Consider the following 111,369-nt stretch of genomic DNA (forward strand, 5'->3'; position numbering starts at 1 on the left):
AGCTTGAGAGCTCCTTCCCAGAAACAGCTCCGGGCTTTGCCTGGCTCCAGGGAGCCTCAGGGTGGGTTTCCTGCAGGTTTGGGGATGGGGGGAGGCAAAATGTGGCCACCCATGAGGAGTTTATTCCTGCCCACAACTCCTGCTCCTGCCCAGGGCTCTGCTGTGCTTGGGGACAAATTCCAGCTGGGATGGAGCTGGGAGCAGCCTGCTCTGGTGGGAGGTGTGGGATCCTGGTGGGATCCTCATGAAATCCTGGTGGGATCCTGGTGGGATCCTCATGAAATCCTGGTGGGATCCTCATGAAATCCTGGTGGGATCCTGATGGGATCCTGGTGGAATCCTGGTGGAATCCTCATGGAATCCTGGTGGAATCCTGGTGGAATCCTGGTGGAATCCTGATGGGATCCTGGTGGAATCCTGGTGGGATCCTGGTGGAATCAAAGGTCCCTGCCTGCCACCACACTCCCACACTCCCACTCTCCACAGATTCCCAAAATGAGGCAGCTGCACCTCCCCAAATGTCCCAAAGCCACAGAGGGTGCAGCCCCTCCATCCTCAGCCACCCCAGGATGAGTCCTCTGGCCCTGGTTCCTCTTGGGTCTCTATTTCTGCATTTTCCAGAGGCAGCTGGGGCTGCTGCAGAGCGCAGTGGCACACCAGGAGTGGAATCTTTATTCCTTCCTGCGCCCTGCTCACTCCAGGCACGATTTTCCTTTGCTTCTCCCAAGCCAAGCCCAGCTCACAGCACACAGGCCCGGCCCAAACTCTGCCTTTAACGAGCTATCAACGAGCTATCAACTGGCTTTAATATTTCATGGGGCTCGGGGGGAGCCCCAGCAGAGCAGAGCTGCTGTTAAAGGCTGGGCTCTGTTTACAGCCGGGCAGCTGCACAGGCGCCTGATGTTTATTCCCACTTTGCCTCCCGAACACCCCCTCGGTCGCTGCCAGCCCTGCAGGGAACGCGGGAGCTGCTGCTGGAGCTCCTCAGAGCATCCCAGACCCTGCTGGCCACGGGCAGGGATGAGCCCCCACAGCAAAGCCACCCCTGTGTGAGCAGCAGCTCCCGAAGCTGTGGGGCCGCAGCCACTGCTGGCACCTCCTGCCCTGCCCCTCTGCAGGGAGAAATGTCCCCAAAATGATGCAGAACAAACCCCTGGAACTCAGAAAGAAGCAGCAATTTCTCCTGGTTTGCCAGAAGCCCCAGCACCACCAGCATCTCCTTCCTCAAGCTCCGTATCACAGCTGAGAATCTTTCATTTTTACCCCTGAGCACTCCGAAATATGTCATAAACACAATCACCCAAAACTGGGGGTGACAGCAGGGGGATGGCTCGCAGCTATCAGCAGTGACATCACCACCACCAGGAGGGTAAACAGGACAAAGGAAACGAATTTACCCCACATGAGGCTCCCGTAGGTGGGTCAGCAGCTGCCCATCAGATCTGGCAGGGCCACCCCAGAGGAAACCGAGCAGAAAAGGTCTGGTCAGTTTTGCCATGTTACTCACTTTGATAGTCAGATTTTCCATGATGAGAGCTCCCTGTCCTCCCCCTTTTGCTGGAGTTTTGCAATTAGGGTGAAGGTAATCAGCAAACCACAGAGATGAGGGGCTGTGCTCATGGGGGTGGGCTGGGACACCACTGGGTGACACGGGGACCTGTGAAACCTTCATGGCAGGAATAGAACCCAACCAAAATGAAGAGAGAATTTCTCACTGTGCCTGCCCAGGTAGCAGGGCCCCAATCTCTCAGTGCCTGCTCTGACTCTGCTGCTCCCTCCCTTCTTAAGCTGCAAAATCCGTGCTGGGCTCTGCACCCTGAGTTGTTCCTGGGTGTCACGTACCCTGATGTCCTTGGGTTCTGCTCATCCCCGCACCCTTGGGTTTGTCCAACAAACTCAGGCACTGCTCATCCCCACATCCTGAGGTGCCACAGGTCCTTGGCTCATCCCTGTGTCCTTGGCTCATCCCTGCATGCTCAGCTTCTCCCTCTCATCCTCGGGCACCGCTCGTCCCCACACCCGCGGGTCCCTGTGTGCCGCTGTCGCGGTGTCCTCACGCCCAGCCTGTCCCCGTCCCCGGGCTCAGCTCCGCCGTGCCTCTGCCGGGCCCATCCCGCCGCTGCCCCGCGCTGATCCTGGCGCGGTGCCGCGGCCCCATTAGGCGGAGCGGGGCGGCCAAATGGCCCCATCAATATTTGATGCGCTCCGAGCCCGTGGCGGGGCGCGGATAAAGCGCGGCTGGGATAAAGCGCGGCTGGGATAAAGCGCGGCGCGGATAAAGCGCGGCTCGGATAAAGCACGGCTGGGATGAAGCGCGGCTCGGATAAAGCGCGGCTCGGATAAAGTGCAGCTCGGACAAAGCGCGGCGGGGCGGGCGCGGGGCGCAGCGGGGATGGCGGGCGGCCGCTGCGGCCGGGGCGGCTGCGCGGGGCCGGGGGCGGCTCCGGGGGCGGCGGCGGGGCCGCCGTGGGTGCCGCGGGCGCGGAGGCTGGCGCGGAGGCTGGCGGCGCTGCTGGTGCTGCTGGCGCTGCTGGCCGCGGGCTGCGCGCTCCGCCGCCGCGCCTGCCCCGCGCCCCGCCGGGCCCCGCGCCCCGCGCCCCGCCGGGACCCGCCGGGACCCGCCCCGGCCTCCGCGGGCACCGCCGGGACCCCGGGACCCGCGATGGGCCTGGAGCTGCCGCACCTGCCCAGCTACGAGGAGGTGAAGCACCTGCCCAGCTACGAGGAGGCGCAGCGCTGCCCGGCCGCCGAACGGGGCGCGGCCGCGGGGATGCGGGGCTGAGCGCTCCGATGGACCAGCGGGATGGATCATCCTCATCCCCATCCCCATCCCCATCCTCATCCCCATCCCCATCCTCCTCCGGAGCCCCGGAGGGACAGCGGACAGCCCCGGGTGTCGCAGGAGGGATGCCCGGGCAGGATCCAGCAGCGTTCTCTGGTGGGACGGTGAGGAGCGCCGGGAATGCTCCACAGCGCAGGGGGACCTGCTGGGCTCTGCAAAGGGACCCTGGGGGTTCCCGGGAATGCTCCGCACCTGCAGGACACCTGGATCTGCAAAGGGACCTGCCAGGGACACTGGGGGTTCCCGGGAATGCTCCACACCTGCTGGACACCTGGATCTGCAAAGGGACCTCGGGGATTCCTGCGAACGCTCCGCACCTGCTCCACACGCGGCTCTGCCAAGGGACCTGCGGGATTCCTGAGCACACGGAGGAGTGGGACACACCGCCCGGAGCCGCTGGGACAGACTCAGGACACCAGGGCGCCTCACGGGGACACGGCACAGCCGGGAAGGGAGGAAGGTGGCTTGGGGACATCGGCTCCAGCGCAAGGACACGGGGCGATGGGAAGCCCCGGCTGTGGTTCCGTTCAGCTTTCCCCGCTGCCCTCACCCCGGCTCGCGGTCTCCGGGAATTTTGGGATGGCTCCGCTGTGGGATTCTGCTGTGTGGACACCACTGGGTGATGCTGAGCCCCACAGGGGCCAGAGGGAGCTTTGGGGACAGCGGGACCAGGCTGTGCCCCTGGCCGGGGCAGCGGGGCAAGGAGGGAACCGCTCCAGAACCTGCAAATGAAACAGCAGCGGGGAGCTGGGAGCGCTCCTGCCCCCAGGGAAACGAGTGTCACAGCTCCCAGGGAAATGAGTGTCACAGCTCCCAGGGAAAGGAGTGTCAGCTCCCAGGGAAACGAGTGTCAGCTCCCAGGGAAACGAGTGTCACAGCTCCCGGGGAAACGAGTGTCACAGCTCCCAGGGAAACGAGTGTCACAGCTCCCGGGGAAACGAGTGTCACAGCTGCTGCCACAGCTGGCAACTCCTCCACGACCCTCAATGCTTTCCTGCAGCACCAGCTCAGCCCAGCTCGGCTCTCTGACACGGAACTGCTCAGTGCCCAAAGCTTGCATTAAATACCTTTTGTTTTCCTGTCCTAGCTTGCCTTTAGCGCTCAGAGCTGAGGATGTGCTCAGTGCAGGAGCAGCGGCCACGAGCACCCTTCCCTTCCCTTCCCTTCCCTTCCCTTCCCTTCCCTTCCCTTCCCTTCCCTTCCCTTCCCTTCCCTTCCCTTCCCTTCCCTTCCCTTCCCTTCCCTTCCCTTCCCTTCCCTTCCCTTCCCTTCCCTTCCCTTCCCTTCCCTTCCCTTCCCTTCCCTTCCCTTCCCTTCCCTTCCCTTCCCTTCCCTTCCCTTCCCTTCCCTTCCCTCTTTTCCAGGTGTCTCTAATGGCAAACCCAAACCTGCATAAATAAACCTATTTAAAATACAGATTAGATTTTCAGAACTGCAGGGCTCCAACTAGCACAGCCATTTCTTTCCATAGAGTAAAATAATCCTTGCAGACCCTTCATGAAAAAGGCAGAAATAATGGAATATTTTATTGTTTTGTACACCCCAGCTCTGTGCACTCATCCCTCTCTGTCCCTGAAGGTACCAGCCCATCCTGTTTGCCCAAACTTCTACAGGAGGGCAAAGGCACCTGAACTAAAATTAGAAAGGTTAAAATCCAGCATTGGAAACTTTATAGCACAAGGCAACCCCTGATTGGTTTGGATCAATAAAAATAAACTTTGGAAATGGAGATTCTCACATGTGATCAGTTCATAAAAACCTTTTTTGCTCCCTGGCTCTTCCCCATCCCCTGCAGAGTAAAATCTCATCTCTGTAAATCTCATCTCCGTTATCATCAAAATAAAGAAATGGAGGTCTTAAAATGTTTAATAAAAGACATGTAAAAACCAATATAAAAACCTTATCTATAATATAAAAATAGCAAATTGCTTCTCTCCAACCTGCCCCCAGCTGTGGGTGATACAAATTTATATTTCTATAAATAACTATTAAAATTTCAGAATTAAATTTTAGAAAGCTTCAAGCTTTTCCACAGTTGCTCATTTGTAATTGTGACTATTCTGAAGTGAATCAGGCAACAATCTCCAGTTTTTCTGCAGGCAATAGTTCCACATAATCTGTAAAATCAAATTTTCATGTCAGATGATTCAAACCTTCCTCCTGCTCCAGTCCCAAAGGGTAAAATCCCACAGACAAACCCAGATCTCACAGCTTTATTGCCTTAAAAACCAGAAAACAAAAGCTATTTTTAATTTTCCCTCTGAACTATTACAAATATGCAGTAGGTTTTTGAACACCCACCTGAGTTTTTACTTTTGCCTCACTTGAGGATTTATTTTTCACCTAAAGATTCATTTCTCATCCTCCCTTTTTGTAATCAGAGAGGATTTACTGTGGCCAAGGACAAATTAAGTGGATGAACTCAACTCCCAAATTCGGTTGATAAATTTCGGTTATTTTTGATTATTGATCCATCACAGCAGCATCTAAACAACTGAATTTTAATCATGTTAATTATTCTGTTTCTTAGATTGGTTTATGATGGTTTAAATCAAGTTGTGAGTAGTTAAATTAGAGGTATTTCTTTTTAAAATATTTTCTTATTCTGGGCAATAATGTAACCAAAATGTACCTGAAACATCTGTATCCTTCTGCTGTTTATTTTTGCTTAATACTGAAATAACTAAAAAAGGTAAAAATAAATGCAAAACTTTGGAAACCCCAGAAAATTCAGCTCCAAATTCCCCTGGCATGGATGGATGGCACTTCCCTTGGAATTACAATCCCTAAAATCCCTGCCACAACCCCAGAAAAACCACAGAGGAACATTTTCTCCTGAGAACATCCTGAAATTCAGATTTCATACCCAGGTCATGACTGTATTTAGCACCTGGAAATAAAAGTGCTTTCCCAAAATACTTTGCTTTGTTTTCTATTTAACACCAGGATGCTCAGGACTGGATGTATGTGATAAAAATGGAATTAAACACCTCTTCTATCCCCTCCAAATGTAATTAAAACAGCCCAAATATTCTTTTTTTAGCACTCAGTGGAGATCCCCACATGCAGCAGCTCTCAGACACCTTAAAAAATGATATCTTAAAAAGCCTTAAAAATGATACCTTAAAATCTCCACTTTGATTTGGTTTTATTAAGAAATTAATGAACTGTGCAAGAAAGGGTCACAGAACGATTTACAAATTTGCTGTATGTACAGATATTTAACATTTTGCTGGTAACATTTGAAAGATACATAATAAACCTTGTCAGTGATGAATAAACTGGTAATAAATTTATAACACAAAGAGAATGCAGCCAGCTGTGGGTGTGAAACAAAGAAAAGTGTATCTTGATGAAATAACATAAATTAAAAAGATATTTACAAATCAAGTGATTTGGGGAGAAAAAAATACAGGAAATATTCTCTTATTTTAAATATTCTTGTCAATTTTACATGTTAGATGCTACAAATGCTGTTTGTTACTTCCAATAACCCTGAAAGCACATTCCAAAGTATTTTAAACAAACAAAAAAATCCTTTTACTGCTGAATGTTTTGCTCAGTGACAAACCTGAGTAGCTGGAATTATCTGAAATTATCTATTAAATAACTCACTAACAAACATGTATTCCCACAGCTGTGAGGGAAATGTTTGTACTTGAGAGGCTCAAGCTCCTTTTTTTTTGCATTTTCAGCACTTCCAGTTTGCTCAATTTGTTTTGGGGCAATTGAAGTAAGTCTGGAGAGGTCCCTGAGGTTGCAGAAAGAACCAAACTGCTCAACTTGGGGCTTAAATTGTGATTTCAGTAGAGGCAAGCCAGGCTAAAGAATATTAATGGCAACGAAAATTTAAAATCACTGAGAGAGGAACTGCTAATTCCCTTTTTTCTCATTTATGTACTCAGAATATAAACCCAGCTCAAAATGAAAGGAAGGAATGAATCCTGTGTGTCACCCAAGGATTCAAGTCCACAGAAATACCCACTCCTGTGACCCACAAAATGTTTGCTGTGGCTTTGTTTTCACAACAAAGCAGCACCAAATGCTGCAGCAGCACTTTGGAGGTGCCCAAAATGTGAATTATTGCTGCACAGTCACACTGCTCCTCCCTGCAGCACTGGCTGCTGCTCGTTCTCTCTCTTTAGCAATTTCCATCTCGATTTTGGCTTTGATTTTATTCCAATCCACTTCCAGCTGCAAGAAGAGAAAAAGGAAACACACAGAGCTCAACATCAGAGAGAGCCAGGTCAGTTATTCCATTTAAAATACAATTATCAGGTGCTGGGTACCCAAACTCATGGAGATCTCAAGGCACAGCTGAGTTCTAACTGAGCTTCACCTTTAAAACAAACCAAGCCTGAGCTATTTTAATAAATCTCTAAACTGTGTCTGGAAATAAAACCAATGAAACAAAAATAACCTGCTGCTAATTCAATAGCATGACATCAGTGTCCTGTTACTGAAAATGCAGCCCTGCATCATTAACTGAGGAGGGATGTCTCCTCCAAGAGCTGACAGGATGTTAAACCAGTGACATGCTCCAACAGCAATCAGCTTCCTGCTTGAAACTGCCCTTGTGCATCAATAAATGCTCAGTTTTTTCAGTTTTAACCCTATTTAACCCTGGAATTTCTCCAGCTGCACAGAATTGGCATTTTCTGCCTGTGCTGGTGTCAGTGAAACCCCAGGCAATGCACATAGCACAGTATCACAGCACAAATGGGGGCAGAAAAGTTGTTTCTTCCCCAAAAAATGCCTGACAAGGAAATAAAAAATGGATCATGGTGCATTTGATGGCCATAAAAACTCGTCCAAAAATGTTATTGTGCAATTCAGTTTATTGCTGGAGAATTAACACTGGCAAAGGTGGGATGGGAGAAGAACTTCAAGGGATGCAGAGGGAATTCTCCTCTGGAATTAAATAACAGGGGAGATTCTCCAAGAGGGAAAATGAAATTAAACAATTCAACACCCACATTCTCAGGTGAAAATATAATAATAACACCTCAGTTCTGGAGGCACTGATTGGGCCCAGGACTCTCAGGATAGGTGTAAGCATTGAGAACCTGATATGAAAAATCAGCACAATTTCAGCTCCTGCCTGGCTGCAGAAAAGAGAGGGGAAAACTCCTGATTTAAGTTATTTAAGCCTGAAGAGGTTTGAGGTTGTGAGAGGGAAACTGAGACCCTTTTTTATCCTGAGAAGGAACAGCAGCACAAAATCTTTCTTTTCTTTTCAATTTCTTTCTGATTTTGCTCTATGAGTCTGACAGGTTCCATGCAAAATTTAATTACAGCTTAAAATTCAAATGATGTGGATCCCTCCTATTCACAGATCCAGCAAAGACCTCCTGGATGTGGAAAAGGACTTTTTCCTTCCAGAAATCTCCTGAGTGAGAAATTCAAATTTCAAGAAAATCTCCAAATTTCCAAATCAAATTTTAGAAAGCTTCAAAATTTCTAAATTTCAAGACTGAGTAAACTGAGAAATCATCCTGCTCACACCTTGTCACTGCCAAAGTGGAATTCCTTGGGAATCCTGATGGAACCTACAGCTTACTCCAGGATTTTTAGAAAACCAGGATTATCTCCAATGTCCATCAGAAGCATCTGGGAATTTCTGTGATTTTTGCTCTGCAATGGGTTTTACAGAACACACAGAGCTGGAAACGCTGCAGGATAAAAATGCCTGGAATCTCTGCTTTATTTCCCAGGTAAATTACTGTGGAATGCTTCATCAGGGGCTGATTTTGTTTAGGAAATGAGTGCTAAAAGCTAATGCCTTCCATTAGAAATCCAGCTTTATTCCAAAGTGCCCATGGAGGGAGCTCAGTTCCCAGCCCAGGTGCTCCCTTGCCCTTCAGCTGCAGGGGACACAAGGATTCCAGACACAGGAAAGGTTTTTTGGGATCATTTCTCCCTCAGAATGCTGAGAAAAAGGAGAGGAGAAGCAGGAGGGACAGGAGGGAATTGTGTCTCTCCTGTGTGGGAACATTCCAGTGGAATCCAAGATCCAGCTGCTGAATTTCAGCATGTGTGAAACACTGATAAATTGATTTCCTGGGGATGCAGAGGGTTTCCAATAAATGTATACTGAACTGTTTATTATATTTAAAATCAGAATGGTTTGCAGTTCATAAATATCCAGATTCCTTCAAAGTTTGTCACAGTTTCTATCCATAAAATGCCACGAAAAATGTTGGAATATTTGAGAGACCCATTGAGCCATGGTGAAGTTTAACTCCCTGTTTATAGAAAACAACTGTGCCTTCACTTGTGTGATCCTTACCAGATATTAAACATATTTATTGTGAATCTTCAAACAAAACCCATGCCCAGCTATTCCTGGCCAGTATTAGGCCAAAACCTGTAAAAATTCCACATTTCTGTTCCCATTTGAGCCACAGAAGGGAAGCAGAGGAGCAAACCCACCCCACCTCCAGCAGGGACAGCCCCGAGGAACACTTACCCCTTCTGCATATTGCAGAAACCTTTGGTTGGTTTCTTTTTTCCCAAAATCCTCCAAGAATTTCTGTCTGTAAGCCAGGACCGTGTCCACATGTGTCCTGTGCTTCACTGCCAGCTCCAGGGCCCTGCAGGAGAGCAGCAAAGCTTGGGGAAATGCTCTGGAATCACCCAGAGATCCCAAATCCAAGCCCACAGCAGCATCAGGAGGTTCAAAGCAGCCAGTGATGGAAAAACCCAACAATTATTCCCACTGACAACCTCATCACACCATTAATTTGAGCCCAGGAGGCTTTTTATTTCAGGGAAATGCAGAATATTTCAGAGTTTAGCACCAAAATAATGATGTTTAATGACTTCTTTCTAGTCACAAACAGGCTCTGAACACTCATAATACACATTCATGATATATCCTATATAATATTTATAAATATTGTATAGATGGAAAAGGTCAGACACTGGATTAATTTAATTCATTACTCACCTTTGGTTTCTTCTCAATGATATTTGACCTACAGAGAGTTTTTAGATGACAGAATAAAAGAATATTCTTGTCCTAATATCCAGCTTAAAGCTCCCCGGACACAGCTACATAACAAAACAAAATTACAGATTTGTGGGGGAAATTCAACCTTTTGCCTGAATGTATCAACAGAACAGCAGAGAAATTAGGAGTAAACAACTCAGAGGATTCTCTCAGAAAACGTGGGGGATTTGTTTAAAGGCGAAATTCCTCCTTTGTTTTCTCAGCCTTAATTCATATTTTCTCCTCCTACACGATGCTGGGAGTCTGGGTAGCCACAATTTTATTTTTAGCAGCAAGACATTTCCAAGCAGCCCAAATTCCACAGCCAGTCTGGGGCATCACTGAGGGCTGCTCTGTGCTAGCAGCGATGAGAAAGCAAAATGTTATTTCAAAATGCTTCCAGGAATATTTTGGGCTTTTATCACCAAATATTTGTATTTTCTCAATACAAAAATGCTTGTTTTTTTGGCCATGATTTAATTAGCTTTTTTTGAAGTCGTGGGTGATCAAAAGATAAGAAATGAGTCAGCAATAAAACAACTGATGGAAATAATTAGGAAATCAGGAAAATGTTATTTTAATGACAAACAACTCCTACCTTTCCCAGTTGTAAAGGTTAATGTTGATCTGGATGGCTTGGTACACCAGGCCAGCCTGCAGCAGGAGGGTTTCAGCCTCCTGGCAGTTGCCACTGAAGAGCAGCATGTGAGCCAGCCTGGACTCCCTGGAGGGCAGCTCCTTGATGGCATTGATGTACTGCACCTTGTCAATCTGCTCACAGGGGACAGCAGGGACATTCACTCATTCATTCCTTCATTCATCAGCCTGCATTTGCAATGATTGCATGGGAATTAATTCCATTTTCTCACCTCTCCAATGGCTGCATAGGCAATTTCAGCTGTGCTCATGTCCTTGTTGGCCACTGCCATGGCAGCCAAACAAGCCCACAGGGTCTGGTCCTGAAATCCAAAATAAAAACAACTTGGAAACCTTCAAATGTTCATTATCATGCTGCAAATGACTCCTCAAAGCAACTACACAAGGCTTAAAAATTATGTGTAATATTAGATTTCTCTGTGTGTCATTTATGGCACTGTGCTCTAAAGTCTCTTATTAGGAAATGATTCATTATTTCTCAGAACTAGGAATTAGAAAAACTTCATGGCAATAATAATATTACACATTTTTCTTATTATTTTATACATAACTTTAAATTATATATTTATATTTTATTTATTTATAAATTTATAAACAAATATATACATTTATATAATTTATTTATTTGTCTATATTTGTATTTGTATATATTACTTTAAAACCCTATATATATATATATATATATATATATATATATATACACACACACACACACACACACACACATTTATTTATTACTTTTATTGTTTCTGTGAGGGTTTTTGGGGGTATTTTACACAACCCTGATGAAACCCCATGAACAAAGAATTTAGGAAGACCCTAAATGACATTTTGATAGATTTTCAAGTGATAACATTATGACAAACACACACTACTAAACCATATTTTAATACAGTTTAGGCTACAAAATCTAAAACTCTATTCGGACAGGAAAAATGTAATTTTGGACTTGCTGGTCCAAATTAATTAGGAATTAAGGAGATTTTTGTTGAGTGTGTTCAGTAACAAATCTGGAAATTTGCACTGTGAAGGTTTTGGAAGGATCACTCTTGATTGAAATCACAATCAGCAGCTGCACTGAGGGTGTTCTAAACACATTCTCACATTTCCCAAGTGACTTTTCCATCAGGAAAAACCCTCCTGCAGGAAGCCCAGAATTTGGGAAAATTAAGATTGTTCAGAGAATCAAATGCTCCTGAAGTCTTTGTCACATTCTCCTCCCACTTCCCTTTTATTTAGAGAATCAGGTGATAAAATGCTGAAAGCTCAGCCTGAAGTTATCCAGGAGATGAAATTATTTTTGGATGGTTCCAAGTTGTTTCTTGCTGTTTTTTTCCCTCAAAAAATTATCTATTTTATTACTCCTGATTGGAAATACTTTTTATTCTCTACCTGGACTGCCAAAATCAAAATATCCTGACCTGGATGCTTAAATCAGGTGATGTGGACACTGCAAATAAAGATTCTGTTACAAATAATTCTACTAATGCAACCCAAATTATCTGGATGTGCATTAATTTAATAATTGGTGACACAAATACCTGAAATACACATTTAAGGTACTAAAATTTTCTAGCAATAAATGGGAAGGAAGGTTTGAAGGGATTTTGTTGTTTTGTAAACTACCACACTCACCTCATCTGTTGCTGTTGTCTAAATAAATACAAAAGAAAGCAATGGAAAAGGAAAAAAAAATAAAAAGAAGTGAAACAGAATATGGAAATTAACAAGAAATTGTGGAAATGTCACTTTTCATTGGTTATATTAAGGCCCAGACCTTAAAAGTTAAAGGTTGGTTATATTAAGGCCCAGACCTTAAGTTGAAAAACTTTAAAAAAAATTAAGTTTAGAACTGAATTCTGTGACCACCTGTGCTCAATCCTGCAGGATTCTGGTGTAGCTAAAAACAAGAATTATTATTTATCACTGAACTTATGGAAGGATGATGTCCTGGAATTAAGGAAACCACCTCATTTTCCAAAAGTGACAAAAATGAGTGACAAAGCAGGCTGGAAATGAGCTGTACCATTTGATATGGAGAGATCACTACTGAAGAACACCCAAAACCATAAAAATGGTTGTGAATATTGCCAAAAAACAGGTTTGTATTGTACCCTGACAAACCTGCAGAGCCTGAGGCCGTCCTGCCAGCGGGAGGAGCTGGCTGGAAATTACCTGTACCATTTAATATGGAGAGGTAATTATTGAAGAGAGATAATTATTGAAGAACACCCAAAACCTTGAAAATGGTTCTGAATATGCCAAAATGGAGGTGTTCCTTGACAAACCTGCAGAGCCTGAGCCCATTGTGTCAGCGGGAGGAACTGGCTGGAAATGAGCTGTACCATTTGATATGGAGAGATCACAACTGAAGATCACCCAAAACCATGAAAATGGTTGTGAATATTGCCAAAAACCAGGTTTGAATTGTACCTTGACAAACCTGCAGAGCCTGAGCCCATTGTGCCAGTGGGAGGAACTGGCTGGAAATGAGCTGTACCATTTGATATGGAGAGATCACTACAGAAGAACACCCAAAACCATAAAAATGGTTGTGAATATTGCCAAAAACCAGGTTTGTATTGTACCCTGACAAACCTGCAGAGCCTGAGCCCATTGTGCCAGTGGGAGGAACTGGCTGGAAATGAGCTGTACCATTGGATATGGAGAAATAACTATGGAAGAACACTCAAAACCATGAAAATGGTTCTGACTATGCCAAAATGGAGGGGTACCTTGACAAACCTGCAGAGCCTGAGGCCAGTGGAACGAGCTGGCTGGAAATGAGCTGTACCATTTGCTATGGAGAGATAACTATTGAAGAACACCCAAAACTCTAAAAATGGCAGTGAATGTTGCCAAAATAGAGGTTTGAATTGTACCTTGACAAACCTGCAGAGCCTGAGGCCGTCCTGCCAGCGGGAGGAGCTGACGTGGCCGTGCAGGATGGCGGGGTACGGGGAGATGTGCAGGTGCACCAGGGACCCGTCTGCCCTCCTGATGGTCACCTGGTTCCCCACAAAGCTCACGATCTGAGGGCTCTTGCTGAACTCACTGCTCACAGAAAGGAAAATCAGTCAGTATTTTGTTGTTTTTACAGGAAAAGGATTTAAGATCGATTATTTGTGACTTGGTGTTTTGCTATTTTTAATTGCTGACGTCATCGGAACAAATCTTTTCTAGGTTTTTTCACAAAACCTGAGGTAAAATTTTATGAGAAAAAAATAAAATTTTGCTTTTATCTCAAGGTGCTGCTCTGCTTTCCAACCCTGCACCATCATTTCAACCCCAAACTTTATAATTTTCCTTATAAACCCCTTTTTCCTCATTTCTCAAGCAAGAAACAGGAGAATTTTCCCAGTAATAAACCTGGCCCATTGCAAGGCCAGGTTTACTTCTCCCAAGCACAATTTGTTAAGAAATGAAGGGAACCGTTAAAATAAATCATATTTGGCTTAAAAAGGATTTCTCACCTGGCATCTTTCTCATAAAGGGTTTTTGGGAGAAGGTCTTTATCCACATAGACGGTGTTGGGATAATACCAGACTGTGAACCTGGAATCCTGAATGCCACAGAGGATGTTGCAGCTGTCATTCCAGGCCAAGCTCTGCACCATCGTCCCTGCATTTACAGACAACAAATAATGATAATAAATGAATAAATAGATAAAGAAACACATAAAACATTACCAGGAGAAACTTCAAAATAAAGGGAATTATAACAGCGTGGTTACTCAGCATTTTTGGCTGTTTTTTTAAGGTTTTAACCACAGATTTGTAGCATTTTAAAAGCTGCTTTGGAGGGAAATGATAGAAAAATCAACAGAATTTAGATAAAATTTACTGAAATTCTTTCTACCTCTATCATATAAAAGCAAAAGTTTTTTTTCCCAAATTCGATTTCACTATTAATTAAGCAAAATGTTGTCTCTTGTATTAATTACAAATTTATTTCCCTCCCAGCATCTTCTCAAAGACCAATTTGAATTTTTCTCACCTATTTTGACAATCTTCTGCTCTTTCCCAAACCTTTTCACTGAGGTGATGAAAAGATCTCTGTTCTTATCAATAAAAGCTATTTTTCTCTCACTTGTCAGTCCTTTCTGGTCCAATGCAATCTCCACAATCTCTGTCTGGAAAGATAAAAGAGAATCTCTGATTTTTGTTCTGGAGATTTTATATCTGGACATTCAAATTGATTTTTTTCCTAAAAACAAGGTAAAAAATTCTTGGATAAACTGAGTTGGAAAAACATTTTGTGTGTGATTTCTCTGGGAATAAATCATTTCATGGGGTTAAAATTAAGATTATTTAAAGTCCTTTCCAACACAACCCATTCCATGATTCTGTGATTTTATAAACTGAATTTCACGAAGATTAAAACAGCTCTGAAGACAACACAAAGCATTAAAAGTCAGCTGAAAGGCTCCTTTCTATTAAGATTTTAAATCCCTTAATGTGTTTTTAGTGCCATTATTGAGGGAAACCATTAGTGATTCTTAATTTCTGAGTGAAATAAAGACATTAAAGCCTTCACTTTACCTTGTGGGTCAGAGGTTTTCCATCACCCAGTGGCTTCCCAGATAAAGCTTCAAAGATGTAGATAACTGAAAAAAAATAATGATATACTTTATTAAAAAAAGCAGAAGTTCTTAATGGATTTTTCCAGGAATTCCATTCTTTTCTGAGTATAATTTAGTGCAAGTGGATAAAATATTCCGTGTGAGTTTCACCACAGATTTTCACAAGATGATCTTATAAAAACCTGAATTTTCACTTCCTATCCCTATTCTTCATTTCTTGTCTCAAATGGGGCTTTCCTGAAATGACACCAAATTGTGTCATTGGATATGGATAAATCCATATCATAATTAAATCCATAATTTACAGAAATCCATAATTTAAATAAATCCACACTTCCAACATTAGATGGACTCTATCTTAACCCACAATTTCATCACTGGGAATGTTTAGAAAGAGAGAAAATTAAAAAATCCCATCGGGGAATAAAAACTTATTCAATTATTTCCTGTAAATATTCCATGGATCAACTGGAAATTCAGAGCCAAACCATTCCCTTGAAGTTTTTAAATGAATTTTAAGCAAGACCCATAACTTGAACTGATTTTTATAATAAATATCTGTATTTTTATGCTGAATAAAGCAGGATTTACCCTTCTCATCAGCCTTGTCCTTCACTGCCAGGGTGTCATTGCTCAGGGACACTGTCAGGGCGTTTAAGATGTCTGTCCTCATGCCTGGGTACTTTGGGGAGGAAATCAATCTGCCCTCATAGGAATATAAATAAAGTCCTCCACCATCCACAAGAAGAAAATGCCTAAAAAAAAAGAAAAAAAAAACAAAACCAAAGAAGTAAATCAGTAAATAATATAAAAAATGGTATTTTCCACAATGGGAAAGTCATTGTTTAATGTCCTGCAACTGTTCTTCCAGCTTCCATCATTCCTAAGCTTTACATTTTCAAGATATTCTGGAAGTTCTGTATTGAAAAGTTTGGTTTTAATGCATTATTTTTTCCAGGAGAAATATTTATCAGTCAAATATTCATGATTTTACCTGGGCAATTTTTGTTTATTTCTGATATTTCAATTTGAGCTTATTTTGTTCATTTTAAATATATATACATATACATACATACATATATATATATATATATATATATACACATATATATATATACACATATACATATATATATACATATATATATATACACATATACATATATATATACACATATAATAAATAAATTTATTCTGAATATAATACACATATTTATTTATAATAGAGATAACGTAACAAACAAATATATTTATTTTTATACATATAATAAATAATTAAATGTATTTATTTAATAGTTACATTCTGTCCATAATGAGCCTTTTAAGAAGCCAGGTACCTTTCTGCTTGGAGAATCAAACTCACGGTTCCCTCCTTCAGGTCAAAAATCAATGGAGTGTTCCAGTTCCTTGTCCTGCAAAGATTAAAAAATCAGCATTAAAATATATAAAAATATGGAACACTGCAAGGAAAAATTAGCAAAATTATGTTTAAATGGATTATTTTATTTCTAAAATGTTTTAAATCTTTCTGACTCTTTTTACAGTGATCTGCACTAGCATTCACTGAGCAGATATTCCATTGAATATTTCAATTAATTTAAAATAAATTTTAAAAAATTTAAAAATAAATTAATTCTCATGCTTCCAATGAAGTTTCTGCCACTCTTTTCCAAACAGTGTGAGGAAGAGGAATTTGCTTTACTCACGAAAATAAATAACAGCAGGGAAAAATGAGCAAAATTATATTTATATAGATTATTTTATTTCTAATATATTTTAAATATTTCTGACTCTTTTACAATGATCTGCATAAAGGTTCATTGAGCAGATATTCCACTGAATATTTCAATTAATTAAAACTAACATTTAAAAATAAATAAATAAATAAATAAAATTAATTCTCCTGTTTCCAATCAAGTTTCTGCCACTCTTTTCCAAACAATGTGAGGAAGTGGAATTTGCTTTAGTCATGAAAATATGTAACACTGCAAGCAAAACTTAGCAAAACTGTGCTTATATAGATTATTTTATTTCTAATATATTTTAAATATTTCTGACTCTTTTACAATGATCTGCATTAGGGTTCATTGAGCAGATATTCCACTGAATATTTCAATTAATTAAAACTAACATTTAAAAATAAATAAATAAATAAATAAATAAATAAATAAATAAAATTCTCCTGTTTCCAATCAAGTTTCTGCCACTCTTTTCCGAACTATGTGAGGAAGTGGAATTTGCTTTACTCATGAAAATATGTAACACCGCAAGCAAAACTTAGCAAAACTGTGCTTATATAGATTATTTTATTTCTAATATATTTTAAATATTTCTGACTCTTTTACAATGATCTGCATTAGGGTTCATTGAGCAGACATTCCACTGAATATTTCAATTAATTAAAAATAACATTTAAAAATAAATAAATAAATAAATAAATAAAATAAACTCTCCTGTTTCCAATCAAGTTTCTGCCACTCTTTTCCAAACAATGTGAGGAAGTGGAATTTGCTTTACTCATGAAAATATGTAACACTGCAAGCAAAACTTAGCAAAACTGTGCTTATATATTTTATTTTATTTTAATTTTATTTCCAAAATATTTGAAATATTTCTGACTCTTTTACCACGATCTGCACTAGCATTCACCGAGCAGAAATTCCATTGAATATATCAACTAATAAAAGTAAAATTAAAAAAACCAATTAAAAATAAATGAATTCTTGTGCTTCCAATGAAGTTGCTGCCACTTTTGCACAGCAAGTGAGGAAGAGGAGTTTGCATGACTCACGAGAACACGTAGCACTGCAGGGAAGTGGAGACCACCAAATATCCATAACTCAGGGAGGCTTTAATGACCCTGTCCCGGAATTCCAGCAGATCCACGGCGTCGTTGGTGACATTGTGCACCTGAGCACGGCAAAGAAACAAAATGCTGAAATTCTAATTCATTCAGCAAATAGTCCTGCTGAGAAAATCATTTGAGATGGAGGAGTGCTTGAACTCTGAATATTGATTTGATTGTTTTGTTAGATTTGTTAGACATATTGAAGTAGATAAGGTATAAATAGAATTATAATTAATTTATATATTTATATGTTTATTTTAAAGTATTTTTTATAATGCTGTAAGGTTTAGTTAATTAAATAGATAATTTAATTATGTTTTTTTTTATTTTGACTTTGGTTATATTTTTAATTTACATTTTTTATTTTATATATTTTATTTTTTATATTTTATATATTTTAAATCTATATAAATATATATTTATATATTTTATTTATATTTTATATATTTTATTTTATATATTTTATTATATATTTAATATATAATTTTATATAATTTAAATTTAAAAATTCCCATTTTCAGATTGTTCAGCTGTTGATAAATTGAGTATTTGAAATGAACACGCCAATGTTTATTACACTGTTATTTAAATAAATTTAAATGTGTGTTATTTAAATAAACACTTCATCCAAACAATCCAGCAATGTCCAGGATTGGGATGAAGATGCTGCAGAGCTCTGGAAGTTTTATGATTCCACAGCTGGAAGCACAGGAAATCCAGGAGACAGGCTGGGTGAGCAGGCTGTGGTTTTGTTATTCTGCTAAAAATCTGCTCAAGAAATTTGCCTCAAATTAACAGAGATTTTTCAGCTCAGAGATTTTAGGGAGCTAAAAATCCACGGGTGCCCTTAAACAAAACAAGTTTCCTGTTTTTTTGGTGGGGTTTGGGTTTTTTTTTGAAGATGTCACCATTCTGAGGGTGGTAACTTCCTTCTGATGTTTCCATTATGCACCAACTGCAGAACATGGACTGACCTCAATTATTGCAAGAGCCTGGAAACCATTTCCAAAGATATGTTAATTGCCACCACCACAGCATCAGTAATTAACTTTGCCATTGTAATACTCAGGAAAAAAAAATCCATCTGCAAGTTTTTGGTAGGATTTTGTAGGATTTTCCTACATACTATATAGGAATAAAATCAGCGTAAAGGAATGAAAATTAAAAATGAGTCAGGGTTAGCTTCACTTCCTCAGTCTTTGCATACTCAAGAAGAGAATTCAAATCCCATGGAGATCATTCCCAAGCACATCTGGAACGAGTCGATGTCTGGGAATGAGGGGAAAAATTGGGAATTTTGGGCTGATTTGTGCTGTGTGTTCCCAGACACTGACTCACAGCACCCACCCACGGCCCCAACCCCAAATCCAGCCCTGCTGCTGCTCCAACTCTTCCCAACTCCAAACCCAGCATCAAAATGTAAAAAAACCATTAAAGGGTCTCATTAGGAATTTAGGAACTCGATGCTGAAAAGCCCCAAATGTGTAATTTGGAAACTGTGGAAGGATGGAAATCTTGATAAGCCCAGAGAAAAAAACCTTGTGAGTCAATGTCTGGGAACACAAATCCAATCCAAAATTCCCATTTTGCCTTAAATGAGATTTGTGATGGGGCTGCCCAGCTCTGAGGGGATTTTACCTTCATGGTTCTTCTCTTAATTCAGGAATTTTGGAGGTGGATTTTATCTCCATGGTTCTCTGAATTAAGGTGATTTGGAAGTGGATTTTACCTCCATGGTTCTTCCTTCATTAAGGTGATTTGGAAGTGGATTTTACCTCCATGGTTCTTCTCTGAACTAAGGTGATTTGGAGGTGGATTTTACCTTCATAATTCTCTGAATTAAGGTATTGTGGAAGTGGATTTTACCTTCATAATTCTCTGAATTAAGGTGATTTGGAGGTGGATTTTACCTCCATGGTTCTCTGAATTAAGGCAATTTGGAAGTGGATTTTACCTTCATGGTTCTTCCTTCATTAAGGTGATTTGGAAGTGGATTTTACCTTCATGGTTCTCTGAATTAAGGTATTGTGGAAGTGGATTTTGCCTTCATAATTCTCTGAATTAGGTATTGTGGAAGTGGATTTTACCTCCATGGTTCTTCCTTCATTAAGGTGATTTGGAGGTGGATTTTACCTTCATGGTTCTCCTCTTAATCAAGGTGATTTGGAAGTTCTGCCACTCCCAGTGCTGCTCCACCACGTGGGCAAAGATGACCTGGCCATTCCCACAGGCTCCTGCCAGCTGGGTGCCATCGATGGACCACGAAATGGCAAAAATGCTGCCAGTGTTGGGCTTCTCCAGGGCATAAGACCACTAAAAACAAGAAAAAAAAATCATAATTTCAGTTACTCTGTGATTTTAGAAATTATTTCTTGTCAGGAATACATTTGCAGGGTTGGGATTTTTCAAGCAGCGACAATAAATGGAGTTTTTGTTGAGTTGGGATTGGATGTTTAAGTCAATTTGGGAAATAAATAAAAGGAAAAGCAGCAGGTAAAGCAGAAATTAAAAAGTCACAATGTTGGGAGTACATCAGGTATCAGTTTTCTACTCATGATTTATTTTCATTCATAAATCCAGGCAATCACTACATAAAATTAAGGTGTTAAAGAAATAATTACATTTTCTCCACTCTGTTACTGTCCAAATGAAGGATTAACTAAAAATTTCCTCCAGAAAATACCTTAACTCTTAATTCCCTCAGCATTATCCATGAGACTCCTCTGAAGTTTAGATCCTTATTAAAAAAAGTCAAAAATTAGAATTTCCAGACCAAGACATTTTTAAAAATTCCCTGCATATCAGAAACAGGAATCATCCTGAATCTCCAAAGAGCTGGTTCCCTGAAAGTGGATGACAAATAAGAATTAAATAATCTTTTTTGGGAATTTCAGGAAGATATTCAAGCAGATTTTAGAACAAGAAGCAAATCTCAGTTATTTCCTCTTTATGTAATAGAATATTGTTAATGAGTAGAAATAATGCAGGAGGAGAAGGAGTAGTAATTTTGCTGAAATTGGAGAACTACTTGAAAATTTGAATATATTTTAAGTCTTACAGAGGAAATCAATAAAAATCATGTGATTGAAGTTAAATGTAAACATTGGATTGACTTTTGGGCACATGAAAATTATCCCAAAAGGGGCACAGCAGAAGATGCAGAAATATATCCAACAGCAGGAGATGCAGAAATATATTCAACATTATTTAAATATAAATAGGATGCTCTTATTTGCTAATTAAAATGATTAATTTGACCAGTGCTTCATTTTTATTATTTTTTATCACTGATCCCTCTACACTCCCAAGGCCTTGGGAACACAACTTGCCTAAAGGACAACCATAATAATTTATTTTATATATGAATACATAATTTCTTTTCATGATTTTTAATTGAAGAAATACAATTAAAATATTAATATTAAATGTGTAACTTTGCTCTTTACCACGAAGCTGCCTGACATCCCAGGGAGGGAGGAAAAATGAGAATAAAGAGCATTGAGTGCAAAATACACAGAGCAGCTGGCTGCAGCTACTGCTCATTTGTGCTTAAGAGATGAGTAATAAACTCTTCATAAATAATAAACTCAGGTAAAAAATAATGCTAAAAAATAAATAATAAACTATTAATAAACTCAGATAAAATAAAAATTAAAAAAAATAATAAACTCTTAATAAACCCAGAATAATACTAGTAATAATAATAATAATAATAGTCATCATCTCAGGTAAAAGAATCTTAATTTTCTACAGGAAATAAGCCTGTCTGCATTAAAATCCCCAATGACCTGTTCAGTATTAATTGCTGATTAAAACATTGCTTTTTAGCTTGCAGGAGTCTGAGCCAGACTTACCAGTAAATTCAATTACAGATCTGTGGATATCAAAATAAATCATTTTTAAATCAGCAAATTGACACTTTGCAAAAGAAAACTGCATTTGGTACTTTTCCTTCTAGATAATTGCATTTAAATTTTACTTACAAATTTGTAATTAAATTCTATTTATACACTGTCAGTGAAAATCAGTGAAATCAGAATCAGTACAGAAGGTGAAATAGGAAAATTCAGATTTATCCTTATACCTTTCCTCAAATAATCTTTAATTTAAAAACTTGTACCTTTTATAACCTTATTACCACCTTATAACCTATTATTATAACCTCATACCTTTAACCTTATACCTTTTCTCAAATAATCTTTGAAGGTTCCTCTTCATGAATTTAAAATATTTGAATTCACATTTCAAATTCATGGTTTGACTGAACACACCCAAAACACCACAGCAATTTTTTCCCAGAAAAGAGCAATAAACACAACAAGAAAGCAGGACAAAGAAAGTCACAAATAATCAAAGTTTGCTGCAAAAAATCTGAGCAAAAATGTTCAGAACCACAGGAAAGCCAAAGACAATGAAGACAATCTGTGCTCCCAGTGAAGGGAGGTGAAGCTGCATTAAATTGATTTTAATTGGAGAAAAAGCTGCAAAAAACTCTATAAAAATAATGATTCAGGGGTAAACCTTCAAGGGAGAAAAAGATTAATAAAAGTGGTTAAAATACAATAAAATATAATAATAAATGGTTCTTCCACACCCTTTTCTATCAGGTTATTGTTATACTCTTCTTTTTATTGTTAAAAAATAGCAATTTATGATTAGTTATGACCATAAGAGATGCTTGTGAACTCTGTGATTTTCAGGTAAAAATTTCATGTCCCAAAAAGCAAAATATTATTAAAAACAAAATATTCTGGTCAGCAAAAAGGTGCTGGCAATCACAAGCAGCTTTTGCTAATAAAACACCTACCTGTACACTGATATCCTGAGGAATATTTGCTGTATTATCAATAAATTTGGACAATTTCCAGAGTTTTACTCTGGAAATTTCTATTTTTATTATATTGATTTTTTTTTTCATATATATAAAATAAATTTGCTGAGTTTTACTCTGGAAAGTATTTTTAAATCATTAAAAAAATTAAAATAAAATTTTAAAATACTTAAAATATTTTTATTATTAAAATATTTTATTACATTTATTTTTTTTTTATCTATCTAAAATAAATTAGCAGAGTTGTACTCACCCCAGTTTTATCACAGAGCCGTAGAGTGTTGAAGGATCCCACAGCAAACAATTCTCCATCCAGAGCCCAGGCAATGGCAGTGATGGGATATTCATGGGGCTGGGAATTGTACAGGACACGGCCAAAACTGTCCCAGACCTGCAGCAAAACCCCAATTTCATCCATGGCACACTCTGGGTGCACTGGCATTATTCCAGAAAAATAAATCCCCCTCATGTTTTAGTGGAATTGGAAAAATTGCTATATTACAGTTCATTCTTGGTTTATATATATATATTTTTTTTTTTTTTGCATTTTTGTTACTGCAGAGGTGTAATTTCCCCTCATGTTTTCAGTGTAATGTGAAAAATCACCTGTATTTTATATATATATATAAAGATATAAAAAAATACATAAATATATATATAAATAATATATATATTTCTTTTGTTTTATATAGATATTTTTTGTATTGTTGTTACTCCAGAAATGTAATTTCCCCTCATGTTTTCAGGGGAACTTGAAAAAATCACCCGTATTATATGTGTGTGTGTATATATATATATATAATATATATATATTATATTATATATACATACGTGTGTGTGTGTAAAAATATATATATAAATAATATTGGTATTTAATATGTCTTGCTTTTGTTTTATATAGATATTTTTTGTATTGTTGTTACTCCAGAAATGTAATTTGCCCTCATGTTTTCAGTGTAATGTGAAAAATCACCTGTATTTTACATATATATAAAGATACAAAAAAATACATAAATATATATAAATAATATATATCTTTCGTTTTATATAGATATTTTTTTGTATTGTTGTTACTCCAGAAATGTAATTTCCCCTCATGTTTTCAGTGTAACTTGAAAAATCACCTGTATGAGATTTATATATATTTATATATAAAGAATATATATATTTTAATATAAATCCCCCTTTTTGTTTTTATATATATATTTTGCATTTTTCCTATTCCAGAAATATAATTTTCGCTCATGTTTTAGTGTAATTTGAAAAATCACCTATATTACAGTTCAGTTTTGGTTTATATATATTTTTGGTATTTTTCTTACTGCAGAAGTGTAATTTCCCCTCATGTTTCCAGTGTAACTTTAAAAATCACCTACATTATTCCTCACTCATATTTTATAAATACACTTCTTGTACTTTTATTATTCCAGAAGTATAATTTTCCCTCATGACATAAAAATTTTAGAAATAATTGCCCAAGTCAATTATGTGTAACTATAAATATAAATACAAATATAAATACAAATAAATATTTATACACAACACACATGTATATATAATTATTTAATTCATACTGGTTTATTTAATGCAACAGACTTGCTTTTTGCCATGGTAAATGTCACATAATTCTGGATAAAATATTCTGTATAAAATATTTTGCACCCCTGAGTTTTATTTCCTGTAAATTGCTCCAAGTCTATAAAAGAACCTGCAAATTTCCAAATACAGAGATTTTTAAAATGGAAATCAATCCACAAAACAATGTAATAATTTCTTGAATTTTTTAAATTTCTTAATTGTATATTTTCTATCACAGCCATTACAGAATTAAATGACAGAACCAACACATGACACATTTAAAAATCAGTTTTTATTTAAGGGAAGATACTCAAAAGGTGCTTTGTATTTTGGATGCAGATTATATTTCCTACATCCAAATAATATATATTAATATATTTTAAAATGTATTAATAGATTAATATAATAATATATTATAAAATATATTTTACTAAGAGATTCACTGTCCCTGTAGTAGAAAACAGCAGTTTTATCTCTTTTAATTTGATATGTCAGCTTCTATTAATTCAAATAATCACTTCTATATTTGTACATATTTTTCTTTTTGTTTCACCCCCATTTTAGCAATTTTTATTCTGCAGTATTAAAAAAAATTGTAATATTATCTTACTACAGAGTGAGGTGTATTTATAAATAATAAATTTTTTTCTTGGAAAGTGCGATTGATGATTTCTCATTTCATTTTGGGCTTCCAGGGTAAAATTCAGAAATTTCAGGATCTCTAATAAGTTTTTAGTCAGGGAGTTAAAATGAAGCAGAGCTCACCTTGTACCTGCAATCCTCCCCTGCAGACAGGATCAGATCATTCACTGAATTCCAGTCAGTTTTCAAAATCAAACCATCGTGGGCTTTCCACTGAAAGGGAAAAAATCAATTCCACAATTGTGACAACTCCTATTTTTAATATTCATCACTTGTTGGACTTGATGATCTCGGAGGTTTTTTCCAATCTTAACAATTTTATGATTTAGCAGAAAAGGAAATTAAATAAAGCCTGAACGAGGCAGAATCAAAGCACAAAAACCTGCATTAAAATCCTTCATCTAAAAATCCATTAAAATTTTTAATCCAAAAAATTCAAATTCAACAAGACAAAAGGGAAAGGCTGATGTGTACTTGTTTCTGTAAATAAATCTTATTAATGAATCAGATTATGAATGGTACCTGCAGAACTTTCGCATTTGGCTGGAGGGGTTTGATAATCAGCTGCTGCCCTGAGGTGTAGAGAACTTTGTCAGAGTCAGGGGCCCAGGACACTGAGTACACTGGAGTTGCTGTGAGCATGGAAAAAAATCTATTTTATATATATATATTATATATAATAATAAAAATAAATAATATTGATGGTAAGATACAACAGAGCATAATAAATAAAATATATAATTATATATAATGTATAAATAGATATATTTAGGTACATAAAATATAATACATAATTACTGCATAAAATAGATTTATATTACATAAATATCTATGTAGATAATACTGCATATATATACTATACATTATATAAATATATATAATATATATAAAGTATATATATATACTTTACACATTTCTCAAGCCTCTTTATCTATTGCCATTTATACATTAACAATTCCCAAAACTTTTACAAGTGAAAGGTTTCAAGTCCAGAAAAACAACAGGAAATAGCTGCATTTTGTATTGATATTCAGATAAATACAGATTTTATTCACTGGTTTATTCAGATTTTACCCTCTGATACAATTTTACTCCCAACTGTCACTCCAGAAATACAGAAAATCAAAGTAATACTCACCAAGAGACATCAGAAAATCAATCTTTTCAGCCCAAATTATGAGGCTGGACACAAAAATGGGTGGGAAAAGTTTTGTGTTGCACCTCAATTGTTCTTTTTTAGATTTTTGGGTACCATAATTAACACAGATTTTTGTTTTGCTGTACAAACATCCCATTCATAGTAACTTCCAAAATAAATGACAATAAATCCAAGTGGCCACAGGCTGGACAGATTTTTCCCAATTAACTGAAACTTTCTTAGACTGAAAGTCTCAGAATTTTGTATCTGGAATAAAGCTGACTGTTCCATTTTAAAATCATGTTCCAGTTTTCAAATTAGATTTTTTGAAAACAGAATAAAGCAAAAATTACACATGGAAAAACATCCAGGGAAAAAATAAGAATTTAAAAAAGTCAGACTTGCCAACCATGCAAATATTTTCCATATTATTTGACAAGATTTGTCTCTGAAGAAAAATCAAAGGACTTTGCTACTTGATTCCTTGAAATAAAACTAAGAAAGTTAAGCAAAAAGCTTCTCCAAGTATTAAACTGAGCAACTGAATTAAAATTGTTCAAATAAACCATCTTTAATGTAACTTTAGGGTAATAAAAAACCCCAAAAGGCTTAAAAATGCTCTTAGAGGATAAAATTCTCGGTGACAATTTTGGCATATTAAATTCTATCTCTAAAAATGACTCAGGAATATTTTGATGAGATTGAGATAATTAAGTGATTGAGCTGCCCTGAAATCATCCAGTATCTCCCCACTTTTCCCTGTGCAAAAAGCTGATTTATTATGGTTAAACTCCATTTGAGCTCCCAAATATTCACCCTCCAAACTGAGACCTGGTGTCGTTGCTCCTGAAGATTTCTGTATTTCATAGATTCTCTTTCAGGGAATTTTATTCCTTAAAAATCCAGAATTATTATGGCAGACTTTTTAAACTTGTCAACCCTCAGAGCAGACAAGTCCCAGAAACACAACATATATTAAATAAATGTGGCTCTGGCTGTTTTCCTCCTGGCAATTCCTGGTGAAAATGCCATAAATTCTGTCCCCAGCTGGAGCAGAAATTCTAAATAAACTCCTTTTTTTTTTTTTTTTTGTCCTTTCCTAATGCTGATCTAACAATCAGAAGAGTTTTCTATTTAAACCAAATGTTTGCCTTTTTTATGATGGCTGAGGACTTAACCACAATTTCCAGGGCTTAACAGCAGGAGCTGAGTTAACTCATTTCCTCCTGCACTTAACAAGGGCTGCCTTGGGAAAATGCTGCCAACACCCTGCAAACCCAGAGGAGCAGCCCCACTGCAGCAGAAACAGGAATATTCTGGCAAAAAAGGCAGAAAATTGGGATTTGAGGAAGGAAGGTCTGGTTTATCCCACAGCAGAGTTGGTAATTGCAAGAGTTTTGTGGGATTTGGGATTGTCACAGGAGGAGAAACATTAATTTAAATGATTTCAGATCTTGGGAGGGTGTTTCCAAAAGAATATTCCTAAAGAATAGAGGTATCAGGAATGAATTCCTCCCTGGGAGGGCTGGGATGGAATTCCCAGAGCAGCTGTGGCTGCCCCAGGATCCCTGGAAATGTCCCAGACAGGTTTGGGATACAGGGATGGGATTTAAGGTCCTTCCAATCCAAACCATTCCAGGATTCCATGAGAATCTTGTGAGATCCCTAAGAAATCCAAGGAAAAAAGGTTTCCTCAGCCAAATGGATCACTGGAAGCCCAAACCCAACATTTCAGTGTAAGGAGAAGGAGGAATAAAAGGAAGAATTTAAGGGAATTTAAGGAGGAATAAAGGCCAAAGACAGAACAGGCACGTGGATCATCAGCCCAAAATCCAGCCTGAAAATTTATTTCCAGCACAAAGAGTGGAATGGGGCAAAGGAATGTTGGCAGTGGGGATTTTTTCAGTTCTCATTATAATAAAAGAAGGGAAAGTGATTGGAAAATTCATTTGGTTGAACATAATGCACCATTCCTGCAGAACCCTGCCCTGACCCAGGTATGGCCATGTTACCACTGGGACTGTGGGGCTCTGACTCTGAATTTAAAGATTTCAGGGCCTCACAGGATTTGAAGTTGAAAACATAAACACAAGGTGACAGTTACTCCATGGGGACTCAAGTGTGCTTTTGTACTGCACCAGAAACCTGCAGAAACCAATGAAAATTCATGTTTGAAACAACAGCATGGAATTCACCTGATATGCTTTTTCAAACCCCAAACAGGCAAAATAATGCATAAGAAACCTGACAACATAAACTGAGAAATGCTAACAAATATGTGCTTTGGTTTGAATATTTTGTTTAAATTCTAGTTCAGTTGGTTTATCTTTTTACCTGACAAACATTGTATGAGCACAAGAACTTCCTTAAAAGAACTGCAATGCATTTTCTATTCAGTGCTGTGGTTAAAGTGCCTTCCCCAGGTTGAAAGCATTCAGATCATTTGTTTCAGACTGAGATAAGGGCCCTGACATTTACCCCAAGCCCAGGTGCATGTGGTTTCTTCAAAAATGTCACAGGGTCACACAGGCTCCATCTATGAAGTCTGAAAAACAAAATTGAGCTGAGGATCTTCACTGCAATGGCCTCAAATCCTCAGCGTGGGATGAGACTGCTGCCTAAAAATATTGCGGCACTTTGAGTCTGAAAAATGAAATACTTTCAAAAAATCTTATTGAAATGCAACTCTGATTTATATTTAATTTTAATTAAGGCTTTAACACCCTTGAACAAACCATCCCTGCCATATTCAGGGTCTGTTATTTAAATATATTTCAGAATAACCCAAATGAACAAGTTGTGCTGGAGCTCATAGCAGAGAACTCACCTTGCTGAGCCAAGGTGGATCTCAGCATTCCACTTTTAGACCAGATTTTCACTTGGCCATCTTCCCCAGCTGCAAACGAGCACAGAAATCAGCAAATGCCATGCAATATCCACTCTAACAAATGTATTTGTATTTGCTCAGGAAACACTGGAGTTAAAATAAACCCAGCTTTTCTTACAGGTGAATTCCTTTTGTTTCATCTTCCAAACATAGAATAGGAAGTATAGGAAGCAAAAATATTTAAGATGTTTCTTTGGTTATTATCAAGAAATCCTCCTTCCCTGAAGATCCCCAAACTCTTTTCTGAAGCTGGTCCTAGCAAGGGAAAATCCACCATTATTTAAGCACCCCAAATTCTGTATTTCTGATTCCTTCAATGGCCCAAGAGCTGCTTAGAGGAGTCTGAGAAGGCCCAGGGCAGCAGGAGCAGATTTGATGGATTCAACTGGAGATTTCACAGCTGATAAATGAAGATAACTCTGGATGGCTTCAATTTTCTACCATAACTGTGTGTTACCAAATAACTCAGTTTATTTATTGAAGAATTCATTGCTAAGCACTACACAGCACACTTAGGGCTGTTTTACAGCACACAATTCCTGCTGTGGTGTCATTTTTAAAATGCTTCACTTTAGGCCTCCCAGATGCAATTAATGAGGAAAAGGAAATTAATGGATTCTTCCATTCAAATATAATTTATTTGCCACATTTCAGGTTTTTACATCTGGCCAGTGTTGTTTGAAATGTTTTAAAAATGTTTAAAAAGCCCACTCAAAATTAAAAATCTTATTTGTGCACATTTGATGCTGCTGAAATACAACCATAAAAATATTTGAAGTGGTGCAGTAGCAATGATTTATTTAGTCTTCCTCCAAGTACAGCTGTGGTAGAAGAGGAGTTGATCTCCTCAGAATAAACTGGAAGTGGTGATGAATTCCCACACTCCCCAAAAAGTGTCAGTGTCATGCAGCCTCATAAAAAAAAAAGGGATTCAAAAGACAATTTTGACTTTGTCTTTGGAGAAGTTCCTGAGGCAAAGCTGTCTTTAAAAAGAGCAATATTTCCATCCCTCTGGGATTTCAGAGGAACAGGCCAGACTGAGTTCCTTGAAGCAGCATTTCAGAGTCTGGAAAATTATTATTTCCAAAATTAATTTTGGAAAAAATCCAGAATTATCTGCAGTTCTTGTGGCCAGAGGGATCAGCTGTGCTCCATCAGCAGGAGGCTGACACACCACAAACCCAGCAAGGAGCCCAGCACAGGCACTGCAGCAGCTCCCCAAAACCCAGACAGAATCTGGGACAAAAACCACCAAAAGCAACTCATTAATAAAAGATTTGGGACAAAAAAATGGTGTAGAGATGAAGAAATTGTGGGCTCACTCCTCTATCACTAATATGAACAAGCTGTAGGTAATAATTACTGATAATTAAGGAATAAAGCACAGGAATATTCAAGATCAATGAGCCTTTTTGGCTAAAAAACCCCAAATGTGCAGGGATATAAAATGCACCAATTTAGCAACTTCTTCTTGCAACAGACAGAAAAGAAAGAAATCAAATATTCTCCTTTCTGAAGTTCAGAACAGCCACAAAACCATCTGAGCACTCTGATATTAAAACATTTACTTTCAAGTAATTGGATGATTTAAATGAAAAAGAGAAATATTTTTACTACATTTATTAATTAAAAAGGACAACACTAAGCTAAAATACATTAATAGTGCAAAATGAACTCCTAGTAAAAAGGTGATAACCTCTGTGATAACTAAGACCAAAAAAAAGCAGATTATTATTTAAGTTTACAAAGCACTTTATTAATTTAGGAATGCTCACCTGTAACCAGGGCTGTTCCCTCATAATTCCACCTTCCTGCAAGGACAGCTCCACAATGGGCTTCAACACTTTTCTCCACTCTTCCTAGCTTGGAAATCAAGTGGAATTTCCCTAAAAAAATAAAAAAGTTAATAGAATTTACAGAATTATGTAATTATCATTACATTATTAATTACATTCTATATTATTACAGCAGTGCTGGTACCCCCTGTGGAAAGCACACAGACAAACCAAGAAAGCAGCAACACAAAGAGCACTTCCAGTTGTTTTTCACAGCTCAAATCAGAATTATTCCTGGGATGGAATTCCACAGCAGCCAACCCCAAAGTTTGTAATGACTTCAACAGAAGGATCAGGAAGTTTTTCTTCCCAAATAAGGGATGCTGCTTAAACCCAGGAAGATCAAATTTAAACTGGAGCAAAGAGCAGACAATGGAGAGCTTGGAAAAATAAGCAGCCCAGTAATTGAAATTAAGTACTTTAAAATCAAATTATTTTTAGTATTATTTGATCTAAGCTGCCAGACTGAACCACTGCAAGGGAGCTCCTGAGTGACCAGAACTTTTGGCACAATCATCCAGCTAAATCTCTGCCAGTGCAAGATTTCCAGGGAAAAGACTTCTAACACTGATAAAAAACTATGGTTTGGATAAATCAGTTTATGTGAACAGTTTATTATGGAATCCCAGACTGGTTTGGGTTGGGAGGGATCTGAAATCCCACAGGGCAGGGACACCTTTCACAGCCCAGGCTGCTCCAAGGCCCCTCCAACACTTCCAAGGTGTTCATTTAATGCATTCCATTCTTCTGTAATTATAAAATAAAATTTATCTCATGGATGTATCACTTATTGCACAGAACACCTCTCAGGTCTGACATTTTCATGTTTCATATGTAAGCAAGAGCTGGATTTAGAGGAATTCAATGTCAATTCCTCCAAGTCAATTGCCAAAATGGCCTTTTCTGCTTTTTCGCTGAAAACAACTTTTATTTTCTGAGAAATATATATTTTATTTTCTGCACCTTTTCCCATGCAGTGTCTTTGCTCCACCTGTATCCAGGACCTTTTTCACTGGAGCATCCTTAAACCCAATCTCCCAGGAGCAGGAATATTCCCATATTCCCAATGTCCCAGGAGCAGGAATATTCCCATATTCCCAATCTCCCAGGAGCAGGAATATTCCATATTCCCAATCTCCCAGGATCAGGAATATTCCATATTCCCAATCTCCCAGGAGCAGGAATATTCCATATTCCCAATCTCCCAGGAGCAGGAATATTCCCATATTCCCAATCTCCCAGGATCAGGAATATTCCATATTCCCAATCTCCAGGAGCAGGAATATTCCCATATTCCCAATCTCCCAGGAGCAGGAATATTCCCATATTCCTAATCTCTCAGGATCAGGAATATTCCCATATTCCCAATCTCCCAGGAGCAGGAATATTCCCATAATCCCAATCTCTCAGGATCAGGAATATTCCCATATTCCCAATCTCCCAGGAGCAGGAATATTCCATATTCCCAATCTCCAGGAGCAGGAATATTCCCATATTCCCAATCTCCCAGGAGCAGGAATATTCCCATAATCCCAATCTCTCAGGATCAGGAATATTCCCAATCTCTCAGGATCAGGAATATTCCATATTCCCAATCTCTCAGGAGCAGGAATATTCCCATATTCCCAATTTCTCAGGATCAGGAATATTCCATATTCCCAATCTCCCAGGAGCAGGAATATTCCCATATTCCCAATCTCCCAGGAGCAGGAATATTCCCATGCCATCACCTCCAGGACTGGCATGAAGGGGCTGAGCTCTTCAGAGCCATCACTTTTTTCAGGATATAAATTTTATATATTGATTTTATATTTTGAAACAGCTCCCACGGATCCAAGCAGAACCCCTGAATATTTCTGTGAGCAATTCCTCAGCTCATAACAGATGAAATTCCAGTGGCAGCTCAAGCAGCTGGGAAGGAACTGAAGGATTTGGTGAAGGCAGAATATCAGGAAAAAGGGCAATGTCAAAGTATCAGATAAAATCCTGTTATCCAGGGAAAACTCCACTATTTTCCCAATCTTTTGCATCCTCTCCCACTCCACAAGCTCCTACTTCTCTCACAAGGCCCCTTCCAAAGAGGGAAACAGAGGAAATTGTAGCTGAGCAGGGAAGAACATGGTTACATGTAAAAGCAGGATCAACTTTCCAGAATTCCTCTGGAAAAAATGTGATCATCACTTAAAACTGTATCCTAACCCTTCTGCAGAACAGGGGAAATCAAGTTTTCAGGGACAGCAGCTTTAATTCTGCAACTTCTTGGCTTTTCCAACAGGGGAATTCACAATTGCTGCCAGCCAAAAGCTTTTTCCATGGCATTCCCACAGGGAGGTTTCTCCATTTCCATGGATTTCTGTTCTACTGAGGCAACAGAGACTTTCAAATTACAACTGATTACACAAAAAAGAGGAAATTTTAGCCAAATGCCTGGTGTAGGTAGAAGGGATTCAGCTTAACCTCTGGTCCTTTATTTTTATTAAGTACTGAAGACAGAACTGTCCTCAACCTGAAAATGACTCCCCAGTTTTGCAGGAATTTCCAGTGGGAGACTCCCAGCCTATCCAAACACAGAATATGAAACATGGATGTTTTGTTCATTAACTTCCATGGACTCTTAAATGCTGACCTAATATAAAATTGTCAAGAAAAAATTAAAAATAAAAAGGTTGAATCACTTATGATTTGTCCTTAATTTGAAGGTTAAAGCCAAAAATACTCTTCATTTTTGTTAAAAAATAGCAACAAGACCAATGTCAGTAGGAAATAAAAGAACAATATCCCCCAAGAGATGCATTTCAGAAGAAAACCCAAGGGGACTAAATTTACATTTGCTCTCATTTCAAACATCTGCAGTTCAACTAGGAATTGTAAAGACATTATGCTGCTTTTCCATTGGATTCAGCAAGTTTGCAGGAATCCTTATCACACAGGGGACTTGGCTGCTGCAGGAGAGCTGCAGGAGTAAGCTGGGGCAGGAAAACTCGTGCAGGAAGAAAAATCTGGCGGGGGGCAAAATCTTTTTGGGGAGAAGGGGAATAGAAATCCCAAGGGAAAAATCCTTCTGGGGAGAAGGGGAATAAAAACCCCAAGGGAAAAATCCTTTTGGGGAGAAGGGGAATAAAACCTCCAAGGGTAAAATCTTTTTGGGGAGAAGGGGAATAAAACCTCCAAGGGAAAAATCGTTTTGGGGAGAAGGGGAATAAAACCTCCAAGGGTAAAATCTTTTTGGGGAGAAGGGGAATAAAAACCCCAAGGGAAAAATCCTTTTGGGGAGAAGGGGAATAAAACCTCCAAGGGTAAAATCTTTTTGGGGAGAAGGAGAATAAAACCTCCAAGTGTAAAATCCTTTTGGGGAGAAGGGGAATAAAACCTCCAAGGGAAAAATCCTTTTGGGGAGAAGGGGAATAAAACCTCCAAGGGAAAAATCCTTTTGGGGAGAAGGGGAATAAAACCTCCAAGGGTAAAATCTTTTTGGGGAGAAGGGGAACAAAAACCCCAAGGGAAAAATCCTTTTGGGGAGAAGGGGAATAAAACCTCCAAGGGTACAATCTTTTTGGGGAGAAGGGGAATAAAAACCCCAAGGGAAAAATCCTTTTGGGGAGAAGGGGAATAAAACCTCCAAGGGTAAAATCTTTTTGGGGAGAAGGGGAATAAAACCTCCAAGGGTAAAATCTTTTTGGGGAGAAGGGGAACAAAAACCCCAAGGGAAAAATCTTTTTGGGGAGAAGGGAAAAAATCCCAAGCAATCCTCAGAGCTTCTTGCTCCCCAAATAATGCCTTGTACTTGACTGACATGAGCACTCAATGGTACGAAACAACCAGTATTATAAACATTTTTAAAATTTATTATTTTTAATTTTATTATTAGAAATATTTTAAGTTGCCTTACCATCAGAGCTGGTGAGAACAAAGCTCTCGGCCTGGGACTGCTTCTTGCCACCGATGCCTCTGGGGAACCAGTGCAGGTCCAAGGGATAAACCTCATCTGGCAGCCTCAGCACGCGCGTGGTCTCGCTGCTCACGGGGTTCCATTTCATCACCTGGTGGTCGTCGCTGCAGGAGAACAGCTCGTCAGCTGTGGTCCAGCCCACACAGCTCACCAAGCCCTTATGTGAAATCCAGTTAAGGAACCTGAAAAGTTGAACCACCAGAAACAATCCAATACCCCCGTCTCAACTCCTTAGAGCTGAAGGGACAATACGGGAAGATTATTTTGATAACATTGTGTGGAATGTTTAATACTAAAAAAAAAAAAAAAAAAAATCTTCGTTCTTCATTTTTTTGCTCTTATGTGCCAAGAAGAGCTGGTAAAAATTAAGTCCAACGAAGTAAATTTTCGTTTCGTAAAATGAAAATATTTCATAAAAATCAAATTCTTATCATGATGTAAAGTTATGGAAAGCTGGCTAAAATGTTGGGTTAGTGAAGGGTCTTAGTGCAAAATACAATGCAAAACACCCAACTTTCATTCAAAAGTGTTGGTTTATCTACACCATATGTAAGTGTTTATTATTATAAGTACATATTTATCATATGTAAGTGTGCAGTGTCTCTTAAAACATTGTCCTTAAAGGCTGCAGTCAATGACAAGGGGAACAAAGGAAAAACAGGAAAAAAAAAGGCATCTGCAATTTACAAATATTTTACTGAAATTTCAGCAACAAAAAAATATTTTCTGGAAGAGTCCATTCAGAATGAACACGATGTTCCATGCTTTTTTTCTGTGACAAAGGATATGTTTTGGCTCCTTTAAAAGGGAAGTCTTCAGTCTCATCTCAGTTGTTCAGATGGAGCATTAAAACCATGTGTTATAACTGCAATAAAAGAAAACAAATACATATATAAGTATGGATAATGAACATAATATACACAAGCAGCCAAAATTCAAGAGGAAGACACTAACACTAAAATTAAAAGGTCTGAAGTAATTTTACATCACTACTGGGGGAAAAGAGGCACCAAGAAATACCTGAGTTTAAAGAGAATTCTGTTTTCACATTATCCAACTGAATAAGGACAACTTGAAGAAAAAATGAACAGTGATTCCTTAATGTTGGAAAAGACCTTTAAGATCAAGCCTGAAACATCAGAGGTTGGAGCACTGGAGATCCCCTGTGCTGACACACAGCCAGCAAGAGAAAACCTGGTATTTTCCTTCCAAATCCCAGAACTTTATTATAATTTTAAAGCATTTTAATGGCTCTGTATGTGCTGCTGTAAGGCTGAACGCCTATCCTGGGCCATCCACAGGTACATCCATCACTGCCAGCCCACGTATTCCCTCCGTCCCAAGGAATCCAGCAGGAGTTTTAGGAGAGATGTGGCAATAAGCAGGAATTCTAGGCAGGAATTCTAAGCAGGAATTCTGGGGACTCGGAGAAGCCAAAGCGCCTGACGCCTCCTGCCTTTCCCACCCGGAGCTGCTGGCCCGGAGATGAGGATCGGGAGCGGCGGAGCAGAGCGGGATGGGGGCAGCGCAGGGAAGGAATGCCAGAGGGAAGGAAAACCAGCGGGCGGGATGGGGAAGGCAGCGGGAAGGGATGGGGGCAGAGCAGGAAAGGGAAGGAATGCCACAGCACGATGGGGGAATGCCGAGAAGGAAAAGCAGCCGGCGGAACGCGGGGCACGGAGAGAAGGAGACACCAAACCCTCGGGGCAGCCTCGGCCAGCACCGCCCGCGCCAGCACCCGCTGTTCCCTCCGTCTGCATTTTACCAAGAAGCAATCATCCAACCCCTCCTGAGGGCCGGGGCTCCCCCGCCCTGCCCTCAGCTGTCCCCCGGAGCTCTCCGGCCCCTCCATCCGCCCGTCCCACGCCCAGCCGGGGGTCACGGCTCCCGACCCCGTCGCCCACCGCAGCGGTGACTCAGCCGAGGGGAGGGGGCCGGCGGCCGCCGCCTCCCCAGCGCGCCTTTACCTGCGCGGGCAGCGGGAGAGAGCGGCAGAGCGGCGGCCGGAGCCCGCTCCCGGCGGAGCCCGCTCCCAGGGGAGCCCGGGGCGATCCCGCCGCCAGCTCCCGGGATGATCCCGCTCCCGGCGGATCTCGCTCCCAGCCGATCCCGGGATGATCCCGCCTGCCGCTCCCGGCGGATCTCGATCCCGGGATGATCCCGCCTCCCCGTCCCGCTCCCGTCGCCTCAGGAGCGGCGGCTCCCGCTCCCCCCGCCGCCAAGCGCCGCCGTCGCTATGGCGACTTCTCGCGAGACCGCATCCTCTTCATCCTCCTCCTCCGCCACCTCACGGCTCCCCCCCGGCCCCCCCAAGGTGCCACGGCGCCGCCCGTTAATTAATTAAACCCGCTTCAAAATCGCCGCGCTCTCACCATTTTTAAAAATTTTTTTCACTAGTAATTTTTTTTTTTAATATTTTTTTATTAATTTTAAACTAGCGCGTGTTACTCAGCAACTAAGCGCCGCCCACTGACCTACTTCTAAAATTAAAATTAACCCTTTTCTCCGCCGGCACGGCCGCGAGGCTGTGTTACCTCGCCGCCCTCACCCCCTAATGTCTCCCACCCCCCCGTGTCTGCCCAGAAAAAGCCGCTCCCGGCGGATTTCTGGGCGCTTTCCCCTCCCTGCTGTAACGAACACAAGATGGCGGGCGGGGGCGGCGGTGCCGTTCAAACCCGCGGGCCCGGCCCCTCCCGTCCCAGCCTGCCCCGCGCTTTTCTAACGAATTTCGGTTCGAGTTCGCCATTTCGGCGCCATTTTCGAGTGTGGAAGCGGCCGAGCTTCTACAGCAGCCGGAGCTGCCCGCGCTGCCGCCGCCTCGCCGGGGCACGGAGCCGCCGGGACGAGCAGGTACGAGCTCGGCGGGAGGAAGTGATGGCGGTTCGCCTCAGGGCGGTGGGGTGGGGGGGCTTCGCGGCGGAGGAGGTGCCCTCAGGGGGCTGCCCCGGGCAGGGGGTGCTGAGGGGACGGTGCTGATGGCGAAAACAGAAATGCTGGGAGAGTTGAGGGGAGACAAGGGATGCTGAGGTGGAGATTAGGATTTTTGAGGGGACGGTGCTAAGGGGGGGAGACAAGTGGCGTTGAAGGGAAGATGCTGAGGAGGAGACAGGAGGCGCTGAGGCAGAAGGCGGGAGGTGCCGAGGGGATGGCAGGAGGTGCTGGGGGATCGGCGGTTCTGCCCCGCGCCTCATTTCCCCACTTCCCCCGGGCCCGGAGGGAGCAGAAGCGGCGGCAGAGCCTCTCTCTCCCCGGCCGGGCTGCCCCGCTGAGGGTCCCCCTGAGGGCTCGGGGCCCGGCGGCTCCGTCCCGGCTGCTGTCGGCTCAGGGCTCTGAGGAGCGGCTCCCCGAGGGGTTGTGCAGCCCAAGGGCTCCGCCGTGCCCTGAGGGAGCCCCGCGGACCGCGGGGGACGGGGAAGTTCAGGGATAGCGGAGAGACCCGACTTTAATCTGCTTAGAGAGGGACCCTTCTATCCCTGGCTCTGCCTGCTGCTTTGATGCTTGAAGGGTGAGAGAAAAATCCCAAGAAAGCTCATAACGATTCGTTTAAAAGAGCTGGACTCGATGATCCCTGTGGGTCCTCTCCAGCTCGGAATATTCTGGGATTCTGTGACTTGGAAAGAGCGTGACAAGGGTGCAGTCTGGCTCCTTGTGCTTTGAAAAAGCCCCAGATTTGTCACTGACAGGGCTTGTCGCTATCACGTTTAATCGGCTGTTCATAAGGAAGCTTTTCTGTCCGTCTCGGGCTCTTTTTTCGCCGTCCCCGTGAGGAAAGCGGCGCTTGGCAGCAGAGATGCTTTTACCGAACACCTTCGAGCTGGCTCGGGGGAGGGGCTGGGCACGAATTTGTTAAATTTGTTAGAGACGATGTGGCAGCTGATTTATCGCGATTTAAAAGCTGAGGTCAAGTAGTTCGGCTTGTTCATTCTGCTGAAGTGTCCGAGCGGGGGGGGAAGGGTTGGGAAGGTAAATAGGTCTATATTGCACAATTCTGTTGGAGTGGAGCAGTTTGGGGAAAAAAAAATAAATAAATGTGCTTTGAGAGGCTGTAATTGTCCGCGACAGCCATTGCGGAACAGTTCTGAACGAGGGCATGAACTGAAATTGCCTGAAAATGAGTTCTGTCTCTCATTTCCCCCCTCCCCCATTGTCCCAAACGAAGGACTCTCATGAGAGTGTGGGCTGGGGGTAGGTCTGAAAACGTCAAATGATTGGCACCAATTGTAAGATGACTTTCTAACCACGTCAGTTTTTTATCTTGTGAGAAGTAAACTTTCTCATGTCTGTTTTTCTGCGAACTCACTTCGCCACTTGCTGCGATTTCAAGTCTTTGGGGAGAATTTTGCTCCTTTTCTTCTCATCGGGTGCTTTCTGCTCACCCGTTTGGGGAGCTGTGCTCGAGTGCCAGCTGATGGCTTTTGTAATGCTCGTCCTTGCTCAGATCACTTTAACATCCCGCCTAGATGAAGGTATTTCGTTTTTGCTTTCTCTCTGAAATGCTGGATGCTGGCAGGAGGGGTTGTGTTGTGTTTTGCGAGCAGAGTGTGTCGATTTAAATAATTTTAAGAGTCAAATCTTTGCTATAATCACGCAGGGCTTTCGTTTCTCTATCTGTTTATCAATCTCTCTATAGCCATACAAATATTTAGCACGGATTATTGAGAGTAAAACGAGTGTCAGATCTGAAATATAACGAGTTCTTGCAGGAGAGCAGGGACATGTGGCTCCTGGGCTTGTTATTCAATGTGTCTTTAACCCTTTTGCCCCCAGCACCAGGGTGGCTTTCAGGGAGCAGTCACTGCCCTAACATGTCCCCACGAGCTGGCAGCAGGTAGATCATGCTGTTAAAACAGATCAGGCTCAGCCCCTCGTTTTGGGGGTGATGTATCTTAAAATATATCATTATGAAGCTTACCTCGATATTTTGTTTCAAATTTGGATTTTTGTCTTCTAAATGCCTCCAGTGTCAAGTTTCTAAATGAGTCGAGCATCTGGGCAGAGGTGTAGGTGAATTCCTGGGCTGCAGCTCGGTGCTGAGATCACGGGGTTCTCTTGTTTGTGTTAGCAAAGGAGATAGAGCCCTTCAGTTTGATTGCTTGGAATGGAAGGGGAGCAGCCAGCAGGGACCGTGCCAGGCAAGAGCACCAAAAGCTCCAGTGCAGCCCGTGGGAAGGGCAGGGAGCCCCTGGAGGAGCCCTCCGTGGCCATGGAAGTGGAGAACGAAGGCGCCAGGGAGCCTGAAGGCAGAGAGCCTCCCCAAGGTAGGTCTGGGCTGCCCGGCGTGCTGCTCACCGAGCCTCCTCAGCAGCAGCCTGCATTTCCAAACCCTTCCAGGAGGGATTTGCTCTTTTCCCTTCTACAAAGCAGCACTGAAACCCCTGGCAATTTCAAAGTGCTTTAAAATGGTCAAACTCGCTCGCAAAGAGTTAAAGGGTTTGGCCCAGCACAAGTGCAAAAACAGTTTGTAGCCTTTCTCCTAATAAAGCCCATTTTAGAGCTCTGATCTGGAACATTGGACTGAAGGTTGTGGTACAACAGCAGGGTTTTTCAAATTTATAGGCAGCCAATGGTATGGGATTTCTTGGAATGGAATAAATGTCAAGTTTATTTACTTAACTCTTAAAATGATTTGACTTTCTTTTTCATGAAGCAGTGTATTTTCTTGAGTTCCTTGAGTTGAGCTTTTGCAGAAAAAAATCTGCAAAAGCAGCAGCTGTGTAACTTTTTAGGGAGCCAGATGTGCAGTTGTTCACGGCAGGTATTTGACAAACACATGGAAATTGGTGGCAGAATCTGCTGCTCGTTGGAAGGAGCAGCGCCGGTGCCTGGGGAGAAGCTGCTCTGCTGATATCCAGGGGGCCAGTTTGTTTTCGTAACAAACTTCCTGTCTGTGCAGAGCAGCCGTGCTGTCACTGCAGCTTTCAGAGCCTCTCAGAGATCCCCAAATCCTGCACGGAGACTCTGAAACGTGGCTTTGCACTTATTCATTTAAAGGCTTTGCCTGCTGCACATTTGCAGATTTATTGTGATGCTTGGAGCTGCTGGAATTGCAGGGGGCCTGTTAAAGTGTGTTGGAATAAGAATTACATAATGAAAGAACAAACCCAGCGATGGGACATCTTAAGTAGCTCTTAAAAAACATTTTGTTTGTGGAAAGAAGAATTTTAATTCCACTCAGCTCATATTAATAACTACAGGCCAAAATGTAGCTTGATTCAGACAGAAATGATGTTTGCTTTTTTCGGTTCAACATTTTAAAAGGTGTCAAATCACTGAGAGCTTACAATTGTTTCTTTTTTTTGTTGTTTTCTTTTTTTTTTATCTTTGTTTGGATGGGTTTTAGCAGGCTCAGATGAGGTGGTGGATAATCGAAGTTTAGAAGAGATTTTGGGTAGCATCCCTCCTCCCCCACCTCCAGCAATGACCAGTGAACCTGGTGCTCCTCGCCTCATGATCACTCACATTGTAAACCAGAACTTCAAATCCTATGCAGGGGAGAAAATTCTGGGACCTTTTCACAAGGTATCTTTCTTTTTCCTTAAGTAGTTTGGAACTGAAGGTAAGACTTGACTGGGTGGTATTATTCCTTCCTGCATTTTCTTCATCTAAGCTGACCTCAAAATAACTGAAAAAATATTTAAGGCTTAGAAATATTTTGATAGTAATATTCTAAATTAAGTAGAGAAAACAGTTAAGTGCAACTTTGCAATGCTGTGCAATTTTCATTTGTCAGCACAGCTGAGAAAAGCTCTCTTTTCTCTTGATTTCGTTTGCTGGAGAACTTTGAGGGCCGTGTTTGAAGCAAGAGAATATTTTTTTGTGCCCACAAGAGACTTACGTGGCCGAGCATGAAACTTTGCTTGCGAAGGCTGCAAAGTGCAGGGCTTTGGGTTCAGCAGAGCAGCTGGGAAAGCTGAGCTGAGCTCTGGGGCTTTTATTCACTTTTACCTTGGCAGCCAAAGCTCAGCTCGCAGACACTGCACGCACGGGGAACGATTGTGCCTGAGGGGGTGAGGGCTGCTGGGCAGCGCCGCTTTCCCTCTGCAGCTCCTTTTCCCCTCTCTGTGCAGCGTTTCTCGTGTATCATCGGCCCGAACGGCAGCGGCAAATCCAACATCATCGACTCCCTGCTCTTTGTGTTCGGCTACCGAGCCCAAAAAATCCGCTCCAAAAAGCTCTCGGTGCTGATCCACAACTCTGATGAGCACCAGGACATCCCCAGCTGCTCTGTGCAAGTTCACTTCCAAAAGATCACTGACAAGGTAGGTGTGAGCCCGGCTTGGTGCCCTCAAGGAGCTGAAAAACTTGGAATATTTGCTTATTTTCGTTGGAGCTGGGGAAAACTTCATAGCAAGATTAGTTTACCTTTGGGATATAAACCATCAGTGTTAATTAACTTTAAAAATCCTCTGTTGAGCAGTGCAGCTCTTAAAGCCTTTGTAAGGACTCTTTAATTTGCTGCAGGACTAATATGTGGTGGATTTCTGTTTGAAAACAATTTAGCAATTTTTCATCATCATTTTTAGAAGAACTCGTTTTAATTTGTAATCTTGTTTACCTCAAGTAAATAAATTTATTTCTGCAATTAAAAGAATTAATGGAAATTTATAAGTCTTTATTTGTACATATTAGATATTCTTAAATGTACCACACAAATATATGCATTAAGAATTAAAACCTATTTAAGAAACTTTTCAAACCAATTAGAAATTATTTTAGGTTATCTAAATTTAGAAAAAATATATAATGAATCTGAAACTTATTTACACTTTATGTACTGCAAACATGCCTGCAATTTTGTAACAGATTTTTCAGCAAAAATTCTGGGCCCCACATTTTACCACTAAAATATTTTAAAGCTGATATTTTGTTTGAACGAAATAGAAAGTGTTGGCAAATTAAAAAAATATTTCTTTTGCTTGCTGCTTTGTGTACTGATAAAAACTTAAGCTTTTTTTTGTTGATTTATTGCAATTGTGGTACAAAAAAATTTTCTCCTAATTTTAATTTCTTTTTTGTGCACACATTGAAACTTTTTAATTTAGGCTCAACCAAAAAAGGGGGAAGTGTACATTGACATTCCAAAAATGGTGTAAATAAAGTGGAGCATTTACAGCCTTTTTTAGGAACTGTTTGAAAAGACACTTATTTTTTTTCTTTTTCTGTTTATAATAACCAGATTAAAAAATTCATCTATTTAAATTTTTAATTTTTTTTTTTTTTACTTTGTGTGGCCATCCAGAAGCTGAATTTGATTTAAAACCAGAGAACAATTTGAGAGCTCTTGGGGGTTAATTTGGGTAAATTTGAACTTCTTGAAGCAGCTTTATTTTGCCTGCTGCTCTGGAGGTGAATGGAAGCTCTCTTTGGAAGCTCTGCTGTCACATTTGTCACATCTTTAATGCTGGGTTATTTTCTGTCCTGGAGGAGCTGGGAGTGCTCAGAGCTGTGCAGCCCCCAGGGCAGGGACACAGAGCCCCTGCAGCCTGGCCATGCTCAGGGGAAAGGCACCACACAGACACAACTCTGGGCACTTTTTGTCCATTCTCAAAGGAGTTTTTTGTTGTTTTTCTCTCTTTTTTTAAGATGCAATTTTAAGACAGCTCCCACTTGTACAACTCAGAGTCCATGATAAAAACATCTCATGATGAAACTTATCCTGTTAATTGTGAAATAGGAGGTAAATTCCCATGGACAGTAATTGTTTCTCTGGCTTTGTGTTTCCTCAAAGCAGGAAGGAGATGATTATGAAGTCATTCCAGACAGCAAATTCTGGGTCTCTAGAACTGCCTATAGAGACAATTCCTCCACCTACTGCATCAATGGCAAGAAGAAGACATTCAGAGATGTTGGTGTGCTTCTCAGGAGCCATGGCATCGACCTGGACCACAACAGGTTCTTGATTTTACAGGTTGGTGTGTGAGTAACACCCATCTCCAAGTTCTATTTCCAGGTAAAACTGAAAAATGCAGGTTTGAAAAGCTGCCTTGAAGTGCTGTAGCAGCACATCATGGTTTGCATGCTCTGCTCAGGGTGCAAATGATGATGTGCTGCTGCAGGAAGGGAAGGCTCAGAGCTCTGGGGTTCCTGTCCCTTGCCCAGGAGGGAATTCTGTGTTTGCCTGCAGGACTCGTGCTCGTCCCGCCCTAGCAGCACGTAAATATTGGAGTGTCACAGAGCCCAACCCCAATATTCCTGTGCTGCTTCAGTGGGGCAGAGCCTCAGCACCCACCTGGGGGTAACTCAGCTGCATCAGTGCTGATTGAAATCTGGGTTGTTGAATTGTTCATCTGCTGCTCTCACAGACGTGGATTTACTGAGAATTGAGTGCGAAATGAATTGTGCAAAATAACTGCAACAAACATCCCCTGAATTGTGTTTGTTTTTACACTTGTTTACCAGCTCCAGAAATAGTTTTAACCAGTGTTCATAACCAACTACAGTTCACAGCCCATACTGTAAAATTAATCACAATTTGTCAATATAATATCATTTATATTCATGTTTGACCTTCACATTCTGAGGCTTGCTTGCATCTGTTTGCTGTTTTAAAGTCAGGCTGAAGGGAACTACTTGATTTTTTTTTCCTAGTTTTTAAATAATGAGAATTTTACTATGTGCCAGCCAATTAAAATGTAAATTAAGCTGCAAGTATTTAAATATTAATTATATTCAATAACTATTTCTGCCATTACCTGTAATTACTAATAAGTCCCAAATCTACTCTGGCCTAGAAATTTGTGATCAGTGGGAGCTTCCCAAGGTCTGAAATGTTTAATAGAGTTTATTTTAGGCTGGGTTCTGTCAAAGGAGCTTCCAGTTCCCCTCTAAAAAACCCAAATATTTAAAGAACTTGTAGCTGGGTGGCTGTGCTTGCTTCACTTCCTCCAGGCTTTCTGTGCAGTCCTTTTGCACAGCTACACCCACAAAAAGGATATCTCTGTTTGCAAGTCTCCATGCCAATTCATTATTTCCTCCAGCACTTCATTCCTGTATTTGCTGCTTCAGGATGGGGCAAGAAACACCTCCAAGAAAACAACTTGGAGTAAATACAGTAAATACATTTTTTTTTTTTTTAAGAGTTGTTTTACAATCTCATTTTGCCAGGATTTTCAGAAGGGAGAAATGGGGAAGTGCAGGATGAAGCAGGGTGGGAGTGCTGGGGCTGAGACCCCAAAGCTCAGTGAGAGAACCCTGGGAGCAGGGGAGGGGAACATTTGGAAGAGAATATTGACACCTTCATTTATTTTATATTTTTTCCCCAAAATGGAATTTGTTTTCTTCTCCCACAAATTATTTTAATGAGGGCAGCATCCCTTTTTTCATAGAAACTGGAATTTCAGGCTTTCCACCCTCCAAAGGGAAATAAGGGAAGTAGAGCAAATATTAACCATAAAGCAGAGCTTTCCCACCAGAATTTTCATATTTCATCACACCAGGCTTTGTCTCAGAGGCTGCACTGAGATTTTCTGCCTTTTTTAGCCTTCCTGACAGGGCAGGGCCTTTCTCTTTGCCTTTTTAAAGTGAAATCCACTGATCTGGCTGTCCAAAATTCACTATTTCCACTTGGGAAATGTGGCAATACTTTCCACAGAATGACAGCACAACTTCAACCCCCAAATCCTAAAATTTATGGTTAGAAGGAAATAAAACCATCTAAGGCTGTGAATTGTTATCACAAGGATTGCATTTCCCCCCCTAATATTTTTCAAATAATTTAAAGTTGAAGGGGTAAGTAACAGGTTTATTTGGCTTTTACTTTTAGTTTTGCTGCTTAAAAAAAAAAAGAGTTTAATTAAGCTAAATTTAACCAGGTATTTATCATTTAAAATAAGTTATAAATCTCTGATTTTTGACTGTATCAATAGGGTGTAATTAAAATATTTCATTTGTACTCTGGATTTTGGGGGAAATATTAATGCAGGATTATCAGTGCTGCTTTGGGTGTGTGACAGAACATTTGCTGTCAGCACTACAGAAAATGTTGTAGCAGAACATGTCCTACATGTAGCACCAACACCTTCAGAGCTTTGATTTTATCTTGCTCACATAATTGCCATTACTCAATGGAAAATATTTGCTTTTTAGAAGGCTGCTTCAGGTTTTTTTGCTTCCTTTTCCCCCTTTCAGCCCCTCTTTTGCAGTGTTTTTCTGCTGATTTTGGTGCTTTTTAGGGTAAAATTTGAAAGCTGAGTTTTGATAAGGTGTTTCTGCTGATGTCAAACTGAAAATATTCAAATCAAACTGCTGCTGACTTCTGTGAATAAAATCAGAAGAAAGCCCCAAACACCGGTGGGAAAACAGAAAATGTGAGAGTAATTGAGTAGTTCTAGAAAAAATACAAATTCTGTGCCTGAAGTTCAGATTGAAATAAATCTGCTTTCAGAATTCTTCTGCTTCCAGTGGGTGCTGCCAGCACAGAACAGGAGGAGTTTGTCACTTCTGGGATCCTTGACTCCAACACTCCATAGTGCATGTTTTTAATAAATTCCCTGTGCTTTTAGTACTTCAGGAATAGATAATTATTATAATAATGATTATTTTAAATCATCACAAACACGTTGCATTTTAATGAGCTTGCCACAGCCTAAAACTGCAGCAGGAAAAAATGCATCTTGTCACTTAAAAAAAAAAAGAGTTTGGGGGAAAACCTGGCACCTTGCTGTGCTTTCCTGTCTGCCACACCTTGGAGAGGTGTAAAGAACAACAAATAAATAATTGAGCTTTGACTGAAAGCCTTGGAGGGCTGACAGACTCAGTGTTTGTGCTGCTCTCTGCAAGGCTCAAGGCTCTGAAAGCTCAAAGCTGTCAGCCTTTGCAGTGAGGAGGAACTGGGAGCCCTGAGGTGCAGGGGATATTTGGGATCTGTGCCATGGGCAGGGGGAGAAGCAGAGTCACACAAAGGTGGAAAAGCCACATGGAGCTGCCCAGGTAACCCCAGCAGCCCCTGTGCACATCACTATTGCAGGATTCATTCTGCATTCACAGCAGCAAACTTCTAAATTCATTTGAATTGATTTCAGAATCTTACAAACAAATTAAAACTGTTTTAAGTCAATTTTGTCCTAATTACGGTGATTTTTAGTAGAATATATTTGATGAACTTAATTAAAATATTCTCCTGTCATCTTAGGTCTAAACAACTGCAGGGGTTTTATTTGGTGTATTTTCTAACTGGTTTTATTTTGTATTTTGGAGCTCAGTTTTATCCTGTGGCAAGATGAGGCTGCCAGGAAGGAAATTCTGTCAGGTTTTTCACCTGCTCCTGTGGGGAAACAATGGGGGAGTCACTTCAGGGGAGTGGGGAGGAAATGAGGGAGAGATTTTCTTCTCCTTTGGGATAAAGCAGAAATGCCCAATTGGTGAGGTCTGTGCTCCTCATGGGACACTGGGGCTGAGACTAGAAATGGGATTAGAAATGGGGTTATAAATGAGGTTATAAATGGGATTATGAAATATCTGTGCTGCCAGCATGGGGGGGTGAAAAGAGGGTTGTTCCTGTAGGAAATTCTGCAGGAGAACATGGAAAAATGGGAGGATAAAATAAGTGAGAATTGAATATTTTCTTCAAATCTCTGGAACCCCAAAAACAAATCCAACATTGCAGGTTGGGTTTGCCAATTGCTGATTTAAATTCCAGAGTGACTCTGGGTGTGCACTCACTTTGTGCTCTGCTATTAAACACAGCAATGTCCCTAAAACTTGTACACTTAATTCCAGAATGCAGAATTGAAGTTTTGTGCACACAACTGAGTGTTGTGGAAAGGCTCAGCCTGAGATTTTCCTCATCTCTGGCCAGTGGTGACATTGTAGATTTTTATAAGTGTTTTATTTTGTATTTGACTTTTATTTCCCACTGAGTTTTCCTGGAAAGGAGTTTTGGTGTTTTTTTCCCCCTGTATATTCACCATGTGGTAAAATTGAAGTGCAGAAATGAGACAGGACTGCAAGCATTAAATAATAGCAACAATAACATGGAATTACAGAAAAAAAAAATCTCCAGCCAATCTGTTGTAACTTCCCAGAGCTGTGTTACAGCAGGAGGACAATGAGGTTATGGAATGTTTGCTCTCTCCATACATATTCCAAAATCCATGGGTGCAGAATTGCAATTCATGGGCAAAGCTTTATGAGATTAAATAAATAAATTAAAGATACAGAAATTTAGGATTTATTTTTGCCATTATTTATTGTACTCCTGCTTAAAAAATGAGAGCTACCATTGTGGTCAAGTGGGAAAAAAACCCCCAAAGCCAAGTGTGAGCACAAAAAAGAAAAAATTAAAAATTGAAATCTGGGAGAGAGGGTGAAATCAGAGGAAGCTGCAGACAGAGAGAGGGAGATGCTTCTCTCATTTTGCTGCCTAAAGGCTTTTTGAAGAGAAAAATGCACTTTTGGTGCTTTGATAGCAAGAAATTGATGGCACAAAACAGCCAGGAAGTACAAATGCAGTGAGAAAACAAAACTCCACAAGATCCAGGCTGCTTTTGCTCTGAATGTTCCTCACCTTGGCTGTGCTGCAGTTCAGGCTGTGCCAGACAGGTGGGACTGGAGCTGCAGGAGCTCTGTGTGCAGGAATGGGTGAAGAACAAAGGAAATGCAGGAATTAGCCTTGTTCTCTTTGAAATCCCTGGAAATTCAGCTTTATAACAAACATTGCAGATATTTTCATGGGATTTTTCCTCTCTCACTCTGCCTTTGCTCCTGGTGATGCTGAGGAGTTTTCAGCCCCTGGAGAAGCTCTTGCAAAATCTCCTTCTCTCCATTTGCCTCAGTGTTGGAGAGAAGTGAAACATTGCTGTGCTCTGGAAAATAGAGCCAGTAGAGCTTGACTTTTACTGAGAGAGGTTTGCCCTGTGCTGGGTCACTTCTGTCTCAATTCCATGGTAAAAAGTTCAGAAAATGATTGAAATGGGGCTGTAATTTGAATTAAGATGAGTTTTTCCATTTGAAACAAATAGCAGATTTTAGCTCTGGCTGCTCTAATCCTCCACAAAAGTGCAAATCAAGGTGGTTTTTACACTGCTTATATTCAATTTTAATTACCTGGGCATTTATAGCACTATTTCATCCCAAATGTCCCTTAATCTTGTGATGCTTGATAAATTCAATTATGTGCTAATCACTGTGTTCAGAGATTAATTCCATTTTATTTATGCCATACCATAAAATTGCAAAATAATTTATGTGATACTCAATTTAGAAAGCAAATATTACATATTGATATGTTATAATAAGGTATTATTATTGTTAAATATTAATTCCAGGACAATTGGAATTCTGTGGAACAGGTGTTAAGGTTGGATCACAGTAAAGTTTGCTGAGACTCAAAGATTTTGGTCTCAATAAGAAAAGTTCCTTTTATGGGGGTTCAAAAAGCTTTAAAAGCTCTGCTATTATAAAAATATGCTGCTGCAACAGTGAAATTACTGAAATATTGTTCTGAATTTCAAAAAATTGTCTTAAAAATACCAAGTATCATAAGTCACAAGGTCCACACATTAAATTTTCTGGTGGTTTAATGGGATTTTGTAACAAATTTATGTATTTTGACCTGTCCCAAACCAGGGAAGGTTTCCTGATCCACAGTGTTGCATTTTCCAGGAAATGCATTCTCTAAAGCCATTTCTTCTGAGCACAGCTGGGATTTTCACTTCAGTCAGATGTCACTTTTATCCATCTCTGATTAGTGGTGGAGAGTTCCCTTAAAAAAACCCAAAACAACAAAAGCTAAAGCAGCCCAAGGGCACCATGAAATCCCCCCCAAACCCACCCAGAGTGCCCTGAGCTGGTGCCTGGCACGGGGCATTCCCAGCCTCTGAACTCCAGGCTGTCCCAGGGCTCTCAGCTGTTAGAGCTGAGCTTAAACCAGCAGAAAGGGAACTCCAGAATCCTGGAAAGGTGTTCTTACCTCCCTGGTGCTCCAGTTACTGTGTGGGACACTGACAGAGCTCTGGGGTGCTGCAGTGACAGTGTGGGCACAACCCAGCTGCTGCCTTCCCAATTTAGCCCAAATACTCAGGGCTGAGGAGACCAAGCAATAATCAAGGAAAACAAACATGTCCTAAGGTTCTCCAGAAACAGCTCAGCCTGCCTGGGGCAGGGCTGGATGGGATTTGGGGAGGAATTCCTGCCTGGAGGGTGGGGAGGGGCTGGCATGGGATCCCTGGCAGTGGCCAGTGTTCCTTGGGGCCCCTTCCAACCCAAAAAGTGGTGTTTGCTCTTCATGAAGAGTTCTCAGCCTGCTGTCAGTAATTTTTCAATGCCAGAGCCTTTTTGCCATCCCTGTCTGTACCACAGCAGAACTTTAGGGTGGATGTGGTGGCTGGATCCCAAAAGTGCCTCATTCCTGTTCAGCACTGTCCCAGTGCCAGCTCTGGGGCTGGGATCAGCACTTTGTGCCATAGCTTTGAGGAACAGGAGCCAGTCCCACAGGGAATGTTCTGGAACACAGCACAGCACTGGGCCTTACCTCTGGAGGGTCTTGTTTCTATTCCACAATTGCAGGAAAAGCCTCATGAGTAGATCAAACTTTCCCTTTATCAGGCACTTAGAAAACCTCGTTAAAAACTCCAATCCATGTGTGCCAGAAAGCTCAGGTTAGAGCTGAGCTGAGAGCATCAGCTCTGTTCCTGCTTTTAGAGAAAACAGTGGCTGTGGGCAAATTCAGAGTTTTAAACCAGTGCTGGAACATGCTGCCAGTCCTGAAACTTCCTTTAAACTTTTCCTCTTTTCTTAGGTACAATAGAAAATTAAATCATTAAATCGAGGAAGTATCTTAAACATCACAGCTGTGAATTATTTAGCTGTGCAAAGAAACACAGGTTCCAAATTGCAGGAATTTATTCCTCATGCTTTTCACCAGAGCAGCCATGTCCAGCTGAGCAGGGCTCTTCCCTTCTTTTCCAGCCTGGTTTGTCCTGGTTTGCCCCAGGGCTCAGCTGCTGGCTCGGAGGTGTTTCCCCAGATGAGGTGGGGCTGTAGGATTCCCAGTGGGAATTCAGTGGGAGCTGAGCTGCTGCTGGATGGGTGTGCCTGGGGCAGAGCTGGGGCTGCCCACGTGCAGACACTGGGTGTGAAGGCTCCACAGGCTGCAGAGCTGGAATTGGGTTTGTGACTCCATTCAGAGCTCTGGCACTGAGTGTAGAACCTTCCCAAAGGGCGTGGGGGGTATGGAAATGTGGAATCCTGGCATGGCTTGGGCAGAAAGAGACCTTAAATCCCACCCAGTGCCACCCCTGCCATGGCAGGGACACCTTTCACTGTCCCAGGTGCTCCCAGCCCTGTCCAGCCTGGCCTTGGGCACTGCCAGGGATGCAGGGGCAGCCACAGCTGTGCCAGGGCTGCCCACCCTGCCAGGAACAATTCCCAATTCCCAATCTCCCAGCCATCCCTGCCCTCTGGCAGTGGGAGTCACTCCCTGTGTGTCCCTCCATCCCTTGGGAACAGTCTCTCCATCCTCCCTGGGGCTTCTCCAGCCCAGCCCCAAGGCTGGATTTCCCCAGGAATTCCCTCCCCCGTGTGCACCTTTGGTTCCCGTTGGCACTGCCCATGGCTGGGGGTTGCCATCCATTTTGACTGTCTGAGCAGAGCCTGCATTTCCTCTCTGTGTTACTGCTCCTGTCCTGTCCCTGAGCCACAGGAGTGCAGCTGGGGGCAGGCACTGAACAATTGCAGGGTTCTGCTGGGCACAGCTGGGGTGCCAGCCCTGCCCAGGGAGCTCCGAGCTCCTTCCCTCCCGCTCCACAAATGTCGGCCTGCCCCGCCTTGCTTTCACTTTCACAACCTCGGGCAGCCCAGCATTGACAGAGTGAGGAGCTTTGGGGCTTTAAATTCACTGTTCAAACACGGGATCCAGTAATGAGCACTGGTAATTAATTAGGAAACACATCAATTGAGTTTTAGCATTGTAACATCTGTTTGCTCTGTTAATCATTGGCAAGGAGAGCAGGTACAACCTTTTTACTCTCCTTCATCAATTCAAGGAAACCCTTAATTTCTTTTCTGGAAAAATATTTTTCTTTTTTTTTCTGGAAAACTTTTTGTTTCTTAAATCTGGGCTGAACTAAACAGATTTTTTAAATATATTAATAGTATAAATATTAAATAATACTCTTATTATTTAATTAAGAATTTATAAATATACTTGGTTATTGAGAAATAAGTATATTTCTAAATATACTTATTTCTCAATAAGAAAGTAATTCAACAACTCAAATTAGTGAGCTACAGAGAAACCCCACAACTGCACGATCATCTTTCTTAGAGGTGGTCAATTCTGTTTAGCCAAATAATAGAAATTTGATTCATTCCTTGTCCATAATTGCCATTTTTCCTGTTTAATCCAAGGTGGGTTTGTGATTTCCAGCACAGAACACGAGGGCTGAGAACCCAGTGCAGAAACCTCAGTCCTGAGCTGCACTGAGTTCAGTCTTTGCTGTGATTGTTTCCTCGTGGATGTGAGCACAGGAAATGCTGCAATGCCAGAAGGAGAAGGATTTGTGACAATCCCAGAATCACTGGGGGGGTGGCACAGATTCCTCCCCAGTTCTGGGGACAGAACCCACACTTTGGTGGCAAGGGAGCAAATTGGGGTTTTATACAATCCAGCAGCAGTTATTCACAAATTGAGTGGTTTGCTTTTTGAGATGTGCAAGAAATTAAAATAAGAGTTGGGTTTTCAGTAACACAAACTGGCCTTGTCACTGGGTCTGTTTAATCCTTCCTAAATCTTATTTCTGAGAATTGAAATTATTTTTAATACCCTCTAAATTACTTGAAATTAACATGATACATAAAGGAAAATTACATAAAGAAACCCTCATACCCAAAGAATCCTTTTCTTTCTCCACCAAGGAAGCCCCAATTAAATTAATTCCAATTCCAGTTCATCTATTAGCCAGGATTTTATGGACTTTCTGTTTCTAAAGGGACCTTCAGGGACTTCAATCCTGATTAAACTCTTGCCAAGGGCCTGCTTTATTCTCCTCTTCTTTTTTTAGGTTGGGGAAACACGTTTTGAATCTTTAGAGAATGAAGCAACGGTCAGACCTGAAAGGTGGCTCCACTTCACCTTGGACAGAAAATTTCTCTTTATTCTGATCTTTGTTTTCCCAAATAAATGTGAAGGTTGGACTTGATCTTGGAGACCTTTTCCAGCGTTAATGATTCTGTGATATTCCAGTTTGAATAACTTTAATTGCTGCCTTGTTTTATTCTGTTTTTATAACATTTCATACTCATTCTGTAGATTTTTTTTCAGAATATTTTCCCCACCTCAGAAAAAAACCAAAACCTAAGAAAAGCCCCACCTAACTTTTGTTTTCCAAGGGGGAGGTGGAGCAGATTGCCATGATGAAGCCCAAGGGGCAGACGGAGCACGACGAGGGGATGCTGGAGTACCTGGAGGATCTGATCGGCTCGGCGCGGCTCAAGGAGCCCATTCACACCCTGTGCCGCCGGGTGGAGCTGCTCAACGAGCAGCGCGGGGAGAAGGTGAGGGGGGCTGGCCAGGGTGGGACCGGCCCGGGGAGGGGCTGGCCAGGGTGGGAGCGGCCCTGGGAGCAACCACTGAGTGTGGAACCGAGCCTGGGAGCGGCTGCCGGGGTGGGAGCAGCCACTGAGGGAGCCTGGCACCCGCTGGTGAGTGTGCCCTCATCACTCTACAACTCCTAAAGGTGCCTGTGCCCAGGTAGGGTTGTGCTTTTTCTCCAGCAGCACTGACACAACCAGAGCACACAGCCTCAAGCTGCACCAAGGGAAATAGAGGTTGGATATCAGGAAAAAGTTTTTACAGGAAGGTGATAAAGTTCTGGAGTGTTCTGCACAGGGAGGTGGTGGAGCCCCCATGCCTGGGTGTGTTTAACAAAGCCTGGATGTGGCACTGGGGGCCAGGGTTTAGGTGAGGTGTTGGGGCTGGGTTCGACTCAATGATCTTGAAGGTCTCTTCCAGCCCAGTGATTCTGTGAACTCCTGGGGCATCTCAAACAAATCCCAGCATTTCCTGTGGGGGAATTCAGAATACACAGAGTTACTGCTGATGCCTCAGGTTTTAGATTTTCTATGTTTCAGACTCTGTGCAGCTGTAGTGTGCAGTTCTGAGCTTCATATTAGAAGTGTTACTTCATATTACTGCTCACAGAGCAGGAGACAAAACAATTCCTGCTCCAGCTGGGCACCAAGGACAAATGACCCAAATCTCAGCCCAGGAGCACAAACCCCGTGGGCTGGAGAGAGAAAAACAAGCAGGGTGGGACTGCCTGGGCTAAAGCTGCAATGGGACAATGAACTGCAAGGTGCAAATGGAGCAGAGCTGATCCCAGGGACAGACCCCGGCAGCGCTCGTGCATTTTGGGGCCATTTTGGTTCATCTTGGGTGCAGCCCTGGCTGGGCTCTGGTGCTGCCCAAGGTGGATCCATGGAGGAGATGCTTTGGATAAATCCCTGCTTTATTCTGAGACTCTGCCCAGCCTCTGCTCCAGGGCAGCCTGCACAAGGCATCACTGCTGCCCCTAAAAATCCTGCTTTTGTAGCATTTTATTGGTGTATTGAGTGCTAATAGGAAAAAAAAGCTCTGAATAAAATCAGTTTGTTCTCCTTGATGTGTCTTTGGAAAATCCTGTAGCAGACTTGTTTTAAAAATAAACATCACCTGCAGTTGTTGGAATTAAATTAAAAATGGCCAGTCAGAAGGCTGAGATAAAGGAAATCACCATAAAATTGCCTTGCAGAGGTAATTCCTGATACCATTTCTCCAGAGGATTCATGTCCTACAAAGGGTTTGGAATTTTCTCCTCATGGTTTCCCCTTGTAGTGCTGGCCCTGCCTCAGCTCTGCCCCTCTGGTTTTTTCCAGTTAAATCGAGTTAAACTGGTGGAGAAAGAAAAAGATGCCTTGGAAGAGGACAAGAACAAAGCCATTGAGTTCCTTTGCTTGGAAAACCAAATATTTAAGGAAAAGAATCAGATGTGTCAATATTACATGTAAGTAATTCTCAGGGTTTGGGCTGGCTTTAATGTGATGGGGCTGCTGTTAAACTTTGCTTCAGTATCTCTAATTAGAAATACTTTCCATTTCTAACTCCAAATTATTGTTAATTTTTGATATTTTACATAATTCTGTTGTTACACTGAGAGTTGGAACTAGACATTCAATGTGAAGATGGAGATAAGTGAGAATTTATTGTTTTATTTTCCTAGCCATGACCTAAAGAAACGAATAAATGACCTGGAAATGCAGAAGGAGAAAATTAATGAAGAAACGAAAAGTATTAATGAGAAAAGCAGTAAACTTGCAGAGGAAACAAAAACCAAGAATAAAGCTTTGAAAGAACTTGAAAAGTGAGTACTTTAGGGATGTGTAGTACTGTGTTTTACATGTTTCCCACCAAAAAATTAAATTATCTGATGACCAGAGTCGCTTCTGGTACATCTAAATACAAAGAAGCATTTAAATTAATGTGCAAAAATAAATTAAATGCACAAAAACAAATTCAATGCACAAAAATAAATGACAGCAAATTCACATAGGTTTGATTTGTTTCTGGGTAAGGTTCACAATTACAATAAGGAAATGTCTGATCTTTTTAATAGATTTAAAATATTTCTTTATATTGACTGTATAAAAAAAGAATTAGTAGATGCTTTTTAGAGTTACAACCCTAATGCTTAGGGACACAAATTTGGGGATTTTTCCCTGGTTTCCTGATGAATCATTGATGCATAAATTGTGTTAAAATTGCTTTGCTTGGGTGCTGATCCCCAATCCAGCTGCAAAATATGGACCTGCTCATCCTCAGGGAATACTGGGGAAAGATGGGAATTATCAATTCTGTCAAGAAAAAAATGAAACTTTCTGAAAATATATTTAATATTGCTTGGGTAGTTGATCTTTTTCTGTTGGAACATCGTTTTTCCAGGGAAAATATTGGGAATATTGGATATTGTTAATTACAAAACCTGAGTAATATTAGCTTAAATTCTCCATGTTGACTTATTAAAGCAACCTTAATAAGCCTTATTTTTATACTATATTAAATAATTATATTTCTTTTTTTTTTTTCTCCAGGAAATGCAATAAAATTACAAAGTTCATAGAGGAAAACAAAGAAAAATTCACTCAGTTGGATTTGCAGGATGTGAAAGCGAGGGAGAAACTCAAACATGCCAAGAGCAAGGCTAAAAAACTGGAGAAGCAGCTTCAAAAGGACAAGGAAAAGGTAAAGGGTTAGATCAGCTGGGTTGGCTTGGAAAAGTGCAGTAAATTGTGGAGACAATGGGAAGGGCACAAGGAAGGTGGAAAATGGTGTTGGAATTTTTTTAATTAGATATTAAATTGTTTTAATTAGAAATGTGAAGCCATTAAATCAGCCCGAGGTGTTGTTTGCTGGTCACTCAGTGCAGTGATCTCTCCATGAGTGGAGTTCATGCATGGAGCTGTGTCACCCCCTGGTCCCTGGGAGCTCTTGGGCTGCCTTTGGCTGCAGGAGGGGTTCAGGAGTTGCTGCCCAGGGCAGAGGAGGCTCAAGGTCCCTTCCTGTGCAGGTGGAGGAGCTGAAGAACGTCCCCTCCACCAGTGCCAAGGCCATCGAGGACGCCACGGCCAAGAGGGAGGTGCTGGCAAAGGCCAAGGACAAGGAGGAGGCCAAGCTCAGGCAGGTCCTGGCCAGCCTGCAGGAGGAGACCAAGGAGATCCAGAAGGAAAAAGAGGTTTGGACAGGCAGGAATCACCCACCTGCTGTAACTTCCCTCTGCTGAAGGAAACCAGCACCAGGCACTTGTGAAATGCCATTTATGGACAATTCCACTGTTCTCAGGGTAGTTCAGAGGAGCCTCAGTGGGAAAGTATCTTACTAAACCCTTGGCTGCTTTTTAGGTGCTCAGACTTCATCAAGTAGCTCATTCCTAGATGTAATGTAAATAATACACTGATTTTCTGCCACCAGATCATTTAAGGCAATGGTGTTGCTTAAATAAATCGAGATATTCTGGAACGATCTGTTCCCAGCCTTTCCCACCCTGACTGTGAATTAATGAACAACCACTTTAACATTTGGTTATTGGTGGTGGTGTTCAGTGCCTGGAGGCTGGAAATTTATCCTGTAAATTTGCAGGGTTATTTTCTGTCCTTGAAAAGGTGGATTCTCCATGGGTTTGAGCTGTCATTTAGGTCAGTGTGTAGGGCTCCTCCCACCTCTGAGAAAACCATCCAAAGCTTGTATGGAAATGCTCTGTGATAACTCCCTGATGTTCTTCATCATTAGGAAAAGCCTTGTTAAATTCCCAGCCTTTCATGTTGATTAATGCAGAAATGCTGCTTCCCCCAGAGAGCAGAGGTGTTTCCTGCTGCCAGGGCTGGAAGAGCCCATGCCATGCCCTGTTCCCGTGCCCAGCTGAGCTGTGCCTGTTCCTGCAGGGCAAGGAGAAGGAGCTGATGGAGTTCAGCAGGGAGGTGACCGAGAGCCGCTCCAACATGGACATAGCGCAGTCGGAGCTGGAGCTCTACCTGAGCAAGTACAACTCTGCCCTGGCCCGCCTCGAGCAGGCCCAGGAGGCCCTGGGCAGCACCTCCAGCACCCTGAAGGAAAGGAAAGCTGCCATCAAAGACATCGCTGCCAAACTACCCCAGGCTGAGCAGCAGCTCAAGGAGGTGAGACTTGACTTTCCCATCTCATTCTGAGTCACACACAGACCAAAGGCTCCCTCTTCTCTTTTGCAGTGATCAGGGTGCAAATAAACCATGACCCAAAATATGTTTTCTAATACTCACTTTGCTGGTGGAGCAAATACTGGATTCCAGACTTACTTTGTTAAACCAATGTTGACTTAACTTAAATCCCACATATCCCTACAAGGGAACAGATTTAATTTGACTCTGAGATGTGGCTGCATTCCTGAGCCTTCTTCAGGTGCTGAGGCCCTGGCACAGGTGCCCAGAGCAGCTGTGGCTGCCCCTGGATCCCTGACAGTGCCCAAGGCCAGGCTGGCTTCACAAAGTGTTTAAACTGCCATTATTGAGATTCTAATTTAGGGAATGCAGTTAAATATAAAAAAAGCCCCTGAACTTCATAAATCACATCCATGCCTGTGTTAGATTGTTCATCTGTACCCATTTTATTTTTCTCTTTCCCTGTTGCAAATCTTCCCTGCAGCAGCCTGGGACAGTGGGAGGTGTCCCTGCCATGGCTGGGGTGGCACTGGAGGAACTTTAATGTCCCTCCCAACCCAAACCATTCTTTGAATTTCACTTCCTGCTCCTCAATCATTCCCCAAAGAACAAAGCCATGAATTGAAGGCTCCCTGAACTCAGTAGATTTTGGGAGGCTGAGGCAATGTCTTTGACCCCTAGAAAGAGAATGCTCTGGAGAAGCTGGGAAGGGAAGAATCCGGGGCCAAGGATCTCGTGCGAAACCTGCGCCGAAAAGTCGAGGAAGCCAAAAGTTCTTTAGCACAGAGCCGCAGCCGAGGAAAAGTGCTCGAGGCTCTGCTCCAGCAGAAGAAATGTGGGAATATTCCTGGCCTCTATGGAAGGCTGGTAAGTGATAGAAGGCTGTTACAATTCAGAGGAGCTGAGTGGTGTTCCTGTCATGAAGTGTGGATTGCCTCACTTCCCTGGCATCAGGAGTTTGGGGAGGGATGCCTCACCTCCCTGGCATTAGAGTTTGGAGAGGGATGCCTCACTTCCCTGGCATCAGGAATTTGGGGAGGGATGCCTCACTTCCCTGGCATCAGGAATTTGGAGAGGGATGCCTCACTTCCCTGGCATTAGAGTTTGGGGAGGGATGCCTCACTTCCCTGGCATTAGAGTTTGGAGAGGGATGCCTCACTTCCCTGGCATTAGAGTTTGGAGAGGGATGCCTCACTTCCCTGGCATTAGCAATTTGGAAAGCAGAGCTGTAAGTCCTGTGGACTTGCTGTAAAATCAAATATTTTTCAGTTCTCTCCAAGCAATGTTGGTTTAAAATACTGAAAATTCAGAACTGAGCTTTTCATTCCTGGTGCATGTCAGTGTAATTGTAAAAGTGCTGGTTTTGTATTCTGCACTTTTTTGTCCGAGGAGAATTATCTCTGCTTCAGAAAAATCAGTTTATTCAGATTGTAAGAAGTGCATTCATGGATTTAGTGGGACACAAGTCAAAGACAGCTCAGGTGCCAGCTATGAGTGTTTGCCCCTCGTTCCTCCATCCTCAGGGGGATCTGGGAGCCATCGATGACAAGTATGATGTGGCCATTTCCTCCTCGTGTGGAGCCTTGGACCACATTGTTGTGGACACCATTGACACTGCCCAGGCCTGTGTGAACTTCCTGAAGGCTGGAGACATTGGAGTTGCCACCTTTGTAGCCCTGGACAAGGTGAGAAAACAAATCATTTTACTGTTAATTGCAGTCTAATTACGTTTCTTTTAAAGCCTTAACATGCCATAGGATAATAGGATGACCTCAGGATTATATCTCAAAGATTGATTCCTTGATTTCCCCTGTGGGTGTAGATGGCTGTGTGGGAAAATAAAATTCAGAAGATCCCAACCCCTGAGAACGTGCCACGGCTCTTTGACCTGGTGAAGGTGGAGGACCCCAAGATTCGCCTGGTGTTCTACTTTGCTCTCAGGGACACTCTGGTGGCCAAGAACCTGGAAGAAGCCACCAGAATAGCATTCCAGAAGGAGAAAAGGTGGAGGGTGGTAACCCTGCAAGGACAGATCATCGAGGTGTCAGGTACTGCAGCCCAGCTGGAGCTCCCTTGGAAGCACTTTGTGGGTGTTAGCACAGCCCAGGGAGCTCTCTGAGCTCTTCTCATCCCTTTTTCTGTAGGAACCATGACTGGTGGGGGAGGAAAGGTCATGAAGGGCAGAATGGGCTCCTCAGTCGTGATGGATATCTCAGAAGAAGAGGTGAGTACAGCATGGAAATGCAATTCCAGCAGAATTCCTTCCTTTGGGCAGTTCTGACACACATGTGCCTTTCAAAGCCGGAGCAGTCTGGAATGGAAGATAATTTTTAATGTTTACAAAGCCAAAATTCCAAATGTTAGCAGAGGTTAGAATGCTTTGAAGTGCATCAGGGATAAAAGGGCTGTCACTGTCAGGGGCTGCCCAGGGAGGTTTGGAGTCCCCATCCCTGGAGGTGGCACTCAGTGCTCTGGGCTGGGGACAGGGTGGTGACCAGGCTCAGGCTGCACTCCGTGGTCCTGGAGGGCCTTTCCAGCCCCAGGGATTCTGGGATTATTCTGTGTTTGTTCACAGCCCAGCCCATTACTGAATTCAGTCTCACGGTGCTCCTGTTGATAGCTTGGACACCATTTTGGCAGAGCAGGATGCAGTTTGCTTTTCCTTCTGAATTCCATTTAGGTTTTAATCTGGAGCTGCTCCTCTTGTTTCTCACTGATGTTCCCAGCACTCAGACTCCCCAAGCTGAAGTTTTTACTCCACTTTCTCCTGTGTTTTAAGAGCACAGGGACGAGCCCTGGCTTGGTTTTGTCATGGTGCCATCAGTAAATACTCCTCTCATGGTGTGCAGATCAGCAAGATGGAATCCCAGCTGCAGAGGGATTGCCAAAGAGCCGTGCAGCGCGAGGAGGAGAAATCCCAGCTGGAGGAGGCCATCGGGAAACTGCAGCAGGAGATCCGGGAGATGAGGAACACCTCGGAGAAATACACAGCGAGCATCCAGGTGAGAGCCCCGAGCATGCCATCCTCTGCCCCACACAGCCCTGGCTGCCCTCAGGGAGCTGCCAGGGACAAGATTCCAGCCCATTTTGTGTTCTCTGCAGGGATTTTCTGAGCAAGAAGTTGATCTCAAAAATCAAATCAAGGAACTCGAAGCCAACGTCGCTGCTGCTGCTCCAGACAAAACCAAACAGAAGGAGCTGGAAAAAGCCCTTGATGGTTATAAAAAAGGTACATTTTGTGGAGAGGGGATTTGAGATACAAGATGTAGTAATCTCTTTTAGCAATAGAGGAAGGAATGGGTTTGGGTTTGTGCTTCAGTTCCCTGTCTTGGTTTGGGACCTCGTTTTTCTAAGGTGTTTCTGGAGATCAGAAAGTAAAACCTCTTTTCTTTGTAATTGCTCAAGTTCATGTTTAAGTCAAGCTAAAGTAAACATGAATTTCAGCATTTTGTTTCTTTGCTTAGATTTTTGTGGTTGTATCACATATTCATAGGGAAAGTTAGTTTAATTAGGGGTAAGAATTGTTAATGAGGAGGCACTGATATAAAAGGCAAGTGAAGGTTTTTGCTTTCTAACCAGGCTCTGCCATGAGTCTTTAAAATAAATCCCTGACTGTGTGTGGGAACACATCCCTTTTGTGCAGTGATGCTGTTCAGGAGGGGCAGGAACCACACATTCACACCAGCTCCTGGGAAATGCTGGTGGCCAGTCCTTGAAATTTACCTTTTGAGCATCTTCTCATTAATTAACTGCAAAGAATGAGCTTGGAGTAAGCTCTAATGCACACCTCCTGTATTGAAGTACTCTGTGTACATTAAATAATCCTGATTAAGAACTGACTGCCCTCTCCTCACACAGTTTATGAGCGCGCGGCTGAGAAGGCCGGGAAGATGGAGGAGGAGGTGAAACGGCTGCACCAGCTCATCATGGACACCAACAACCAGAAACTGAAGGCTCAGCAGGACAAAATTGATAAGATTGACAAGGAGATGGATGAATATTCCTCAGCCATCACCAAGGCCCAGGTGGCAGCCAAGACTGCAGACAGGTACAGCACAGGCAGCCTCAGGCTGGAGCTGTGCTACGTGGGGCTCAGGGAGGGAAAGGGAAGTCAAATTTTGTAGTTTCTAATAGTTTAAAAGTCATGTTTAATCAGCATTTCTGTAGTATTTGCCTGAATGATTTCTTTAATATTGCCTAAACTGCAATATTCAGGATAAAGTCCAAAATAGCACTGGATTGGATGTGCTGGAGCAGTTCAAATCTGAAGGGACTGATTTTATTAGGAGCTCTGTCAGGAAATAAAATGGGATCTATTTTTTATGGGAGCATACCACTCCACAGAGATTCCAAACTCTGAAAGAAGAAACGAAGCCATTTAGTGAGGTCTGGCTGCTGAGGAAGACAGCTTTGTTTTCCTTGGATCCCTCTGGAGTGGGGGAGTTGGTGCCTGAGCCAGCCCCTCCTCCTTGTTGCCAGTGAGATTGTGCTCCTGGGTCATTTTCTGTGAGGTGCACAAAGCTCCCTGTCCCTGGGCAGGAACCTGAAGAAGTGTGAGGAGGCTCTGCAGCGCACGCAGAAGGAGATGGAGGAGAATGAGAAGGAGATGATAAAACTGACAGAAGAGATGACAACGCTGGAGGCCAAAGCCAGCGAGGTGATGAACGAGTGCAAGCAGGCTGAGGTGAGTGCTGGGACCCCTCTGGGCTCCAGGGAAATCAGGGACAGCAGTTAAATCCTCCTGTGTCCCACTGACAGCCATTCTCTCTGCAGAGCAGCCAGGCCATGGCAATGGGGTGTTGTCATTTTTTATACTCACCTGGAAATTATCCTAACCCAGTTTAGGAAAAAGCTAACACCAGGTCTCCCCAAACAAATTGCTGTGTTTCTTAAGCATAAAATTTTTCTTACATATAAAAACTTTCTTAAACATAAAACTTTCCCAGTTATGTGGAATTTTAGTTTCCCATCTAGATTTCTGTGAGAAAGGGAAAACCAGGATGGCTGAAATGCTTTCAAATAAATCCAAGATTTTTATGTCTTTCTCTAATTAGCTAAAAATTAGTGTAGGACCTGTTTGATCCAGATCTGGAATGAAAATACCAATTGCAGCATTTTCTCAGTCATTCCAGAATTCAAGGATCAGTTATAAATCCAAGAATATTTATTTGTTTCCATCCATAGCCATGAGTAAATTAAGTGAAAATAGACTTACCACCTAAAAAAGGGGCAACATTTTAGTAGGTAATTGATTAATGCCCTTTTTGGGGCATTTTGCCTTTTTTCAGGAATCTTTGCCAGCGGTGCAGGAGGAGCAGAAGAATTTACTCCAGGAGATGAAAACTATTCGAGATGCTGAGCATGCCCTTCAAAGTGAAGCTCTGAGCATCAAGCTGAAAATTGAACAGATTGACAGCCACATTTCCACCCACCAGGGAAAGGTTAAATACTGGCAGAAAGAGGTAAGAAATGCTTTTGTTCCAAAGCCTTAAATCAGGGAATTGTGGAATGGTTTGGGTTGGGAGGCACCTCAGAGCTCATCCAGATGAGAATGTCCCTCAGGGACACCTTCCACTGTCCCAGGTTGCTCCAAGTCCTGGCCTTGGGCACTTCAGTGATCCAGGGGCGGCCACAGCTGCTCTGTGGATCTCACAGGATGAACCCTTAGAAAACAGAGGACTCGGCAGAAAATTCCTCTTCAGATCCCAGCTTATTGCTGTATAGGCAGGATCAGGATAATAGCATAAAGGGAATTTATTCTCTTTTTCACTCCCTATTTTAAAGGGACCTGCGGGAAGAATCTTGAAACGTTTGGAGATTAGGAATTTCCCTGTAGTAACCCAGAACAAACCGGTGTTAGAAGCAGCTCCGGGTGTGTGTTAAAGCTGCCACCGCTGTGCTTGCAGATCTCCAAGCTGTCCCTGCACGCCATCGAGGGCCAGGCCCCCGAGGAGCTGCGGGTGCTGAGCGAGGAGGAGCTGGAGGCGCTGCAGGAGCCCGACGTGCTCAGCAAGAGAATCGCGCTGCTGGAGGCGCAGCGGCACCAGCTCCGCCCCAACCTGGGCGCCATCGCCGAGTACCGGAGGAAGGTGCGGACAGCCCCGGGGGGACGGGACAGCCCCGGGGGGACGGGACAGCCCCGGGGACAGAGCCCAGCCTGGGGACACAGCCCAGCCTGGGGGCACAGCCCAGCCTGGGGACACAGCCCAGCCCCGGGGGGAATGACCCTGATCCCCTCCTTCCTTTGGGAAGACAGGAATTTGCTGTTCTGCTGTTAGCAGCTCTCCTTAGCTTAACTTCCTCCTTAGCCAAGGTGGAAGTTGTTTCTAGGAGCTTCTGTGCCTTTTGTTTCCCACACCATCAGTGTCAGGTGACCACAATTTCCTGGGTGATGTAGAAGTCTTTTCCAACCTAAGCAATTCCATGATTCTCCTGGGAATGTTTATTTAACAGAATCAAGTCTTCCCAGCCAACACAGACACACAGTACTGGATTTTCCCTCCTCACATCAGTAATAGTGAACCATTCAATAGATGAAGTATTTTTTATTTTGACACAGGTTTGGTTTTTTGTTTCCCCTCAGCAGCAGAGATGGGAAAAGAGAGAATTTGGGGGTTTTGTTTCAGGGCTGTTGGCCAAGCTGGGGAGAAGGAATGTTCAAATGGTAGGAAACGTGTTTAGTTTTAAACTGCAGCTGCTCTGAGTGCCCTTGGGTTTGGATGTTTCCCCTGCAGGAAGAGCTGTACCTGAAGCACGTGGAGGAGCTGGACAACATCACCAGCGAGAGGGACAAATTCAGAGAGGCCTTTGAACAGCTGAGGAAACAGAGGCTGAACGAATTCATGGCAGGCTTTAATGTCATCACCAACAAGCTGAAGGAGAACTACCAGATGCTCACGCTGGGAGGGGATGCTGAGCTGGAGCTTGTGGACAGTCTGGATCCCTTCTCCGAGGGAATCATGTTCAGGTTTTTAAAATACTTTATATTCTGTTAATTTTTAATCATTGTAGTCCTTTTTTCAACCTGTTTTTAAAGCAAATGCTCACTGATCAACCAAGAAAGGTGAACCACTGCTGAGCAAAAGTGAACACAGAAAGGCTAAATAGCGGGCAAACAGTGCCAGATGTGGGCAAATAGTGACAGAAGCCACAAGTTTCTGCTCAGTTCTCAGATTAATTTCTTTTTCCTGGAAAAAGCAGGAACTAAAGCAGTTGGAAAGCTTTGAACTCCTTTCCCAGCACTTCTTAATTCCCAGGTCACTTCACTCTGCCCAGGGAATGATGGCAGGAGTGCTCCCAGGATAAATCCTGAGCTGGGAATGGCAGTGAGGCACAGAACATCCCCTGTCCCCCAGCCGGGCTCAGGCAGGACCAGCACTGCTGACAGCCCCACCCTTGCTCTGTTGCAGCGTGAGGCCTCCCAAGAAGAGCTGGAAGAAAATCTTCAACCTGTCAGGAGGGGAGAAGACGCTGAGCTCGCTGGCGCTGGTGTTCGCCCTGCACCACTACAAACCCACCCCCCTGTACTTCATGGACGAGATCGACGCCGCCCTCGACTTCAAGAACGTCTCCATCGTGGCCTTCTACATCTATGTGAGTTCATGGCTCAGCCCTCCTCCTCCAGAGGGACACAGTAATTCCTGGCAGGTTTGAGGTCTGGGCTGTGCAGTTTTACTGCTCCCCCTGGATCACACAGAGCTCCCCCAGATCCATCAGCTGCTGGCAGAGTGCACAACTTCAGCTGGGACTGATGTCTCCGTGGATCCAAGCTTGTGATTTCCCATGGTTCCTGGGATTTACACTTCCATGTCATTCCCATCAGTGTCTTTGATCTAGTAGTAATTAATTTTTTTCATGCCTTTAAAACTTCTGCCCTCAGCAGAAGTTTTATTTAATCAAAGCAACCCCTTACACAGCTCCAGTTCAGGTAATTAAACATTGAATATTCAGAGTTATTATTAAGTGACAAAGATTAGGGAAGCCCTTGGAGGTTCCCTGCCTGCAGCTGCAGTTCAAACGTGGCTCTGTGTGCCAGCCAGGACAGAGGGGATGTTGGGAATGCTGGGCACTAACACAAATCCCTTCTGTTTCAGGAACAAACCAAAAACGCCCAGTTCATCATCATCAGCCTGCGCAACAACATGTTTGAGATTGCAGACAGGTTAATTGGCATTTATAAAACCCAGAACACCACCAAAAGCGTGGCCACCAACCCCAAAATCCTGGCTCTGAAAGGACTGGAGGAACTTGGTCTCCCTGCGTGCAGTGTAGCTGACAGATGAGGAGGAAGCAACTTCCAGCCCATGGCTGCTGTTTGTTGTTATCTGATCTCATTTTGTATCATAGACTTGGTTTTGTTCTGTAAATTTTCAATAAATTTTGTAAACATTTTATCTTGTTTATATAAACCCAGCATTGATAAATTCCAGATTTTGAATGTCATGTAAAAATGGAGACAGGGAGATGTAAACTGATGAAAAGAGAGAATGCATCAGGTTGGGCAGGGGCAGCACCAAAAACACAGACAGCAGGAATGGAATTTAAGGAATCAGTGTCATTTACTGCAAAATAATGCAAAAGTGCCAAGAACTATGGGAGAAGCTCAGCAATACAAACTGGTGTTTGGCAGAGAATTCCAGCAGGGGAAGCTCAGCAGGGCAGAACTTGGGCAGAGAATTCCAGGAGGACGTTAAGGACTGAACTCCCCAGATCTGGATCAAGGCAAAGCTCACCTCTCCTCACCTGAAGTGGATCAGGACTTTAGTTCACAGGAAATCCATGCAATACAGAAAAGGAAGGATACAGAAACAGAACAAGTGTAGAGCTTTAACAACCCAGCGTTTAAGTAGAAATTGAAAATAATAAAATCATGCTGGATTGCTGCGTGAGGTTTTCAGTCTAATGCAGGTAGTCAGGAAGGGTTTTCCTGCATAGCTCCTGCACTCTGGCCTGATGAATGCACAGCAGGAATTCCAGAGGTGTGCCAGAGGAGCTGGGATGGTGCCAGATGAGAGTTCCTCATGCCATAACAACACAAGGGAAATCAGGATCAGCAGAGGAGCCCAGAGTGCAGATGCTGCTGTTTGAATTTGACAGCCAGGTGTGCTCTGGGGTGTGGATCCTGTGCACCTGCCCCATTTCAGCTGCAGACCACGTGTCCTGCAGCACCTTCTCCATCCCAGGATGGATCTCCACAGGTTCAGGTGGAGCCACAGCTGCAGCTCGTTCATCTTCTCCAGGAAGAGCAGCAGGGACTCCTCCTCCTGAAGAGCCAATGCAGCTCCTGTAACTCACTCACTCCTGGCTTCAGTTGTTGCACGTCCTCCACGAGGGGATCGTGTTTCTCTGAAAAGCGGCTGTCGGGTTCATGCAGTGCACTCAGCAGAGCTGCTTTTTGTGCTCCAGGGTACCACCAATTCCTTAAAATGCTGCAGCACCGCTGCCCTGTCCCCCTGCGGCACAAAGGAAAAGGTGCAAACTGGCAGCAGCACGGAGGAAATGTTCATTTACTGATGGATTTCCATCTGCAGGCTGGATTGAACAGACTGGGAACACAACAGAAACGACACAGAACACACCACAGAGTTCAGCAGAGAACAAAAAAGTTTTCCAGGGTTAAAACAAGCAGCAGGAAGCTGGGAAATGTTGGCTTTATTTGCCACAGCAGCCATCAGTGTGTAGGTGGATAAATAACTGCTTTAGAGCACAATCCCACCCCCATTCTCCTGTGAGGGATTCAAAAGGTGAATCTGGCATTGGGAAGTGGCTGTGGCAAAGCCCCCTAGGAAGGAGAGCTGCCAGCCTCCTGCTGCTCCTCCTGCAGGGCCGTGACGCTGCTGAGCACAAACCAGGGCACGGCCAGGGCTGCCTCTGCTCCTGACAGAAGGAATTCAGTGCCAGCTTTGGCCTGTAACAAATCCACAGCAATCTCCACTCAACTTTCATACTCTGCCTCCATCTCAGAGATGTTTCAAGACCAGTACAGGTATCACTTCAATCAAGACATTTACAATAGGAACCTGAGCTGCGAATTTTAACACCAAACTTCAAGACAGCAGTAGAAACCAGAGCCAGGAGTTTGGATCCTTGTGGGTCCCTTCCAATTCCCTCAGTGTATTTCATGATTCTATATCCCTCTCTATCTTTCGATTCCACTGCCAAGACTAACTCTCCATCCCTTTAATTCTGTCAAAGCTTCTGGCCAGGAGCATTTACCTGTTCTGTACCGCACAGCCCGACCTGTCCCGGCAGCTCCGGCCACGGCCATCGATGAGTGCCGTCCCTGCACGAGGGGCTGGGAAAGGGATCCGCACCTGAACGCTGCGAGTCACAGCGAGAGGGATCCAAACCCGAAACCTGCGAGTCACAGCGAGAGGGATCCGCACCTGAACGCGGCGAGTCCCAGCGACAGCACCGAGCTGAAACAGGAGAAAAGCGGCCCCGACCCCGCGGTGTCCCGGGAGGGCGGCGCTCACCAGGCCGGGCCCCTCAGGCTGCGGGGACCCTCAGCGCCCGCCTGGGCCCTCCCGGGGGCTCCGCCCGGCCATGGAGCCGCTCCGGGCCCCTCCTATCCGCGATGGAACCACTCCGAGCTCCTCTGCTCGGCGATGAAAGCGCTCCGAGGGAGCTCCTCTGCTCTGCGCTGGAGCCGCTCTCGGCGCCCCGCTCGGTGACGGCCGCGGCCCTTTAATGGCAATGGCGGGGGCGGGAACGGGCGGAGCTGAGGGAGGGGAGGGAGGGAGAGCAGCGACGGAACTGAGGGAAGGGACGGAGGGAGGGAAGGGACGGAGGGAGGGAAGGGCCGGGCCCGCAGGGTCCCTCCCTCGGCCGGCAGGAGCGCGGTTTGTGGCGGAGCTCAGCGGGGAGGGTCCCTCGGCGCCAGCGGTAGGAATCGCTGCGGGGCTCAGAGGATGGGAGAGCGGAGCTGACCCCGCTCCGGGGCTCAGGGGATGGAGGAGCGGAGCTGACCCCGCTCGGGGCTCAGGGGATGGAGGAGCGGAGCTGACCCCGCTCGGGGCTCAGGGGATGGGAGAGCGGAGCTGACCCCGCTCGGGGCTCAGGGGATGGAGGAGCGGAGCTGACCCCGCTCCGGGGCTCAGGGGATGGGAGAGCGGAGCTGACCCCGCTCGGGGCAGGACGGACACGGAGCCGGAGCCGCGCGTTCATCCCCGCTCTGTGTCCGGCACCTCAACCTCCTTCCTCTCCACAACCCGCGGGGAAATTCACCCTGAAGGTGGAAAAGGGAGCCACGGAACCGCAACTTGTGCCAGCTGCTGACCACGGAAATTTAAATTATTTCGCCTTTCTTTGAAGCTCATTTATCTGCCGAAGACACCTGAGAGGGTTTTAGGACACAGGGCAGGGCTGGGTGGGATTTTGGGAAGGAATTCTGCCCTGGGAGGGTGGGCAGGCCCAGAGAAGCACCCAGTGAAGGCTTTTCTCATATTCACATTATTCTCTGTTAATTTACAGTGCACTGAAGTTACTCTCAACTGTTACACAGTGCATTTGAAAAAGAAATGAAACTCACTTAATGTTGTGATGTAAATAATAATAATGCACCATCGTTCCAAACTTACTTAATCAAGTATTAAAACTACTGTGTAGAGAATATTGTACAAATATCTGGGAAACAGCAAGAATTAAGTTTCTAATAATAAAACCCCTCAAGCTCTAATCACAAATTACCCAACACATCAGGAAAACCTTAAGGGGAAAACTACAGGAGCAGGAAATAAGGGAGCTTTTGACAATAATTCACAATACTGAGGGTTAGAGCATCTGTTGGTTTTCATCTATTTGATGTACTCAAATTAAGAGGCAGCATTTCAAGTGCAAACTGCCACTCCAGGAATTAAATCAGTGATCAAAGCCATGGTCTGTACTGCTGATAGGAAATCTGACCCTCACCCACCTTTCCATCAAATTACAAAATTCCTGGAACACATTTACCAATAACTGCCATTTAAAGTTTCCAAAAATCCTTTTCTAGTAAAAGCAGCTTTTAGTGCTTTATAGAAATTTAAAATTGAAAGTATTGACATTTTAACGACAGCTTAAGGAAAAGTCTTCCTCAGCTTTGGGGCACACCAAACCAGCAGGGTAAATACTGGATTTATAAAGGATTGATTAGCAAAAATGGGAATTATTGATGGAAATGAAGCTTCCAGGCCCTTTCTGTGGATAACACAGCAATATGAATTTCCCAAGGATTTCTGTGCCCCCCGTTTCACTGGAGCAGTAGCTACAACTCACCCCGAGCAGTTTGTAAACTTGACACGTTTGCAGCTACCAAGTTTCCTCTGACAATATTCGATCCAGATGCAGAATCGCTGTAATTGCTTCCAGCCCCAGGAGCAGCTCTCCTGCCAGAGCCTGGTGACACGCAGAGCTGAGGAAACATTTATAGGGAAAAGTGGCAAAACGTCTGAGGTTTAACCTGCAGACATCCTAAAGCCATGAAGTGACTCTGCCAGGGTTTCCTTTGCCTTGAAATCCTTTCAATTTGTTATTACCTGACTGTTGTGCGCAGAAATTGGGATTTTCACCAGCCTGTCCCACTCCCAAAGCAGAAATTCAGAAATTCACAACTTACTGGGAAGGAAGGTGGGATGAGCTCTGTCCAGGGAATGCTGAAAAGAACCAGGGATAATTCCACTGCCAGCAGAGAAAGGATCAGCTTCTCTCCAGAATCCCCTTTCCTCTCATTCTCCTTCCCAGGTCCTAAAATTCCAGGTAGCTAATTGATTTTTTTTCCATTTAAAATAAAAATTCCTTATTTTCCTTTATTCCTATTTCCTGTTATTCCTTTCTTTCCTGAAAATAAAAATTCCCACCTGGAACAGCTGACTTGTGGATTAATTTTTGTCCATTTAATATTGTAAGTATTTTTCTATTTGCTATCCTAAAATCAGATGAAAAGATAATTTTCTACGCCAAAATTCAGGATAATTCTAATATATATAATATATAAATATGGATACAACACCCAAAATCAGTGATCAGTATTCCCAGAGGCAATTCCCAAATTATTTGTTTGTATCCCAGATTCCCCAACAAATCCCCCATTCCCCCACAAAGGAATCAACGGCATCACCTCAAAATGCAAATTTTGGGAAAAAAGGCATCGCCCAAAGCGGCTCCGGTGGTGCCACCCTGTGGATATTCTGGAATATTTCACATTCCCGTGTTCTGGTGAAATAACCCTGACAGGAACTGCTGGGAAGCAGAGGAAGAGAATTTCCCTGTTAAAAACTCACCCCAAAGCCCCAAATCCACCAAAAAAGGGAAAAAGTGGGAGCAGCAGCAGCTCAAGGAAATTTTCTGGATTTATGAGGAAGTGCCCAAAAGGCATTTTTTTGGCATTAAATATGGAGTTTTGGGGGTATTTTTGGGAAAACAGAAGTTGCCACAAATACCTGTTATCTTCCTACCCCAACAAGAAAAGTTTGCAAAACAATTTGTTCCATTTTCTATGAACATCCCTCACAAAGGTGTTCGAGGGTGAAATTATGATTTACTGGTTAGAATCTTCCTTAGAACGTTGCAACTTCTGAAAAAAGGGTTTAATTTCCCTCCTCCATGGATTCCTTATATTTTCCTGATTTATTCAGTGAATATACAGAGGTAATTAAGGAAAACTGAAATAAAACTGTTAAAATTTTTTTTAACATTTACAACAAAATAACTCCACGCTTCCAACCTGCAACACACAAATATTTAACAGGTAAAAACCCCAACCCAGAGCCTTTAAAAGTCACTTTCTTCACATAATCTCTGTGTTTCATGCTGAAAAACGTGAATACTCCATAAAGAAACAGGCAGGGCAGCAGAGTTGCAAGTTTTAATGTTTATTTCCCCAAGACAGCCTAGCCTGCACTCTACTTGGATAAATTCACAAGCTAGTTTTCCGCTGCTTCTAGTTTTAAACTTTTAACCATGTTTCTGATGACAAGGAATGCTGCAAAAATACTCTAGTCCAACAAAGAGTTATGATCACAAAATAATCTTTATCCATTCTACAGTGTTTCAGAATTACCAGCTGATTTGAAAACACAAGGTAGATATAGATGCTAATGGTGGCTAACCTGGGATGGTTTATTATAGCAAACTGTTGTTCATGCAACACTTGTGCTCAAAGGGGAAGGCACAGCATTTCCTACAATGAGCCACCTTATCAAGAGTTCAGTTTGTACAAATCTGTAACATCACCTTGAATTTAGTGTGCACGACCTCAAAACTGAGGCATTCCTCCAATTATAAAAAACACTTGCATCCTTTTTGTGCAAGTCTTAAAAATACAAAGTTTTTTTTTTTTTTCCTCTCTAAAGTGGCTCAAAATAGATTGTTCATGGCTGCCTACATCTAGGATAAAAAGAGTCTAAAACAATTGGATTAGGCATATTAAAGGTGTTCAAACCATGACTTGATTTGTACATCTATTCACACCTCTTTTTTTCGCTCTTTATTCAGCAGTACATATGCACCAAATTTCATTTTTAGACGTTTCCATATCATTTTCATAGAAAACAAAGTTTGAAAACAAGTAACATTGAAACACAGCACGGTATCCTACCACAACAGAAACATTTTGGTTACAGGACTCAACGAAATCTAAAAATGAACTATGCTGGAGATTACCACATGCAAAGGTCTCGTGTTATCTTTGAAAATGAAAAGGATGAGGTTTTATTACCACTTTTTTACTGCTTTCTACTATTATGGCAACTTGTGTACTGCAACACAGTCTAGTTTGAAGGGAAATGGATGATTTTTTTTTTGTTTGTTTTTTTCCATGCAAAAATCTACAAATTAGTTTTGATGATATGGAAAAGCTTTTCATAACATCAAACATTCATCTGGTGCAAATGCACAGGGAAGCCTTCCTGAAATTCTGACTTTACAAACAACTAAGAAGCCGTAACAGGAAAAAGAAATTGAAAAGAACTGAAAGAAAAAAAAAAAAAAAAAAGAAGAGGGGAAAAAAATTAAAATAAAACAAAAAAAAAAAAAAAAAAGAAAACACAGGCTGCAGGAGTAAACCAGAGTCTGCTGCTAAACCGGTCTTGGTGTGTCCAGTGTAAGTCAACACTTGTGAACTCATTGGATGATTTTAGGTTTCTCAGCCCCTGGAGGCGACTCAAGCTCGCACCACGCTCACAGACAAACACAGGCACGCCCCTCTCGCTCGCTGCCCTGCAGGGGCAGAGCTGCAGACACCCACTGCACTGCACCAGAGCTGCAGACACCCACTGCACTGCACCAGAGCTGCAGACACCCACTGCACTGCACCAGAGCTGCAGACACCCACTGCACTGCACCAGAGCTGCAGACACCCACTGCACTGCACCAGAGCTGCAGACACCCACTGCACTGCAGCAGAGCTGCAGGCACCCACTGCACTGCACCAGAGCTGCAGACACCCACTGCACTGCACCAGAGCTGCAGACACTCACTGCACTGCACCAGAGCTGCAGACACCCACTGCACTGCACCAGAGCTGCAGACACCCACTGCACTGCAGCAGAGCTGCAGACACCCACTGCACTGCAGCAGAGCTGCAGACACCCACTGCACTGCACCAGAGCTGCAGACACCCACTGCATGCCCTGCACTGCATGCACTGCACTCACTGCTGCCATCACTCACACGGCTGCAGAGCAAGGCCTGCCCTCCCTGCCCTGCCACGGCGCTGATGCTGACGAGGCTGATGATGAGAGTCCTGCGGCCCCCGGCTCGGGAGGGCCGTGCTCCTCCTCAGGCACTGCAGAGCTGGGACCTGGAGCCCTTTTCTTTGAACAATCTAAAGAAGCATTCAGTGTGAAGTTTGTCATTACATTTTGCCACTCATTCTCACTCGCACCCACTCGCCATCTTGACTTCATTTGGGCTTTTCTGTGATTCCAAATGAAATCTTCACATTTACTTTCCCGATTTAATGCAGCAGCGGATCCCATGAGCCAAGATTGATGGATCAAACCTTTTTTTTTTTTTTATTCAGTGCTGCATTGTACCTAAACTTCCAAAATACCACTCTAAAACTGGAACCCTTCTGCTGGTACATTGGCAGATGAATTGAAACCAAATGTTCCGCCTTGGATCGCTTCTGGAACAAGGCTTGGATCTTCATCAATCTGGAACGCAATGGGGACACCGTGAGCAGGGACACAACAGAGCCCCACACAGGAGCTGGACAATCCCAGAAGCAGCTCTCTCCTCACCTCCCTGCACCCAGCCCGGCCATCCCTCCCCTGGTTTAGTCAGAGTACCAAAATGTAGTGATTTAAACCCAAATGTTTAGTTTGTATTGGTCAGGGAGTGCTACATGGCACCCCAAACCCTCCTGCTGACACACTTTTCTCCCCTGGAAAACCTTCTGGCAGTCTCTGAAACAATCTCAGTCCTTAGGAGAAGACCAGCACCAGTAAACCAAGGAAGCCCTAAGCCCAAACTGACACGGGATTAAATTCCAAGTCCAGCTGTAAATGCCAAAGTTGAGTTGCTAAACAAGACTTGGATCTCACTGCTCACATCCAAGTGAAATGCAGCACAAAAAACCTTCCAAGTGCAAACAGCCAAGAATGCAGCTGAGCCTGACCATGTGTGCAGGGATCAGGGCAGCAGGAAACCCTCCCTGCACACCCAGACTGCAGGGCTGCCCTTCCCTCTGCACTGAACTTCCTGATGGAAATGCACAAAACCAGCCCTGCCTTTGATTTATGTTCATGTCTGAAACAGAACAAAGCTCCTGATCAGCACATCCCACCTCTAGAATTACCCAAATATCCCAACTCTGTTTCTGGAGCAGCAGCCTCAGGCCTGGAGCCAGCAGGGAGCTCATCAACAGGGCAGGGTCAGCCTGGGAGCTCAGGGACTATTCACAGCCTGGGCTTTAATCCCTGCAGATGAGCCTTACATGAGGCACCAGATCTGCTTTGGCTGCCTCAGCAGCAATGGCAGGAGGTGCAGGGGGCACACCAGGGCTCACATTCTCCCTGGGGCTGCTGCCCTTCCCTGCAGCACATCTGTAACTGCAAACCACGAGCACACTGCAGGAGCTGCACACTCACATCATCTGAGGAGAAGAACTGGTCAATGATCTCATAAGCCAGTTTGTAGATGTCTTCATTTTCATGGTTTTGTAGCTGTTCAATTTTCTCCAGGCCTGCAACCAACACACAAGAGATCTCAGAACAGCAAGTTCAGGGCAGACAACTTCCAACAAAGAAATTAAAAAATACATTGGGAATACAGTTATGAATGATCTGTTATGAATACAATGAATTATGAGTTATGAATGATCTGGTTATGAATACAATGCTGTTGAACCCACCTGGCCTATTTATATATATTTTATACATATTAACACAAGTTCAGTACACAGATTTGGTATTTTAAGGATTATTCTACTCCATGTTAACAAATCCCACAGTTTTTCACCTGTACCCAAATTTAATATCACTGTTCTTTCATCCCTGAAAAGTTTCAGTCAATTAAACCACAAAGAATATGGAGAAAGTCTCAAAACCATGAGGAAATTAAAGTTACTACATTTTCACAACCACTGTATGTAGAATTATTTGTTCTAAGTTCACCTGGACATGACTTTTGCATGATTAAGGTAAGCACATCACCCCCACATTGACTAATTTACTTTCTGTTAATTAGACTAATTTGTCTGGTATGCAGCCTGTTACAAAATTAGCACCTCATGAACTTGACTGCCATTACCCTGCTCCTCCACATTTTATTTGATCATGCACTTAGGAGAAGCTGTGGATATTCACCTGACAGGCATGAGAAAGGTACTTTAAACAGGTTTGCTTAAAATATCTGTGCCAACAATAAACCCAGCACCAGCAGGATGCCAAAGCAGCAATCCCTGGAGAAGTTATGAAACCCCTGCTCCTCCTACCTCCACACTCTTCTATAAGGTTGGCTATGGTTTCTGCTTCCTCTTCAGCCATTTTTAATATATTACTTAGTCCATCCAGAACCACCTGCACAACTTGTGCATCTTTTACTGTCAGCAAATTGCAAAAGGGAGGAATTACATTTTGTTGAATCAAGTAAGCCACCTGAGGGGGGAAAGGCAAGAGTTACAGCAGGAACATGGCAGCAGCACAGGCAAACCCAGATTGTCAATGGCACCCACCCAGCCCAGAGCTCCTGCAGTGGCCACCCCAGGAACCCCTTCTGGGGAACTTTGGGTATTAAACTACAAATAGATTGGAGATTTACAGCACCCCAGGAGCAAACACTGTGAATTTGTCAGTGTCAGATAAGGAGTTTCAACTTCACCTCTAAAGAGTGACAGCACCACTCCAACCCTACCACAAATCTCTGACTCTGGGCTTACAAGGGACTTGTGTATCCCCTACTCAGGGGTTACTGCCCTTTTAATGATCACATCCTTGTGGGGTGGGGAAAAAGGTAAAAAAGAAATGTGGAATGCTCCAGAATCCCATCAGAGCCTGACTGAAATCACTCATCCCAAAAGAGCTTCCAACAAACCCCAGGGATGCTCCTGACCTCAGGTCACCCCAACACAAGGGGAGGTCACTCCTAAATCCCATGGGGAGAAGGGAAAGCACTGAACAGAGAAGGAACAGAGACACCCCCAACCCCAGCACCTCCCAAGGCAGGAAATGCTGCCCCAAAGCTGCACTCACCTGGTCTTTTCTCCCACTGATTGTTAAGTTGCTTATTGCCCAAGCAGCTTCTTTCTGAGTCCCAAAATCCCCCTGCAAGCACAAGCAGAGACAGAACAGTCATCCCAGGGTCCGTGTCAGGCAGGATTCCCACAAATCTGCATTTGTTACAGTCCCCAGTGCAAGGAGTCACTGTAGCAGCTCAGTGTGAGGTAACAAATAAATCCTGTCCTGTCTGAGTCTGTGTGTGTCCATCCCTCCCTACAGCCAGGGTGGGCAAGGAAAGGGACAAGGAAAGGGACAAGGAAAGGGACAAGGAAAGGGACAAGGAAAGGGACAAGGAAAGGGACAAGGAAAGGGACAAGGAAAGGGACAAGGAAAGGGACAAGGAAAGGGACAAGGAAAGGGACAAGGAAAGGGACAAGGAAAGGGACAAGGAAAGGGACAAGGAAAGGGACAAGGAAAGGGACAAGGAAAGGGACAAGGAAAGGGAGGGTTAGGTTGTTTACAGCAAGGCAAGCAGGAGCTGCAGCCCTGCACTCTGCCAGCCCTTATCAGCAGCTGCCACATCTGCAGGGCCAGCTGAGCCCACGGCAGCTCTGATAAAGCCCTGCAGGCTGCAGCTGGGGCTGCTGCAGCACCTCAGGGCTGGGGTGACATGGAAAAGTCTCCAACCTTTCCTCACAGATCAATAAGTTGGCAGTTAACAGAGCTATCTGTGACCAGCTCTGGGTTATTTGTCTTCTCCCCTAAAGAATTCCCACATGCTTCTGCTGTTCCCTCCTTCTGCCACAGCAGACCCTTGGCAGCACAGAGTGCTTTGGGAAATCACTTTTTAAAAGACACCAAGAGCTGGAAAGGCAAGCAGGATTTGAAGCCCAGCACCAATGCTTGGGATCTGACCTTATCTAGAAGATGGATTATCATTGGAACAAGGTTTGCATCTATTACTGCCTGAACTTGCTGCTGGTTTCCTGCAGTGATGTTGGATAGGAACCACACTGCTTCCTGCAAAATAAAACACCAGCAATTAACTCACAGAAAGATTGCACATCATTTATGTGCACTGCAACTGGCCAGCCCTGAACACAAGCAAGCACTCCCTCAGCTTGACTGTGCAGGGCTGAAATCTTGCTGAGACAAACCAGAGGCACAATCTCACCTCAGGAGGCTCCACCAGACTCCTCAGCCTTTCACTGTTACCAGCTTCAACCAAATACTTCAAATTAAAAGGAGAAATTATTTGGAGACAGAAAATGCCAAATGAGCACTTCTGATTGCTTCCAGCACTGCCAATGAGCAGGTTTCAGGATTCCTGACAGAATCCTTCCTCCAGACATGACAGTTCTTTACCTCCTTCCCAATGGCTCTCCTTAGCTTCAGGAAAATGCAGCACTATCAATTCAACACCTGATTTTTAACAATACTCTGCAGTTTATAACTCTTTATGCTCATTGTGTCCACCAGGCCAGGACTCTCCTGCCAGGCAAAGAACAGATCTGTTCCCCAGCAGCCCCTCCCTCACCTCCCTCTCAGAGTGGGAATCCAAACTTTAATCAACAAGTAACAGTTTTAAATACAATTTTAAGTATATTCAAAGTACCAACCATTTAAAATCCCCCAGCTGATAGATTTCCCCCTTCCTAGCAATCCTCCACCATTCAATTCCCTTCTCAGCCTCCCTGAATGAGAACTTTTTAGCTGAGAATTTCAAAAGAGGCTTCAGCAGTGTGCACCCCTGACTCTCTGAGATCAGAGCACAAGATCACTGGTGACCCTGGAGACATCTGGGCTGCCTGGGCTCTCCTGGTGGGCTTTTTTGGGGCTTTAATCACAGGCAGTGTTGCAGAGGGGCCCCTGAGGTGCCCAACACGCCTCAGATGCACTCCTGGCTCAGCACTGCCATCAGTGCCCCCAGGAGAGCCCCACACAGCACACACACCCCATGCACACACACCCCATGCACACACAGCCCACTGTCTCTGTGTCATCACCTCTCAGAGTCAGGGACACCCAGCAGGGTGACATTTCATGTACTGACAACTCCTACACAAGTCAACAGCCAGGCTGGTGATGGCAAGCTTTGATTTCCTACAAACACTGACATTCCTGTCCTTCCCTGTGGATATTCATTCAATTCCTTCCCTAGGGATATTCATTCAATTCCTTCCCTGTGAATATTCATTCAATTCCTTCCCTATGGATATTCATTCAATTCCTTCCCTATGGATATTCATTCAATTCCTTCCCTATGGATATTCATTCAATTCCTTCCCTATGGATATTCATTTCCAGAAAACAAATCAGTATTTGCTGAAATTTGCCACGAACTGGTGGAAGGAGGTGATTATTCATCTTTATGACACTACACAAAGTGGAGCCCCAGCTCAGGCAAATATAAAAGTTCTCCATCAGGTAAAGTCCCTGGTGTTGCTCACCTTATTAATTTTTTCTTTGGGATGTGTCAGAAGTGCTGGGAAATGTGAGAGAGCTTCACAGTTGAGAACCACCTGTGTCTGCTCGTCGGTGCCAGTGACGATGTTCCCCACAGCCCTCAGGGCAGCAGTCTGAAACACAACCAAACATTTCCTCTCAAAACAAGCTCTTCAGCAAATGTAAAGGTTTTATGCAAATGCTGCAGCACACAGGAAAATAATATTTATTCTCACATTCTAAATGTGAGTTACAGAAAGGAAGGATTTTGTGCAGCAGCACATTTTGGGGTCACCTGCTCTGTGTGAGCCAAACTCACCTGGACTTTGACTTCCTGGTGGCTGAGGAGAGGAACCAGGTGAGGGACAATGCCAGAGTCTATCACCATCTGGATCTGCTCGTTGCCAGCATCCGTGAGATAGGAGAGGGCCCAGACTGTGTCTACCAATATCTGACAGAGACAACAGCACACACTGATCCAAATCATGGGCATTTATCCACTGATAATTAACCTGAATTGATATCACACACACTGATCCAAATCATGGGCATTTATACACTGAATTAATCTGAATTAGTATCACACACACACTGATCCAGATCATGGGCATTTATACACTGAATTAATCTGAATTAGTATCACACACACTGATCAAAATCATGGACATTTAGACACTGAATTAACCTGAATTAGTATCACACACACTGATCCAAATCATGGGCATTTATACACTGAATTAATCTGAATTGATATCACACACACACTGATCCAGATCATGGGCATTTATACACTGAATTAATCTGAATTAGTATCACACACACTGATCCAAATCACGGACATTTATACACTGAATTAACCTGAATTAGTATCACACACACTGATCCAAATCATGGGCATTTATACACTGATAATTAATCTGAATTGATATCACACACACTGATCCAAATCATGGACATTTATACACTGATAATTAATCTGAATTGATATCACACACACTGATCCAAATCATGGACATTTATACACTGAATTAATCTGAATTAATATCACACACACTGATCCAAATCATGGGCATTTATACACTGAATTAATCTGAATTAGTATCACACACACTGATCCAAATCATGGGCATTTATACACTGACAATTAATCTGAATTGATATCACACACACTGATCCAAATCATGGGCATTTATACACTGAATTAATCTGAATTAATAGCACACACACTGATCCAAATCATGGGCATTTATACACTGAATTAATCTGAATTGATATCACACACACTGATCCAAATCATGGACATTTATACACTGACAATTAATCTGAATTAATATCTGTGTGCATGCACATGCAGAAAAGCCAGTTTAAGCAGCAGGAAATGTGAATATTTCAACTGACAGCTGTTAAAAATATTCAGTGAGTGTTGTTTCAGCTGGCAGCTCTTAACTGGCTCACCAATAGAGGAATTTCCAAAATTCTAATAAACTTAATTTCACCTCCTCAGAGACAAGAAATTAAATTACATAATTACTATAGGAATAGCAAAGTTATTACAGACTTTTTTTTGCAGAGCACTGTTGCCATTAACTCAGCTACAATTTCTTCTGGAAGCAAAGAATAATCTTAAATTCTGATTTATGTTCAGACAAAAAGCTGACTCATTCCATAATTTCAATGAAGTTTTACTCATTTACTTTACTTTTAAAGAACAATTTCATATTTAACACCTCAGAAGTCACAGTTAACCCTGACATTTGACATGTGCAGCAGACACTGGTTTTTATGTCATTCACACTGATTTTCATTACAAATTAAAGTGCCAGGCAAAAAAACTTCTGCATTTCCCTGTGAATGAATGCTCACAGGAATAAAAATAGAAAGCAGTTTCAGTCATAAGGGCAGGGAAAGTACATGCAAATTAACACTTGCAAAGACAGAAACACTAGGGAAAAAAAACATCACTGTTTAAAAATAACATCAGCATTTTAACAGAAGCAGTTAATAGACATCCACAGCAGCTTGTCCTAATCAAAGGGACCATCATAATTTTAATTTTATTTAACATTTCAGCTCAGAAGCCAGAGCAGAAGCTGCAGTGGCTGTAGGGGGTCACTCACATTTACATCGGTGTGGTGGATGAGAACACAGAGCGCTGGCAGGATCTGGGGGGGAACAAACACCTGAGGGTTATTGTGGGGCCAGCAAAGCCCCAAAGCCCACCCAGCCCTGCAGCCCCCCTGCAGCACCTCCTGGATGGTCTCCATGGGTGGAGGGGGGTCCTTGTGGCGGCACAGGTTCACCATCACCCAGGTGACGTTCCTGAGGAAGGTGATGGGGATGGAGGGGCTGATGAAGGACAGCAGGGGCTTCACGACTCCAAGGCTAATGACATAATCTCTACACTGGGGTCCATCACCTGCGGGGCACAAGCAGGGGGTTGGAACACAAAACATCCCAGCACTCACTGATTTTATCAGAAAATACCCCATTGTATACAGATTTTATCAGAAAACATCCCAGCATTTACAGATTTTTCCCATCATCCATCCCATCATATTTACAGATTTCTGTTCTGTTAAAATTTACAGATTTTACTAGAAAACATCCCAGCATTTATAGACTGTTTACATCATTTACACCCCACTGTTTACAGACTTCTATTCTATTAAAATTTAGAGATTTTACCAGAAAACATTCCAGCATTTACAGATTTTAACAGCAAACATCATCCCACTGCTTACAGATTTCTATTCCATTAAAATTTAGAGATTTTACCAGAAAGTATCCCAGCATTTACAGGTTTTATCAGCAAATATCTATCCCATTGTTTACAGATTTCTGTTGTTAAAATTTAGAGATTTTAGCAGAAAGCATCCCAGCATGAACAGATTTTAACAGAAAACATCCCATTGCTTACATATTTTAACAGCAAACATTATCCCATTGTTTACAGATTTCTATTCTGTTCAAATTTAGAGATTTTAGCAGAAAGCATCCCAGCATTTACAGATTTTAAAAGAAAACATCCCACTGCTTAGAGATTTTACCAGCAAACATCTATCCCACTGTTTACAGATTTCTATTCTGTTAAAATGTACAGATTTTATCAGAAAACATTCATCCCATCATTTAGAGATTTTACCAGAAAACATTCTATCACCTACAAATTTTAACAAAAACCATCCATCCCATCATTTAGAGATTTTACTAGAAAACATCCCAGCATTTACAGATTTTACCAGGAAACATCCCAGCATTTACAGATTTATGGTGCTGGGAAAGGGGTGGCAGAAACACCAGACCACCAAGAACTGTGAGAGCCCAAAATATTCCTGAAAATTCCTTGACAAAATTTCCAAACAATAAAAACGACCCCCAGAAGTTAATGATGGCAAGAGTAGTAGTAGTAGTAGTAGTAATAATAATAATAATAATAATAATAATAATAAAACATCCCCAGAGGGTGGTGGTGGCAGGAGTAACAATAATCAATAAAACATCCCAGAAGTTGTTGGTAGCAGGAGTAATAATAATAATAATGATGATAATAAACACCCCCAGAAGTTGACGGTGGCAGGAATAATAACAACAAATAATAACAACAAATAACAAATAATAATAATATAAATAAATAAATAAATAGCCCCAGAGGGTGGAGGTGGCAGGAGGAAGACCCACCTATGATATTCCCTAAAGCCCACACTGCTTGCTCACAAACATTTTGATGAGGTGAATGCAGCAGTCTCAGGAAAAGCGGCACAGCATCTGAAAGGTACAAAAACAACCCAGGGAAATGGTTCAAAATGCATCTCTAAAAAGCAAAAACTCTCCCATGAGACTTTATTTTCCTGTTCAGAACTGGTCAAAGCCTCACTGATTTCCCAGGTGATGCTAAAATGAAACACTGCAATGGTTCTTCCTTTGCTGCACATCCTCACAGAGGCTGCACCTGAGAATATGAAACCCCTGACATTTAATTGGTTTGCAAGTCTCAAGTTTACTGAAGCTTGTAGGATCCAAATTTAGCTCCATTTATTGAATTCAGAGATTCTCTGCTAAGTTATGCAGCAGCCCCAAGTGCAAAGGAACAACAGAGACCAAACCCCAATGAAGCAACTGGAGAATAAGCAGGAATGGAGTGGGAATTAAGGAGAGGGAATGTGGGAAGAGGGAAGGAAAGAAATCCACATTTACATAATTAATTCGGTTTTATTCTCCCCCAGCACTGAGGTGCTTGCTTACATAACAGCCCAGTCTGTAAGGAACCCATTTATTTCATAAATTTCAAGAGAAATTTGGAATTTTTAGATTTTTTTCTTCATGTAAATCATGTGTTTACTAGAGAAACAACTAATCAGCAGGATTGTTATTTCCTGCAAATGAAGGTATTTCCAGTGTCTGCATGCAAGAAGAAAAAAACATCTCCAGCAAGCAGATTAATAGACTCTTATGGAAAAATTACAGAAAAATCTTATAAATTGAAATAAATCATAATTTTGTATGTCACAGCTATTAAACTGACTAACAGGGTGCAATACAGACCTACAGAAATCACTGAAAAAGTGCTCAATCCACTGATAAATTAGATCTAAAGTGTTCTAGGTCAGGGGTGGGATAGATTATTTATTAATTAGATTTCCCAAAGAAAACTCAGGTTGCAACTGGGAAAGGAAGAGGATGGAGAAAAAGATAAAAGTATTACCAAGTTACATCCTGTAAGAGTGAAAATCAAATTATATTGAAATTCACAGACTCTTAACCAAGTTGGCAAAAATAGAAGCAATTGATCTTGCAGCCAACATAATTTTTTGTGTATTTTTTCCTTAAATTTTAGTAAGAACTCATTTCACTGTATCTTTGATTCTTCAAGAAGCTCTGGTTTGTTCATTCAATTAAAACTCCTGCTCACTTAGCTCTGATTTAGCAACAGAAGCTCTGCTTCAGGATGTGTGTGGAGTCCAGAACAAAGTTTGCTTTGCCTGGTAGCTCAGACTCCAACTACAATTCCTTCTCAGGTTTCAGATGCTCCAAAATAGGAAGGACAGGTTTTGTAATTCAACTTAATTTTGGAAGAGTTCAGGCAACCTCTGATCTGTGAATATTCTTCCCTCTTCACAACAGGGAGCTTTTCAGAGGGGTTGTTTGGTTTATTCCAGGTTTTTTTGGTGATTTTCTTTTTTCAAGTTTGAAAACTGGAGGCCAGCAGGTACCAACTCTGCTTCTAGAGTTGGTATTTAAGATTAAGATATTTTGAGTTTCCAGCTGTTGCTCACCATTAGGAAACCCAAGTGGGTTTAAACCCTGAGGAAATGAAGGCAAAAGCAGGTGTGTGAGGTGAAGAGCTGGCACAGCTCCTTCAGGGCACTGACAACCTGATCCCAGCCTGATCCCAGCCTGATCCCAGCCAAACCCCAGCCAAACCCCAGCTGTGGATGGCAGCAGCTCCCCCTCAGCACTCACTGGATTGAACTACAGCCTGGGTTTGCTCCGAGGTTCCAGAGGCAATGTTTGTCAGGGCCCACGCAGCTTCAAACTGTAAGGAAGGACTGCAGACAGAGAACAAGCACAGGTGTCAGCACTCAGAGCTGGCACAGCAGCTGGACAGCAGGAGCTGGTGAATATTTTGAGTTCTGGCAGCACTCACTTGTCATCTCTTTCAAGACAGTGCACTAGGATAGGTAATATTCCTGATTTTATGAGGTCGTCGATGGGTGGGTTGCGGTCACTGGACAGCAGCTTCCTGCAGGAAAATGGACAAAAATCCAAATTACTGACAGATCCTGCCTGGAAAGGAGCAGGGAGTTGTTTAATCCAACTTTCCCCTCAAAAAGGGATCAGTGCTGCCACTGGAGCAGGTCAGGAAAGGCTCCCTGTGGCTGAGTTTGGGAATCTCCAATGGAGATGGAGTTTGGGAAATTCCAATGTTTGGCATCTCCAACAACCAAACTGCTCCTGCTGGGCTGGGAATTCCTTCCCAAGGGTTTCCCTCCTCCTCCCACAGACCCACAGGATTTGTTCCCTCCTCTTTAATTGAAAATAACCCCCCAAAGTGAAATTATTGAGCCACTGGAAAAGCAAAGGCATTGCATCCATTGGCCATTTCATTCCATGCTTTCTCCCCTTTGGAAGTTTATCACCAGCCAGGAAAATAAAAGATAAGAGTTATTCTGCTCCAACTCCTACAAAAGGAGACACTCAGCTCTGCCTGCACTTAAAGCCAAAGATTTGACAGTCCTTTATTTTGATGAGTGTATTTTACTCATCAAGCTTGCACCAAAATAAATCCAGGTATTTACATGTAAATAAAATCCACAGTACTTAAAAGGTCTGTGTATTCTGATTTCTTTAAAGTTCTATTTTCCTTTTAAAAATCACTTCATTAATACAATTTCAGTTAAGCTAAACCACATTTTCTGACATTGAGAGCACAACAAAATAAAATCAGGATATTTGAGTAAAGTGTATTCTTACCTTGCTGCCTGCACAGCACTTAACTGAATACCCTGGTTGTCACTTGAAGCATTCTAAAATAAGAGAAAATACATTTTTCACACATCTGTTCATCATGCCATGAAGAATATTCAAACAATGTCATAGTTTTTACCTGTACTATTGCCTCCAAAGAAGTGTTTTGCTAGAAAACAGAGACAAGAAGCAGTTAGAAATTCCAAATGCCTTTTAAGGATGCAAAAAGAAGAAATTATTGCAAGTTAATTCTTACCACTCTGAAGTCCCCATCAATATCAGAATCCTCACAGATATCTTCGTGGGGAACATTCCTCCTCTTTAGGAGATGCTCATCTCTTTTGTTCTTAAAGAGAAAAATGATTGAATACCTTTAAAACTTGGATTTAGGGGGTGTGGGGTGTTCTGTTTCAAACAACCATTAATACCCCAGCACTGACACTCAAATTTTCCAAAAACAGTTGGAAAGGTCTGCCCAGAGAAGCACATTTTGGGAATTCTTCCTAAAAAAATCCTGCACCCAACTTGTGCTGGAAGTCTGATGTGCACAGGTCCATCAACATTCCATTGTGTTTGTTATTTGTCATAATTTCTATCAGGACACAGCAATTCCCAGAGGTTTCCTGTTCAGCTCAGAAGAAAAATAATTCCAGTTGTGATTCCTTTTTCCCAACAATTCCAGTTTTGGCTTCACACTCTTCCACACTTAATTGTAAGGAAATTATTTTCTGCCTGCAGATGAGCAGCAACAGCTGATTTTCAAAGGAAAAACCAAATCTTTAAAAACCTCTAGAAGTGCAAGGAGTCCCTTAATTAGGTTATAAATAAACTCCTGGTTTGCAGGACAAAAGTTGTGGAACTCCCAGAACTCCAGAACTTTTGAGTCTTTAGTGAAAACTCTCACATTTTATCAGAGTAACAACAAAGTCAAATCCCACTTGGTGAGAAAAATTTTATAAAATAAAAGAATAAAAACTCTGGGTCATCTCACCTTTCTCAACTCCACGACAACTTCATTTCTTTGTCTTCTCATAGTCTGGAAAGCATAAAGATAAAAATAATTATAATCTGAATTTAGATCAATTAAAAATGTTCTTGTACAAGTATTCCAGTTCAACACAGGGTTTAATTTTCATATAAATTATAAAAGTAGAGATCCTACAGGAAATGGAAATAACTACAATATTTCTGTAATTTCATACTAAAACATTCTCCTAAGTCTTCATGTTGAGGAAAAAAGGAATTAGGAATAAAACCACATTTTTCAAAGGGCAAAATGGAAAGGAGTTGTGCACAAAACAGCACCAAAAGCATTAAAAGGACCATGGCAATCTAGCAGTAAAATAACTTTATAAAGAAGCTCAAATTAAGAGAGTTGCAAGCAAAGCTGAGTTCCAGAGCCATCATTTATAAATGAGAACCTTTGACATTCTAAGAGCAGTATTTTTGTCATTTTCTCTACAGCTGCCATTGACAGTGCTCAGGGTAAAACAACAATTGTAAATATACACAAATTGGTTTATTGCTGCTTGTGCTGCTGCAGTGAAAACAGAAATAAATCAGTCTGGAGTGATTTTATTTGAACACTTTGAACTCTACAGTGAATGAGGACCTGCCTCAGGTACTCCAGGCTCCCAAATGCTCTGGGGAATTTCTCCAAACTCCACAGATCTGGCACATCCAAGATAAAATAATGGGAGGAAAGGCTCTGATAATCAGATTGCAGAATTGTACCACACCCCTGATGATCTCACAGGGCTTTAACACCTTCCCAAAGGACCAGCAAAATCAACATTCCCACCCAAAAGCTGCCTGGGAGAGGAGTGGCTCTTCCCAGACCCCAGGGGTGACACTGCTGCTGGTGGTGACACAGAGAGAATTGAGTGGGACCAGAACAAATATTGCAATAAAAAATCCTCAGATGTGTCATTTAGAAAAGGCTGTAACACTTAGAAAAGTCTTTAAGTAAAAATTCCTGTCTGCAGGTGAGCAGACTTTGGAGGATCCTCTGCTGGGACAAGAAGGATGCTCTCCCTTGCTGGATTCCTGCCTGCACCCTTGGGATCACAAAAGCCTTCACATGAAAGAGAAGCCAGCAGGGGAGTCAGCCTGAAGCACAATTTCCCAAAGGCTGGCTGCACCAGAATCACTCTGTGTGCACACAGAGTGTGAGAGAACAGTCACAGGCCAGCCTGGCACTGCTCATCCTCTGAGGAGGAGGAAGAGGAACAAATGGGAACTGAGATCAGCTGTGCCACGGGGTTCCCCAGTGCCACCAGCCCAGCTGGAGATGGGAGAGTCTGGAGAAAGGAAAATGCCCAGCAGAGCCCAGCTGGGTTTGTGCAGCTCTTGGGGAGCAGCTCAGAGCAGAGATGAGGGATGGGGGTGTCCTGGCACCATGGTGGGGAGCAATTCCTCTGCTCTGGGGGAGATCTGAGCTCTCTGAACCAGCTCCCACACCACAGGAAAGCACTGTGACCAGAAAGGGCTCCACAGCCAGCTCAGAGAGGCCTGGCAAGGGCTCCAGCTGAGAACATGGCCCACTCTGTGAGGAATTCACGTGGCTCTCCCAGGCTCTGGATCCTGCTTGTCATTTGTACATCAAAAATCAAATGATCCGATCTATTTCTGTCACCCTGCCATGGCCACCCCTCCATCCTCCTTTTTTCAATTATATTTAGCTTCAGACTTATCATAAGGGCTATTTCTGACCATTAGTCATGACTGAGCCCTTCAGCTTATCATTAAAATCTCCTGGTAGTGATGCCTGCAGCATCCTGGGACATTCTGGGGGCTTTCAAGGAGCTGGGATGCAACAGCTCTTCCTAACACACCTGGGATGGGGACCTGGAATGGGGACCCTGGAAAGGGAACCAGGAATGGGGACCCTGGAATGGAGACCCTGGAATGGGGACCCTGGAATGGGGACCCTGGAATGGGAACCAGGAATGGGGACCAGGAATGGGGACCTGGAATGGGGACCTGGAATGGGGACCCTGGAATGGGAACCCTGGAATGGGGACCAGGAATGGGGACCAGGAATGGGGACCTGGAATGGGGACCCTGGAATGGGGACCCTGGAATGGGGACCAGGAATGGGAACCCTGGAATGGGAACCAGGAATGGGGACCCTGGAGTGGGAACCCTGGAGTGGGATCCAGGAATGGGGACCCTGCAATGGGAACCAGGAATGGGGACCCTGCAATGGGGACCCTGCAATGGGATCCAGGAATGGGGACCCTGCAATGGGATCCCCTCCCTGAAGGGATCAGGACCCCAGCCTGTGCTCCCTCCTGCCTGGCCTGGGTTTTTTGCTGTTATAAAATGTTCCACTCGATTTCCACACTTCCAGCACAGGAGTAACTGTAGAACTTTGGCTGCTGCTCTCAGCCCAGGGAATGGTTTCCAAGGGCACATTGTTTCTGCTGGGGAACTGCAAAGTCAACAGTTATTGTAAATAAAAAATGAGCTGCTTGTGCCATCCTTCCTTCCTTCCTTCCCAGGAAGTTGCAACCAGCACCAGTGTGGTCTGGGACTCCAAATAAAAACAAAACACACCCCACAGGGAACAGAGAGCTGAAACCAGACTGTTTTTCCTCAGTTACAGCCAGTGATTCAGGCCCTCCTCCATCCATTAGCCCCCTCCTAGACAAATCCTATCTCAATTCAAAGTGCAGCAATGAAATCTGCTCCAGAGACCACTGATAAAAATGCTCTGGGATCATAAAGCCAAGCCAAGATACCCCCAGAGGTGACATCTCAGCAGCTTCACAATGCAAACGGGAGTCTGAGCCCCAGAAAAAAAAATAAAAATCAATATGACATTCCATGTGCCACCAGGCCCATTCTTCCTGGAGAAGCTGTGCATGGCAGGGAAAATGCCTCAAACAAATATCTCAGTATCATTTGGAAGTGACAAGATGGATGAGCTTCACCACAGAACTCCAAGTCAGCTTAAAGGAGCCTATTTTTATCCCACTGAGTGAAATTCCTGCTCTCCTTCAGTTCTTCCATATTTAATCCCAAGCAGACTATTTTGTGTGGGATACAGAAAGGGTTGAAAAGCTTCAAAGCACCTGCAATATTCAAAATATCTCCCACCACCACCTTTCCCTCACTCCCCTGGAGCTTCCTTGGTGTTCTCAAAAAATATTGGGATTTTTGAAGTCCAGTGAACGACATTGGCAACTCTTAAAATCCTGACATTACTGATCTTCAGGCATCTTGATGCAATGGCTGCTCCAAAATTAGTTTTGAAGTGCTCTGCATCACAGAATTATCATCATCATTTCCCTTCATGCATCTCCCAACTGCAGAGCAGAAATCTCTTTTTAACATCTCTCCTGTGTCCAAGCAATCCTTCATCTCCTGCCCAGCAACACAGGTGAGGCAGGGCAGGAAGGATTCAGCAGATTCCTCCAAGATTTCCACAGAAATAAAATGCAGGAAATATTTTTTATTTCATTTTAAAAAAACCCCTCTAAATGTCAGTCAGATTGCAACGCTGCAGCAGGCAACAAACACCCAGAGAAAGTGAAATGTTCAATCAGCAGGTGAAAGAAAACGAAGCAAATGAAACACCCCAAAACTCTGCAAACCCTCCCAAATCAAGACCCCTAAATGCAGGGCTAAAAAGGCATTATTTTTAAATTTGTCCATAAAACTCTAGCACAGCCACAATGATCAATTTGGATTTATCTGGGCTCTGGTATTTAATTCCAAGATCTGTGGTATCACCATTAAAAACAAAGGCTGGATGGGTGTCAGCACAGCCATCCCCACAACAACCAGTAAAAACCAGCTCAACCCTTCTCATCCAAGGGGAAAAAAAACCCCAAGCAAAACCTGTTCCTCACTGAAGATGAAAAAAGTCACCTTCCCCTGCTCCCTAATGGATCAGTATTTGCATAATTTAATATCAGAGTCCAGATAAGCCCTAATTCCAGTCAGGCTCTGGGCTTGGAGGTTAAAAACCGTGGCCACTTCTGCAGTTTGTGAGGGTCCTCTTTGTGCTGGATCAATTCTATTTTCCCCCCACAGCTGTAAAATCTTGAAGACCCTACAAAAATGCAGCAAGCCCTGACCAGAAATCCTCAATTCCCCTGGGAGATGCCTCAGCTCCAAATGATGCTCTGCCTCTGTTACAAACTTTACTACACCGTGTGTTCCTTTGGGCAGGACAAGGATTTCCTGGGGATTGCTGCTCCCAGAGAATCCCTCAATTCCCACAAATCCCTCAGTTCCCAGTGTCACAGCAATCTGTCACCCCAAACACATGGCAGCAATGATTCACAACGTGCCCCTGCAGGAAATGTTTGCCCAAGATTTCAGCACATGAAAGAATTTTGTCAAATATCTTATGGAAAACAGGTGCTTGTGTTGGGAGTTGTTTTCTTTTTCCCCCCCCCTCTTTTTTCCAGGCCAGAAATTGTGTTTTTAGAAGCATGTTGGGGGAAAGAAATTAAATATCCAAAAAGGTGAATAAATGTTTGGTACTTTAGGGGATAAAATGTAGGAAAATCCCTGATTTTGGTCAGAAATACAAGAACTTCCTGTGGATATGTAAAACCTGGAAGGCAAGGACAGCGTGACAGGAACTGGAACTGTCAATGGGCTGATGTGAGCACATGGAATTAACAGATAACATTTTTAGGAAGTTTGCAATTCACAGCGTGGCAACCTCTCACAACCTCTAGAAATCTCTCCATTTGGCACTCCCCAAAATCAGGGTGATTTCTCATTTCTCTAGGGGTAAACTGTCATGGAAAACTTTGAAAAAACGACGGCTTTGTAAAAACAACCCAGGGCCAACGAGAATTTCGGCGCAGATAAAAAGGGGGAGGAGTGAAGGAGATAAAGATCAAATGCTGGCTTCCTCTGCCAAATAAATACACAATTTGAGCCCAAGCAGCCCTGCAAGGTGGATTTTGGGGGCTGCCTGGGCAGCCTGATGGGCAGGGTGATGTGTAAGCAGTTCCTGAGCAGCAGGGACAGCCAGGAGCCTGAGCTATTGTATGAAAAATAGCCCTGCACCGTGGTTATTTTAGGGAGCAGGCATGTGCTCCAGGATTTGCTGGATAAATGTCACTCTCTAAAATTTAACACGGCCCAGCAGTGGGTTTGGGCTGTGGAGAAAGGCATTTCAATGCTGCAGCAAATAAAAAAAATGATTGAAGAGCTTCTGACACACTCCCACGTGGTGTTACCTGCGTGTCCATCTTGAACCTTCCCTGCTTCAGCCTTTTCCCCTAAAATGCTGCACCAAAACCCCTGAATTCCAGCCTGTGTCTACTCAGAAATCCCATTTTTCACTGCGTGCAGTCCTAAAGATGCCTTCCTACAACTGCCTATTCAGTGGTAACAAAATTGATATAAAAATTAATTAGTATCTAAGGCAAGGGGTTACCTCACAACCCTGCCAGCAAACACAGTAATTAATTACTCCCACTCCCAATATTTTTGCCAAAAGTTTGGACATACCTGAGTAATAAACTGTTTTATCAATCTACCTGGACAGGTTAAAAAGCCAGGTGTTACAGACTCCTGGGAAACTTGGCTGATGTTTAAATTAATACAGGGAAGATAAAGGAGTTTTTACTTTTGAAACATTGTAATGCCTTCAAATATAAGACTGGAATATTATGGAAAACACAAGGAACACTTTGAGGCCAGTAAAAAGCAGCCATGAGAACAGCAAAATTCTTGTCCAAAACCCTGAACAGACAATTTTAAGCTCCAAAGAGCACTCCTGGCTGAGTGTTTAAAGGTGAGGATTGATACCTAGTTTTAAAATTTGACCATTTCCCGAGGAAACCTCAAGTTAATTATGTATCCTGCTGTGTTTAGGAAGCACCTTCACAGCTCAAATTGAGCCACCAAAAAGTTCAGGGGCTCTGTGCTACGAGCCAGAACAGCTTCTCAACTATCTGAGCAGAAAACAGAAATATGAAAAAAATTAAAAAAAAAAAGAGAGAAAAAGTGTTTATAAAAAAAATTAATAATCTTGCTATGAAAGTTAGGGCGTTATTTATTTCATGAGGTATCCTGGAGACGCGCAGCAGAACACCCAACCGGGCCCTAATCCTGACTCAGGCTTTTCGGGGCCGCTCGCAGAGATCGTTCCTGCAGCGATTCCGGCGAGCCCACGCCGCACCGGGGCCGCTGGCCCAGGGCCGGGCCGAGCCCCGGCGGGCGCCGCCACCCGGGAGGGGCCGCGGCCGCGGCGGGGCCCGAGGAGCCCCGGAGCGACCCGGGCGGGCCCGGCGGCTGCTCCCGGCCGGGAAGCCCCAGGCCCGGCCGCTGCCCCTCGCCGGCCGCCCCCGGGCCCGGCCGCGCCCGGCCCGCAGCGCGGCCTCGGCGGCTCCTTCCTCCCTCCGGCCCGGCCTGCCCTCCCTCCCCGCCCGGCAGCGCCGCTCCCGCCTCCCCGCGGCTCAGGGCGGGCCGGGCCCCGCCGCGCTCACCTCCAGGTCGCGGCCTTTGTTCTTGAAGTTCTTGAGGCGCTGGTTGTCCAGCTTCTCGTTGTCGGCCATGGCGGGGGCGGCCAGGGAGGAGCGCGGCCCCTCCGCCTCCGCCCGGGCCCGAGCGCGCCGGGGGCCCGGCGGGCCCGCTCTCGGCCTCGGCGAGCCGGGAAGGGCCGGGGCGAGGGGGCGCCGCTGCGGGGCCGGGTGTGGGGGCCCGGAGCGGGGCCGGGCGCGGTGCGGCGGGCGGGAGCGGGGCCCGGAGCGGGCGGTTCGGAGCGGGCCCGGGCCGGTCCCGGCGGCCCGAACGCGCCGGTGCCGCCGAGCGGGGGAAGGGACGGGGCGAGCGAGGCTGGGAGGGGGGAGCGGGGCCAGCCTCGCTCTGGGCGCCGCCGCCCATTGGCTGCGCCCCGCGCGCCCCGCGGCCAATGGCGGCGGGGAGGGAGAGGGCGGGAGCGGTGACGCAGCGCGGGCGCGGGGAGGGAAGGAGGGGCCGCCTCAGCGCCGCCGCCATCTTGGGCGCTGAGGGGCTGAGGGGAGGGGCGGCGGCACGGGCGCTCCCCGCGCCTGCGCTGCTGCCGGGAAGGAACCAAAGTTAATATTTTAATCCTTCCCCCAACTGCGCTTTCCCTTCGCTCCCCTCGTGGAGCCGACAGTTAACAGTTTAATCCTTCCGGTCGCTACACTTGGCGTTCACTCCCCTCACGGAGCCGAAAGTTGACCCCTGAATCGCTCTCCCCACTACACCTTACATGCAGTCCCCTCACAGAGCCCGAAGTTAATAGTTAAATCCTTCCCCTCAATAAAGTTTGCATTTGCCCCTATCATGGAGTCAAAAATTAAGTTTAATCCTTCCCCTCGTTACACTTTGCATTTGTTTGCATCATGGAGCCGAAAATTACACGTAAATCTTTTCCCTCCCTACACTTTGCATTCACTAAGAGTAATCCCCCTTCCTTCCAGTCTTCCAGAATTTTAGCAAAAAAAAAAAAGCTGCTACAGAAACTTTAAATTTTTAATGAAATAAGATAAACAGTATTGAAAGCAATAGAGAGATACACTTGCAGAGCAGAGGGGACAGTAATTTTGTTCCTACTTCTGAAATTTTACATGGAAAATAATGCTTTTGTGCCATTACTAAAATAATTCTCTAGGGTATGCATATAAATAAACAAACAAACAAATAAATATACACATACTGGCCTGATCCTGCATGTAGCCTCTACTCATTTTTAATGATTGGAAATTAACTCTGTGACATCTTTATTGTTGATAGAGCTTGTTATAATTTTCCATGATACTTGCTGAGAAAAGTCAAAGTTGTGATAGGAGATGCTTTTCTCAAGCGTGAAAATGAAGTCACCAAGTCCCTCAGAGACTGAGGAAAGAGAACTTGGTTTAGCTCCTGGGGAAAACACAATAATTTTTCAGACTATGTGTGTTTTATCTCTGGACGTTTCCCAGAGAATGAGGCTTGGCTCTAGATAGTTCTCCAAAAAAACCCCAAAAGTGGCAGAGGCTGAGTCACCGCAGCCCCATCTGCTGCATAAACGTAGCAGCGATGTCACAGCAATATGAGGAAGGTAAATTAGTCAGGGCTAATTAGCGCTGGTGGTATTTCATACAGGCATGGCTTGTCTCACAGTGTGTAAAGCATTTTCTCCAAACCTGGTGTGGGACAGCAGCCCTTTCACATCCTAGTCTGGATGGACAAAAATGACATTTTCTAAATACAGCTATTTACTTTTTAAAATGTGATGCGGATTCTCTATGTAGTAATGTTCTAGAAGACTACATAGAGATAAAAATTTTTTAAAAATTAGTATCTTTAGTTAGTGCTTAGTTTCATTTACAGAGTGTTAGGAATGTTCAGCCTAGAGAAGAGAAGTCTCTGGGGTGATCTATAGAGCCCCTTCCAGAGCCTAAAGGGGCTCCAGGAGAGCTGGAGAGGGACTTTGGACAAGGGATGGAGGGACAGGACACAGGGAATGGTTTTGAACTGAAAGGGCGTAGGTTTAGATTAGATATTAGGCAGAAATTCTCCGATGAATAATGAAATTGGACTCTGGTACTGCATGTTCCATTCCTGCCCAGTGCTCAGAACTAGTCAGAACATGATGGTAAAAAATACCCACTGTGTCAGACCCAGCCTGGAATTTTATAAAGGAAGGAAAATATTTTTATTCCATCAGTGCCCTTCTCATCAGCACCTTTCCCATGTCTTTATTACCCCAGCCATGCTCATCCCACCAGCTGGGGAGGATGGAATGGGAGAGGCAGCACATCCTGGCCTGACTCAGAGCCCAAAGCAGTGCCAGTGACCTGGCAGGGAAATCATCCTTCTGCTGCCCTTCCCTCTGCTGCCCTTCCTTCCTTCTGTGCTCCTGCAAAAGGACTGACCAGGTCAGGGGCTGAGCAACAACCCCGTCCCTGTGTGAGCAACCACTTGAAAATAACTGAGAATCACCCTGGAGAGGCTTCCTCCAAATGCAGCCCTGCCCAAAAATCACCTTGCTGCACCACCTCGCTGCTTTGACTATATGTATGTGGGTAAAAAACATGTAACATAAATAAAAATTATTTATTTATGTTAGCATTTACTAATATTTATTAGTAAATATGTAAAATATTAAAAACTTATTTACTAATATTAGTATTTACTAATATTTATTACTAAAATATATAAAATATATTAAATTTACTTATATGAGCATTTTCTATATTTATTAGTAAAAACGTGTAAAATACATAAAACTTATTAACTTATATTAGTACTTATTAATATTTTTAGTAAAAATATGTAGTGTATCAAATTTATTTACTTATATTAGTATTCACTAATATTTATTAGTAAAAATATGTAAAATATATAAAATTTACTTATATGAACATTTTCTAATATTTATTAGTAAAAATATGTAAAATATATAAAATGTATTAACTTATATTAGTATTTACTAGTGTTTATTACTAAAAATATGTAAAATATATAAAATTTATTTACAAACACCCCGTTTCCTTTCTGTGTAACTCCATAATAATATCCAAAATGTGCTTTGCTCTTGCTGAGTTATGAAGGAAGACAATCCTTTGGTGGCCTTTTGATCTGGTATCATCCAAAGAATTATTTATATTGTGATTTCATTGTAGATATAATCAGAGGTGAATCAATGCATTTTGTGTAACTGTAATCTAGTTAAGCTGCTTGGCTCTCAGAGGAACAATTACATTATTTCTGTTTGATTTTACCTCAGGTCCACAGTGCAGAAACCCTCAGAGGAACAATGTTGAAGGATAGAGCAGTTCCCCTCTGAATCCTCAATCCTGTGTCACTGGGCTGTCTTGAAAAAAAAAACAACAACAAACCCAAACAATTGGATATTCTAATTCTGAATGAGTGTTTTTTGCTAAATCTTTTTTTTTTTTTTTTTTTGCTAAATCAGTTTTTTTACTAAATCAGTTTTTTTTACAGTTTTTGTATTGTAGGTGCCTACAACATAATAAATTATGCATAAAACACAAATTCTTGTGGTATGGTGCTGTTCAGACTTCATGTGATGCTACACAACAAAGCTCTGCTTCTTTGTTATTTTTTGCATATTTTTTAGCTTGGAAATAATAATGCAAATGTAAAGGTGGGAATTAGGCTCTGCTCACCCTCCTATCCTTTGAGCAGCAGATAGATTTGTTTTACAAAGAGTTTACATTTTGTTTACAATTCACAATTGGTGAATTTTGCACCTCGTTATGCAATTAGAAAATGTTTAATTCTCAGCTTATCTTAAACACTTCTTTGGAGTAATAATGTGAATTGATCTGAATGCTTTTACTAATGTATTAGTGTAAATATATATAAAATGGAGGAAATTTATTTACTAGATGTACACTTATGTGAAAGGAGCTCCTGCAAATGGCTTTTCATGGCCCTATCTCCCTCCTATAAGGAACAAAATGTTATGTAAAGCTGCAAAGATTTGTGTTGCACACAGAAAAACACCCATTAATCCCGGGGTTTATCCAAATGGAATAGCTGGTATTAACAAAGAAGCAGCCCACTGCTGGGAGGATATTTTATAATAATCTTTCAGCTGCTGTGCTCAGACAGGTTGGAAGGGGATTTCTGATGGGAGTTGGCCAAAGGGCTTTGGATGAGGGGAGGAACCAAAGATTTGGCCCACGGACACTTGGACAGCCCTGCTGTCTCCAGGCTGGGCTCACACTCACTCAGGGTTTGCTCCCTTGTGGAGGAACATTTTTATTGCAAAGCTGTAGAGCTCCTGTGTGTGGTTTCCTTGGATTGTTCATTTAGAACCACTGGTTATGTTTCTTCATTTAGAACCACTGTATTTAGGTTACACTGTATTCTGCTTTTCTTTCTATTTAGAAAAATAAGAAGTATTTCCACTTTGAGAAAAGTACTGTTCAGTCGGGGTGGTACTTAAAAACTCACTTTTAAAAATCAGCTTCTTAAAGTGATGGACTGCACAGGCTTGGAAAGGAAAATCAGCTTCACATGTTTGCAGCATGACAGAATTCAATGCCTTCCCTTTGTAACCCTTCACTGAAATCCTGGGGCTGCTCCTCTCTCAGACGTTAGGGCAGCCAAGGGCCTGCTGTGGCATGTTTGCCACAATTCAGCCCATAAATGTTCACTTTTTCATGTGCTAAATCAGAGCTTTTGCAGACAAATTTGTAGGTCATGACGTGACCATTGGCAAAAATGTTCCTTGGTGCACAGAGCTGGAGTAGTTCCCAAAAATCCATCAGCTGCAAGCAGCCCAAGAAGGAGAGGAATCAATCCTCAATCAGCAGATTGTGGTGTCCAGCTGCTTTGCCTTTCCAGCACAATTTCCTATTAGAGGAAAGGGAAAAAATTCATTTGAGATAAAAAGTGAAGAAATGGCTATGAAATGAGCCAAGTCAGGGTGCCCTGGAAGATCCAGGGAAGTGGTTTTTCCATGTTAAAACAAATCCTTGTAGCACTTGATGGTGGGACAGGGACAAAAAAATGCTTCTGTCTCTGGTTTGGGGTGAGTTCAGTAATATTTCTAAAAGGAAAGGAAAATTTCTGATCTGCTGGCAGGTCTGGGAGCTCCAGTATTCTGGATCCTGTTCCACTTGACTGCAGGAAATTTGCTTTTCCATCCTTAATTCCTCAGGTTTCCAGAAGGAAGGCTGATCATTGGAGCTGTATTTGAAAAATCAATCAACACAAATGCTCAGGTAATTAAATGGTGGGAGGTGTTAGGTGATGTGGTTCGTGTTGCACACAGAAACACTGATAGGATCATGAAAACAGAGATATTTTGGGGAGCATCTCAGGTTTAAACTCTTATTTCTGGCTGTTAACACTTCCAGGGAGCAGAGTTTAGCTCATAAAACAGCACCAAACCCAAGATGCAACAAAAATGTAAATGTCCAGCTGCAGATTGCCATTGTCAGTGCTGTGTCTCAGGCTCATTTTGAAAGGAAACTCGAATACATGGCTGAATAAAGAAATTTGAAAGGCTCAGGGCTTGGTATTGAGCAGAGAAATGAAAATACTCCAAGTTTGCATCTCTCTTTGTTCCGCTGTAATGGAGAAAATGAGAGCTCTGAGCAGCAGCACTAACGAGGCCCATTCTCCCAAGGCTCAGGACTGAGATTTCCTTGATTTTCTGATGGCTGATAAATGGTAATATTTCTGTTCAGCTTTTCTTTTGAGGGGGAAGAATGGGCACATAATTTTCCTGAATTACACAGCATTTCAGCAGCTTCAGGAATCTGTGCCTCAGTCAGATCACTGAGATCAACCCTTCCTTGGAGTGCTCATTATTCCTCTTTATATTCAAATTTCACTCCAGTTATGAACTGGTAACCAGGGCTCTTCCAAATCACAACCAACATTGGAAAAAATGGGAATTCCCATTTGGGAATCTGCTTGTTTGGGCATCACTCATTGTTAGGAATTTTCAGTGCCACAAAGTGAAACTTCATCTTAATGCATGATGAAAACAAATGTGGGCTTTACCTAGAGAGCAGCAACACATTTATATTTATATTTATATTTATATTTATATTTATATTTATATTTATATTTATATTTATATTTATATTTATATTTATATTTATATTTATATTTATATCTATATCTATATCTATATCTATATCTATATCTATATCTATATCTATATCTATATCCATAGGTTTAATATATTCACATACCTATATTTATATATTCATTTGTATTTTTATATATAGGTGTGTACATAATTATATAATTATATATTTATATTTATTTAACAAATTGAAAAATGTCTCTGAGAATAAGCCCATCAGTGCTGCAATGAGGCAGTTTTTGTTTTAAAAAAGCGATTTTTAGCTGTGTGCTTTAAGCCTCTCGGGGAGTTCTGGGGCTCCCCTGCTCTGCGTTTGAATTTGCAACCCGGTAGTTTCGTTTTGACGAGCTGCAGGAAGCCCCACACACCGCAAGATGTCTCAGCGAGGAAACACATTTGATACAAGTATTTTTAAATAATATTTCTCAATTTTCAGGTGTTTTTCTCGGGTTTTCCTTAGTGCTTGACAGGGGCTTTTGAGCAGCTCACGAGGAAGACAAGCCTGTAAATTTACCTGTTAGCGTGGGCAATAAATGGGGATTTTAAATAAGCAATGATCCAAATGACTCAGTGGAAAACCTTAAGTGTCAAAAAGAAAAGGCACAATGTAGGTGACAGCTAAGAAATTTTAAATTTTCCTGTGTCGGTTAAATGGAAGAGTTATGTAAAACTATAATAATTTCCACAATGCTTGACTTTAATATATTAAATGTTTTTAAATATTCACACTCAGGATTAAGACTGGAGTTGCTGTGAGCAGACAGTTCTTTGCAGAGTGTTTGCTCCAAAGTTGCATTATCTTTATGGCCTGATATAGTTTTATCTGGGAAACTGCTGCCCTCAGCTTTGACCGTTCGGGGAGAGCACCAGGAGGGATTGCACGCATGAAATGTTGATTTGAAATGAGGAGCAGCCTCAGCTTTGCACCAGAGTGCAAAGTTAATGCCTGGGAAGGAGCTTTTTTTGCTTTCTATTTCTTTGTGCACCTACAACACTCAGTACTTTGGCCTGAGAATTTTCTCACTTTTCTTTTCACTTCCCTTTCTCATAGCATTGCTGTCATTTATCTTCCCCCACCACCCCTCCTGATTAACTCCTTAAATTCTTCTGTAATTCTTTATTTTTTTTCACCTTTTCAGAGAATTCAAGCTGTGTAAATACTGATGGGCACATAAGAATTGTGTGACCACCTGTAGACATTTTAGGTAAATTAAACCTTTATTATTAATCCTCAACAAAGGAAAATCCACGTGAATTCAGCCCAAAATGATTCCCTTGTGCTGGGAAAGGCATCCAGCCCTGAGCCACCCCATGAGGAGCCAATTAATAAATTAATTTATCACTGTCAATGAAGCTGTTTGCAGAATGCCTTCATGTTTTGTGTTACATCCAAATGATGCCAGGGATTTTCACAGCAGCCTGGGACGGCCCTGTAAGAAATAAAACTTCTCTGAGCTCTTGAGACGCTCACATTCTTCAGTGATAAACGTGTGTGCTTTAGATAAAGCAACTGAAAACTATTGATCAAGGCACAGTTAGCCTTTAACTGCCAAGCAGAATTTCAGGGGAGATTGGCCTTTGTCTGGATCGATAAAATCCTTGCTGCTGCTCCCAGCTATAATTGCTGAAACCAAACAATAGGCATGGCTCAGGTTTCAGAGCCAGGTGGGTTATTAAACTCACAAAATTACTTATTTTTGCAAGTATTTTGCCAGAATCAGGGCAATGCAGTGCCTAGAAAGTTCTCATTGGCTAGGCAAATAAAAAAGGGTAAAACAAAGTAAAAGCAAGTCAACAAAAGGTTAAAACAAAAGTAAAAACCCAACAAAAAGTTGATCTTTGCACCAATGAAAGCACCTTGTAGGACTGAAAGGGAGCAGATGAGTAAGTATGGGGAGAACAAGGAAATAATAAAAAATATTCATCAAAAGCCACGGCTCATAAAGCATTGTCAGGAGCTTTGCATACATCGTGGGAAAGGAGAGCTTTGAGGAAGGAGCTGGCAGAAAACAATGAAATGGGGCTGTAAATGTCTGTAAACGTCTGTAAATGTCTGTAAATGTCTGTAAATGTCTGTAAATGTCTGTAAATGTCTGTAAATGTCTGTAAATGTCTGTAGGTCGCTCCAAGCAGAGGACAAACCCAAAAACCCGGGGGAAATCTGATAAGGAGACCGTGGGAGCTGCACTGCCCTTGGGACGGGGAGAAAGCTCTGCTGGGTACAGGGAGGGGACACACAGTGACAGGGCTGAGGGTGCCAGTCCAAGTGCCACAGACACATCAGGGATGAGCAGAACACCGAGCACAGCTGTGGAACAGAATATTGGAGAAACTGAAGCACAAGGAATGCTCGGGTTGCTAAAATCCCCGGCCTTCAGAATGTGCCTGGGCTCGTTACTGTCCATGAATTTCCATTTGCAAATGGTCCCTGCAGTGTGGTGTGTGCTGGGGGCCTCCACCCTGCAGAATTTACATCCCAAATTACAGCCAGTTGGCTAATCCAGGCTGTGGGATCTGAGAGATGGATGTCCAGAATCCAAACAGGATAGCTGAGCTAATTAAAGTGCAGGAAGCCTGATTGCAGCAGCACAGAACCCAGCAGGGCCCATTTACCTGGGGAGAAAACCTGTTTGATGTGCACGCAGCACTTCAGAGTGGTGCTGTCTCCTTTGCAGCACCCAGAACTTGTTTGACACAGGGAAGTCTCTCCTTTGGTTCAGTTACCTGTCCAAAATGAGACGGCACAGAGACATTTTGGGTAACACCAGTTATCTGGTACTGGAGAAGCATTGTCCTGCAGTCCTTAGACACTGCACTTCTCCTGGGTTCTAAATTATCTGCTTAAAATGGCATTTCATCCCCATTTCACCCCACTGGACCCATGTTCAGTGAGCTCCATGAATTATTCCTAAGCTCAGAAACCTGAATGTGACTTCAAACCACAGGGATCTTTTCAAGGAATGGCCAACAGGACTGGTCCCATTCTCTGGGTCTGTCAGCTTTAAATGCTGCCATCCAAACACACCTCCCTGAGAGGCCACAGGGTCCTGCAGGCCCTGGGGTTCAGATCCTTCTCTTTCTGTGTCCCACTCATTTTGTCACATTGACTTTTCTGTCAGCACAAAGGATCAGGCGCAGCAAACTCTTTAAGGAATAGGAGCAGACACTGAAGAATTTGAGCCCTTCAGCTACAGAACACCTGCATGAGACTGCCAGAAGGCAGCAATTAAAAATGCAAAACAGCGGGGTGAGCTGATGAAAAAATTCCCATATTTGAAGCAAAATAAACAGCTGACCCCAGCAAACATCTGACCCCAACTCTTCAAGGATTTTCATCCCATGAAAAGCCTTCAGCTCCCAGATTTCAGCTCCACTGCCTCAGGGCTCTTCAGATTCTGATTTCTCACCATCTCAAAGCATCCCAAACCCTTCAAACATCCTAAAAGTTTTGTAGCGAGTAATCTGTAAAAATTCTAAATAATAAAATAAGCCAAACCTATGTAGGAATAAATTATCCCTGTGCTGAGGGTTGGATTTTAGCACCGTCAGAATTCCTGAAACACCAAGACAATTCTGCTCATGGTGTTCAGCCAGGCAGTTCCAACTCCACAAGAGGGATGGAGCTGGAAGCTTTGGAACCTTTGGAAGTCCCTGAGTATTGATTTCACCACGGAACACGTGCTGGGATCAGATATCCAACAATTCCCAGGCTTCCCCTGGGAGCACACAGCGTGCTGGGGTGAGCCTGTGCTCAGAGCTGAGCCCAAATTCCCTCCCTCTGCAGCTTCCCAAGAGGTGCTGAGTGCCAGGGAGGGTTTTGCTCCAGGTTTGGGGCAGTGCACCCCATCTCTGTCCCATGCTGAGGGTTCTCTGCGTGCCCCAGCAGCTCCAGGAGCAGAGGAGCCCACGAAGCCCTGGCTCTGGATTGATGTCCCCTGCCAATGGAACATTTATCTCCGTGAGAATCAGCTTTTGTGCCTCACAGCCTTGCCTTTAAAGGGTGGTCACTTTTCTCTGCCTCACGGAGGTTTTAAATTAAACTTTCAGGCATCTAATTCCTCTGAGAACCTGCACCTCCAAGCCAGCCTGACTGAGATTTATTTTAAATCTTTAAAATGATTCCAAAAGGTTGGGGTCTCCTTGGGCAGATGGAACAGGCCTGCCTTCACTTCTCTGGGAAACCAAGCTCTTCAAAAATGCAATTTTTAAATACTTGATATTCTGTGAAGGGAATGGAATTGAGTTTATTCCTTTCCTTTGAAGCATAATGTAAAACATTTCTTCAAGTTGATGTGAGTGTCATTTAGTGTAATTTGATAACCTGTGTGCCTGAGAGCTTATTCTCATTTTTAGCTGTATGAGCTGGTCTATTTTACAACTTTATTTCTCCCTTCACCACTTGCTTCCTGGCTAATTTGAGACCCTGGTGCACCCTCATTAAACCTCTCAGGAGTGTTTCTCCCTGAGGAAGTGCTGAGGCCACAGAAGTAAATTCTGCTTTATAACAGACACGTGAGCAGATTAAGAGAATTCGCCCTCTACACATGCAAACATTTATAAATGTATCAATATGAAATACCACATTTTAAAGCATTGAATTGTTTGGCCTGGAAAACCAACATTAATGCCTTTTACAGATCTTTGTAGGGACAGAAGATGATATTTTCTATTGAGCCCAAATCACCAGAGCGGGCAATGAGAAATCCAGACATTTTCTCAGCTTTTAGCAAGTCTCAGCATGACTGAGGCTTTAGCCCCTGGTAATTAATTAGTCTCAGTATTAATAACAGCTACTATTGGGAAACTTCCCCTTGTTTACTATTTCAGCAAACCCACCTGATGTTTTTTTGTCTTTGAATAACCTGTGCATGAGACAACAGGGTATGTCTGGGTGATTTTATTGCTGCTTCACCCTTTTATAACTTGACATTCCTGTCTGTTTGTTAGTAAGAATGAAATGTAAACTTCCTACTTCCCACCTACTTCCTTGGTGTAATCCTGAAACAAAAAACGGGAGCACAAGGGAACAACCCCTGCCACGGCTTTTCCAGAGGCCAGGGCTGGGAAATCACCACAAACCCAAGGGGATTCAGCCCTTCCCTGGCTGATCTCCTGTGGGGACGGCAATGCAGGAACAAGGGGAGGACACGAGGGTCTCTGGGACAATGGGAGGGCACAGCTGCACCCTGGGGACAGCACTGGAGCCAGGCTCTGTCCAGGGCTGGGTGAGGAGCTCGTCCTGCTGGTCACCACCTCCCTGCAGGAATTGTTTCTAGAGTGCAGGAACGGCCAAATTCTCTTGTACATAACTAGATTGCAGCTCTCACCCCTCTCTTTTCAAATAAGAAACACATCTATTCCAGTGATTACAAAACAGCGTTTGATCACTGCTGACCAAATGACTTGACTGGTTTACATCTTGAAAAAAATTGAATTGAATCTTCATTTGACTTAAACCACTTAAATACTGCTCACCCATTTTATTTCCATGTGCTCGACTGCCCCTTTCTCATCATTCAACCTGAATAACCCCAAGTAAATAAAAAAAATAATAATAAAATGCTACGAGGTCCTATCTCAGGTATGAGATATCCCATCAGGTACATCAAGTAACTGCAGGTATAACAGTAGAATTTAATATTGTCAAAGTCCCTTATAAATATTTATGTATAAAAGTTCTTCAGAGTCCAGCACATCCAGATTTAATCTGTCCAATACAGTACGTTAAGAGTCACCAGAAGTGGATGGTAGAAATCCTTAAAAGGAATTGAGTTCCTTCATGGTGATGAAAGTCTCCTTTGGCTTCTTGTACTGCCTGGCAAACGAGGCCACCCTCTGGAGGGCCTCTGGCAGCCCCTCTCCCGTGAGGGCACAGCAGGGCTGCACGTACCAGTTCCTGTCACTGCAGTACTTCTTCATCTTCAGCTTCCTGGTGATCTCCTCGGCGTTCAGGGCTCCAGGCAGGTCCTGCTTGTTGGCCAGCACCACCACCGGGAGGTTTTTTATGGATTCGTTCTTTAAAATGAGCTCAAATTCCCTCCTGGACTCCTCCAGGCGCCGCTTGTCAGCGCTGTCCACCACGTACAGCAGCCCGCCCGCGTCCTCCAGGAAATTGCCCCAGAGCTCCCTCATTTTCTTCTGCCCTCCAACATCCCAAAAGGTCAGTGTGAAGTCCTTCCCTGCTTCAATCATATCCACGTTGAAGCCAATGGTTGGCATTGTTACAAAAGCATCCTTGTACCTGAGCTTGTAGAGCAGCGTGGATTTCCCCGCCGAGTCCAGCCCCAGCATCGGGATGTTGGCCCCCTTCCTTGAGGGCTTGCCGTTCTGCAGGCCCATTTATCCCGGGAATTCTCAATCCCAGGGATATTCCCCCTCTTCCCTGGGCCACTTTGTGTCTGGGCTGCCTGTCTCCCTGCTGAGGTGGGGCACAAAGCAGAGAGAGAAGAGGCAGCTGTGAGCCGTGGAGCCGCCGGGGCTGTGCACAAACACACGCTGCGTTTATCGGGGTGATAAGGAGCCACGAGGCTTCGGGAGGCGCAGAGCTCCGTGCCAAGCCTGTGGGTGGGACTGGGATGAGTAACCACGGCCCCACTGGCACAGGCACAAAGGTTACAGCCTGCCAGCTGCTTTGAGCAGCCACGTTCCCAGCACCTGCAGCCTGATCCACGGATCCCCTGATCACAGCCACGTCCTGGCTCCCAGAGAATCCCCCTGAGCATCCACAGCCAGCTGGGAGGAAAATGAGATTGATGCCTTAAGCTTTAGCTTGTATGTTCTGGTATTTTATATTCAGATTCTGTGCTGGTTTAGTGGGCAGTTCTGAGCTCCATGTTAAGTGTTGGTGAGCTGTGTGCACAGAGCAGGGAGACAAAACAATTCCTGCTCCAGCTGGGCACCAAGGACAAATGACCCAAATCTCAGCCCAGGAGCACAAACCCCGTGGGCTGGAGAGAGAAAAACAAGCAGGGTGGGACTGCCTGGGCTAAAGCTGCAATGGGACAATGAACTGCAAGGTGCAAATGGAGCAGAGCTGATCCCAGGGACAGACCCCGGCAGCGCTCGTGCATTTTGGGGCCATTTTGGTTCATCTTGGGTGCAGCCCTGGCTGGGCTCTGGTGCTGCCCAAGGTGGATCCATGGAGGAGATGCTTTGGATAAATCCCTGCTTTATTCTGGGACTCTGCCCAGCCTCTGCCCCCGGACAGCCTGCACAAGGCATCTAGATATGAACACGAGCAGTGAGGAGGGGAGATTTAAGATTTAAGATTTGTCCATACTTAGCAAGCCACAAACTGAGCTGGTAGCTGATTTATCAGTGCATTCATCTCCCACAAACTGATCTTAGGTGGTCTCGAATGTGAGTTCCAGCACATGGACTCAATCAAACCTGAAGAGAACTCCAGTACAATGGGGCTCTGCCCTCAGCAGCTGCCTCAGTGACTCCTCCTGCCAGGGCTGTAAACTCAGGGAGTTTGTTTGCGTTGTTGGTGAATGAGTTCAACTGCACCCCACAAGGTGGAGCCTAAATCCAGAGCTTGTGGTCTGCTCATCACCGAGATCCTGCTGCCTCACACTAAAAATTCCTGTTACCTTCATTTTGCTTTACTCTGTGGTTGCCCAGTGAAGATTTCCTTCAGGAAAGGGTCAAGAAGCAAGGAAATAACCAAGTCTTGATCATTTTTTTGGCCACCACTTCAAGTAGCAGAATAAAGCAAGTGGAGATAGAAAATGTAGTCAGCTATTAATGAGTTCCTTTTGACTGCTCATTCTCCTGATAGTGGATGCACCTTGGGCTGCTCTGACACATGCTGAGTACTGCAGGAGTTGCCCTTACAGCCAGGAAACCATTCCTCTTTGCTTCAGAAAGTCCAGAATCAGCAAAAAGATGTGAAGGTCTTGTAACAAGCTACTGACTGATAGAGCAATCATTTCGATAATTACGACATTGGTTGCGTAAAATCCACCTCAGCCCTGACAGACAAGTTATAATCTGGTTTCTCTTGAGGCTAAAAGGGTTAGGGCAGGACTAATTGGGGGCAACGAGAGATGGCAGTGGCACACTCCCTGCTGCACGTTTTTCACAGTTAATAACACGGCTGGATTATGTGGAGGGGTTTTCAGGAGCAGGTGAGGATCTATTAAACCAGGATGTATTAAACCGGGGGGAAAGTGTTTGTATTTCTTTACAAATGAATTGAAAGATGGAGAGACAGCAAACTGCAGAACACAGGGTTAACATGTCAAATGGACCAGAATTCCCTGATGAGATTGCAATAAAATACGGATATTTTGAGCAAGGCAGGGATGGATGCTCTGTCCCCAGCTGTGATTTGAGGATCACTCACAGCGCTCTGCTCTGCGTGCTCCACCTGCGCTGGGTGTTTATGGTAACAGCTGTCATTTCCTCCATCAGCTGTCACTTCAAAGCGGGGATCCAGCAGAGCCTGACTTTTTACGAGGCAATTCCTGTGGGGCTCTGCAGGTTTCTGACCGTGCAGGAATCAGTTCTCAGGACGGATTCCCCAGAGCCCTGACCCGGCGCTGCCCCGGGGCTCGACCGGACCGGACGGAGCCTCCTCCAGCTCAGCTTTGTCCAAGGCTGGGTTTGTTAATCGCTGAACAAACGAGCCCTCAGTAGCGGCGGCAGCACCAGGAAGGATGTCCTGATCCAGCACCGAGGTGCCGAAGCTCCCCGTCCGTACGGACTCCCGGAGGAGACGGCGCTGTTATCCCTGGGGTAGCTCGGTCCATTGATCACTTGTGTCGGGTCTCTTACCCAATACGATTCCCTGCTCTGTGCCGACCCTCCAGCCCCCTGCAGAACCAGAGCCATAAACGCGGGACAGCCGACTGAGCGCCGACCGATCCCAGCTCCGGCTCTGCCCCGTGACCCGTTCGTGAACCGAACAGCAAACCCGGCTTGTCCAGGCAGGCTCGGTGCAGAGACGAGGGCGATGGATGCGCTGACAGGAGGCAGCGAATGCTCGCTGGGAGCAGCTCCAGCGCCGGCGGAGGCAGCTCGGCCGTGTGTGCCCGGGGCTGGTGCCGGAGGGACGGCGGGGAGCGGGCACCGCCCGGGGAGGCGGAACGGGAGGCGGCTCCTTCCCGCTGCGGGACACGGTAACCGGGATGGGAAATGGGGAATGGGGAATGGGGAATGGGAAATGGGGAATGGGGAGTGGGGAATGGGAATGGGGAATGGGGAATGGGGAGTGGGGAATGGGGAATGGGGAGTGGGGTGGGATGGGGTGGGATGGGATGGGATGGGATGGGGTGGGATGGGATGGGATGGGATGGATGGGATGGGATGGGATGGGATGGATGGGATGGATGGGATGGATGGATGGGATGGGATGGGATGGGATGGGATGGGATGGGATGGGATGGGATGGATGGGTGGGATGGGATGGGATGGGATGGGATGGATGGGATGGATGGGATGGATGGATGGGATGGGATGGGATGGGATGGGATGGGGTGGGATGGGATGGATGGGATGGGATGGATGGGATGGATGGGATGGGATGGGATGGGATGGGATGGGATGGGATGGGATGGGATGGGATGGGATGGGACGGGATGGGATGGAGAGCGGGTTCGCGGCCCTCGGGCAGCCCAGGGTGCGGTGAGATGCGTGCGGGGCAGCGCGCACACCGAGCGAGCCCCGAGCGGCGCTGCCGGCGGGGATGAGGAAGCGCAGCACAGGCCGGGACGGTGCCTGGGCTCGGCAGAGGGCGGCACAGCCCCGCTGCCATCCCCTCCTGCCCGCGACCGACACAGGTACCGGGAGCAGCGAGTGACCGCCAGGCGCTGGTAAAGGTCTTATAAAGGTTTTTTATTTTGTAAAATAAAAACCTTGACGTTTTGGTACATTAGAGCATCGCAGCCCGGGGTCTTGCAAAATTGCCTCTAGTTTCGGTTGCTTTTAAGTTTAAAAATGTAGAATCGGTGGCTGGTTTGGGCTGGAAGGACTTTAAACTTTATCTCGTTCATCTCCTGCCTCCCACAGTCCAGCCTCCGTCCAAGCCGGCCTTAAAGCCAGCTTTAAATAATGTATTTCCAAGTTATTTCTGCTGGTAGCTTTAAAAAGGAATTATTTTCCTATACACCTATTATTATAGTATTTTAAAATAATAATATTGGACTATTGGTTATTGTAATTAGTAATCTTTAATGAATATGAGAATTTCCCACCTTTTTCATGCTCAAGCACATCCACATTACACAATCCCCTACCTGCGTGGAGATGGATCTAAATCCCCGTGCAGGAGCATTCTGAGCGTTGTGTTGCCTCAGATTTATTCCAAAAGTCACCAGTTTTATGTTTTGGCACAATCTCAGCTTGGAAGAAAATGAAAGCAATGCCCTGGAAGGAGCTGCAGGGGCAGAAGCTGCACCGTGACTGGGCAGAAGTGCTCAGACCTTGCTGACTCAACAGGACAAGGTGGGGATTCATTTCCCTGCGTGCCTGCTGTTTCCTGAAGGACCTGAATTGATGGTTATTTTTATAGATTTTTCCTTATGTAGCAGATCAGGATTTGTCTCCAATTTTGTTGTTCAGAGTGTCACGAAACCAGGCTTTCCTTCCTATAAAAATCAAACTATTTATAGTATGTTTTCCATGATCAAATGGATCAGTTTTCACTGATAAGCTTTAAAGTTGATAATCAAAATAAATGTTATTGATCTAAAATAAAATAATAAGCACTGATACATAACCTAGGTTATTTTCTTCCAGTATTTACTCTCCTACTGTCCACTGAAAGTCAGGTTGATGCATAAAAAGATAAGATTCCTATTAGTTAATTACTGATTTTGAGAGGGATCAGTCTGAAATTCTGCTATTTAAATGCTTTATATAAAATTGTTTTAATCTGCTTTAAGGCCATTGTTGGTGAAATTCTTTCTCTATGAAATCGACTTTGATATCTGCAAGTACAGACGTTTGATTGCAGTTCATGGCCTTACATCAAGTGACCTGATCCAGTTTTGGCAGAATTTGTCATCCAACACCTCAAAACCTTGCCTTTGATTGTGGATTTATTTAGAAACTTCCATTTGCTGTAAGAGTGGCCTCTAGAATGACTCTGACTGCTGGGGCAGCGTTTCTCTAGGGCATTCCAGGGCTTTTGTCCAAAACCAGGGATTCACAAAGCGTTTTTCCAGGTGTGTATCCCACACCCTTGGAATGCTCTGTCCCACCTGCCTCTGCTGCCTTTCCATGTCCTCGGAGCAGCCCTGGGATTTCCCCTGAATCCTCTGGAATGTACAAAATGCCATCGAGGAAAGACGTTCCTGCCAAGAAAGCAGCTCGGAGGATGCCTCCTGAATCCCTGCCTGGATTGGGTTTATTGTTTTATTGCCACTCTCCTTTATTTGTTCTCTGCCCAGAATTTAGCCCAACCCAACCTTGTTTTCTGTGCCAACCTCCCGAGACTGTCACACCTTGTTATTTAAATGTGTCATCTCCACAGCGCTCCCAGGAGAGTTCCCAGCCTGGGCATCCTGTGGGATCTGCAGGAGCTGCTGGGAAATGCTGGAAACGTGATGCACTTTGTGTGTGCCCGTGAAATGGAGAGACTTTGCTGTCTCTGCTGCTGTTCCCAGGCCAGGGGGATGGAGTGGAGCTCGTGATCAATTTGGATATCCCAAAAATACCAGGATCATCAATCCCCCACCCCTGTGTGTGTGCGTGGTGCATCCCAGCACTTTTGGAACCCTGTGGGGAAGATGAAAAACCATTTCTGCTGTGCCTGTTCCTTTATGAATTTTTTAAGCCTGTTTCTAGATGAGTTTTTTATTCCAGTTTGATAATGCAAAAAAGGAAGAAATCCGCCCATTGCTACCATAAAGAAGACCAGCTCCTCCCCGTGTGTAAAGACCATTTTTTAACCACTTTATTCATATCAGCAAGGCCCAGTTCTCAGTAGTTTACACTTCTAATGGACAACAATACAGAATCTGCAGTTGCATGAACAGAATTCATCCGGACACGTCCACGACACGGCGGAGGGACCGCGGAGCCGCCCTGGCCGCGCTGCCGGGGCTGCCCTGGGGCTCAGGGCAGCACCCACAGCCATGGCAGAGCCCAGAGCCATGGGCAGCACCCACAGCCATGGGCAGGGCTCAGGGATGCCCAGAGCCATGGCAGAGCCCTGGGCAGCACCCAGAGCCCTGGGCAGCACCCAGAGCCATGGGCAGCACCCAGAGCCATGGGCAGGGCTCAGGGCAGCACCCAGAGCCATGGGCAGCACCCAGAGCCATGGGCAGGGCTCAGGGATGCCCAGAGCCATGGCAGAGCTGCCCACAGCCTGGCAGAGCTCAGGGCAGCACCCACAGCCATGGCAGAGCTCAGGGCAGCACCCACAGCCATGGGCAGCACCCAGAGCCATGGGCAGCACCCCAAAGCCATGGCAGAACTCAGGGCAGCACCCAGAGCCCTGGGCAGGGCTCAGGGCAGCACCCAGAGCCATGGGCAGAACTCAGGGCAGCATCCAGAGCCTGGCAGAGCCCTGGGCAGCACCCAGAGCCATGGGCAGCACCCAGAGCCATGGGCAGCACCCCAAAGCCATGGGCAGAGCTCAGGGCAGCACCCACAGCCATGGGCAGGGCTCAGGGCAGCACCCACAGTCCTGGCAGAGCCCTGGGCAGCACCCAGAGCCATGGGCAGCACCCCGAGCCATGGGCAGGGCTCAGGGCAGCACCCACAGCCATGGCAGAGCTGCCCACAGCCTGGCAGAGCCCTGGGCAGCACACCAGAGCCACGGCAAAGCTCAGGGATGCCCAGAGCCATGGGCAGGGCTCAGGGATGCCCAGAGCCAT

The 111,369-nt window shown here is 43.5% G+C and overlaps 4 protein-coding genes, 1 long non-coding RNA gene and 1 other non-coding gene across 7 annotated transcripts; 1 reads left to right on the top strand and 5 right to left on the bottom strand.

Annotated features, from left to right (window-relative positions):
- Nucleotides 1–5,973: 5,973 nt before the first annotated feature.
- IFT80 (intraflagellar transport 80) lies at nt 5,974–34,937 on the bottom strand. The gene is made up of 18 exons (XM_058031435.1): nt 34,721–34,937; nt 30,772–30,882; nt 28,937–29,005; nt 25,494–25,603; nt 25,095–25,184; nt 23,005–23,142; nt 20,054–20,233; nt 17,864–17,982; nt 16,410–16,484; nt 15,664–15,827; nt 15,032–15,096; nt 14,487–14,622; nt 13,964–14,111; nt 13,373–13,544; nt 10,703–10,792; nt 10,432–10,604; nt 9,312–9,435; nt 5,974–7,036 (listed from the first exon to the last, which is right to left on the bottom strand). The coding sequence occupies exons 1-18, from the start codon at nt 34,866–34,868 to the stop codon at nt 6,923–6,925; spliced, it is 2,226 nt and encodes a 741-aa protein (XP_057887418.1). The 5' UTR covers nt 34,869–34,937; the 3' UTR covers nt 5,974–6,922.
- Nucleotides 34,938–39,157: 4,220 nt separating this feature from the next.
- On the top strand, nt 39,158–65,724 carry SMC4 (structural maintenance of chromosomes 4). Its single transcript, XM_058031202.1, has 24 exons — nt 39,158–39,246; nt 39,843–40,038; nt 41,121–41,299; nt 41,848–42,039; nt 43,512–43,688; nt 53,108–53,272; nt 54,632–54,759; nt 54,976–55,116; nt 55,844–55,994; nt 56,320–56,484; nt 57,191–57,424; nt 58,124–58,309; nt 58,966–59,127; nt 59,265–59,490; nt 59,587–59,666; nt 60,292–60,444; nt 60,545–60,671; nt 61,301–61,490; nt 61,982–62,126; nt 62,731–62,904; nt 63,349–63,531; nt 64,177–64,409; nt 64,852–65,035; nt 65,536–65,724. Exons 2-24 carry the CDS (start codon nt 39,879–39,881, stop codon nt 65,722–65,724), a joined length of 3,924 nt encoding a protein of 1,307 aa, XP_057887185.1. The 5' UTR covers nt 39,158–39,246; nt 39,843–39,878.
- On the bottom strand, nt 65,536–68,111 carry LOC131087489 (uncharacterized). Of its 2 annotated transcripts, none has more exons than XR_009114896.1 (2): nt 67,658–68,111; nt 65,536–66,894 (listed from the first exon to the last, which is right to left on the bottom strand). It is a non-coding gene; the product is annotated as an uncharacterized LOC131087489 (long non-coding RNA). The 2 variants fall into 2 exon arrangements; XR_009114895.1 differs by having other exon boundaries at nt 65,536–66,987.
- Nucleotides 68,112–73,407: 5,296 nt separating this feature from the next.
- On the bottom strand, nt 73,408–92,579 carry KPNA4 (karyopherin subunit alpha 4). Its single transcript, XM_058030948.1, has 17 exons — nt 92,451–92,579; nt 85,982–86,026; nt 85,247–85,336; nt 85,130–85,159; nt 84,997–85,049; nt 84,170–84,265; nt 83,986–84,071; nt 82,204–82,290; nt 80,772–80,941; nt 80,643–80,687; nt 78,845–78,976; nt 78,531–78,659; nt 76,996–77,100; nt 76,114–76,185; nt 75,357–75,519; nt 74,512–74,606; nt 73,408–73,575 (listed from the first exon to the last, which is right to left on the bottom strand). Exons 1-17 carry the CDS (start codon nt 92,517–92,519, stop codon nt 73,477–73,479), a joined length of 1,566 nt encoding a protein of 521 aa, XP_057886931.1. The 5' UTR covers nt 92,520–92,579; the 3' UTR covers nt 73,408–73,476.
- On the bottom strand, nt 77,840–78,091 carry LOC131087870 (small Cajal body-specific RNA 7). Its single transcript, XR_009115008.1, has one exon. It is a non-coding gene; the product is annotated as a small Cajal body-specific RNA 7 (non-coding RNA).
- Nucleotides 92,580–104,302: 11,723 nt separating the features above from the next.
- ARL14 (ADP ribosylation factor like GTPase 14) lies at nt 104,303–104,884 on the bottom strand. Its single transcript, XM_058031371.1, has one exon. The coding sequence runs from the start codon at nt 104,882–104,884 to the stop codon at nt 104,303–104,305; it is 582 nt and encodes a 193-aa protein (XP_057887354.1).
- Nucleotides 104,885–111,369: the final 6,485 nt, after the last annotated feature.

This window comes from Melospiza georgiana, chromosome 10 (assembly GCF_028018845.1).
Source record: "Melospiza georgiana isolate bMelGeo1 chromosome 10, bMelGeo1.pri, whole genome shotgun sequence".
NCBI lineage: Eukaryota > Metazoa > Chordata > Aves > Passeriformes > Passerellidae > Melospiza > Melospiza georgiana.

Excerpts from the sequence above, each read along its gene's own strand:
- IFT80 (XM_058031435.1), bottom strand. The coding sequence starts at position 34,868 with ATGAAATGGAACCCCGTGAGCAGCGAGACCACGCGCGTGCTGAGGCTG. Across the intron at positions 20,234-23,004 it reads GGCTCTGTGATAAAACTGGG|TGGTCTTATGCCCTGGAGAA; the intron begins GTGAGTACAACT and ends TCTTGTTTTTAG. Across the intron at positions 15,097-15,663 it reads GGACAAGGCTGATGAGAAGG|TTATCTACATCTTTGAAGCT; the intron begins GTAAATCCTGCT and ends ATTTTTTTTCAG.
- SMC4 (XM_058031202.1), top strand. The coding sequence starts at position 39,879 with ATGGAAGGGGAGCAGCCAGCAGGGACCGTGCCAGGCAAGAGCACCAAA. Across the intron at positions 43,689-53,107 it reads ACAGGTTCTTGATTTTACAG|GGGGAGGTGGAGCAGATTGC; the intron begins GTTGGTGTGTGA and ends TTGTTTTCCAAG. Across the intron at positions 54,760-54,975 it reads CAGATGTGTCAATATTACAT|CCATGACCTAAAGAAACGAA; the intron begins GTAAGTAATTCT and ends TTATTTTCCTAG.
- KPNA4 (XM_058030948.1), bottom strand. The coding sequence starts at position 92,519 with ATGGCCGACAACGAGAAGCTGGACAACCAGCGCCTCAAGAACTTCAAG. Across the intron at positions 85,160-85,246 it reads TTGATGGGGACTTCAGAGTG|CAAAACACTTCTTTGGAGGC; the intron begins GTAAGAATTAAC and ends TCTGTTTTCTAG. Across the intron at positions 75,520-76,113 it reads TCAGTGGGAGAAAAGACCAG|GTGGCTTACTTGATTCAACA; the intron begins GTGAGTGCAGCT and ends TTCCCCCCTCAG.
- ARL14 (XM_058031371.1), bottom strand. The coding sequence starts at position 104,884 with ATGGGCCTGCAGAACGGCAAGCCCTCAAGGAAGGGGGCCAACATCCCG.